The following is a 144179-nucleotide window of genomic DNA, read 5'->3' on the forward strand; positions in this document are numbered from 1 at the left end:
AGGCTGCAAGCTTTTTAAAGCACCAATGATCCAATGCATTTAGAATTACAGAAAAATTTAAACTGTATAATACTGGTTAGGGACAAGAGGAAAGGTTTAAATAAAAAACAAGCTATAAGAAGGATTAAGCTTAATTCCCAAGTGGTGCTAGTGGTAAAGAATCCACCTGCAAATTAAGGAGATGCAAGAGGCCCAGGTTCAATCCTTCAGTTGGGAAGATCCCCTGGAGTGGGAAATGGCAACCTACTCTAGTAATCTTGCCTTGAAAATCCCATGGACAGAGGAGGCTGGGGGGCTGCAATTCATGGGGTCACAAAGAGTCGGACAAGACTGAGCATGCACACACATATCTGAAATTTCAGAACAGCACAGGTGTCACTAGTGCTTGATGCTGTGAAAGTGCTGCATTCAATATGCCAGCAAATCTGGAAAACTCAGCAGTGGCCACAGGACTAGAAAAGGCCACAGGTTTCACTCCAATCCCAAAGAAAGGTAATGCCAAAGAATGTTCAAACTACCGCACAACTGCACTCATCTCACACGCTAGCCAAGTAATGCTCCAAATTCTCCAAGCCAGGCTTCAACGTGAATCATGAATTTCCAGATGTGCAAGCTGGATTTAGAAAAGGCAAAGAAACCAGAGATCAAATTGCCAACATCTGCCTGATCATCGAATAAGCAAGAGAGTTCCAGAAAAACATCTACTTTTGCTTTACTGACTAAGCCAAAGGCTTAGACTGTGTGGATCACAACAAACTGGAAAATTCTTCAAGAGATGGGAATACCAGACCACCTGACCTGCCTCTTAAGAAATCTGTATGCAGGTCAAGATGCAACAGTTAGAACTGCACATGGAACAACAGACTGGTTCCAAATAGGGAAAGGAGTACATCAAGCCGGTGTATTGTCATCCTGCTTATTTAACTTATATGCAGAGTACATCATGAGAAACGCTGGACTGGAAGAAGCACAAGCTGGAATCAAGATTGCCGGGAGAAATATCAATAACCTCAGACTGCAGATGGCACCACCCTTATGACAGAAAGCAAAGAACTAAAGAGCCTCTTGATGAAACTGAAAAAGAAGAGTGAAAAAGTTGGCTTAAGACAACATTCAGAAAACTAAAATTATGGCATCTGGTCCCATCACTTCATGGCAAACAGATGGGGAAACAATGGAAACAGTGACAGACTGTATTTTGGGGGGCTCCAAAATCACTGCAGACGGTGACTACAGCCATGAAATTAGAAGACACTTGCTCCTTGGAAGAAAAGCTATGACCAACTTAGCATATTAAAAAGCAGAGACATTACTTTACCAACAAAGGTCTGTATAGTCAAAGCTATGGTTTTTCCAGTAGTCATGTATGGATGTGAGAGCTGGACTATAAAGAAAGCTGAGCACCAAAGAGTTGATGCTTTTGAACTGTGGTGTTGGAGAAGACTCTTGAGAGTCCCTTGGACCGCAAGGAGGTCCAATCAGTCAATCCTAGAGGAAGTCAGTCCTGAATATTCATTGGAAAGACTGATGCCGAAGCTGAAACTCCAATACTCTGGCCATCTGATGTGACGAATTGACTCATTGGAAAAGACCAATGCTGGGATAGATTGAAGGCAGGAAGAGAAGGCCAATGCGATGGACATGAGTTTGAGTAGGCTCCAGGAGTTGGTGATGGACAGGGAAGCCTGGTGTGCTGCAGTCCATGGGGTCGCAGAGTCGGACATGACTGAGCAACTGAACTGAACTGAAACTGAGCTGGTGCTTACAGTCACAGCATTATGAACTTTTAAGATGTTCACTGCATTAATATTTTATTTTAAAGGTTCTTTATAATACTAACCCTCTGTTAAAAGGAATGAGCTTTTCTGATGAAGTAGGAGTGATTAAAACAACAACAACAACAACAAGCAACAAACAGTAATAAAGCTTTCAACGAAGGGCTGCACTCCAATAAGGATTCAGAGATTCTTTCAGAAAGCATTCGTATCTTAGACAACTGATCTTCGTCTTGGCCTAAGTTCAGACTTCACAGTCATTCTGAATACAGAAGAGCAAAGAGACCAGCATCACACATTGTATATGTTTCATTTGTTAAGGCTTGTACGAGCTCTGCATTCGACATCCAAGGTGAGTGAATGAGAAAATGAGATTAATTCAAGGAGGTTACTTGGTATTGCATTCTACATAGCTAAATGTAGGTGTCATTTAGGTGAAAATAGGTGTCATTCGATGAACATGGGTTTGGGTGAACTCCGGGAGTTGGTGATGGACAGAGGGGCCTGGCATGCTGCAGTTCATGGGGTCACAAAGAGTCAGACATGAGTGAGAATGAACTGAACTGAACTGTACTTTGCACACCATCAATCTCTACCCAAAATTCTCCAAAAATAGCAAATGGGCTGGATCACCTTGTAAACCTCTTACAAGGATGTTCAGAACAATATTCCACAGAAAATGTTTTTTTTTTTTGATGGCTGAAGACAAAATAAAACATATATAAAACCATACAGGGGTTCCCTTACCATCCCTAATAAGGAAAGTATAACACTGAAAACTATTCACTTAAGAACTTCTCTATTCTAGAGCTTCAACAGGTGACTTAAAACTCATGAAATAGAATTCATGCTGAAGGACAACATTAAATATAAAATTTAAAGAATCTAAATATTGCTTATGTAAACTGTGTATACTTAACTAAATAATTAAAAATAAATCCATTTCTGACTTTTCGCTGTTTCTATACTGAAGAACTGTAATAATTTATCCTTTGGTGGGATAAGTTATTCTGATGGTCCTTTGTCCTTGTAATTCACGAAAATGGGATCAAAACCTGGTTCAGGATGCTCAAAGATTATTGCTAAGGCACATTTTGCAATTAAAAAAAAACTTGGTTGAAATGATTCATTTGTGTAGTTTATTTGCTAATAGTCAAATTAGTAATTTTCAATCTGAATAGTAAATAAAATATTAATAAAATAACAAAGCATATAAACTTTCCTTAAGGAGACAGAAATAATAAAAATGGTTGGTTATAATATTTTATAATATTTACTATAAACATGTCCAATTGCATTATTTTCTTGCTATCTATATTCTTACAGTTTACTATGTTACTGCACTTTGTCTAAATCCTTAAAGATCTGTCCTCTAAAATCCATTCTTGAATGCTAATTTTGCAAGAAAACTGCCTTTTACATTATTAATCTCATTAGTGCAATTTTCCTATAAATAAGTACAAAACATTTGGAGGATGCATACATAATGAGCACTTGGTTACTATAGTAGCAAATGTCAGAGTAATTACTAAAAAAAAATGTCTAAAACTTTTGACACTTTGAAAAATCTAGTAGACCATTAATCATAGTTTTCTACATACTCTGGCAAGAAAAGTCACAAGTGAAAATTAAGATACCATTATGGAGATTATAAGGCAATTTTATTATGAATTCCTGATATATTCCACCCTTGCCTGTTCTTAACCTAAATGTAATTTAGCACTGCAAACCATCTGTGAAATGAAATTTACTTTAAAAGGCATAAATGTTACTAGTGTAAAAAGAAAAAAAATGTGTACCTCCAAAAGAAATCAAAGGCATTCATTAAGTTACTTGAATAAAAATGGAACTTGGCCAAGTTACCATGTGTTCCTTGAAACTTCATGAGGTCTCATGGCTTGACTGAAGACCTGAAAGATCTTTTGATCCACTTAAAAGTGTCTCCCAACCCAATTAATTTCTCTGGAAGAAACCTTTAAATAATTATTTCCGCCTAATCCCTCTTCAAATGGACCCACTCAGTTGGCTCAGGTTTTACTGGGTACTCAATCAATTCAAACAATCCAAGCCAAAGTGTTAATGTTGTTTGTCTAATTGTAAAAGTAACATACACAGAATATAAGATTTGAACTCACATTAAAGAACTCAGTAACATATCTGTCTCAATTAAAAACCTACTGATGGATCAAGACACACTTTATTTTAATTGTACGAGCACAGCGAGGCCCAGAAAGGCCATGGCACAGAGAATGCTCAGCACCAGCAGGGAGAGCCGCTGTGGGCCGGCGGGTGCCGACTAGCACACGAGCCCCTGGCGCATCTGTATGATCTGCAGTAAGGCGGCCTGCACGTCCTCATCCATGTGACCCTGGGGAGAAAGAGGGGAGGGAGAAGCGTTCACGTCATCTTCATTCACACACAAATTCGTAAGACACGGGGCTTTATAACAGGACCTTCCTGGTGGTGATTCACCAAATGCTAAATCCTCACCATCGTGGTGACATTCTAAACAATTTATTGGAAGACAGAGTAGAGCTCTATCATAGAAAGAAGGACAATCAATGTAAAAGTAGTGCACACCAGTGACTCTAAATGTCTAGAATCAGAGAACAGATGGACAAACTTCTTTCTCTCTTTTTACTAATGGCTCAGATGATAGAGGCAGCGTAAGTTACAGATGAGCAAAGTAAACTACTACAAGGAAACATTCCTTTTGCTTCTGCCAAGTTTTTTTTTTTATCAGAAAAGTAATTAATGAAGGTTCTTATATTTATATTTTGTACATAAGTAGGATCATATCTATTATTTTGCAATTTGCCTTTCCACCTAGTGTCACAGAAATCTTTCCCAAGTTATTGCTTATTTTTATTCATTTATTTATTGGACACATCACATGGCTTGTAGGAGCCTAGTTCCCCAACCAAGGATGAAACCTGGGTCCATGGCAGTGAAAGCCAGAGTCTTCACCACTAGAATTCCCTGCCTTAATTATTTTAAATTATTGTATAATATTCTACTGTGTGTATGATAATTTCTTTATTCACTCTCTCAAAAATAGACATTTATGTCTTTCACGGCAGGTTCCTAGAGATGAAACTGCTGGGTCAAAAAAGCAGGCTCAATTTTTAAATTCTGCTAAGTACTACAAAATTTCCCTCTACAGAGATAATGACAAGCTACACTCTACCAACAGGGTATAAGTGTCCATTTTCCACAGTGCCCTGGCCAGTGCTACAGATTACCCTTCTGTTTAATGTTTGCCAATCCCAGCAGTGAAAAATGGTAACTCCTTGTTTATTTCCCCTTTTACTAGTTATGTTGAGGTCTTTTAACATGAATGCTATCTGCTTATATTCAGAAAGAGACACTTTAAAGTTAAAATGATGGCAAGAGGTTGATTAAATGCAAGTCAACTGGTGGGCTTACAACAGCCACCCCTTCCCTTTTCCTTTGCTTGAGCACTTGAATGGATTCCAGCATAACACTTCCTATAATAGAAAAAGTTTAGCTTCCAAAATCTGTTTCTTTAACAGCAGGATGTTTAAATTCCAAACATTAGCCATAGTTGACTAAACTGAATTTCTTAGTTAACTTTATGATGCCAGAAGGCAAGACTATTTCATACGCCAATTGCTTTTGTTATGTTTCATTAGGAGTCAGTAGAAAATAATTTCGTATTTCTGAAGCACACATGATAAAAAGTTGATAGGCTTGTTAGGCTTGCTGTCTTTCAGTATGCTGCTCCCCGCCTTGGCCAGAATCAGAGCCAGGCAAGTTCAGCCTCACTAACACAGAGCTTCTATACTTTCTACTATTTTCCCTCCAAAGAACTCCCCACCCTGCTGTCCGTCAACAGTCTTCTCTAATAATTATAGTAATAACAACTTTCAAACCCCAGCTCATCTTCTATCTACTCAAAAGAAAGCAGCCAAAGAGACTTTTCCATATTATTCGTCCTTTTCCATTGGTTTCCCCTTTATCTCCTACAGAAAAGGCAGGCCTTTTCATTTTAAGAAATTGATACTGTAAAAATCTCTTCCTTTTTATTTTACCTAGTTCTTTTTCTAAAAATGACCTTCTTTTTTTTTTTTTTCCCCCAGTGTGGACACTTCAAATCCTAAACAATCTCTATTACATCTCACCTGCTATTGCTATTCTAACATGGTCTCAACTGTCTTCCCAAAAAATCTACCCGAAGAATTTTGGAGATGCTGACTGTGTTTCTACAGAGTATTAAGTATAAAACACTTCATATGTTAAACATATTTCTTAGTGTGATTTTTAAAATAGTTTTTTCATTACACCCCTCAAGAAGGCAATCTGTGGTCTTATGCGTCACTGAGATTAAGGCTCAATAAATAAATACTACTGATATTCTAACAGAACCTCTGTTTTCTTATATTATTGCAATTCTGTGCACACTTGTCACTTTTTTGGTATTCTCTGCATTTCAAAGAAACACTTCTGAGCTACCAAGAAACAGTGAAGTTCTTTCTACTCTCCTCTTTCAGCAACAGCCATGTGTGGATGTCAAGGCATTACCTCCAGCTAGCAGTACTAGTAACGTGTGCTGCCATCACATGTTGCCAAACTGTCTACAACATGAGTGACAAGCAGATGGAGACAACACTAAATTTACGATGCTGTGTTGCCACACAGCTTTGTAAATTTCTCTGGAAGACATGCAACCCATGATTAAAAGAAACAATTATTTTAAAATAAGCATATGGGGGTACAACTACTTTAAACATCAATGACTTTCACATAAATTTACTGGAAAATAAAGAACTATTTTCTCTAAAATGATACCCTATCCAAAGGAGTAGTTCCACTTTACCTGTGCAGCACTAAGAAGGTGTGTCCGATAAATTGCAATTACTTCCTGGTGCTGTCTGTCGGCATCCTACAAGTGCGGAAAGATGGGGAGGTCAGACTATCAGCATTCATGTTTTCAAACACATGGAGGCTTGTAACAACGCTGTCCTCAGGCTTGATGCTTCTAAGCAGTAGTATTATTAAAGTGCTCCCGCTATATTCCGATAACAAACCACCTTGGACCCACCAGATGCAAAATTCCATAGCAAAATAATAGTATAAACTTTTCTAAAGAAAGTGTGGGAACATTCACAGTGAAAGCAATGCCACTCATCCTAGGCAATATGAAATTATTGCCTTAGATCACATCTAACGCCATGAAATTATCCAGACACTTACTAACGTATGCTTTAGATTGTTGCAAAAACTTCCCATCTCATCACCTGTCTCTAGACTTTATTCCCTTTCATGCTACTGAGACTCAGGTAACTCTGTCATATAACTTTTCACTCAAAAATCTTGGGTGACACCTCATTAGCTAATACCTAACATCTCATATCTGTAAGAGGGAACTGGAAAGCATCAGCTTGATTCTCAACAGCCTCCACCACTGGGCCTCAGACGCAGCTCCCAGGACTAGCCAGCCTAGAGCCCTTTTGCTACCCTGAGGCACGCATGCCACTTGATTCCATGTCCAGGCCTTGCTTCACAATGTTTCCCTTGCCTGAGGGAGGCTCTGCTTTCCTTTCGCCTACCAAAACACCATCCACATACAAGTTCAGCCCAGGTACTCCCTCCCTCTTTCAAACTAGCTCCACCATATCAGTAACCTTTCCCTCCTGGCAATTCACATCCCTTAGATCCCGGGACCGTAGACTCAATTCTATATTTGATATTTTTGTCTCATTATTCTATTTTTTATGGATATATATTTTGCCTAACTACCCAGAACCCTTGGGGACAGAGACTGTATACTCTCTTTATCCCTGACAGTGCTTAGCACAGTGTCATGAACATAATAAACAATAAACAAATATTTCTGAATACTGAAAAATCTACCACATCCTTTTGGTAAAATCCAAATCAGCAATATGTCATCATTAATCTGTAGGCCAAGAGTGTTATAAAATGAACACTTTAAAAAATAACTTTCTTCTATTCAAAAACAACTCACAACAAATTCCTACAGATTAGAAAAATAGTACCCAACAATTTACATTTGATTGGGCTACATTTTACTTAGCCTCACAGCTCATTCAACTAAAAAAAGGAAACAAGCAAGCAATCAGTTCATATTATCCTGTTCTAAGGATGAGGAAGCCAAGGATTAAGGGGAATGTATCATGTCACTCTCTTTTAAGTGGCAGGGCTTAGAACTGAGCTCCCAACTTCACCTTCTTAATCCAGATGTTTTCTTTTAATATATAAAAGAGATACATATCCACACAGGTATTTATGAATGTATATGTATATATACACATACACACATACAAACAGATATTTTCTTTTAATATATAAGGATATAATGTATATAAACCATAAGAATGCCTACCTTTATTCATAAGGATAAAAGATTATTTTAAAAAGTGTGCTCTGTCGTGTCTAACTTTTGTGATTCCATGAACTGTAGCCCGCCAGGCACCTCTGTCCCTGGAATTTTCCAGGCAAGAACACTACCATAGGTTGCCATTTCCTACTCCACGGGATATCCCTGACCCAGAGATCAAACCCAGGTCTCCTGTATCTCCTGCATCGGCAGGCAGGTTCTTCACCATTGTGCCACCTGGGAAGCTTCCCTTAGTTTGAAAGTGAAAGTTGCTCAGTCATGTCTGACTCCTTGTGACCCCATGGACTATACCATCCATGGAATTCTCCAGGCCAGAATACTGGAGTGTGTAGCGGAAATCTTCCCAACCCAAGGGTCAAACCCAAGTCTCGCACATTGCAGGCAGATTCTTTACCAGCTGAGCCACAGGAAAGCCCAAGAATACTGGAGTGGGCAGCCTATCTCTTCTCCAGCGGATCTTCCTGACCCAAGAATCGAACAGGGGTCTCCTGCATTGCAGGCAGATTCTTTACCAATTGGGCTATCAAGGAAGAAGTGGACCAATATTTTAGAGTCTGCAACAGTTGGAAAGCTATCAGATTTGGAGTAAGTCCCAGGATTAAATCCTAGTTGTATGACCTCAGGCATATTTTCGTCCTTAAGAATTAAATGGGGGGCTAAACAAAACTTTGTAGGACTGTGAAGAAGATCAAGTTTAAAGATCAAGGACACAAAATGCTTAGTATAGTGCCTGGTACGTAACAAGCACACCAAAATGATATCGTATCACTAGTATAAATAACTTCCTAGCAAAAATGATTACATTCTTGGATCTGAACAGAGCACAAATTAATCTGATTTCTAAATAAGATTTTACAAACAAGCAAAGGTGACCCTGCACATATCAGCATGAAGCCCTGCAGGTCCCAGGTACTCACCGCCAGCTGCTGCTGCAGGGACCGGACCTGCTGCTGCAGGCTGTCAATCAGCTGACTCTGCCTCTTGCTGGGACTCCCACTCCCATAGCTGAGCTGGGAAAGGCCATTGAGGGCCTGTTTTAATCTTTCCACATCATTGAGCAGTTCAGTTATCTTATGAAAAAAGAAAAAAGGTTGTGGGAGAAACACGTATTAGTCATCTATTCACTTGTAAGGAACATCTTTACACAGGGCTCATTCTCTGAGACACAAAATTTACCTTTATATAGCAGAAAATTGAGGAATGAATACTGTCAAGATTATTTCAACAGTATGTGCAGTATATGATTTCCTCCCAGTACACGGAAAATCTTTCATAGTTAAGAAAATCAAGTAAAATCCTAACATATGTTTGGTATGTGGGTGTGCGTGCTAAGTCACTTCGGTCATGTCCGACCCTATGAACAGTAGCCCGCCAGCCTCCTCTGTCCATGGGATTCTCCAGGCAAGAATACTGGAGTTGGTTGCCAAGCCCTCCTCCAGGGGATCTTCCCGATCCAGGGATCGAACCTGTGTCTCTCAGGTCTCTTGTATTGGCAGGCAAGTTCTTTACCACTAGTGCCACCTGGGAAGCTCCTTGGTATGTAGAATGTGCTTAATAAGTTACAACAATTATAAGTGGAAATTAATTACTTGTTATCATAATTTCATATTATATTCATAACTGATTTCCTAAAGTTCTAGGTCATATGAGCAGACAAGTCAGAAGGTCAGGACATGTACCACTCGACCGGGCTGAAGCTGGGGCTGTGTCACTGTATTCCCAGCACTAAACATAGCACCTGGCAGGTAGAAGGCATTTAATAATTATTTGAATGGGTAAAATAAAACTGCATTCAGTCTCCCTGATTTCTCATCTTCCTAGTACATACTTTATTCAACTACCAGTTTTGAAAATGTTATTGAGCACCTGTTCTGTAAATTGTACAATGAGGATGAACAATAAGAAGGAAAGATAAGTTATGAATCTGCTCTTAAAAACTGGCTGGGAAGACCACCCATATCATTCTGACATGGTAATATATATGCCGTAAATGGATGTCAAAACCAAAACACAACATACATTTTGGAAGAGGAACAGGCTAGATCGGCCAATGAAGGCTTTAGGAAGGAGTTAAGTGATGATGTGGGCATGAAGGAATGTAGAGAATCTGAGAAGGTAGAAAGGAGGGACAAAGACATTCTGTCTAAAGGAAGATAAGATGTACAGTGAGTGGGAGGGCTCAATTTACTGGTATGAGTGAGTTTCATGATTCTGGGAGGCTTCAAATTCTGGGAGGCTCTACAGCGTCTTCAGCTTCTTGCAGCCCAGAAACGTAGTTTAATTTTTTTTTTTCCTTTCCCATTCTTTAGGTGCCCTAAAACCCCCTGGGTTTTGATTATTCATTTTTGAGGCAAGTGAATCTTGAGTCTCCCTATCTTTCCACAGTTCTTGGCTGAACCAGATGAGAAAACAAAAGGAAAACTGCTTTTGATTTCTGTTTGTGTAAATTCACCTTTTTCTCAACTCAGTTTTGTTTTTGGCATATTCATAGTCACACTAAAAAGGTGGCATTTAATGGTCACTTTGTCAATGCTTTGATAAACCTGTCTTGTGGAGTGCTACACTAAAGAGTCCTATTGTACCCTGGCAGTTCTGCCCTGGGGTTGCCAACACCAGGCCATGCTTCCCTAAAGCATTATTATTACCTTATTGTCTTTTGCTTCTATCTGTTGGGCGGATTCCTGTATTCTTCTCTGTAGCTCCGTGATGGTTGTTAAGGACCTGTCACATCGTTCCTGCTGGTCTTTGATTTCTTGCTCAATGCTGAAATGGAGCAATTCCTTCTCATCTTTAGCCGACAGGTCCTTCTTTTTGGCATGCAAAACCTCCTCACATACTTCCTCATACTTCCTATTCAGATTGGCCAGTTTTTCGTTTAAGTTGGAAATCTGTGTCTCCAAATCGCTTTTCGTTGCTTTATATTTCGACAAATCAACCACCTCCCTAGTCTCTAATTTTTTTAACGCTTGTTTGGTATTCTGAATCTCAGACTGGAGTTTGGAGACCTCTTCGGTTTTGTTTTGGCTTTCTTCTTCCTTTTCTCTCAAGCTAGCTTTTATGATTCCAACTTCTTTCTCAAATGCTTCCTTAACCTGCAAATGCTCAGCCAGGGGCACAGAGGAGTTCTTCTGATTCTCCAGCATCTGCCGCAACTGGGTCACTGTCTGCTGCTCTTTCTCATAACATCTCTGCTTAGTCTTCAGCTCTTCTTTGAGTGTCTCGATTGTACCACTAAGAGATTTTTTCAGGGACTCAACCTGCTCCAGCGGAACATGCTGCTTCTGCAAAAGAGTTTGTGCTGCAAGGATCTCAGAAGTCTGCTTGGCATTTTCCTCCACGAGCTTCTCTTTCTCCTTCTTTGCCTCTGTGTATTTCTGCAACAGGTCTTTTAACTGTCTGTTCAGCTCTTCTGTTTTTCTGCTTAATGCTCTTTCTGTTTCATGAGAATTCTCAACGAGAACATTCTTATCCTTTAGATCCTTCTGAAGAGTGAGGACCTCCTTCTTCAACTTGTCATTCTCTTGCTTGTACTTCTTGGCCTCTTCTTCACTGGTATGATACTTCTGTGTCTGCTGGGATAACTGTTCTTTTAGTTCTTTCTCGGTGGCTTTAAATTTTCTCTCACACTCTTCTAGGCTGACGATCGGGGCATATTTTAGCTTGATGCATTCCTGTATCGTGTCGAGCTCTCTTTTCTGGGCTGCGATCTCGGCATGCAGGGTTACAATCTCCTCCTGGCTTTCTTTGTAGTTAGCCAGTATTTCAGCGCTGTTGTCCTGGACCTTCTTCATGTTCTTCCTTAGGCCGCTCACCTTTTCTTCATGCTCTCTTAGGCTGATGTACTCAGCTTTCACTTGGTTCTGAGTGTTCTCCAGATTTCTTTTTAATATTTCATTCTCATCTTTTATTTTCACAAATTCTTGATTTATATCTTCACACTTCTTCTTCACATCTACTAATTCTCTATTGGTTTTATCCAGTGTGCTACTTAGGGCAGTTTTAATCTCTTCATGGGTTTTCACTGGCACATACTGATGACTCATGGTCTTTTTCAAATCACTGTTTTCAGACATGAGTGAATGTATTTTCTCTTGGTCTTCACCACATTTTTTATCAAGTTCAGACAGCTGCTTCTTAAGTTCAGTGATACTGGATTTGAGAGCCATCATCTCTTTCTCGTGTCTCTCAGGAGGTATGAACACAGTTTCCAGGCGGCTGACATTCTTACTTAAACTGGCATTTTCCATAAGCAACTTCTCCATTTCCAACTTCTTTTCTGTATATTTGTGCGTCACATCTGAAAGCTTTTTATTCAAATCATCAACAATTACATCATGCGACTTTTTCATTTCTTCACTTGCTTTTAAAGGGACGTAATGATTTTTCATTTCAGCTGTTAAGTTCTGTACTTGTTGTGTAAGGAGCTTGTTATCCAGGCAGACCTTTTCGATTTCCTTTTGTAACGTCTGATTTTTCGATGTTAACTCAGTGATCCTCTTCCCAAGTTCTCCTGACTTCTGCTCTAATCTGCTCTTGAGCTGCTCATGTTCCTCTGGTTTGACGTACTGAGCCAGTTTGGCCTTCAGATTCTCAAGTTCTCTCTTTAATGGTCTAGTTTCATTAAGTGATCTCTCATATTCTCTTTCCACATCTATTAATTTCTTTGCCTTCTCGTTTACTTCATTTGATAACAAGCTCTTCATGTTTTCAAATGTCTCTGCTGGAATAGAAAGGGCCAGCTTGGCTGACAAGTCCTTTAGCTGGCCTTCCATCTCGGTGAGCTTCCTTCCTCTCTTCTCTCGCTCCAGTTCACACATGCTCAGCTCCTTCTGCAGTCGCTTCTTCTCTTCCATCAGCTTGCCCTCGTCTCTCTTAAACTCTTCAGCTAACCTTTCATTTTGCTTGATTTGGTTTCTCAACTTCCCCACTTCCGTGGACGCGCCTTCGTATTTCACCTTCATGTCTTGCAGCTGATCCCTCAGCTCCTCCGCCAGCCTGTGGCTCCCAGCAGCTGCGTCACTGGTCAGGTGCTCTTTCAAGGCAAGAAAATGTGTCTGCATTTGTTTCACTTTGCCTTCTGACTCATACATTCTCTTCTGCACGTCTTTCAGGGCATCTTCTAGTTGCTTTATCTGCTCATCTGAATCCTCTTTCACCCTTTCACATTCCAATGCTAAGGCTTTGCACTCCGCCACCTTGTGAGCCAGTTCATTTTGGAGTTTGAGTCTGTCTTGTTTTGCTGAATCACAGAAAGTTCTCATTGCTTCTAATTCTTTCTTTAAAATTTCATTTTCCGAATAGGAGGCTTGATTAGGTAAGGCTAGCTCCAGTGGTCTTAACATAGATCGGCTTTGCATATGGACTGGCATGCCTGTGGAAGTACACTGCAAAAATAATAGTAACACAATAAAATACCAATCCCAAAAGCCTAAAGAAGACACTTATTTACCAAACTTTAAAGTTGCCACATCATCACTAGCCAAAGGGTTTCCAGGCTAATATATTAGAAAAATATAGTAGTACTGATTTTTGAGGTAAGAAAAACAGTTCTAGGTATGATTTCCTTGATGCAGTGACATTTTGAAAGCCTGTTCACTTTACATGTATTTCTGGCAGACCAAAGAAGGAAACAGTTGTGGCCTCTGGGGACTTTTTTCTCTTTCTCTTTCCATAATATCTACCGATGAATGTCAACTGATCAAAATACATTTACTATTTCTATGTTTTACAGCACATGATGTACTTAGAACTTCAAATTCTGAAGAAAGTCATCAGAGCCTTTGAGTAAAAACAAGGGTTTTGCAATTTTAAATCTGCAAATAACTTTATAGAATAATATATTATTATCTAATAACATATATTGACTTCTGAGTTCCCTCAATGCTAATTCCAGTGTAATGTTTAAATTATAAAAATAATACCAAAATAAACCTAGCTGGAATAAGAATCAAGAGAATGATATTAATCAATTCACAAAATATAAACATGCTTTCTTCTTTCAAACAGGATAGATTAGCATTTAGCATATGCTCTTACTACAAAATTGAATCACCTTGTTTCTTCTATTAAATGCTGACAAAAAGAAGTATAATTTAAGTTCTCACTGAAATATTTCATAAGTACCAGAACACAGAACACATAACCATGAAATATTAAATTTAACTATTTATATTTTTCCCTATCCACCCTATTACAGTAAGGGCTCTTTTAAAGTACTGATAAAAGCCATGTGCTATGAGTATGTCCCACTATTTTAATAGGCAGGTTTTACTGTTGTTCACTTAAATTAACACTGCCTTCCCACTGATGAAGAAGAAACCCATGCTGTGCTTAGTGCTCAGGCGTGTCTGAGTCTTTGCAATTCTATGGACTATGGCCTGCCAGGCTCTTCTGTCTATGGGATTCTCCAGGCAAAAATACTAGAGTGGGTTGCCATTTCCTCCTCCAGGGGATTTTCCCAACCCAGGGATCAAATACTATGTCTGCGTTGGCAGGTGGATTCTTTACTACTGAGCCACCGGGGAAACCCAAAGAAGAAAATTAACAACATGGAATAATTTCTCAGCCTCAGTCTGCTTTCTACTTACCAATCATGTTTAGACTAAGACTACTATAATTTACCAACAAATTACTTACAGCTTCATGATTTCCATACTTATTTTACTATAATCAAATATTTATCTTATCTTCTTAAATATTATTCAGTTAATTGACATCCATTCTTTCAACTTTGAATCTTAGCAGTTTCCAACTTAGAGTGACCCTAGACATCATAAAGGTTAATTCACTCTGCCCACAGATAATGAAGGTATATATATATAAAACCTTTAAAAGCCCAAATATTTATCAGTTCTGCAATTCATACTAGGGTACTAGGAAGGCAAACCTTATATCCACTGGAAACTAAAAGTGAAGAGCAGTTAAGTAATAGAATCAGATAATACTCCCTCTTGGAAGCTTTATATTGAGGTAAATTTCCCAAATATAGAATACACATTTGAATTCAAGAAACAAGACCTCTCAAAGTCAAAACGAATGCCTTTTGAATTATTCATACCTGTCTCCCCTGTAAATGGGCAAATACGAAGAGTTGGCCAACTGCTGTTAAAGAATAGAGGCCTACTATCAAAGACAATGAAACTGCAATTCAAATCTTTTAAGTCACTGTCACCAAAAATACTCTAGAGGGCACTAAACACAGCGTATCTGCTTTTATTAAACTCAAGACTACAAGACCAATTTTTCTTTGATAATGAAAACTTAATTCAATGTATATATAGATGATAAATAAACAATGCTGCTTTCCTCTTTTTAAAAAGGCACAAATATTTTTATAAATATTTTTTAAAACAAAACATTACCTGTGAGTCTGTCATGTACATTTGACCTTGTTTAAGAAGCATATCCTCTTTCCCTAAATAAATCCAAATAAAGGATATCTTAAATATCCATACCAAAGAAGGCTAAGCATTAATTTGGTGTTATTATCTCCTTTATTATTCAAATAAAAAAGAAGCATGAGTTACAAAATAAAGTTTTCCTGTTCTAAAATGGCCGTATTTTTACTTATTTTTCTATATACATAAGGAAAGTTATGTATATTCTTTTGAGTAGATATGAAGTTGGCTTTTAGAATTATGTAAAACTGTTAGAGTAAATAAGTTAAATGATTATTATAAAATATGTATATTATAGTCAAAATAAAAATGGTATCATTTGCAATTTATAGGATAAATATTACAACTATACTTAGCTAAGGAATAATTTAATATTCAATAGGAAGCAAAAAATTAGATTTTATAGAGAAACTTTAAAATTGGAGAATAAACACAGTGAAGATTAATTATGTAAAGTCTTAAAATAATAAATAAGTATTTATGGAACATCTAAATAATTTTAAAATGCTTACCTGCATGAGGCTATATCCAAAGATTTTTCCAAATCAGAAAACTATGTTTACATCTCTTTCAATAAAGAGCAAGTCCCAAATATCACAGGTGAAATGTCTTAACAATCAATAGGCAAATTTGGTAATTTGTACAATACACAATTTAAAAATTTAGGTCCTAAGGAAAATCAGAGCCTCAGTGATTACCAGATTTTCTACTAAGAGACTACAGGAGTCATTTTAACCTCTTCCCTGTGCCATGCTGAGGTATAAGATACAAGCAGTTGATTAAGTTTTGCAGCAGGAGTATCATATATAGTCAGACAAAATAAAGAGGCATAAACATTCTTTTTTGCTTGAATTGGGTGAACTGTAATGATAATCTATACTTTTATACTTACTGAAATGACTTCCTGATCCTAAATGATCACTCTGAAATCAGAAGAATACATTAAAATATTTTAGATGAATACTGCTTCAATTTTGTTAAGTTCTGCACCTATTTTAGCTCTAAATGATCCAGTCATAAAACCACATTTTCAACATTCCTTGTTTCTCCTGGGTATTATTCTACTCAAATTCAGAAAAAGGCAAAGCACAATTAGCGAGATCAGTTGGGAATAAACTACTTCACTAAGCATTTTAAGAAAAGCAGATAAGTATTTCAAGAAAAAACTTTGACTGTTCAAAAGAAAAGCAAGCTCCAAATGAACTGAAACAACTTTGAACATTCCTCAAAAGGAAGGAAATGCCACATTCGCACCAAGAAATCAATTTACTATATGACGGTTGCGGAGCAGAAACCTTACCTCATCAACTATAAAACATTAGCCTAACCCTTTATTTCAGATTTATAAAACACCAATTACCTTTGAAGGTAACAGAGACAAAGAGCAGGAAATAAAACTGAGGCAAAGAGCTGCTTATAGGTAATAATAAATCCACCAATGCATCAGTTAGGAAAAAGAGAATAACAGAAATCTTAGATACTCTTAAAGTTACTTGAGGTTACTTAAAGTTACTCTTTAAAGAGTTAGTATACTTGGATTGCTCCCTATCCCAAGTAAACCAAGTACAAAGAACCTAACAGAAATTAAAATACTATACCGTCAAGAGTAAAGATATGCGATGTACATCATGTTTCTATATTTGTCTATATTCATATTAATGGCTGTGTGTTAAACTCTGATAAGCGACCATGATAAAAACGGCCCACACCTCAATAACTAAATTAATGTCCCACTAATACTTATTGTCCCAAGGGTATGGGAAAAGAATGTATACTTAGGTAAGCTCTCTGTTCTAAGTAAAATTTAATGCTGCTGCTGCTGCTGCTGCTGCTAAGTCACTTCAGTCGTGTCTGACTCTGTGCAACCCCATAGACGGCAGCCCACCAGGCTCCCCTGTCCCTGGGATTCTCCAGGCAAGAACACTGGAGTGGGTTGCCATTTCCTTCTCCAATGCATGAAAGGGAAAAGTGAAAGTGAAGTCGCTCAGTCGTGTCCGACTCTTAGCGACCCCATGGACTGCAGCCCACCAGGCTTCTCTGTCCATGGGATTTTCCAGGCAAGAGTACTGGAGTGGGGTGCCATGCTAGAGTCTGCAATAGGTAGTAAATGGGCTTATATGTGCATGGGTGAAGGGAGGCCATGGCACATAAGAAATTTGAAAAACTTAATTTGGACTTATTACTTTGTCTTAATGACTCAAATGACAACAAATGCACGAGTTACAACATAAAATTAGCCTTGTTCTAAAATATCCATGTTTCCCAAACTTGTTCTATAAAAATAAGGAAAATGCCTACATATTAAGTGCCACACAATTGCACTCATCTTACACGCTAGTAAAGTAATGCTCAAAATTCTCCAAGCCAGGCTTCAACAATACATGAACCATGAACTTCTAGATGTTCAAGCTGGTTTTAGAAAAGGCAGAGGAACCAGAGATCAAATTGCCAACATCTGCTGGATCATCAAAAAAGCAAGAGAGTTTCAGAAAAACATCTATTTCTGCTTTATTGACTATGCCAAAGCCTTTGACTGTGTAGACCACAACAAAGTGTGGAAAAATGTGAAAGAGATGGGAATACCAGACCACCTGACCTGCCTCTTGAGAAACCTATATGCAGGTCAGGAAGCAACAGTTAGAACTGGACATGGAACAACAGGCTGGTTCCAAATAGGAAAAGGAGTACGTCAGGCTATATACTGTCACCCTGCTTATTTAACTTATATGCAGAGTACATCATAAGAAATGCTGGGTTGGATGAAGCACAAGACTGTTTGGAGAAATATCAATAACCTCAGATATGCAAATGATACCACCCTTATGGCAGAAAGTGAAGAGAAGCTAAAGAGCCTCTTGATGAAAGTGAAAGAGGAGAGCAAAAAAGTCGATTTAAAGCTCAACATTCAGAAAACTAAGATCATGGCATCTGGTCCCATCACTTCATGGCAAATAGATGGGGAAACAATGGAAACGGTGTCAGACTTTATTTTTTTGGGCTCCAAAATCACTGCAGATGGTGACTGCAGCCATGAAATTTGCTCCTTGGAAGAAAAGCTATGATCAACCTAGACAGCATATTAAAAAGCAGAGACATTACTTTGTCAACAAAGGTCCATCTAGTCAAAGCTATGGTTTTTCCAGTAGTCATATATGGATAAGAGAGTTGGACTATAAAGAAAGCTGAGCGCCAAAGAATTGATGCTTTTGCACTATGGTGTTGGAGAAGATTCTTGAGAGTCCCTTGGACTGCAAGGAGATCCAAACAGTCCATCCTAAAGGAAATCAGTCCTGAGTGTTCATTGGAAGGACTGATGTTGAAGCTGAAACTCCAACCCTTTGGCCGCCTGATGCGAAGAGTTGACTCATTGCAAAAGACCCTGATGCTGAGAAAGATTGAAGGCTGGAGGAGAAGGGGATGACAGGGGATGAGATGATGGTTGGATGGCATCACCGACTCAATGGACATGAGTTTGGGTAAACTCCGGGAGTTGGTGATGGACAGGGAGGCCTGGCATGCTACAATCCATAGGGTCACAAAGAGTGAGACATGACTGAGCAACTGAACTAAACTAAGTACTACACGTAATATAGCAATGCTTGTGGCAATTTATGAAGACCTTCAAGTGAGATGAGATGGCAGTGTCTATTCCATATTATAAATTATGATTCCTTAGTTTTTAATAACCGCTTGGTGGCTCAGATGGTAAAGCATCTGCCTACAATGCGGGAGACCCAGGTTCGATCCCTGGGTTGAAAAGATCCTCTGGAGAAGGCAATGGAAACCCACTCCAGTACTCTTGCCTGGAAAATCCTATGGACGGAGGAGTGTGGTAGGCTACAGTCCATGGGGTCGCAAAGAGTCGGACATGACTACGCGACTTCACTTTCACTTTCATAAACACTGGGTCACAAATGAAGTGGACCTTATAATTTTCTCTTGGATGGTTTATTTCTAGCATAAAAATTCATTTGATTGGGGAAAATGTCCCCATTAAACTGAATGCAAAAACTTATAAAATAGGATGTATAATATGATTCCATCTGATGAATTCATGTATATAACAAAAGTTATGTACAAAGAAGGGGCTTCCCAGGTGGCTCAGTGGTAGAGAATCCTCCAGTCAATGCTAGAGACACAGGACACATGGGTTTAACCCCTGGGTTGGAAAGATCCCCTGGAGGTGGAAATGGTACCTCACTCCAGTATTCTTGCCTGGAAAACCCCATGAACAGGGAAGCCTGGTGGGTCGCAGTCCATGGGAGTCAGAGTCGGACCCGACTTAGAGACTGAGCACACACACATACGCGCACAAAGGAAGGTTTGAAAGGCTGGTCGGGTGCTAAGAATGCCGTATCAGCACAGAGGAGCCTTGTCTCGGCATAGACGAGCTGTGTCTAGTTCTGCACTTCATAAAAAAGGAATTATGCAGTATGTGCTCTTTGCGTCTGATTTCTTTCATGCAACATTATATCTGTGAGTTTCATCCCTGTCTTTATATTCTTTTTCATAGCAGTACCCGTTCTTTTTTTTATTTACAAAGAAAAAATTGACTTTTGTTATGTATTTTGGAGTTATATCTCACAATAAAGATAAAAGACTCACATCAAATTAGCTACTCTCTTCAGTGACCCCAGTGCTGAACAACATTTATAAAAATATGTATTATGGCCTTGAAAAACACATCTATACAGCTGCAGGTCTAGAGAGTGGTAACCCTTGGTGAAGGGGGCATGATGAGGCTTCTGGATAAAGGTGATGTGCTATTTCCTGATCTGGGAGGTTTGATTTCTGACAAATTTGTGAAAATCCTTCAACTTATCCATTTTAACATGTACTTTTTAATGTATATTGTATTTTGATTAAAAGTTTTTAGAAAAACATAGTCTTGGAAAAACTAAGAGCTAACTGAGTCAACTAAAGATAAGTATATGATCTGAGTCTTATTAACACACTACCCTCACCAAACAAGTTTGTATATGCACAAGGCTCTTTCTGAGATAGTCCTGGATTACCACTGTTCATTTAAATGATGCTTTTTATTAACACCATCAGAACCATTGTCATGTTACAGCTAAAAGTATGATGTCTTGAAATGGTAAAAATGGACAAAGAGCAAGGTTGGGGAAGAGAAACTAGAACTGAACTAAATGTTGGTTTAGTCAATTTCAATTATTTCATTTAACCTTTATGACATCTCTGTGGGAAACGGAACAATCATCCCAATTTTGTCAAAGCAGCAAAAAGCTCAGAGACTTTAAATGAATCACCTGAGTGATAAAAGAGAGAGTGATAATTCAAATTCATGTCTGACTTCAAGCCCTTTACCACTTCCATTGTAAGTTGCACAAAATACTTTACTTAAGCTTTCTGTACCTCAAAATACTTAAATCTACTTTTCAGAGCCTCAATAGTTCTTAGGCTTTCTTCATGTTGCTTTTCTTTGGCTGCCAAAAGGGACTTCAGCTTTTCTTTCTGAAATGAAAAGGAATAAATACAGCACAGAATCATACTGTGCATAAAACGTACTACAGAAAATGTGCATTAGAATTACTTTGAGGACTATCGTTAATGAATTCTCTAACCTGGTAGATTTTTTAACTATTAGTCAAACTTCAGACTAATATACTAAAAATATACAAAACATATAAACAACATTATGAAAAATTCAAATTTCTGTGGTTTAAGTCATATTATTTTCAGACATTTTCTTCATAATGCTTAGAATTTTATATCTTTTCATGACAAGTCTCATGGAAAATGAGACATTCAGAGGAGTAACAACAATGCCTACAATAACCCATGCCACTATTCTCAAAACCTAAGTTTACAGTCACATATAGGTTTTGTTTTTCCCTTTGAACAATTAACCAAAAAAGAAATTCTGTCTCCATCTCAATTTAGGACTTAAAACTTCTACTGCAATATTCTCTTCAATTTACATAATATTTTATAGCTTTAAAGTAAAACTTAATCATCCTACCTCACTTTCCAGATCATCAGCCACCATTACTTCCTAAATTTAAAAAGAAGAAGAAATATATTTTCACTCTTAAAAGTTTAAGAAGCATGAGCTTGGCAAGTATCTTTTAAAAAGACGTGCATGTCGCTGAGTGTGGGGTCAAGGATGTGAGAAGAAAATGCCCGTGCCACCACTTCTGTGCTCTCCACTGTCCTTCATTCATCTCACTAACCTTGTTCACAAGCACTTTACACTCTTCTGACAACCCATCAATTCCTTAAAACTCTTACTTACTCCTCCTCACTTCTGTCCATTCCTTCCTCTCCAATCCCACAACTCCAGTGTTATCACTGTAGACCAACAGTGTTCTCTGTTCTTAGATTTGACATTAAGTTTCACATAAAGGTCTTAATACGATATAACCTTCCTCAAGGGCAATGACCTGATTTTACCTCCTTTAGCATCTGGCACCATGACTTGCCAGATCGTTACTGTTATTGACAATGATGATGACTCACAGTAAAACAGTTCTGGATGTTTTTGGTATCGTGCAAATTATTTACCTCATTCAGCTGTAGCTGTAAACCATTGACTTTATCCAATAATATTCTCTGTTCTTGCTGAATTTTTCTCAATCTCTCTTTCAGATCTTCATTTTCAATCTCCAGATCCTTCAACAGTAAAGATAACAGGTGCTAGACCAACTTTAAAGGAGCAACTCTTATGGAAGAAATTTCTAAAAGCAGCTCACTATCATAAATATATACATATACAAACAGCTTTAAGTATAAAGATACAATAATTTCAATGACATTTAAATAACAAAATCTATACATGAGAAATAATGTAGAAAATTACAGTCCTATGATAACTAATAAACACAACTATATATAAGATAGCAAATCATGATTCTAATAAATAAGAAATAAAAGCATCATCTAGAAATAGAAAATAGCAGAAGAATATGTCATTTTAACTTTTGCCAAACACCTCTCAAATTAATGAGTTTAAAAAAGTGAAGAATATTCTTACACTTTGTCAACCTAACCATCACTTCAGGGCTCTGATAAAACATTTAAGGCTATAGTTCACTTTCTTAATACTACTTAGTAAACTATAAAATCCTCCCAAATTGCTTTTGTTTCATTGTACAGAAATGGTTACTCAACTTGTATTTTAATGGTATTTGTCACAAAGTAAACCATTTAATTATGGCTCATCTTCCAATGCAACCCAAATAATAATTATTTTTTGAACACTTTAATGAACATAAAAGGTAAAATTACTGTGTGGATAACAAAAATTATTTTTAGTCAAAATTTTAAAATTTAAGAAAATGTTCAGATTTTGTTTTATTCACAGTGATAATCATTTTGTCATTATAATTAATTTTCTGAAATACAAAGGTATGATTTATGGCCCAAAACAGACATATTTAAATCAACAGAAAGTTATATAAAGTTATTTACTTCCTAATGTATATTAAAACAATACTTTCTGTAAGATAATACTGACAAAAACATTCATATCAAAAGTCAATTCTTTTAGAAGGAATTATGCAAAAAACAGAATCACAAAACATAACAAGCTTCTCTTCCTGCCCTTACTTATCCACACCACTTCCCATTTTTGCTTCCTTTCTTGTCCCAAACCTCACTACAAACAACACTGGAATTCTCTGCAAAGGAAGATACCAATGTTTTTCTTTTTACCTGAATATTTTGATGCTCCCTCTGATTTGACTTCGTATTTACTTCATCTAGCATCTGAGACAAATTTCGCTTTGGCAAAACATATGAAAACACAGGTTACCCAGTGTGAGAATAAAGAAAACTACATTTTCCTCAATAGGAAATATACCCAATTAGTGATTTTCAGCTTATCAAAGTTTTAATTTTCCTGTACAAAACACAAGGTGGCAGTGTTTCCACTTAAAACTCCAAATGGAAAAGATATTTAACAATATAGGTTTTAAAGGAATCAAATATAGTCTATTTTTAAATACTAAAAAATAACAGAATTTAAAAATCTCTATTATTAACTATTTTCACCAAAGTCACAAAATTTTAAAAAGAAGAATTTATACTAGAGGCAAAACTCAAGTTATACTAAAAAGCACCAGCTACTATTGCCAAAACAAGGGAATTGGTGTTTAAAAAGAAAAGGGAGAGTTATATTAACATTGAAAGAAAATATGGAAATTGTTTTTTTGAGTACTGATGGAATAAAATATCAGAGGGTGTGATAAGAAAGAGACAGACAATGCGCTGACGAAAGCTACATGGAAGACTTCTAAACGACCTGGCTGGTACACGATCTGTTTCTGTACACTTACTGCTTTGAAACTTTATTCCAGCTTAGAGATTTGCTTTAATAAAAACACAACACAATCATTAAACAAGAGAGAAAATAACCTTTTTTTTTGCCCAAATTGATCTGTAAATCTACACAATAATTTGAGAGCTAAAAAAAAAAACAAAAAAGTAAATGCGTTAATTCTCTAAGGTAATTATGGTTTGCATTATTTGTTGAGTTTTGTTTACTCAAGTGTTTAAACTATCATTCAAATCAACTTGGATTTGGAATTAGAGGGAAAAAAAGTTCCCATTAAGATGATACTTCATATCCACAATATGGCCCAAACTATATTTCTAGCTTCATTGCTTCTACCAAAGGTCTGTTCTCATGTGGAATCTGACCAGTCTCATCATACCATGTCCTGCCCTCACCTTCTTCTGGTCCCTGGTTCCTGTCCCTCTGTCCCTCTACTGCCCCTTGGACGTGTTAGACACATTCCCTCATCAGAGGTTTGGTACTTGCCATTCCCTCTGCCCTTGAGGCTTCACCCACAGAGCCCCTGGCTCCCTCTTCACTTCCTTCAGACCTCTGCTGGAATGTTACTTCCTGACCACACCATCTAAAATAGCTTCCTGCCCTCTGTCTCTGCCTCCCCTCATCCTGTTCTGCTGGTCTTCAAAGCATCTCCTAGGATACTAAATACCTATTTGTTTATTCTTCATCTCTCTCACTAGGCTGGGAGCTCCATGAGAGCAGGGACTTTGAACACTGATATCCCCAGCACTTAGAACAGTAATGGGCATAAAGTCAGTAACTGAATACATCTTATTCTTAAACTACAGGCTTCTTGATAACAAGGATTACATGTCCTTTAGTTTGGAAACAAATCTTGTTTATAACAGCTATTATAAAATGTATTTAATAAATAACTGAAATGTTTCATTGTTCTTAGTAGAATATTAATTCCATGAATTCATTTAGATAACATTCATTAAGATACCATTCCCATATTAATATTCAAGAATTCTTTCTTTTAAATACCTGTATATTTCAGAATCATTTTTCTCTAAATCTGGGTGAGATGACTGGTACAGTTATAAGAGTATACATTTTATTTCCCTCTACCCCAACTAAGGTTATCTAAGGAGACTGGAGCTCCAGATGGAAAAAAAAGTGACAGCAGACATGACCCATGCATGGACATATTACTTAATTCTGATGGACTGAAAGGGCAGCATGCTTTCATATAGCTTTCAGATTCAGGTGTGGGCTAGAGAAATGATGCAGAATGATGACAGGATGGCTGAGAAGGTACCTGATTACTTTCTCTTCAGGGTTTGGAAGTGTTCAGGTCCTTCTCACTAGAGAAAAGCTGAAAGCCTGGAAGGGAACAGCCAGCAGAAGAGGAGAGTTGCCTACACTAGCTTTGGGCAAGATGGTTAGAGTGCATAAAGCAACCCCACTCGTTTTAACTCAAAGAGATCAGGGGAAATAATTAGACATCTACTGAGACACAAAACCAGGGTTAAGTACTGATTTGATAATAAAGTTAGTGCAGGGGATGAATTACTTCATGTACTGTGTTGTTTTAAAAGTCAGTGTGAAAGTTGCTCAGTTGTGCCCAACTCTTTGCGACCCCATGGACTATACAGTCCATGGAATTCTCCAGGCCAGAATACTGGAGTGGGTAGCCTTTCCCTTCTCCAGGGGATCTTCCCATCCCAGGGGTCAAACCCAGGTTTCTCACATTGCTGGAGGATTCTTTATCAGCTGAGCCACAAATGGAGCCCCTTTTAAAGTCAAGTCCTCATTAAATACACACAGCAAAAAAGAAAATCAAAATGTTAACAGTGGCATTGAAATCACATATATAATCTTTTTTGAGTTGTTTTCTTCACTTCTTATTGCACTGGAAGAATTTTCCCACATCAGGATATATTTGGTTCTGTTACTAAATGAGAATAGAAAACTGTCTACCGTCTGCCAGACTAATATTCATCATCAAAGAATCTCAACAAGGTGCAACATTTTACACTTGAAAGGGCTAGATGTTCAAGACCAGCGATCAGGAGGTTGCTTATTGCCCACTGGATACATTCACTGTAATTAAGACCCACTGTCTCAAGCTGAGCGACAGTGTCTGTATAAAGCCTCAGGATCTCACAACCTAGGTTCTACATGGGCATGATTAACTGAGAAGAGAGAACAACATGAATTTAAACTCAAAACAGTTAAATATAACTATTAACCAGGCTTGCCAAGCACTTTACTTAAATTGTACAATATACATAATTTTTAACCTGTTGTAAAGATGGTCCTTTCTTCCAAAGTTCTCTCCCTGAAGATTTAAAGAGAGGGAAAGAGAGGAGAAAGAGGAACAGTGAGACAGAAGGTTAACTCAGGTAGATTTCCATTCCCTAATTATATAATTAAGTCAATATTAAAGAAATAAATTTCTAAGTTTCTTTATAGCTTACTACCTTACAGTTAAAACAACAGTGAAACATCATTTTTGCCTATCTAATTGGTAAAGTATTTTTTTCCTATGATAACATCCATGTAGATAATATTCTATGCTAGGGAGGGAAGGGAGGTGAAAAATGCAAAATTGAAAACACTCCTAAATGAGAAGGCAACTTGTTGATATATATCAAAAGCTTAAAGAAATGTGCATAACCTGAAACCACCTGACTCAATTTCTAGGAAGTGATTCTAAGGGTATAATAAAAACATGCTAAAACATTTACACATAATGACAGTCAATAAATGCTTATTTACATTAGTAAAAATTATAAACAACTTAAATAACACCTATAGAAAATTATTTAACCAAATTAAATGTAAACAGATTGAATTGTATACATCAATAAAAATCATACTGTAGAAAAAATACTTATGAGGGAAAAGTTTTCAAACTATATTACAAAAAGGTAATCTATAGCTGACTACAGGTGACTTCAATTTTATGCATAGTGAATAGACTGGAAGAATATTGCTCAAAATGTTAGTAGAGGCTCCTCAGTGGCAGAAAGTGAAGTCGCTCAGTCGTGTCTGACTCTTTGTGACCCCATGGACTGTAGCCTACCAGACTCCTCCATCCATGGGATTTTCCAGGCAAGAATACTGGAGTGGGTTGCCACATCCTTCTCCAGGAGATCTTCCCAACCCCGGGATTGAACCCGGGTCTCCCGTATTGTAGGCAGACGCTTTACCATCTGAGCCACCAGGGAAGTGGCAGAATGAGTGACTAATTTTACTTGCTGTGCTTTTCTGTACTTTCCAATTTCTCTTTAATAAGCATAGAAATGTACTTGACACAAGTATTCAATAAATCTTGATTGAATATTTTACATGCACGTTTAAACAATGATTCTTTAAGACTTTTTAAGTATGAGACCTGAAATCCCTCACCCCTCATCAAAAAATATGTATAGTATAGCCCGTTATTTGGGTCTTTCTTTTCGGTTCTTAAATTACTCCGTAGTAGAGTAGGGTTGACTGGATAAGCTAGACAGTAAAGGTAACACACACTGCCCCAAAATGAGTGACTATAATGTGAACCCGCACAGCTGGGGCAGAGAGCGAGATGAAACAGTACTGCTTAAAGTAAGGAGTGTTTTGCCCCTTACAATACTGTAGCTCTACCATGTAAATCTTAAAAAGCTGTTCTTTATTAGCACGCTTTATTAACTAGCACTTTTCTAATGACAGAAAACTGCTGGTACCTTTGTTGGAATTTTCCGCTGCTGTCTTCAATAAGTTTAGAATGTCCAGATTGTCACCAATTCTTGCATAGTAAGAACTATCATGGCCAAGGGCATCCAGCAAGGTTACGTCAGCGCCGTTTTTGATTAAGACTTCTACTGCATCTTTGCAACCATACTCGCATCCTAGCATGAGAGCAGTCCTACAAGCGAAGACGGAAGAATAAAAGACCATAAGAAGGATCCAAAAACTATTTCAGAAATCTCTTTCAGAGGCCCCGTTCTTAAAGAACAGATATGACTTTAAAAAGCTATATTGTTACACACACAGATTTGACTTCATATTTTTATTTTATATTTTAACTCCATTGCATTTATAAAAACATGTGCTTGTGTCTTAGTTTGCAGGGCTTCCCCTAGTTTACAGTGGCTCAGATGGTAAAGAATCCTCCTGCAATGCAGCAGACCCAGGTTCAATCCCTGGGGATCTTCCTGATCCCCTGTGAAGGGAATGGCTGCCCACTCCAATGTTCTTGCCTGGAGAATTCCATGAACAGAGGAGCTTGGCGGGCTACAGTCCATCAGGTCACATAGAGTCGGACATGACTAAGCACAACACAGCAATGAAAAAGAGACAAACATACTTGGAAAAACATAAGATCTATTAAATAAGACATTATATACATGGATCAGCCAGATCACGCCTCTCTGATCTAAAATTTATTCTTATATCAAATTTTATTAATCATGCTTGGAGCCAGATTATAGTATCATAAAAACAAAGTAGTATAAAAAAGTCACTTTCTTAAAAATCACACTAATGATTTAACTGCTTAAGAATTTCCTCCTTTGGGATGCCTGAACAGTAAAAACGATCAGAGCTATAAAATCTGACATCCAAAGACTATTATACTTATCTACTTCCAGTGAACTACAAACAATAGAATACATGTTTAAGAGAATAAGATTAACTGAAAGGAAACCAACAATTTTACTAGTAATCATCTACAAAAATCTCAGAAACTTGTCATAAATTATTATAATGCTTCCCCTGGAGAAATGGGCATATTTTGGATACTTTGTTATCAGAAACTCTGTGACTATAAACATCAGAATCACAATATAGCAAGCAGCATGATACACTAAACCCAGAAAAGAAGACAGGGAGAAATACAGACAGAAATTGTTAGTGCACATCAATTAAAACATCAAATACAGATGCAGAAGTAAATGAATGGAATCTGTGCTGGGGTACAGAAATGAACTCAGTTTCAGAGACGGAGGTGGCATTGTGCCCAGGTAGAAAGGAGAGAAAACACCTTGAAAGAACCTATACTGAAACATGTCCATCTCCAGGACAGCCGAGAACTCCTTTACTCTCAAAAGATTCACTAATGAAGAAGTAGATTGTAGATGTACCTTTTTATTCTTCTTCCTTATTTGAGCCCATTTCACTAAAGGCTATTTTAAAAGTTAAAAATAACTAGGATATAATTCCTCTTTCTTCAGTTCTTTGACTCAAACACAAGCCACAGTCACTGCATATTTTTTGAGTTCACCCTCTCATCATCCCCTATTTGCCCCCTCCCCTCTTCTTCAGCCAATTCTGAAGAAAAATAAGTAGTGAATGCTAATTCCAAGGAAGGGAGAACCACAGGGAGTGGAAAGGCCAGGTCACAACAGCAGAGTTTCAGGATCACTGGGCATCCAGCTCGTGTCTAGGGAACCTTAATAAAAGAATTACCTGTTTTGTTTGTCTCTGGAATTAATATCCGCCCCTCTATCTATCAGCAGTTGACATATTGTTGGCCTACACATCTGAGTAGCCAGAACAAGCGGTGTCCGCCCATCCTAAGGAACAAAAAAATAAGACAGCATTAAGACAACAGATCTCCCAAAATGTGAAAGTTAGAGCCCATGAGTTGAAATGACAATAAACATAAAGTGACTTACTACATCTTTGGCATTCACCGAGGCCCCATGGTCGCAGAGCAGCTGTATGCTAGAAGGACAGTCTGCCATAGCTGTGAGGAACAAAGGAAAATGATAAATGGTGAACATCTGCTGCTGCCACGTGGTGTTTTACAAGACCCATATAAGGCCTAAATTCTTCAGTCCCTAAAATCCCAAGCTTTACATCCTCCACTCTCAGTTTAGCACTATAAGTATCGATTTTTCTATCTGAAAATGGATCCAACAAGATCATTTTGTAAGTTTTGTCTAATTTATTAGAACCAAGGAATACTGTCATTCTTATAGAAGATAAGAATATACTGCTGTTCTAAGGGTAAACACTGACAATGCAAATCTAACTTAAAATTTCTATTTAGAGTATATTTTAAAATATGGCTATACCTGACTGGACCCTTGAAGCATTAGCTGAGATTTTTTTTTTAAAGAATCATATCCTTTCTTTTTTTTTAAATAGAAGAGCTACAGTTAATAAAGTATGACTCATACAGTTCACATGCCCTTTTCAGAGCAGAAACTGCAATGTCTGACCTTAATTATGCAAAAAGCAGGGTCATTTTGCTCAAAATTATATTACAAAGTCACATCATGCTTCTTCTCTGATTGACACTAGAGTTCATTTTTGTATCAGGAAAAAATGGTCAAATTCATAAAATGTGTTGATACTTCCCATGAGTTTTTATAAATTTTTATGAGTTGATACTAGATTATCTGTATAAAAACAACTAAGTCAATGTTCTTTTTTTTTTTGTAAAATTCAATAAAGTAAAACCAAACATACATTTAAAAAAATCAAGTAAATTTTTCATTTCTGATGTCTTTAATCCAGCAATCTTTTATATAAAATATACCATCAACCTTTTAAAAAAAGATAAAACTGAAATCAAATACATTAATTCCAGAATTATGAAATGAACAACCATTCAGGTCCAAATAATAATGAACAAATGTAATGGATAAAACATTTGAGAGCTATACCATATTGCATAAGTAAAGTCAGTATTAAAGGTGCTATGATGGAGAATGTCGGCTGTTCACCATTCTTCCGTGGTAGTAACTATGCCAGTCACAGGGTGGTTCACCTAGCCCATAGGTCCCAGTCTCCTTTGCATGCAAGCAAGACTACATAAGCTAGATCATGCCAGTTGAGTCTGACTGGAGGGATGTGCGCTACCTTCTCAGGCTAGGGCTACAAAATGTGGTTATACATTCCTCCATAATCTTTCTCTTTCCTGTTAGCAGGAAAACAGATAACTGTTGTCAGCTTCAGCCTTAAAGAAGAGGACAACACCCCAGGCAATGGCAGAACCGCAAAATGGAAGTAATATGGGTCCCCGCAGGACCATACGGAGCAGAGGAATAAGCCAATCTGATCATCAGGGCTGTGACATGAAAGAAACTATGTTTTTTTTTAAAGCCAATGTTATTTTGTCACAGCGGTAGAATCTTATTCCTAATCAAGACAAAAATTGCTATTGGGAGTCAGGTGCTGCTAATAACTAAACAGATAACTAAATTACATGGCACCGGTTTACTGGATGGATACTAGGTAGTCAGTAAAATGTATTTCAGGCTAGGAACCTCCTGATTTTTCTCATGCTGTAGCAAAACATTTGCTAGATTCATCATGTGTTCTAATTTAAAAGGTACACCATGTGACTGTGGAACCTTTCTAGGCAAAGCAACAGAAAAGAGCCAAAATTTTAGTACATATTGACAGCTGCTTACTGCTTTTAGTAAGGTATTTTAAGAAAGTGAGGAGGTTAAGCAAGAATTAGTTATGCACACTGTTGGAAGCAAACAGAGTGCCTACGTATTTGGGACCTCACAGGTATAGGAAGCCAATTATTTCTCTATACCAAACACCAATCTAAAATTATTGCTGGTCACAACTTTTCTCAAAGACTGTGCAATAAGGAAAATAAAGAAAGGGAAAAAAAAAAAGGTCCAGTCCTGGAATAAAGATCGAATTGAGAATACTATATTCTTAATGCTGCTGCTAAGTCGCTTCAGTCGTGTCCGACTCTGTGTGACCCCAGAGACGGCAGCCCACCAGGCTCCCCCGTCCCTGGGATTCTCCAGGCTAGAATACTGGAGTGGGTTGCCATTTCCTTCTCCAATGCATGGAAGTGAGAAGTGAAAGTGAAGTTGCTCAGTCGTGTCCAACTCTTAGCGACCCCATGGACTGCAGCCTACCAGGCTCCTCCGCCCATGGGATTTTCCAGGCAAGAGTACTAGAGTGGGATTCCTAATACAACACTATTATTTCAGATGACTTTGAGATATCAGTATTAAAATGAAGTAGAGAACAAATGTACATATTTTCAAAACAGAAGTAGAGTCACAGACATAGAGGACAAATTTACAGTTACCAGGGGATGGAGGAGAGGGATAAATTGAGATTGGAATTAACATACACACACCACTCTATACAAAATAGATAACTAATAAGAACCTACTCTATAGCACAGGGAACTCTACTTCATACTCTGTAGTGGACTATATAGGAAAAAAGCCTGAAGAAAAGAAAAGAGTGGCAATATGCATAACTGATTCACTTCGCTGTACACTTGTGCACTGTAAATCAACTATACTCCAATAACAATTTTTTAAAACCTTGTAAATTAACGTAATGTTCTACACTATATGGAACATTTTATAAATAAATAAATTTTCTAAATTTTAGCCAAAAAAATAAAATGAGGTAGAGAATTATGACTCTAGAAATAAAGACAAGAAATAAAGGAGGGTTAACATTTTTATGTCCAGAAAATAAATGGTTTCTGGTATATGAAAGTGGCTGGCAACAAACAAGCGAGAAACCTACCAAGGTTTTGAGGGAATGAATATACTATCCCCAAATCCAAAAGCCCAGGCAGCTAAACCAATAACTCTTCCTGCACTTAAGCTGCCTATATAGAAGGCATACCTTCCAGCATCCAATTTATCTGTGTCTTAGAGGATAACAGACAAGTAAGAACCTCCGAGATGGCAGCGCTAGGGCCCACAGATGACAATGACAAGGGATTTCTCACAGGTATCATAACCGGGGGGGGCACATGGAGCAGTTAACCAAGAAATTACTCCAAGACCTCAGCTGAAAGCCTCTGCAAGTTTTGCTCAGCAGCATTTGATACCTGCTACTCATTAGTGATTGCTGTGTATTTCCTAGTTCTCCCTTTTCTGAAACAGAGACTTTATTTATCCTGTTCTTGTTTCATCACTATATATTATGAAGAGTAGATTTCTTTTCTTTGAGTTTACAAATTATTAGACCATCAAGAGCCATTTCAGAGCCAAACAAGAGCACAGCACCCAGAAGCCCAACTTTGAGGTGGCCTCAGCAACTGGACTGGTTATGTATCCTCTCCCTGGGGAGGGGGCAAAGGTTCTATGTGTGGGAAGTAGTGGCTGAGGGAATATTTGGAAGGCCAGGAGGCTGGACTGTGGCGACTGGTACCAATCTGTTCTCCCCTTCTTCTGCAGTGGAGCAGCTGGGCCGTGACTAGTTATCTGGAGATTACATTTCTGGGCCTCCTTAGCAGGCCACCAACTGACTTTTCTCTTGTTGATGGATTATGAATAAAGGGCTATTTACCACTTCCAAATCTGGGCCTTAGATCGCGGGTATTTGCTCCCCCAGTTCTCCTTCCCTTTGCTGCTAGCTGGAACATGGATATGACTACAACCCAGTTGCAATGATGTAGCTGAGAAAGATACCAGAGAAAGTGGAGCAACAAGATGGAAAGAATTCAGTGCGTGAATGACCTCAAGCCATATATACCACTCAACACTTTTTTAATAAGCAGCTGGTACTGAAGTTCTTTTATTACATCAACTCAGTCTTCATTCTAACTTCATCAACATACCTAATGAATAAATATTTAGATTTCAATTGGTTAAGTTGTACCAGTTTTAAAGACAAGGATAATAAAATCTATAATATACAAAAAATTATACATACTTAATGTATACATTTTGATGAGTTTGGACTAAAGCACACTTGTAATACCATCACCACAATCAAGATACTAAACATATGGATCACTTCCACAAATTTCCTTGTGTCATTTTGTTTGTATGTGTTTTGGGGTTGGTTTTTTTTTTTTTGGTGAGAATATTTATCAAAATATTCTGTCCTCTTAATATATTTTAAATTGTACAGTATCATATCATTAATAATATGTAATACATTATTATATTATATAATTATCTAAATTCCTGTATAATAATTATACCTCAGGTATTTAGAAAAGTAAAAATGACTGGGGAAAGCTGAATATTGAATAGATGATATTGAAACTATTTTCAAACACACTGTGATAATGATATTACATTTAGGTTACAAAATAGAATCATTATCTTTCACAGATAAAAACTGAATTGTTTATGGATGGAATTATATGATGTTTGGGATTTGATTTAAAATATGCCAGGAGAGTAGAATAATGGGTGGTGGTATAAATGAATCAAGATTGGCCACATGATCACAACTGTCTAAACTGGATGAACAGTATAAGGTATTTTAATATGGTAGTTAAACATTATGTTTGAAATTTTCCATAATAAAAAATTTTTAATGATTTTAAAAACATGATTATTAATAAGGTTGGATGGATTAAAAAATAACTATGAAAAGGTGGTAGGAGAAGAAAAATACCACATGACACAAATTCATACTTCATTAAGCAGCAAAATCATTTTAATATCTCTACCAAGCGCAATAAATTAGTGCTACAGAACTGAATTGTATTTTTTTATGGTGTCAAATTTAAATAAATCTGTTTGGTGATTCCGTAACTACACAAGCTTGATAAGTATATTACATATGAATCTAGGCTTATGTTTTCTTAATTACTTAGTTATTTTTATACAAGTAGCAATATACAAAATATACAAAATTATCATAAATTAAAAACTACAGAAACTCACAGGGGTAATTGTGAGGCTCAAATGATAATGTATGTAAAAATGCTTTGCAAATAATAGTACTCTCTTCCAAAATTTTTAAAAATGTACTGTGTAAGAGATTAAACTATCATAAAAGTAAATTTTTTTTAAAGGAAGAAAATCAAGTTATAAAAGTTTGAAGGAAATTTGAAGTATAATACATTTTTCAAGGGACCACTCTAACTACCACATTATTCCATATACATGAAAGGAAACAGTGTGGTTCTTTTTTTTTCCCTTTCTTTGAACTTCTAGTTAACTAGGAATTTCAGTCTTAGAAGAGTCCAGCCAGGGGTCAGACTATCTTACATTCCAAAACTCCTTAAATATTTAACTTTTTCTAATCATTTTCTTTAAGACACCTAAAGAATAATGCAGATAAACTTTGATATTAATAAAATCCTTGAAATTACTAATATAAATCTCTTTTAAAATAGAGCACATTACAATGATATCAAATTCAGCACTGATACCTCTAAACCAAAACAAGCACCACCACCACTAATTGAGAAGTTACTACATGCCAGGCACTATTCATGATTCAGTTATAACCACTACTGGGCTTCCCTGGTGGCTCAGACGGTAAAGAACCCGCCTGCAATGTGGGAGACCTGGGTTCAATCCCTGGGTTGGGAAGATACCCTGGAGGAGGGCTTGGTAACCCACTCCAGTATTCTTGCCTGGAGAATCCCCATAGACAGAGGAGCCTGGTGAGCTACGGTCCATGGGGTCACAAAGGGTCAGACAGGACTGAGTGACCAAACACACAAGGCGGTAGTATTATTAACTTCATTCAGCAGATGAGGAAAATGAGGTACAGACACGTTAATGAGGCGAATACAGTTTTTAAGAAAGAGAAAAGTCTTCCTTCTTCCATTTCTCCTACCAATCCCCAAGCATACACACAGTATTTACAGCTCCTTGAGAACAAGGTTATGATTTATTCACCTTTGGACTCTCAGTATCTAGCATCTTGGCCCGTAAATACGGTCTGAATGAATCTTTTTAAGCTGTACAATCTACCCAATTTCAAACTTGAGTAAATAAAAAATTCATAATATTTTGTTTCTCCATGAATTACAAAAACATATGTATGTTAAACTCTGAAGTCAATTTAAATGCCCAGCCATTTAACAAAGATTTTATGTTCAACTGAACAAAGATTTAACACAAATTTATATCCAACTGAAATCTTTGCTTACCTGCATCATGAAGTGCGGTTCTTCCCTGCAGGTCTACATGTTCAGTGGGACAATTGTACTGTTAAAACACAGAAATTTAGTCATGTAAGGAAGTTTTATTTTCAAATTAAATACAGTGATTCAAATGAACAGCTGTTTTTTCATCTTAAAAATACTGCATTTATCAAAAACTCTAAAGAGTACTAGACAAGTCATAAATATTTTGACATGTGACAAATACAATAACATTATACTATAAATTTAACAGTGTTCCAGCAAACAGGAAAACATATGGTACATTACAATAGCATGGAATATAGAAACGGCTATTGTTTTGGTTTTTGGGTTTTTTTTCTGTAACGGTTAAAACTTGAACAATTGAATCAGAAAAAAACAAATGAGCTCTGCTGTGAAACTCAGTAGCAAACATGTTCAAGGAAACGTGTGACTAGACTCTTCAACTAAAAACTTAATCTAGCCCACTAGCTCATAGAACTTTGTGGTTGCCTGATTACAAGCTTAACTAATGACGCTATTATACAGTCTGACTTATTGGTGTTTATATAGAAACATATAGATTCTACACTGTGCCACTTCATCTCAAGTCATATACCAGACCACAGAAAATTCCAATCTCTAGCTAATGTCAACAGGAAGGTCAGGTCTTTGTTGTTTATTTTTAATACACTGAGTTATGCAATTCACTTCCCTCAGAGTTTTTGCTCTTTATTGTTCACATTCTTTCACAAACGATGGAAAAACTATTACATAAGCTAACAGTCAAAGCTAGCCTACTATTTTCTTTGATCTCAAGTCTCAAAAATGCATTGAAAATACATCTACTATTTGCAGTCAAAGTAATAAATTCAAAGTATTAACCACTTTTACTACCTGTAGAAGTTTTTGTAGACACAGTGCGTGCCCATACTTTGCAGCCAGGTGAAGAGCATTCCTTCCTAGAAAAGAGATAATTTTAAATATATGATAAGGGTTATTTTCTTCACATGTGAATTCCCCTTAAAAATGTGATTGATTTTTCCAAAATCAGTTGACAGACGACTTCATTTATAGGCATGCTTTAAGTTTGAGCTTTATTTGCACTGAAGGAAGGAGGGCAAAAATCACTCAGATTGGTCACTAGGCAAAACATCCAAAGCAGAAAGAACACAGACAAAAACAAGAAAGACATATGTCGGAGCTGGAATCAGCACAATACACATATAAAGTTTTATGAGTTCTGAAAAGGTACAGTTAGTCCAAAATTTCTAAAAATGAATATTCTGCATCAATGGAAAACACACACACGTGTGTGTGTGTGTGTGTGTGTGTGTGTGTGTAATAAACAGTTTTTTGTTCATTTAAAGGTGGCAAGTAAATAAAGTGTGGTCTTCAATTAAGAATTTGATATACCTTTAGGTAAAGATTTACCTCACTAACTCATCTGTGATGTCTCTCTTTCTCTCCCTCCTTGCCTTCCATTTCCAAACAGAATGCTGTTAACAGTAATGCATTTATTTGTCCACACATGAAGTCACAGGATAGAACATTAAAGTTGTTAAGGAAACTCTCTGCTCTAGGTCAACTCCCATATTTCACTGAGTAACAAAGTGTAAGTTCCAGTGATTGTCTATGTGAATGGAAAATTAAAACATTCACTAAAGAAAAGTGATAGTTATATTCAAACACTTCAAATCTACCCTGTGATATGCAAACAAATTTATGCTATAGTATTTTAAAAGACAGACATAGGTATGACTAAGTTTAAGCAGGAGGCCGGTCTAGAAGAAATAATTTTTTATAAATATAGCTAGCCAAACAGACCAGGTCTCCTCATGAGGCCTGACGGTTAAGAACACAGACTCTGACTATGACTCATACACGGAAGGACCCTGGCACATCACTTAACAACTCAGTGCGTTGCAGACTCACTGGCTGGATGTGAGGATAAAATGAGTTAGTACATGTGAAGTGCTTAGCAGAATAGCGTCATCTATTATCATGTTTAAAAAAGCATCATCTATTCTTGTTATGACCACTATTGGTGATGCTGTTATGAGGCAATTAGTTCCCCAACAAGTCTAACCAAAGGCCAAATGACCTCAGGACAGCACGAATGTATATACTGAATAGTACACACATGTGTGCTAAGTCACTTCAGTCATGCATGACTTTTTGTGACCCCATGGACTGCAGCCCCACCAGGCTCCTCTGTCCACAGACTCCTCCAGGCAAGAAAACTGGAGTTAGCTGCCGTGCCCTCCTCCAGGGGATCTTCCCCACCCAGGAATCGGACCCACATCTCCTACGGCTCCTGGCATTGCAGGCAGATTCTTTACCACTGAGCCATGAATAGTACATAAGTATAAATTAAATGGCCCCTATAGATTCTTCCAAGTCTGAGATTTTAGAATCCTATAACACTACCAAGACAAGCCCTAGACCTCAGGTCTCCAGCTGCTAATCTATTCAGTCATGCTTTCTGCTACACTGCCCACTCCCCCACAATACCTCAACTAATTAGAAACAAAGTTATGGCCTTCTCTCTGTAAATCACATTTAAGTCTGACTGAGAGCATTATCAGTGGACAATGCTTGTCTTCTCTGTACTATGGAGGCAAACATACCTGCGGTGTCACTGGTTGTAATATCAACTCCATGTATGAGGATGGCATTCAAACACTCAAGATTTCCCTTTGAGGCCACAACATGAAAGCTAAACAAAAAGAAAATTTTGTTATGCCATGGAAACTACCCAAGGTCAACTTTAATGTTACATTCAGCCATCTTATATTCAATACTCCTATATACACACATGTACACACGTGCATTTTAAAGGCTACACTAAACACTTACATTTTTAATACAAGAAAAAAAGAAATGTATCTCACATTACTGAAAAACTCATTTTAATCCATATTTATATCACTACCCCTATAGTTTATCTTTTCAATAACAGAGGCACTGGTGTTTAGACCTTAAATGCACTGAAAATTTTCCATCAGATTATTTTACTTAATTTCAAATATACGGAAACTGCCAAAACAAATGAAGATACCACAGAATGCTAAGGCCAAAGAGAGATCAAAACACTTATCCATCTCTTTAGAATTATCATATTAAAGCTGGCATAGAAAAGTTTTCAAAACCAGCTAAGCTATACTTGAAAGCCACAAAAATCTGGCATCATCTTCTTTCCCCCAAGTACTACCACATAATTCCTCCTTTCACTCAAGAGATCTGTGTGAGTGGTTGAAATTTCACACAAACAGGCAGAATTGAGCACGTTTTCTAATAAGGCAAGTAAAGCCTACTTAAAAACATAACTTTAAGTCATTAAGTATTCAAGATACAGGATAAATATCCCAGTGTTTCTTTGATCATCTAATACTTTTCTTAATGAACAAACATAGAAATACTTTGTGTGCATTAAGAACTGATACTGTACGTAAACATAGTAGGACTTGTTGGCAAAGGACGTTGAACTCAGGCCATAAACAAGCACAGTAACCACTGTGAAGATGCCAGGAGATGAAGGCTCAGCAAGATGCCTGGATGTAGACACACTCGGCAGCATACCCCGCAGCAGGGGTCTTCCCTCAACATACCACTTAAAAATTCTACATTTTCCCACTCCCTAAAACCTTAGTACTCCTAGCTCCCTCATCCCTGCCTTCATTATTTTAAATGTAACTATGCATTTTCTAATACATATAAATTCAAATTTTATTTTCTTTATGGTCTATTAATCTCCTCTAAGAAAGCAGGGATTCTTGGCTGTTCTGCTTCCTATTATATTCCCAGAACCAATTAAAGTACCAGACAGATGTGGTGGTGTTTTTCAGCCACTAAGTCGTGTCAGACTCTTTTGCGACCCCATGGACCGTGGCCCACCAGGCTCCTCTGTCCATGGGATTTACCAGGCAAGAATACTAGAGTAGGTTGCCATTTTCTTCTCTAGGCGATCTTGCTGACCAAGGGATCAAACCCGTGTCTTCTGCATTGGCAGGTGGGTTCTCTACCACTGAGCCGCTTGGGAAGCCCACCAGACAGATGATAGACCCTCAAATATTTGAATAACTGAATGCTCAGAAACAAAATGTAGAGCTACCTTGCGAATTCACTTTCAGATATTCAATTACGCCTCCATTCGCATTATGACGAATATAAATGCAAACTAGAGACCGAGCACTAAGTAAAGTAAATCAGGTTTGTGTGCAGTTTGAATGAGAGAGAGATACTTCTGATAAAAAGAATGTACTGCTCCTAAAAGTCAGACAAGTTCTCCTTAGAGTAGAACTGAACTGCTGTAAGGCTGAGGGTATCGATTCTTTCTGCAGCACTGAAGCGGGGAATTCTATTATGCAGTGCACTGAGAACTTTTTCAGGGATGGTAATTTCCTTCATGCAAAGGTTTTCCATCTTCAAACAACTTTGGAGATCTCATTCTTTGTCTACCTGTTTTCACTTCTTAGCTCACAAAATCTGAAAGACTTCTCTTCTCCAAAATAACTTAGCATTATACCGATGATGCACTACGAGGGCAGAAATTGAAGCAAATCTACAATGCATTATTAATATGGGTGTGCTATAGATAGTAGATGTGCTTCAGAAAGAAGATATACCAATCATTACACTGTATGCAGAGTTGCAAAGGAAACCTGGAAAACTGCTTTATAGAAATATGCTTTTTCAATTAAAAAATCAACTTTTTCTTTTTAAAAACAAGACAAGTATTACTACTACAATAGGAGATCCAGGTAATTTGGACAGTCCCCACCTCTGGTTGTTTGAAGACAACCAGAAAAGCATACAAAATAAGAAATCTGCCTGAAGGTATCAGTGAGCTAACATGATAGTGAGAAATTACTAAGACAGTATGCAGGGAAGCACAGAGGCCCAGAGAGGTGAACCTGGAATATCGAGCTACTTTTTCTCTAGGAGCATTTGCTATTTAGAGAGAAAAAAACTGAGAGGTTGAACAGTCCTTTTGGCAGCCTGAGGGGAAGGCGAGTCAGGAACTGGAACTCACAGCTCTCCAAGGGGCAATAGGGATTCTAGGTGAACCTGCCCCATTTTGTATTGGCAACGGACTACATCCCTGGGAAACAGGTAACCAGGAATAAAATATATTCTTGTAATGACTATCTAAGGCCTCAAATATTTCATTTTTGAAACTGTATAAAGATCAAGAGGGGCTTTGCTGATGGCTCAGACAGTAAAGAATCTGTCTGCAATGCAGGAGCCTGGGTTTTATCCCTGAGTCAGAAAGATCCCCTAGAGAAGAGATTGGCTACTCACTCCCATGTTCTTGCCTGGAGAATCCCACGGACAGATGAGCCTCGAGGGCTGCAGTCCATGGGGTTGCCAAGAGTCAGACATGATGGAGTGACTTACACTTTCACTTCAGAGATCAAGAAGGACATGTTAATTTTGCCTTAAATTTCAAAAATTAAAAAAAAAAAATCATTCCAAATTAAACTATTTTTATAACTATAGAAAATATATTTGTAGTATGTCCTGTACTTGACTAAATATAAAATGCTTTAATTAAGAAACACTTTGTGTGTGAATAACAAAAGGAAAATATTTTATGCTATGAATCCTAAAAAGAATTCTAATTCTATAGTGAATACCTCAAAAACTTATACTACTCAAATATGTCATAAACTAAAGTTCACAGTACATCATCAACTAAAGTTCACAGTTCATCATATTATACCAGATTTGCATAATTCTATTAATATAAGTAATTTCCCTCAAAATTGAACCTTAGATCAAAAAAGTCAGAACAAAATCTCAAGTAACCATTCATTCAAAACATTCAAAGCATGGGCAGACAAAACTGAAGAAATAAGGTTTCACTGAAGATTTTCATCACAAACAAGATCCTTTGAACTTTTAACATCATGGCACTTGGGGAAAAAATAAACAACAGTTTTGATATTAAATTTTTACTATTTATACTGTGAGCCCTATAAACGCTAAAATTTAGCAAAAGTAGAAGCAGGACTCAAAATAACTAGTGTCTGTAGCCATCAACTTGCCTACTTTACAAAACTGAAAACAGTACAAAAAAATTGGGACTTCTTAAACTTCAATGCTCTTATAAACAACTTGACGTCACACTCTGCTATATTTATGTATCTGAGCATTCTAAGGTAGTGACCTACATCAAACATTAACTATTCACTTCCTAATATTCACCTCTATATTTAGCATCTGATTTCTAGTATTCTAAAAAAACTCATGCAAGTATAAGGCAGAGAGGTATTTAAGGAAATGAGACTTTTCACCTCTAACTTTGGAAGGTTTCCCAGATAAGGTTTGAACTGCTGTATTTATAGAGGATAGTAAAGGTCCATCTAGTCAAGGCTATGGTTTTTCCAGTGGTCATGTATGGATGTGAGAGCTGGACTATAAAGAAAGCTGAGCACCAAAGAATTGATGCTTCTGAACTGTGGTGTTGGAGAAGACTCTTGAGAGTCCCTTGGACTGCAAGGAGATCCAACCAGTCCATTCTGAAGGAGATCTGCCCTGGGATTTCTTTGGAGAGAATGATGCTAAAGCTGAAACTCCAGTACTTTGGCCACCTCATGCGAAGAGTTGACTCATTGGAAAAGACTCTGATGCTGGGAGGGATTGAGGGCAGGAGGAGAAGGGGACGACAGAGGATGAGATGGCTGGATGGCATCACCGACTCAATGGATATGAGTTTGAGTGAACTCCGGGAGATGGTGATGGACAGGGAGGCCTGGCGTGCTGCGATTCATGGGGTCGCAGAGAGTCAGACACGACTGAGCGACTGAACTGAACTAAACAGAATCTAGATCTACCCTTTAACCCAGCTGCTCCCTATCCTCAACATGGAAGGAAATGATGAAGACTAGGAAGAGGTAGGAGAAAAGATACCTGGTTTATAAGCATATAGACAAACCAGCAGCCTTGAGTAACACAAAAGAAAAGGGCGGGATCACTGCCTGTATCTCCCTAAGTCACACTAGTTATTCTGCCTATCTATTGTCCTAGACATCTTCATTTAAATTAATTACCCCAATACAAAAATGGATTGGGGTTAAGGGGGAAAGGTAATGTAATTTATAGAACTCTTCCAAAATAGAAAACTTGGGTTTATATCCCAGACTGTGACTTTTAATGAGACTAGACACCAAGTTATATAGCCTCTGTAAACTTCTTCCTGCTTCTTTCAGAGGGCCACTGTGAGGATCAAACATGATAAGGAGTATTTAAAAAAAAAGCTTATAAACAAAATTGTACCAAATAACCCAGGCTGGGATTTGCCATAGGGCCCAAACAACTAGACCACTGGGTAGTATTCTCTGTCTCACTTTGAAAATCTTTCCTATTGAGGACAATTATTAGTTCAAATTGATGAAAGTCATGTCTGAAAGATTTCAGTGTGTGGGTTTTGATAAAGACTTTTAAAATTACATGTTGATAACCATAATTCACAGATTTCATTTGTATGCCAAGGGTGTACTCTTGAGAGAATTACCACCAGTAATACTCACGCAGATCTGCCTTCTACATCTAGCTTGCCTGGATTTACTCCCTTTTTAGCAAGAATTGAGGTCACTTTCTCTACATCTCCCCTTTCTGCTGCTTTCATCAATCGGTCATCGTATTTGTTCCAATCTGCTGCTTGCTACAATAAAGGAAAAAAAAGTAAACATAGCATACTATATACTATATTAGTAAGGCTCTCCAAAGAAGGGGAAACAAGAGAAAACAGTACTGTCTAATACATCATTCAGTTGTCAAATGTATCTCCAATTCCTTTCTCCTCGCTATTCTAACCTGATGAAAAGAGCCTTTCCAAAACACACAATATACAAGAAATATTTTATATATTATATATTTGAGAAAAAGGGGATTTCTCATGTCTTCTGCCCTGTTTTCTTTGCCTTCGGAGCAAAGAAAGGAAAGGAATTAACTGCTGAATACCTACCATGTGCCAGGTATAAATTACTGGAACAACCCTAGTAAACTAGATTTATCATCTCCATTTAACAGATGAGAAAAATCAAGGCTCCAGGGATATTAAATGACTTCAGAGGCCAAGCCTAATTCTGACTTCTCATGACTTCCCAAAGCAGTGTACTTGTTGTCCTATTCTGTAATTCATGCTTTTGAAATTGGCTCTGGTTACCTATTGCCCAAGACCTTTAGTGGCAGTGGAATTCTGTACACATTTAAGAACACCCACCCTTTTCCCCCCAGCATCACTTGCTTAAAGGGTACTACTGGAAATATAATTATAGAAGCAAATTGTACACACATACATGCAATTAAAAAAGCAATCCATTATGCTTATGTATCAGGATAAAAAGAAACATCTACATAGAAAAACTTTTTTAAAAACTCTAAAAATATTAACTACTTAAAAATCCTAAAATTATAGGATCAGAGATGACTTTCATTTTCTTGCTTCTTTACATTCAACATGTACTGCTTTTTATTAAAAAAAAAGATGTTTGATTTCAACAAAACAGTGCATATGTATTTCAAAGGAACATTAAAGGCAATTTTTTAAATAGAAAAACATATCAAAAGATATACATTTTAATTATATCAAGGTTATCAAGTTTTAATTGGAGAAAATACATTCAAGATATTAGATATTCTGAAGCCAATAACTTTAACCTTTTCTTAGTAAGTAGAAATGTATTACTCAAAACTAAAATATACATTATTTAAACAAGTAAGGTTTTAGCCTTTTAAAATTCTGTACAGTAAACTTATTGCTAAATTCTTCTTTGCTAAGTTCAATATCATTTTTAGAACAAAAAATAATGTACATATCTTTCACTTAACTTACAAAGTAATTCCTATGTCCACAAATACAATAACAAATCTCTGGAGGAAAAAAATGAATCACTTCATATAAAGCATATCCTCTAAATGTTTGATCAATAGGATTATTTTGTATCTACTCTCCTCTAAAACAAAACAAAAAAAGTAACCAATTTTCTAGCTAAATAAGTAATGTATTCATTAAATACTTGAAGTGAAAAATATAAAAACTGAATATGAAAAAAGACAGATATATTAAAATTTTAACCCACCAATGAAATGTAACATTTCAATGGAATCTGGTTCAAGTATCTACACAGACTTCAGAATTGTTGTCTGCAGTCATATTTGGAGATGAACTACTTCCTTCTAACTTGAAAAGTTCAAACTGTCAACTTTGATATGAGCCCTATGAGCCCTACTTACTGCCTCAGTCTAAACAACATTTTCAGCTTCCCCTTTCTTTAGCTTTAAAACAAAACAATCAGTGTACTGGCTCTAATTTGGGGAGTGGTAGTAGCTGTAGGCTTTGTGTTTTCAAATACCTAAGAGATTAAGTCACGTTTAGCACACAAACACTTGCTCTAAATTGATTAGTTTACCCTTGCAGTTAGAACAATCTCAATTTTATTTCCAAGTAAACTAGCTAGTGGAGAAAGGAGCTATTTAAAACACTAGAACAATTGCAAAATCCCAAAGTAAGGCTCTTTAAAAGATAACTAAATGAGATTAAAGTCTGGTATTAATCCTGTGATTTTCAGTTCTTCTCTACCAAGCACTTTGGTCCACTGTCAGTTAACAGAAATACTGCTCAATTACTAAAATTCTATTATGAGCTTTTTAAATCCAGAAAAAGAAACAAGCACTTTTGTTTTCGATCACTAGCCCCAGTCTGCTAATCAAATAAACCAGAGAGAACAGGATAAGACAAAGAAACCAAATTTTTAAAAAAGTAGTACATTTTAAAAGAATACAGTTCAGAAAGCCTGGCCAAGACTCTCTTGTTTCACTGACTATAGGGATACCTACTCTGTTCTTAGGAGCACAAGAAAACCAACAGCTCATCATAGACAGGATTTAGTTTCTTGTTGCTAACAGCAAATTAGTTCGCATTAAGTTACAAATCACTGTGGCTCACAAAGCGAGCCCTCAGAGAAACTCCTAACTAGTGACTCAGTCCTTCTTAGAACTCTTCCTGTTCTGCAGTCTTCCTGCTGCACTACACTTAGCTTGGATCTCTAAGGATATTTTCTTCGGATATGTCTTCGGAATCCTTCTCCGCCTTCATAGCGCTTGAAAATTATCTTCCTCGCAGCGGCAGCACTTGATTAAGAGCAGCCCCAAATCAGGTACTGTAACTCCTCCTATTTGTGATTCTTTAGAAGCTGTCTTTCACTGCCTTCCCTTTTCGGGGACTCCACTGGAAAGCTTGAACAGCACTCTACATCCTGCCGCCTCAACACTGCGGCACAGACCGGCGTCTGTGCACAATAAAGCTGTCCACATCCGACTCATCCCGTAAACAGTGTGTAGACTGTCTCCCATTGGTCAGGATCTATTTTAGATTCCATAGGCCTTGACAGCTGAGTGATAGATAGAGAAGAGCAGCTAAGAATATACTGTAAATGCATGCTTCTCCTCTGAGTAATAAACCTAAGGTCTGCAAGGGAAAAATGACTCAAACACATTGTAAAACATGCTTTTTATATCAAAGCAACTTGCGTGACATTACAACAACATTGTTAACAGACAAATTTGGTTATTCCCACAAAAAAAAAAAAAAAAAACATTTTAAACCCGTTTCAGTCTTAGGATTGTCTAAACAGAAGTTATAATAACCTTGATAAACAGAATATAAAATTCTATTTTTGGCAAATAAAATCACACTTTAATTTAAGGAAACACACACACAAAGAAACATTTTCAGATTTTTCTCCATTTTCCTCGTACCCCTCTCAGTCTCGTTCTGCATGCAACCAGGTTTCAGCTTACAACTGCTGCCAGTCTGTCTCCTAAAATGCTAAATGAGAAGAGCGAGGCACTGCCAAGACATTAAACGGTCTGCATTATGATGAACAGTTTTCAACAAACTTTAAATCTAACTTGCTGCTCTTAATTTCCAAGTTCAGCACCCTGCCTGATAGAGCAAGTAAATATTTCATCAGTGGAAAATCAAATTATCTGGATTCAGGGATTTTAAAAAACAAATAAGATGATTAAATATTAAAGGAAGCAAATGCATATTAATCACTGAGCTAGACTGTAAATAAAACTCCACGTGGGGACAAAGTAAACAGCCTCTCCATGTTCTCCTCCGTGATGTTTTACCTGCTTGTACTACAACACCACCCCTTACATTATCAAGGACGGTGACCAATTTCCACAAGCTCCAGGGACTTTTTTCTGTTCTAGTTCCCGCATTAGCAAGAGAATAATTTACACTTCCTCCAAAAAGTCAGATTTGAGAAAACCATTTCATGGGAATGAAAAACCGCCCAACACAACTGTTTATAGGAAGGAGGTAAGGGCTATACATACTACAGATCGTGCCGCCAGCTAAATTCTGTTACGAATATCATCAAGAAATCCATTTCCTCCTATGTTAAATATTAGGTATATATTCTAATTATAAGATATATAAGATCATATACCATAATGTATTATTTTTGAGACAACTTTTTTTCCCCCCAAATCACGTTAGACATCACAATGGATTCTTGGCTGGACCCAGAGATTCTGCCCACTCCATTTCACCCTTCTTCAGAGGAAATCTGGGTGGGATAGAACTCAGGCCCTGTCCTTTGATTAACAGAGCAAGCACATCCTTTCTAGAAATAGGACAGCAAAGGCAAAGCAAATAAAAAGAAAGGAGGAAATCTGCAAGGAGTAATAAAAGCCATATATGGAGCTGTCTGTCTTCCCTGGCGGCTCAGATGGTAAAGCGTCTGCCTGCAACGCGGGAGACCTGGGTTCGATCCCTGGGTTGGGAAGATCTCCTGGAGGAGGAAACGGCAATCCACTCCAGTACTCTTGCCTGGAAAATCCCACAGATGGAGGAGCCTGGTAGGCTACAGTCCATGGGGTCACAAAGAGTTGGACACGACTGAGCGACTTCACTTTCTATGGAGCTGTCTTATGGAATAACTAAGGCTCAGGAGACAGGGTATATGGACCCTCCTATACTGTGGATATCCTGAACCTCCTCTGTTTCTCAGTCTCCTTTTCCTACTCTCTTTCTTTCCTTCTCAGCTATTTCCCAAGAGCTCAAGACAAATTCCCACCTCTGCTGTCCCCTGTGCCAATAAGGCTCTTCCCTTACCTTCATTCTAGTCCTTAAATACCACTTCCTCAGAGAACTTCTCAAATACTGTATCTACAGCACTAGCCCTATGCTACCCTTGCCGCTCTTTATCTTTCTGCCGTTTCATCCATCTTCAGAATACTTATCAGTATCTGCCAGTATACCATATGTTTACCCATTTTTTAGCCTACTTCCTATTTTTGGTATTTACTTCAAAAATTATCACAATAATCAGGGGGACAGACTGAATTCAACAGCACATGGAAAGGATTATACACCATGACGCCACATACACCAGTGCAGACACGGGTTCAATCCCTGGTCTGGGAAAATCCCACATGGCCACAGAGCAACTAAGCCTGTATGCCCCAACTATTGAGCCCATGCTCTAAAGCCCAGGAGCCCCAGCTACTGAGCCTGCATGCCTGTGCTCCAAGAGAAGCCACGGCAATGAGAAGCCCTTGCACTGCAGCTCGAGAAAAGCCCATACAGCAAGGAAGACCCAGCAAAGCCAAAAATAAAAACCATAAAAAAGAAGGAAATTACCTCAACATAATAATAGTCATATGTGAAAAGCACATAGGTACCATCATATCCCATGGTGAAACACTTCCTCTACAATCAGGAACAAAATAAGGATGCTCACTCTCACCATTTTTATTCAACAAAGTATAGAAGTTCTACCCAGAACATTAGACAAGAAAAGGAAATAAAAGGCATTCAAATTGGAAAGGGAGAAGTAAAATTATATCTGTTTGGAGATGACATGATGGTAGATGTTGTTCTTTGTTGTTTAGCTGTTAAGTTATATCCAACTCTTTTGCAACCCCATGGACTGTAGACTGCCAGGCTCCCCTGTCCATGGGATTTCCCAGGAATGAATACTGGAGTGGGTTGCCATTTCCTTCTCCAGGGGATCTTCCTGACTAAGGATCTCAAACCCGGGTCTCCTGTGTTGACAGGCAGATTCTTTATCACTGCAATGTTATATGCAGAAAATCCTAAAAATTCCACAAGAATAAAAAATTTAGACCTAATCAATGAATCCAGCACAATTACAGGATACAAAAGCAATACACAATTATGCTTCTATATACACTAACAAGGAGTAATCCAGAAACGAAACTAAGAAAACAATTCCACTTACAATAGCATCAAAAATAGTACAATAATTAGGACTAAACTTAACCAATAAAGTGAAAGACTTGTATACCAGAAACAACAAAACATTGCTGAAAGAAATTAGAGAAGATAAAAAATAAATGGAAAGACAGTTCATGTTAGACTGGAAGATTTACTATCATTAATGTCAGTACTACTCAAAGCAATTCACAGATTCAATATAATCTCTATCAAAATTCCAAAGGCATTTTTTTTTTCAGAAATAGAAAAATTCACCTTAAAATTCATACTGACTTTCAAGGGAACCCAAATAGCCAAATAATCTTGAAAAAGTTTGAGGTCTCACATGTTCTGACTTCAAAACATGTTACAAGGTTACAGTAATCCAAACAGTATGGTACTGTCATGAAAACAGATACATAGTTCATTGGGCTTCCCTGGTGGCTCAGACAGTAAAGAATCTGCCTGCAGTGCAGGAGACCTGGGTTTGATCCCTGGGTTGGGAAGATCCCCTTGAGGAGGACATGGCAACCCACTCTAGTATTCTTGCCTGGAGAATCACCACGAACAGAGAAGCCTGGTGGGCTACAGTCCATGGGGTTGCAAAGAGTCAGATACAATTGAGCGACTAAGCACACACACAGGACAGATCTATGAAATTGAATAAAGAACCAGAAATAAATCCTAATATATAAGGTCAAATGATCTTCAACAAGGGTGTAAGACCAGTTGATGGTGAAAGGAGAGTCTCATCAACAATTTCTGTTGAGAAAACTGGATATCCACGTGCAAAAGAATGAAGATGAACCCTTACCTTACACCATATAGAAAACGTTAATTCAGAATGATTAAAAACTAAATTTAAAGACCTAAATTTAACATTCAAATATAAAACTCCTAAAAGAAAACACAGGGGAAAGCTTTATGACTTTGGATTTAACAGTAATTTCTTATAAGCACAGGCAACAAAACAAAACTGGAACAATATCCAACTTAAAAATCCTGCATGAAACACAGAGAATGAGAAAATGTCTCCAAATCATGTATCTGATGAACAGTTAATAAGGGGACTATATAAAGAACTGTAACTCAATTATAAAGAAACAGATAACCCAATTAAAAATGGGCAAAGGACTTAAATAGACTTTTCTCCAAAGATGATACATGAATGACCAATAAACATATAAAAAGATGTTAAACATCCTTAAATTAGAAATACAAATCAAATCATAATAAGATATCACTTCACGCCCATTGGGATGGCTACTATCAAAAAACTAGAAAATGATAATTGCTGCTAAGGATGTGGAGAAATCTGAACCCTTCCCACAGTTGGTGGGAATGAACACGGTGCAACCACTACAGAAAACAAGATGAAGATTCCTCAAAAAACTAAAAACAGAACTACCACGCAATCCACTAATCCTTTTTCTGGGTACATATCTGAATGGATTGAAAGTAGAGTCTCAAAGAGGTATCTGCACGCCCATGTTCACGGCAGCATCATTCACAATAGCCAAGAGGTGGAAACAACCCAAATGTCCACTGATGGATGAATTGATAAACAAAATGTGCTATATACCTGCAATGGAATAGGAATCAGGCATAAAAAGGAAGGAAATTCTTCACATGTTATACCACAGATGAATCTTGACATTATGCTAAGTGAAATAAACTTCAGCCCTCCAAAGACAAATACGCTATGATTCCACTTATGAGGTATCCAAAGTGGTCGAATTCAGAGAAACAAAACTTAGAATGGATTTGGGGAAAGAGAGAAATGGGGAGTTGTTATTTAATAGGTATATTTCAGCATTTCAGATTTATAAGATGAAAATTTTTTGATGATAATTTGCACAACAGTGTGAATATGCTTAACACTACTGAAATGTTCACTTAAAAATGGTTAAGATGGTAAACTGTCTGTGCTTTTTACCACAATTAAAAATAAAACAAAAGAAATGCAATCTCACAATATCATTAGCATGCTTTACCTTAATTAATAAACTTTTAAAAACAAAATTAAAAGGGTGAAGATATAGATGAAATGAGATTGACCACAGGTCAATAATTGTTAAAGCTGAGTTACAGGTTCATCAGGGGTTCACTATGCTAAACTCAACTTCTGTTTCATGCACTTTTGACATTTGGTCCAATAAATTTGGTTGATGTATAAGTTTTTAAACCATATTACATGCCTCTTACCAAGGCCCTTCACCGATTCATTACTTTGGCAGGAAACACAGTATAGCCTTTCCACTCAGTCCTCTCTGGATTAAAATAAAGCCATTTTCATTCACAGCCATATGCCTACAAGGTGAATCCTGTGCTACTGAATGAAAGCATTCTGAAAAGAAGCAGTTTTTTTTTTTAAAGCATTAAGTGTTTACCACATATTATAATAAATATGTTTCTGTACTTCAGTACTGTACTGTTTGAAAAGAAGCTATTCATTAAATTCAGAATGTACCAAGCCAACACATCTATGGTAAAAATCAAAATACAGTTGTTTCTAGAGAATAAATAAAACATTCTAACACAACGATTCTGGGTAGACCTAAATAGATGATACCTTTAAACACTAAATCGCCATAAGGAAAATCACTTAAAAGTTTCAACAGTGATTTCCTCATACTAGCATTAACTGCAAATTCGTAACTTTTCAGAAATTAAATGAAATTTTTAAAATGTTTAAGTAATACATCTCTAATGTGGAAAATTTGTAATACATTTAACTTTACATATAAAAATAGAAATTCCACCACACAGAAAAAAAATTACTAAAAATTCTGTATACTAACCTCTAATTTCTTCTCTGTTAAAAGGTCTAGTCAAGATTTTTAAACATAAATGAGTCCAACAGTTGCTTCATTTATTCAATATTTAGGATAGAAGGTCTCTTGAGAAGAACTTTATAGAAGCAAATAAGCAAGTAGACTTCAAAATATATGCAAATTCATATAAAGTATTTATATATTTAAGGGGTAGACTCAATAGGTCACAGGTAATATTATTTAAAGGCCAGTTTTAGCCTAAAGGCCATTTTAGAGGCATTATCCAAAAGAGAAACATACGGAAAACTTTCACAGATTACCACAAAACTTTCATAGAAAACTGCTTAAAACCAAGAAAAAGTCATGCTAAACAAAAGCTAATTCACAGTTGTTCATCATTTCAGTGTCGCAGACCCCTTCAAGAATCAGATGAAAGGAATGGACGCTCTTTTTAAACGTATATATAAGCACATAATCAAAATAATTTACATTTATTTTGGAGGATCACTGATCTCTCTACAAATATGGAATCCATGAACTCCAAGTCAAAAACTGCTAACACAGATAAGGAGAAGCAGCAAAGGAGTTCTGTCTTTCGTTTCTAAAATACTGAATAACTGTCAGAAGATGGGATAATTAATTTTGCTCAGTAAAAATTTAACAAGCATTATGTGTAAAGGGATACATTTAAATACTAGACTCAGGATTTAAATATACGTTATCATTTGGTATGTGCTATGCCACAAGTCAGGAGCAGGATATAAAATAGGGAACAAAGCATACATGAGACCTGGCCTCAGGCAATTCACAGGAATAAAACCCAGGGATTTTCTTCAATTGCTCTCATAATATGAAAAAGACAGGCACATATGTAAACATGCAGATAATCATAATACACTGCTGTCTATGTTCTGTGCTCAGATGCTCCGTTGTGTCTGATTCTTTATGACCCCATGGACTGTTACCTGCCAGGTTCCTCTGTCTATGGGATTCTCCCAGCAGGAATGCTGGAGTAGGGTGTCCATACACTGCTGTAATACTACATTAATTACATGGAAGGTATACAAGTAGTTCAAAAGAGAGAATATCAGAAAAAAAAATTGTAGAAAAAAAGTATATAGTTTAGTAATCTACTAAATGATGAGCAGGGAGACAAGATCAGAGGCCAAACTCAGGATATAACAAGATGGCTGGGCTGCCCCACAAGATTATCAAGGAAACTCAGCATCTGCTGGCAGAATCAGTTCCTGGCATAAAGCAGAACCAGATGAAAGCAATGCCCATTATTTTCACGTGGTCGCTGCTGGCCCACAGGATTCCCCCTTTGAGGGAGGGACTTTTAAACTTGAACTATTCCTTCCAGAAGAATACCCAATGACAGCTCAGGGCAGAAATGGTATGGACCTAACAGAAGCAGAGGATATTAAGAAGAGGTGGCAAGAATACACAGAAGAACTGTACAGAAAGGATCTTCACGACCCAGATAATCATGATGATGTGATCACTAATCTAGAGCTGGACATCTTGGAATGTGAAGTCAAGTGGGCCTTGGAAAGCATCACTACGAACAAAGCTAGTGGAAGTGATGGTATTCCAGTTGAGCTGTTTTAAATCCTGAAAGGTGATGCTGTGAAAGTGCTGCACTCAATATGCCAGCAAATTTGGAAAACTCAGCAGTGGCCACAGGACTGGAAAAGGTCAGTTTTCATTCTAATCCCAAAGAAAGGCAATACCAAAGAATGCTCAAACTACCACACAATTGCATCTCACATGCTAGTAAAGTAATGCTCAAAATTCTCCAAGCCAGGCTTCAGCAATACGTGAACCATGAACTCCCTGATGTTCAAACTGGTTTTAGAAAAGGCAGAGGAACCAGAGATCAAATTGCCAGCATCCGCTGGATCATCAAAAAAGCAAGAGAGTTCCAGAAAAACATCTCTTTCTGCTTTATTGACTATGCCAAAGCCTTTGACTGTGTGGATCACAATAAACTGTGGAAAATTCTGAGAGAGATGGGAATACCAGACCACCTGACCTGCCTCTTGAGAAATCTGTTTGCAGGTCAGGAAGCAACAGTTAGAACTGGACATGGAACAACAGACTGGTTCCAAATAGGAAAAGGAGTACGTCAAGGCGGTATATTGTCACCCTGCTTATTTAACTTATATGCAGAGTACATCATGAGAAACACTGGACTGGAAGAAACACAAGCTGGAATCAAGATTGCCGGGAGAAATATCAATAACCTCAGATATGCAGATGACAGCACCCTTATGGCAGAAAGTGAAGAGGAGCTAAAAAGCCTCTTGATGACAGTGAAAGAGGAGAGTGAAAAAGCTGGCTTAAAGCTCAACATTCAGAAAACGAAGATCATGGCATCTGGTCCCATCACTTCATGGGAAATAGATGGGGAAACAGTGGAAACAGTGTCAGACTTTATTTTGGGGGGCTCCAAAATCACTGCAGATGGTGACTGCAGCCATGAAATTAAAAGACGCTTACTCCTTGGAAAAAAGTTATGACCAACCTAGACAGAGTATTCAAAAGCAGAGACATTACTTTGCCGACTAAGGTCCATCTAGTCAAGGCTATGGTTTTTCCAGTGGTCATGTATGGATGTGAGAGTTGGACTGTGAAGAAGGCTGAGCGCCGAAGAATTGATGCTTTTGAACTGTGGTGTTGGAGAAGACTCTTGAGAGTCCCTTGGACTGCAAGGAGATCCAACCAGTCCATTCTGAAGGAGATCAGCCCTGGGATTTCTTTGGAAGGAATGATGCTAAAGCTGCAACTCCAGTACTTTGGCCACCTCATGCGAAGAGTTGACTCATTGGAAAAAACTCTGATTCTGGGAGAGATTGGGGGCAGGAGGAGAAGGGGACGACCGAGGAGGAGATGGCTGGATGGCATCACTGACTCGATGGACGTGAGTCTGAGTGAACTCTGGGAGATGGTGATGGACAGGGAGGCCTGGCGTGCTGCGATTCATGAGGTTGCAAAGAGTCGGACACGACTGAGCGACTGAACTGAACTGAATGTAGACAAGCTGGGAAGAATATGTTTAGATGTTTTGAATCGGTGGTCCCCAACACTGCAGATATGAACAGTCCTGCATGGATCCTGGCTTTGTTAAGTGCTTCCAAACCAGACAATCCATTAGCAAACAGCATTAGAGCAGTGGAAGGCCAAGGAGGCCCAAGCCATGGAAACAGCTAGAGCACAGACTAGGCTGTATGCCATGAACAATATTTACACTGATCCGATCATCAAGTCTGCGTGACTTCTGTTCTGCCAAGACTTCTTCCTTTTTTGTTTGCATTTAATGGACACAGTCTTAAAAACATTATAGAATAAAAGCCTAGACAGCTTCAGTCCTTTGGTGATTAAATACACATTAGCAAGTCTATGTCTTGCCCTGATTCACTGTTGTAAAGCCTGAGCAGAGGCTACAAGTATTATCTGGATGTTGCGAAACACACAAAAGCGGTGATCCCTCTCTGCTTTTACTCATTTCCCCCTTCACAGTTTAAACAGAAAGCACTGTGAATAAAGGTGATTGTCAGCGTTACCAGCAGGGGTGCAGGTGTTATACTTTTTCCTTTCTCCCATCTTATGGTGATCTAACTGCACTGGGTAAAAACAGCTAGCCAGTTTTTTAGAATATGCTCTCCAGCCAAGTCTAACTTTATTTAGACACTGTAGATGGACAAGCTCTATCTTTGAACCAAAATGGAAACATTAAACAAATATCACAGCCCTTATTAGTAACACTGTGACCCTTCTGTCAAGTGTAGAATTCTCCCTTCAAGAAAAACCTTGTGATCATTTTGTGTGGCTTGTCTGGAAACTTTTGTAAATCTTATGTTTAAGTAAAATATTTTAGTAAAACATAAATCTAATGTTTTAGTAAAAAAAGAGTAGAAAAATCACCAGGTTTGAAAAAACACCACAAATTAGGAAACTAAACACAGCTTGTAGACAAACCACTTCATCATATTGTAATTTAAAAATCTGCTTACATATGACTGTCATATACACATCTGCAACCCAGGCTTCTCTAAGCTTCAGGCCCACATATTCCAATATCTTCTTGACAATTCCTCTCCAGTGTCTTAAAAGTATCTCCATGTTTCAAACTATAAACATGTTCTTCCTCCTGAAACTTGATCTCACTCCAACTTTCACTAACACAGTAAATGATACTATCATCCATCTAGTTGTACAAGACAGAAATAGAGATGAGTCTTGACACAAGACCCTTCTTGCTCCCCTGGCACCAAATCCCAAGAGACTTTACGTCCCCACTATTCACACACAACTGCTCATCTCCATGCCTATCAACATCACCCTACTTGCAGTTAGCACCATCCTTCACCAGGATTACTGCATTAATTTCCTAAACAGTCTGTCCAGATTCATTCCAGCCCCTTCCCCTGTATTCTCCACACTGTAGCCAAAGTGATTTTCAGAAGGCAAACCAAATCACACCACTCCCTTTCAAATGCCCTCTGCCACCTCACTTAAAATCTTTCAGTAGTTTCCTATTCTTGGAGGAGAAAAACAAATTCTTTCAGGATGTCTTGTTGTTGTTCATTCGCTTAGTCATGTCCAGCTCTTTGCAACCTCATGGACTGTAGCACACCAGGCTATGCTCATGATGTCTACAAATCCCTGAATAGTGTTATCCCCACTACCTCCTTCAGCCTCCTCATATTGAAATGCTAACTGATTCTTATATTATACATGCAGAAATTGAGTCACTGGGAGATTATGGGATTTTGTATAAGGCAACTGCAGTTAGCTGCAGAATGATTAGAGAATTCTGTTAGACTTGTCCAGTGGTTTCTACTAATTAAGAAATTTCAGCTCCTCAAATCATCTGAAAATAAATCTTTGATGTAAAAATGCAAGTCCTCTTTAAAAAATTTAAGCCTCAGAAACTTCGATGTCCTTTACATCAAAAATAAATAAATAAAAACTTCCATATTTGTATATACAAACTTTAATGAAGCACCTGTATGTCAGGCATGGCACCAGAGATATAGAAGTGAATAACACAGCCAAAATCTCTTTTTTAAAACCACTTTATTAAAGTATAATTGACATGTAAAAAGCAGTACATATTTAAAGTACATAACTCAGTGAGTTTAAGGCTTCCACAGCACCCTACAATTATCACCATTCTCGTTACTAAACCCAAGACAAGCCCTGCCACAACTGAAAATGGAGCAAACAGCAGAAAGCAAAGCTCATGAAGCATAAACATTCCTTGAAGATTAGGCTGCACAATTAAGAACTGTTCTACAGTTCACTGGATTGATGATAGTTAGAAATATTTCCCCCATTCCATTTAGTCCAAAGGTTATTTACTCTTCTTTCTTATATAACAGCAAGTTAGATCTTACATAACAGAAAAAGAAAAAAAAAAAGTTAAAATAAACCAGGAAAACAAAAGTTGTGCACCCAGTATCTTTCTCTTAGATGCCAGGCTCTCTTCCCTTTCTGATTTTTCCTTTTCCTCATTTAATTAGGCCGCATTTTATCTACGCAAGTCTTCCACCATGTGATCCGAAAGCACTATTTAGTCAGGACTCACTGGAACAATTAGAGGAAGGGGAAAATTTATCCTGTCAACCGTTTTTCTGACCAAGACATTAACAGGCTAAATCCTGCTTTACTGAATTTCTCTATATAAAAATGTCAAGAAAAAACAACAATTATTATTATTATTACTTAAATAACAAATCTAACATCTTAAATACTGAAGGTGCTATAAAATTTTAAAAATAAATAAATAAAATAACTTTAAACAAACAACAGTCTAAAAGACTCAGCACTGCCTTGATAAGATTTCCTGACCACTCCGTTTGATTCTATTCTAGTCTGTCGTATAAATACCAGACTGTCTACCACTAACTATTACAGGTATTTGCTCCTTTATTAGAGCTGTCTAGGGGCCCAAAAGAGGTTGTTTAAAATAGATAGGAAATTGCCTCTCCAATTGTATTAAGTATCATTTTTTTCTTACTATTGCATATTTCACCCTTCCTGTTTTATTTTAACATTCTTCTGGTAACAGAAGAAGCATCAAATTCTAAAGTAAATATATACATAGATCTTGAACACAACAAATCATAAATGTGTATCATACAAGAATAGAGCTCTTAGGCTGGATATATAAGATCTTATATAAGATCCCCTTTAAAATGCTAAGCAATTGGTTATTCAGGAGAAAAATTTCTCCCAAGAAAATTTTAGAGAAAAATGTATTCAAAGTAGTTCTTTAAACATCTAAGTGTCATGAGTGAATTTTTTTCAGTATAAAGGTAAAAACCAAGAAGGGTCTATTATGCCTCCTACCCCACCTTACACACACCAATGAACACAGTAATAACTTCTGGTGAGTTTTAACAAACTTTTCTGCTAATGTCTGAAAACAGGACAGATTTAGGAAACATTCTATGTTTATTCTTGACAAAGTAAAAAGCAAAACAGATACACTTATAAAAGAGCCTCTGATGGTATTTGACTACAGTGAAAAATAAGAGATATTTTTGTTTCTTTGGTTTTCTATTTATTCTTGGCTTTGCAGAGAAACAGCTAAATAAAAACATGTTTGCTAGAACTAAAAAGACCTTTGAGAATTAAACTGATAATAAATCTTACTCTACTAGCCAGTATTTTTAAAATTGAAAGTTGGAAATACAAAGATATGTAGACAGAGGGTCACAAGAAAATACATATTTTTACAAACACATTAGAAGTTAACTGCTTTTCTTTTTAATTATGAAAAAGATAATGGTTCTACACATATGCCTAACTCTTCCTGCACAGTTATTTTACACAGGATTTGCTTCCAATGAGTCTTAATATGTTTCTCCTCATTAAAAATACATGATGAAATGAATAATGAGGAAGAATGAATACTCTGATGATATTTAAGTATACAATAATAAAATTCTTTAAGAAATACTTCTAAGTGCTTTATATACATAATTGTTACACTATAAGAAAAACTCTCTAAATCACATTGTTATTTCTACTTTCCAAACAGGGCATAAAGGAACTAAGCAACTGATGGTGTTAGACTGGGCAGCTACTATTAATTCCCTCCTTTCCTGTAAACCCATCCTTTGCGATATGACTTTGCCGTGATTCTCATCAAAAGATGGCATTTATTTCCTCACCCCTTAAATCTGGGCTGGACTTGACAAGTTGAACTGTGGCAGAAGTGATCTTGTAGAACTTTGAATCTAAGTCTCGAGAGGCCTTGCAGCTTCCCCTCTGGGGCTGCTGCTGACACAGTGTAAGCAAGCTAGCCTCCTAGAGTATGAGAGATCTTGAGAGAAAGAGCCCAACTGCAATCTAGCAAAAATTGCCAGACACATTAGCGTGGCCAACTTAGACCACCCAGCGTCAGAGGCACTACCAAATGACTTGGCAGCCACATGAGTAATCCCAGACAAGACCAGTTGAACAACCAAGCAGCAGAACCCAGCCGAAATTGCTGACCTATGGAGTCAGCAGCAAGAAAAATAGCTGTTGTTTTAAACCACTACATTTAAACCAAGAGCTGTCTGAATCCAGGGCCTAGACTCTCTCTACCTATTAAAGCTGCAATTTATTATTTGGTTGGGAAACAAATGCATCTTGTAGTCAGATTCCATTTTACAGATAAAGGAGCAAATTTAAAAATAGCTTGCTTTTTTTTTAATCCATTATCTAAAAAAAGGGGGATGAGCTGGGCATAGAAATATACTTTTTTACCATCTTAAAAGAAGAAAAATAGATACAAACAATGAATTCTGCAACTGTAATAATATGAAGCTGACCAAATTTTGTACAAAAAGTACCTACTCTTCATTCCCAAAGATATACAAGTGTTCATTTAAAAACTAACAGCATTCATATATATTTTATCCATAAAAACTGAATTCAGCAAGTGATCTAAGAGAAAGTTTGAATGTCTATGCAATGAAACGTTAAGAAATTATTAAATTTTATGAAACTAGTAAAATCTGTAGCTTTCACCAACAAAACATTGCTACTGTAATGTTTCATAAGTATACATTCATACTTGAATAGAAATATTGAACTCGGAATGAACCATAACAGAGCAAGAACCACAAGCTGCATTTCTATGTATTCTTTTTTTAATTGGAGCTTTATTACTTTACAATATTGTATTGGTTTTGCCATACATCAACATGAATCCGCCACAGGTATACACACGTTCCCCATCCTGAACCCCCCTCCCTCCTCCCTCCCTGTACCATCCCTCTGGGTTGTCTCAGTGCACCAGCCCCAAGCATCCAGTATCATGCATCGAACCTGGACTGGCTATCCATTTCATATATTATATTACACGTTTCAATGCCCTTCTCCCACATCATCCCACACTCGCCCTCTCCCACAGAGTCCAAAAGACTGTTCTATACATCTGTGTCTCTTTTGCTGTCTCGCATACAGGGTTATCGTTACCATCTTTCTAAATTCCATATATATGCATTAGTATACTGAATTGGTGTTTTTCTTTCTGGCTTCCTTCACTCTGTATAATAGGCTCCAGTTTCATCCACCTCATTAGAACTGATTCAAATGTATTCTTTTCAACGGCTGAGTAATACTCCATTGTGTACATGTACCACAGCTTTCTTATCCATTCATCTACTGATGGACATCTAGGTTGCTTCCATGTCCTGGCTATTAGCAACTCCTGCAGCTCAATTCCAGAAAAATAAATGACCCAATCAAAATATGGGCCAAAGAACTAAACAGACATTTCTATGTATTCTTTAAGCACTGGCAAGCACTTTCTATAAAGGGCTAGATGGTAAGTATTTCAGGATTTGCAAGCCATGCAGTTTCTGTTTTAACTATTCAACTCTGTCACTGTAGAATGAAAACAGCCACAGACAATATACAAAAAATAAGCATTGCTGTGTTACAATAAAACTTTATTTATAAAAAACAAGCAGTAGGCTACAGTTGCCAACCTCTGTTTTAGATGTTCAAACATCTTCAGCCAAAATACATCTAGTTTATTAGTTGTGATCAAACTAATCTGTTTGCTGCCTTATCATGAGATCTATTAGAAAGTACTTTCTATATTCATATTCCACTCTCTTTAAAACAGCACGAGTCTAGATGTTGCTATGAAGGTATTTTGTAGATGTAATTAACATCTGAAATCAGCTGACCTGAGGTAAAGGAGATAATCCTTGATAATGTGGGGTAGGGCCTCATCCAATCACTTGAAAACCTGAAGAGCAAAATCTGAAAATTTCCAGAGAATAAGCAATCCTGCCTCATGGCTATAACACAGAAGTCCTGTCTGAGTTCCCAGCCTGCTGGCCTGTCTTACAAATCAGATTTTTCAGTCCCATATTCACGTAGGCTAATTCCTTAAAGTAAATAAGTATCTCTCTCAGATACAGATATCTTTGATATTCGGTCCCATCACTTCATGGGAAACAGATGGGGAAACAGTGGAAACAGTGTCAGACTTTATTTTTTTAGGCTCCAAAATCACTGCAGATGGTAACTGCAGCCATGAAATTAAAAGACGCTTACTCCTTGGAAAAAAGTTATGACCAACCTAGATAGAATATTCAAAAGCAGAGACATTAGTTTGCCGACTAAGGTCCGTCTGGTCAAGGCTATGGTTTTTCCTGTGGTCATGTATGGATGTGAGAGTTGGACTGTGAAGAAGGCTGAGCGCCGAAGAATTGATGCTTTTGAACTGTGGTGTTGGAGAAGACTCTTGAGAGTCCCTTGGACTGCAAGGAAATCCAACCAGTCCATTCTGAAGGAGATCAGCCCTGGGATTTCTTTGGAGGGAATGATGCTAAAGCTGCAACTCCAGTACTTTGGCCACCTCATGCGAAGAGTTGACTCATTGGAAAAGACTCTGATGCTGGGAGGGATTGGGGGCAGGAGGAGAGGGGGATGACAGAGGATGAGATGGCTGGATGGCATCACTGACTCGATGGACGTGAGTCTGAGTGAACTCCGGGAGTTGGTGATGGACAGGGAGGGCTGGCGTGCTGCGATTCACGGGGTCGCAAAGAGTCGGACACGACTGAGCGACTGAACTGAACTGAACTGAACTGAATTCTATTTCTCCGGAGAACCCTACCTGATATGATAGTGGGGTTTTCCTGGTGGCTCAGTGGTAAAGAATCCACCTGTAATGCAGGAGACCTGGATTTGATCCCTGGGTCGAGAAGATCCCCAGGAGAAGGGAATAGCTGCCCACTCCAGTATTCTTGCCTGGAGAATCCTCTGGACAACGGAGCCTGGCTGGCTACAGCCCATAGGTTGCAACGAGTTGAACATTACTGAGCAACTGACACTTTACTTTTACATACCCCCACATTAGATGCCAATCACAATTCCAGTCTTTTCACCAAGTTATCTAACATTTTATCCCTAACCTTTCTGTTTACCACTACATTATGTGGTTTGCCCTTACAGTTTCCTTGCTGTCACCCCTCCCTGGCCTCCATGCCTCCATCACATATTTTTATTATTTCTGGTGGTACTGGTATTGAAGGTAACACCCTACTTCTGGTTCCAGTTCCTGCGGTGTTCATTTTGTTGTAATAATTACCTCCGAATTTCAGTGGTTTCTCAAAATAACAAACTTGTATGTCCTATTAACATTATGTTGTAGACTGTGGGTCAGCTCTGTAGAAATAGCCTGAGATGCCCCTCCGGAACCAAGGCTGAAAGAACAACCCTTATAGGAAAGGCATTCTTTTGATAAAGTATTGAAACAAGAAGGCTGGCCCAGATTCGGCCAAAGCATATGACATGATGAGTCCCCAAAACAGTAACCGTGGGAGGTCTAGTCTTTGTGAGATATGCAAAAGTCGTACACGTGGGGATATATATTATACACAAACACACACACACATATATGATCATCTTCAAGGAAGCAGGGGATTGGATAATCTGAAATAATAATACTTTCTACCACAACTTTCTTACATAGTTTTGGATAATGCATAAAAATCAGAGTATCCTTTTTAAAATTTAAGGTCATTATTACCTTAATGTTGTTGTTTCATTGCTAAGTTGTGTCTGACTCTTCTGTGACCCCATGAACTAACCAGAGTCACCAAGTGGGAGAGGAGCATCTAAAGTTACATGACTGATCCCTGACACTGTGAGGTGTGAGCTAGTCCTGGGTAGTGCCAATACTGAGTTATATTATAGGACACCCAGCTGGTATCCACAGAGAACTGCTTGGTGTGGAAAAACCCACACACACTTGGGAATACAAAAGTATTCAGTGAGTTGTGAGTAAAGGAAACAAATGTTTTCCTCTCACCCAGTAAACTCTTTCAGTGGAACAAAATGGCTTGGAGGGTAACTCCCCACAGGAAGAGACTAAGGATGTGGTGCCACAGAAGCCTGATAAGCTCAAGATAATTGTACTGATGTCTAGAGAAAAATGCATTTCTCAAGGAATTGAGGATGGAGTTCATAGCACATGGATCTGACTGAAACCAAATAGATAAAAAGACAAAAGACAACTTCCAAAACAATCCCCAGCCTGAGTTAACAGTCTATTACTCTTCTAGATCATCATGGGTCCCCAAATTTCTACAGGTGAGAAGCAGGCCAGGAAAGCTGCTCAGCATTTACGCATTCCCCAGCTGAGAAGGGTACACCCTCCAATACTCTGTTCCAATATGGATGAGTGGGATATATTAAAGGAAACACTTCACAAGACGGCACAGCCAATGGCCACAGAAAATGATGAACTAGGGAGCCTCACACAGGAGCACAACCAGGGCCTAGTCAAGGAGCAGCCCCTAGCGTGAAGAAAAGGAGGCCTCACTATATTTACCCAAGAATATTCTTATAATGGGGGCTTCCCAGGTGGTGCAGTGGTAAAGAATCTACCTGCTAATGCAGGAGGCACAAGAGATGTGGGTTCAATCCCTGGGTCAGGAAGATCCCCTAGAGAAGGAAATGGCAATCCACTCCTGTATTCTTTCTGGGAAATCCCACGGACAGAGGAGCCTGGTGGGCTATAGTCCATGAGGTCTCAAAGAGTCAGACATGACTGAGCTACCGAGCATGCGCATGCACACACACACACACACACACACACACACTTACAATTGCTAGGATCCAGTGATTGCTGCATCCTGGCAATTGTAAGAATGTGTGGCTGTGGCTTCCTGGTAGCTCAGTCGGTAAAAGAATTTGCCTGCAATGCAGGAAACCCCAGTTTGATTCCTGGGTTGGGAAGATCCCTTGGAGAAGGCATAGGCTACCCACTCCAGTATTCTTGGGCTTCCCTGGTGGCTCAGACAGTAAAGAATCCGCCTGAAATGCAGGAGACCTGGGTTTGATCCCTGGACTGGGAAAATCCCCTGGAGGAGGGCATGGCAACCCACTCCAGTATTCTTGTCTGGAGAATCCCCATGGACAGAGGAGCCTGGCAGGTTGCAGTCCATGGGGTTGCAAAGAGTTGGACACGACTGAGCGACTAAGCATGGTACAGTGATTGCTGTGTGCCTCCATTCTTCCCCTTTCTTAACAAATGGGTTCACTGTGGATAGCCTATCCCTGCTCCATCACTGAACACTGGGGAGACAGAGGGTGGAAGATGACTTGTCTCTGGGTCAAGAAAATCTACATACAGAAATGATGTAGAATTGTTAATGTGCTTCAAGACTTTAATATGACTGGAAGAAATTCATGAGCTATTTTTCCTGAGGAAAGGATAAATAAATCTAGTACGCAGAAAGGAAGAAAGTTAATATTTGTAATCAAGAGGCGAGATTGTGGCAGATTACATTACTGTTCACTCTTTACCATACCCATCCTTGGAAGAGGCTCTATATCCCTGCCCATTAATTCATAACTTGCCTATACCCTCCAGTGGGAACAATGTTTGTCCCCGTGCCTCACTGACTTTGAACCTAATCATGTGACATGTTTTGGCAGTCATGAGGCACTCCGTACCTGAACCGAAGCTTTAGGGGCTATCACAAGTTTCAGCCAGCCCTCTGAGCTCTCAATACCATGCAAATTGCAGGTCCAGACAGAGGCTGCTCCTTCAGTCTGGGTCTCAGGTTGAAAACACATGGAACAGGGCCACTCTGCACAGGCAGTCCAAAGTCTTTGTGAAGGCAATATGATTATAAGCCACCGAAATCTGGGAGTTATCTATTTCTATAGCCAAGCTGATTAACACAGAAATCAAATAAGCAAAAGGTAAAAAAAAAACAGGTGGAGGGATCTTGTGATGTGAAGCTATTACTTTAGTAGCTGAATATAGGGCCGGATACCTATGATTATAGGCTAGGACATTTAGTGAAAGATCTGTATTTCTTTAGTGGCTGGGGGTATGAGTAAATATATTGAGTCCATAAAGGATAAATCAGTTCAGTTCAGTTGTTGGAAGTGAGGTTGCAGCAAACATAAAATTCAAGTTGCAAACCTGATAAGTTAACACTTATTATTAATAATAAGCACTTCACATTCCCCCCACATAATCCTCAACTTGAGCAAAAAGACTTTTATTACCATCTTCATTTACCATATAAAGAGAAAGAAAATTAGAGACGTTCAGTAACTTGCCAACGTTAAACGGCTACCAAATGACAGAGCAAAAATTCAAATTCAAGACGCTCTAATTCTAAATTTCAATGTTTTTGTATACCATGCTGTCAAAAAAAGGGCAAAGATTATCTAGTCATCAGTCCATAGAAGAGTTATCTTGGTTTTAAACTTTTTACATTTCTTCAAAATGGATGCAAGAGAAAGGTGATGCCATGAGCTCAGTTCTAAATCCGAATCATATTAAACATGTTATTCATAATGATTTTTTTCTTTTATACTCTAAGATGTCCCTATTAATATGACAAGCAAGAATCTAAAATAATACATCTTTTATTTGTACTGAATATATTTTCTCAAGTGTAGATTATAGTAACTCAAAATCTTGAAGATTCAGGTTAAGTAATGGCCTAAATTTACCTAGTTAATATGAAAAAGATTTCCAAAGCAAATCAATAGCGCAAGAAAAAGACTGGCGATGCATTTTAGATTAGAAGAACATTTAAAACACTTTATGAACCATTTAATAGCTCTTATCTCACCCATATAAACAAAAAATGACAGCTACTTTTATCATATAACACACATTCAGGGTAGACAAATTATACAATATAAATTCAAGAAAAGCAGAAAAGACAACCTAGCAAAACCACAATTAAAGAGATAATAACAACTTTACATTTTGTTACACATCCTTCCTCATTTTCAATACATAAACATTTACTTTTAAATCAAAATACACATATTTCATTTGCATGGTTATTTTTAATATGAAGTGAAGTGAAGTGAAGTCGCTCAGTCGTGTCCGACTCTTTGCGACCCCATAGACTGTAGCCCGCCAGGCTCCTCTGTCCATGGAATTCTCCAGGCAAGAATACTGGAGTGGGTTGCCATTTCCTTCTCCAGGGGATCTTCCTGACCCAGGGATCAAACCCAGGTCTCCTGCATTGCGGGCGGACGCTTTAACCTCTGAGCCATTTTTAATATGAGTTCAACAGAACTGCTTGTAAATGAATATTCCTAACTTGGAGAATTCCACTGTATTCAAATATCAGTCTTTCTGGCTCCCTCTGCTGGACACTAAGAGAAGCTTTTTATTATTATTCATTTTGTTTAAAAACTCAGTCTCAGAGAAGCACTCATTTATCATTATTAAAAATGTCTTTGAGAACTTGTTTGAATGTATAATTTGGCCAGAAGGAGTACAATGGCCTATTATTGAGTGTGCTCCTATTAGCCAACAGGGATTTAGCATCAGAAAATCCTGGATTGAGTTCCCAGCAAATTCCCAGCTTGATAACTTATTTGCCAATGACCTTGGCCAAATTATTTATCCCTTCAGAATTTCAGTATCCTCATCTGTGAAATGAAGCTAATATCATTTAGAATTTATAACCACCCAATTAGTTATAAAAATCCCAATTAATAGACTAAAGGCAAGATACATGGCAGTTAAGTATCAGTGCTGTTACCATCATCACCACCACCAAGGGGTTAAGTTGGGATTAGACAGCGTGCCCTCTAAAGAACCGGTAACACTATACAGCTACCAAATTCAAACAGGCTAGCTCCTAAAATGTAAGCGTACTATACTTACTCTCTGCTACTCCTATTGCCCTCAAGATCAAATTCCTTAAAATGACCGCGAAGATTCTTCATGGTCTGGCCCCTTCTAACCTCTGAAGTGTAATCTTGAACTTGGATCCTCTCCCTTCAGTCCTCCAATCTCTTTTCATAATGAAGTTCTTCAAAAGTACCAGGTTCCTTCACAGAGTACCTAATTACAGCATTTCCTTCCTTGATGCTGCTTAACAATAACTCATTTTTTAGATCTCAGTTCAGCTTTTGCAGAGACACTTGTTCTGCCTTTTCAGACCAAGTCAGACCTTCCCTATTATGTATTATACCTATTACGTATTATCACACAGAGCTGTAACTGTATATTTAAATGTGTTAGCCCTGTAATACTGCCTCCTGACCCGCCCTTGTCTGTCTACAAGTTCCTCGAGATCAGGGAGTAGTATTCGTATTCTCACAACCTCGCCACTTGGCCGCATAGAGTAGGCACTTAAGTATCTGTTGAGTGACTGAATACACTTAATTAACAAATACTGAAATCAAAGAATTCTTTCTCAGCCTGACTACTTCACACAGAAAGGTGGCCACATAAATGTAAAACAACGTTACGGATATTTTCCTTTGTATAACTTCTCAGGCAGGCTGCTCATAAAGCCTGTTCATGAAGTTAGACAATAATACACAGAAATATCTTTAAGTTGTACACTTCAAAGAGAAGAATTTTTAAGAACACAGAAACCTACATATATGGTAATCCTTTAATACTTATGATTTAATCTTTTAATTAATGTCTGTGGCTTGCTTTTGTAACAAATATTCAATTGAAAATTTGTCTAAAATTGAGTGTTTTACACTGTATTAGAGTTTTACTTTTCAAGGGAATTTGTGGTTAGCGAATTAGTTGACCTAGCAATAATCAGCTAAAAGCTGTGCTTCATGGTTTCTTCCAGAAGTATGTATATTGCACTATTTTAAACCAACACCTACCTCCAATTGCCTAAAAGAGTATGACCTTTCTATAGATTTAACTCATTCCTTATATAGTAAGCATTCCCACGTATATAAGTTTTGCCCCAAATGGCTTTTCCTCAACAAGGAAAGCCCCAACCAAACAAAGCAATGTTTGCAACACACCTCCTAGACTCAAATCTTATTTGACAGAATATCTGATAAATTCATTTGACAGATGTATTAGATAGATTTTTCTTTATTGATGATTTTAGCACATCCTATGACTCCAAAATAGGCTTCCCTGGTGTTTGATCCCTAGGTTGGGAAGATCCCCTGGAGAAGGGAGCGGCTACTCGTCCCAGTATTCTGGCCTGGAGAATTCCAAAGAGTCAGACACGACTGAGTAACTTCCACTTTCACTTTTCACTTTTATGACTCCAAAGCTGCATTATGACATATAGAAAATTAAAAATTAATTTATTCCCTTGTTACGTTAGGGAAAATTAAATTTTAAAATAAGCTTATATATATATATATCAAGCTGTTGGGGGATCATCCAGTTCAGGAACGGTAAATAATTAGCATTATGTGTGGCCACTCCCACGGCAAATATAGATAAATCAATCTTGGCCCTCTTTCCTTTTGACCAAGGATGTCCACAGACCTCCCTGAGAATAAAGCAGTAATCAAAACTGTGAGAAAAACATGCGATTTTAATTGATACAGGGAACATTTGCTGCTGATGGTTGTGACAGGAGGGAGGCAGCCAACAAATTCTGGTAAATCTGCCTCCTCCATGTCTGAAAAGGAAATCCTTCAACTTTCCTGATGGACTTTCAGCCTTGAGGAGGACCTCTGGTGACAGATCTCTTAATGCACCACAGTCTCCACAGAGGTGGACAGGCTGTGATCCGGCTCAACCAGGCCTTTCCTACGTTGTCATTCAACCGAAAAATAGGAATCAAGAGTGAGAGGCACAACTAAAGTGACTGTGGACAAATGGAACGGAAGGAGAGGTGCATCAAGAGGGAAGGTTCCCAGAAACTCAGGTACTGACCTTGCAGGCACAATCCAAGGACGATGACGGGACACCAAGTCATCAAAACACAATGGTGGCTTTAAACATTGGAATGGCATGACTCATTCCCACTCTTCTGATGCCACCTTCACCAAGAAAGCTTCTGATAAACTTGCTTCCCTATAGGGAAAGACTGGATGAAGTATCCAGCCCACTAGTCAGCTGCTTACTTCTTATAATACAATAAGATGACATTTAATACTTCAGTGAACTTCCAGTGTAACTCAGCATCTTCAAATCCAATCAAGATTGAGTTTCTGCTCAAACAAGCCTAATGTGAATTTATCAAGGTGACAAAAAAGCTTCCCCTGACAACAGGAAACTGGGTCTCCTTAAGAAAACTTTAAATTCAAACTTTTACAAGACATGTATGAGCAATACTGAGGAAATTTGTAAGAACTGAAAACAGCACTGATTTTCTCATTAGCTCAGAAGCATCCTCTTTGCTGCTGTTCTAAAAATAAAACTAAATCTCTCCAAAATTCAGGTTTTAAAAGTACATACCTACTAGTCTCTCCAATTCTCATTTCATTTGGCTTTAATTTTCATCTGAAGTAGAAATAAGATCATAGAGCTCAGTACACTGAAAAGGCATGCAAACATTAATCTAGGTTGTAAGATCACAATTTTAAGGAATAAATATTCAGAAAAATAATGAAAGGAAATAACGAAACAGTTAACAGCTATGGAATGTGAGATTAGAGAAGACCTGAATTCTTTATATTTTCTGTATTTTCTACAAGGAATATTGTTCTATTCAAGCTTCTTTACCTGCAAGAAAAAACACCTTCATAAAGCTATATAAACAAAGAGCTGGAAGAGAAATCTCACAGAAAACGACAGCTGAGCTGAGCTCTATAGGTCTGGAGCTAGGGTGGCCCCGGCATCAATTCTGCTCCAGGAAACTCAAGAAGAGGTCTGAGTGGAGCTGCCCACCAAAGCTCTGCCACATACATTGTTCAGTTCTAGTCCATGCATGTCTTCCACTCTGTCAGCCATGGACATGCTTTCTTTGCTTCCATCTTAAACTCCAAATTTCCTTCATTTTAAGCAGAAGGCTGTGTGTTTAGGTATAAGAAGGTTAGGAAAATATCCAGCTTTTGCTTACGGACTGAATTGTACTTTTTTAGATTATGCACTGAATACACACACATGGTTTTTAGAAAGAGCCAACGGTACAACTTTCCTGGTGGCTCAGTGGTAAAGGGTCCACCTGCTGACACAGGAGACAGAAGCTCCATCCCTGGGTCGGGAAGATCCCCCTGGAGAAGGAAACAGCAACCCACTCCAGTATTCTTGCCTGGGAAATCCCAGGGACAGAGCAGCCTGACAAGCTACAGTCCATGGGGTGGCAAGAGCCAGACACGACGCAGTGACTGAGGAACAAGCCAGTATAGAAAAAGGAATATAAAGGTAAAAGTCTTCCTCATCCTCCCTGACATTTGGAGGTGGGGAGGAATAAGCTATGAAAGGAAAGTTAATATTTATGTTTCTAAATATTGTAAAAATATTATTTAAGAAAGCACAATATCCTTAGTTTCTCCTTAAACAATGATTATATAACAATTAGAAAATACAGATAGTCAAAACAGATTACTCTGAAGTTATTTGATACTGTATCACATATAAATATATGAAGCACTATAAAACTGATTGGTTCCATTTTAAATAGATATTTTTTCTGAACTTTACTGTCCACAGAGCAGATTAATTTATACTGGCAATCTATTATAAATTATGTGAAATATTTCATCATGGTAGAAATATCTTCTTTCCTAATACACTTTCCCATCCTGCTCCGATTAAATTGATTAAAATGAAAATAACTGAGAAAACGTTCTCAAAAACTAAAAACTCCAAATATACATTAGGTAGAAACATTTAAGTTTTAATTACTAAATGCCCTCAAACTGTTCTAGAACTACTTGATGTGGACAGCAATCTCGGATGGTGGTTTTCAAATCTTTAATTTCAGAAAACTTTTTCAAAGAAGTCCTGAAGTGAATAAAGAAGAGGAGCTTCTCTCTGAAAATAGGGTCCCTTTGCTGGCTGTATTCTCTCCTTTGTCCTCCACCACCTAAGATACTCCAGAGAGCAGTTCAGCCCTGCAAGCAGAGCTGTATGCAGCAGGCAAGCCATCAGCACCAAAATAACCTGGTACGTGAGTTTATTCAACATACAGAATGATACCAAATCTAGCCCACCTCTTAAAGTGTGGTGCAGGAGTATCTTTGAGAATCCCATATTCCTGTACTCCTTAAATACAGGAAACTACTTTTAACAGTTTAATGATGAATTTAGTATATATTTTTCCAATTAAAAAAAAAAATCTCTACTAACCAAACTAGGATTATAGGCTATCCTCCAACTTGCTTTTTTCACAGAATAAATATATCTTGGATACCTTGACATGTCACATATATGTAAATATGACAATGTTTCACAATCTAAATGTTAATCTCTAAGGATTACAATTTTCTATAATCAGAGAAAACAAAGTTTTTAAAAAGGAATGAATAACAAATGTTTCCATTGCTATTTTTGTTATTTTGAGTACTTTGAGTTGATTTTAGAATTTAATGTTGGAGATTATAACATTAATATTGTACCGGAAGGTACCTTTATGGGAAACATCCCTGGTTTGGGGTTTGGACGTTCACTGAAAGTGTTAGTCATGTCCGACTCTGCGACACCATGGACTGTAGCCTGTCGGCGTCCTCTGTCCATGGGATTCTCTAGGCAAGAACACTGGGGTGAGCAGCCACTCCCTTCTCCAGGAGATCTTCCCCACGCAGGGATCGAATTCAGGTCTCCTGCCCTGCAGGCAGGTTCTTTACCATCTGAGCCGCCACGGAAGCCCTGGCAGATTTCCAAACTGGTTAATTAGTTTAATTATAGCCTTCATGTTTGGGAAATATTTAATAACTCTGACTGGCAATTTTGAATTTTTCACATATTTTACATCAGTCATGTAACTGCACATGAAGAATAATTTGAATTTAGCATGAATAAGTAGTTTTCAAATTAGTATGATTTAAGTATTATTTTATAATGAAATTATAGCAAACTATTCTAACAACTGTATTTCACTATACAATTGGAATTGAGATATTTTGTATTGATTTTAATAAAATAGTGACATATTCAACAGATTTCAAATAATACTCTGTACTTATGAAATTACGGAGCTTAAAGTTCAGTATCTTTATTCTCATCTTCACAAAGGATTGTAGTTACTTCTATTGCAGTGATTATTCCAATTGGAGTTAATAAATGTTTATGCTTATAACCTCTGGGTTGACAGTGACAGAGCTCATGACTTTGCTAATTGCAGGGCTAGGCGCTGTGTGCAATACAAGTTTCAGGTCAATGGTTCTACCATGTTGCCTAGTGATCCTTTCAGGCATTGTGAGAGGTATAAGGGTGGCTCATATTCATCACCGTACTTTTCTGAATTTCAAGGATGTTTAATTATGAGGAGATATAAGATCTAGCACAGTTGTGGTGCTTTAAAATCATTACTGTTCAAAGCTGGGCAACAAATCTGAATAGGCAGCTATCAGGGCTCAGAGTGAGAGACTGTCTGAGAAGACTGTCTATCCCTTTGGAGTGTAGCAGGACCCTTTTTGGGGACCACTTCCATACTGTGAACAAATCAAGAAGAGCAAGCTATTCCATCCAAAGTTTTATATAAAATATACACATTAAAGATTTAAAAAGACCTGTATTCTCTTGGGGTAAAAATCTTAAACTTTATTACATTTTTCCTAATAAGTTTTATTCAATTTTAAACTTGCACAGTATTTTTTTCCTATATTCAAAAACATTTGCTAAATCTACTTACTTATATGTATTTGTACAATATAATTATTTTGTTAAATATGAGACGGTTCAGTGTTTTTAAGAATATCCTTTGTACTTCAATCACAGCCTTTTCCTTAAAAATGAAAGAATTTCTTTTAAAAAGAACAAGTTCAGTCATAGAACTTAAATACAAACCAAGCCAAACTCTGAGGTTCACTCTTACAATAAAAATTTTGCTTAGACTTTTCCAATAATATAGATATTACAGAGCCTCACACATTTTATAATTTGTTATTCCATTCTCACCTTTCTCTTTAATGTTTGGAGGAAAGATGAGCTTTTAAATAAACCCATGAGTTTATTATTTTAAAAGCCCAATTTTTAAACATTTCATTCTTTCTCAAGTGAGAGTATATGGAAAATACAGAAAAAGTTTTAAATAGCCTATAATAAAATTGATTTATATTAATTAATGGCAATAAGAAGAACTGGCACAGTGGTAAAGAATTCACCTGCCAATGCAAGAGACACAAGAGACGCAAGATTGATCCCTGGGTCAGGAAGATCCTGTGGCGGAGGAAATGGCAACCCACTCCAATATTCTTGCCTGGAAAATCCCACAGACAGAAGAGCCTGATGGGCTACATCCATGGGGTCACCAAGAGTCGGAACCAACTGAGCCACTGAGCACACATGCACGTTATGGTTTTGCTTGGGAGTTTTGTGGTTTTTTTAGTTTCTGCATCACTGTGGACTATTACGATAATCTATGAATTGGCCTCCCCACTCTATCTATGCCCCTTGACTACTTGTAAGCTACAGTTTACACTCTACACAGTAGTCAGAATATTTTTTAAAACCAAAGTCAGATCATATCACTACTTTGCTACTACTAGAGGTAGTAGTTAGTATTCTTAAATATTTAACCTGAAAGTAATATTAGGAAACAATCAAGAAAAGTCAAACTGTGGGGTGTTTTTTAAAAAGCAAACAAACAAACAGAAGAATTGCCTACTGGATTTTTTAGATTAGGATCCAAATACAATCCAAAAGCCTTACCCATACATGATCTGTACCTGCAAGAGATCACTGACAAAATTTCCTTCCATTTTCTCCCCTTTGCTCACCTCACTTCAATTTTAATGGTCTCCCTGTTTTTAAATTATGAAGAAAACAAATATAATTGCATCTCAAGGCTTTTTAACAAGACATCTGCCTAGAATTATTAATAATTAGAAGAAAAAGCAGATACATTCATTCCCTTCAGAAAGCTTACTATATCATAATTTATCAGTTTTCCACTGCTGCAAAACCAGACACAGAGACTTAAAATAGCTACCATGAATTAATATTATTCCTCATGAGTCTACACGTCAGTGGGGCAAGTTCTGCTGTGCTGGGTGAGGCTGGGTAATCTCAGGGATGCATGTGTCTACCATCAAATGGCCCGGCTGGCTGGACTGGGATGGCCTCCTTCCCGTGTCTGGTGACTGGTGAGATGCCTCCTGGGACAATAGGAGCAACTAGTAACCAGCAGTCTAGCCAGGCAAGTGTGGGCTTGATGACAAGAGAAAACAGAAGCATGAAAGGCCTTTTGAGCCCTAGGCACAACATTGTTTCCAACATTTTCTACTGTGCAAAGCAAGGCGCTTGTACAACCTATCTATATTCAAGAAGCAGGGAAACAGGCAAAGTCACATTGCAAAGACTATGGATACAGGGAAGGGTAGAGAATGGAATCATTTTGTAACCAGTCTTCCACACATCACGCCTGACAAGAGCACAATTTCAAAACGCTGGCTCACATAAGATGCGGGGTTGAGGAAAGCAAAACATACAAAGGATGATATAAACTATATGTTGCTATAAATCCTATAAAGCATGCTTTCTCAACCTTGGCACTATTGAAACTTTGCGCCAAGTAAATATCTGTGTGAAGGGTGTGTCCTATGCACTCTAGTATGCTCAGCAGCATGGCTCCCTGGCATCTACCCGCGACACACCAGTAGTACACTCCCACATTGTAATGACCCAAAATGTCTCTAGATATTGCCAAATATAACGAGATAAAGTATGGACAACTTGGTCTTATTCCTGCCAATATAACCTAATTTTACTTTAAAAGGCCATTCAATAGCCAAGGCAATCTTGAGAAAGAAGAATGGAACTAGAGGAATCAACCTGCCTGACTTCAGGCTCTACTACAAAGCCACAGTCATCAAGACAGTATGGTACTGGCACAAAGACAGAAATATAGATCAATGGGACAAAACAGAAAGCCCAGAGATAAATCCACATACTTATGGACACCTTATCTTTGACAAAGGAGGCAAGAATATGCAATGGAGAAAAGACAATCTCTTTAACAAGTGGTGCTAGGAAAACTGGTCAACCACTTGTAAAAGAATGAAACTAGAACACTTTTTAACACCATACACAAAAATAAACCCAAAGTAGATTAAAGATCTAAATGTAAGACCAGAAACTATTAAACTCCTAGAGGAAAACATAGACAAAACACTCTCTGACATAAACCACAGCAGGATCCTCTATGACCCACCTCCCAGAATATTAGAAATAAAAGCAAAAATAAACAAATGGGACACATTTTAATTAAAATGAAAAGTTTCTGCACAACAAAGGAAACTATAAGCAAGGAGAAAAGACAGCCTTCAGAATGGGAGAAAATAATAGCAAATGAAGCAATGGACAAAGAATTAATCTCAAAAATGTACAAGCAACTCGGGCAGCTGAATTCCAGAAAAATAAACGACCCAATCAAAAAGTGGCCCAAAGAACTAAATAGACGTTTCTCCAAAGAAGACATACAGATGGCTAACAAACACATGAAAAGATGCTCAACATCACTCATTATCAGAGAAATGCAAATCAAAACCACAATGAGGTACCATTTCACACCAGTCAGAATGGCTGCAATCCAAAAGTCTACAAGCAATAAATGCTGGAGAGGGTATGGAGAAAAGGGAACCCTGTTACACTGTTGGTGGGAATGCAAACTAGTACAGCCACTATGGAGAACAGTGTGGAGATTCCTTAAAAAACTGGAAATAGAACTGCCTTATGACCCAGCAATCCCACTGCTGGGCATACACAGTCAGGAAACCAGAATGGAAAGAGACAGGTGTACCCCAATGTTCATCGCAGCACTGTTTATAATAGCCAGGACATGGAAGCAACCTAGATGTCCATCAGCAGATGAATGGATAAGAAAGCTGTGGTACATATACACAATGGAGTATTACTCAGCCATTGAAAAGAATACATTTGAATCAGTTCTAATGAGGTGGATGAAACTGGAACCTATTATACAGAGTGAAGTAAGCCAGAAAGAAAAACACCAATTCAGTATACTAACGCATATAATAGAATTTAGAAAGATGGTAACGATAACCCTGTATGCGAGACAGCAAAAGAGACACAGATGTATAGAACAGTCTTTTGGACTCACGGGTGGGGGCAAGGGCGGGATGGAGAATGGCACTGAAACATGTAAAACATCATATGTGAAACAAATCGCCAGTCCAGGTTTGATGCATGATACAGCGTGCTTGGGGCTGGTGCACTGGGATGACCCAGAGGGATGGGATGGGGAGGGAGGAGGGAGGTTCAGGATGGGGAACACATGTATACCCGTGGCAGATTCATGTCAGTGTATGGCAAAATCAATACAATATTGTAAAGTAAAATAAATAAATTAATTTTTAAAAAAGGCTATTCAAATGAGTCTAAAAGGTAAACTTTATTTACAGATATATAAGATGTATACCAAATTATTAACAGTTTACATATTAAAAATTCAAAGTTTCACTGATAATACTTAAGATTCCTGCTAATTTAACCAAAAACAACCATATTTTGGCAATCAATATGAAAGAAATTAATTATCAGAAGTTTAACTAAACTAATAGTACTACCTCTAGGATTTGGTATGGTGTATAAATAAATCCCAGATTGGTTTATTATTTATATTTTATAACAAATAAATACCAAGAAATGATGGTGTTTCTCTCCCAATCTCCAAAGGTAAAATTCTGTCTCAAAAGTACAGTTCATGTCCAATCCTCTCTCTCCCCATTTCAAGAAAATGGCAATATCCATCCCATTTTCACCCCTTACTCTAACAGCAATTACAAACATGAAACACATCATGAAAACCTCTGTCATAAATTACAGGAGTACAAAGTCTCAATAAAAGAAGGAAGAAAATAACCAATCAGAACATTCCTGGGCATACTGGAAGACCCTGCAGTCACAGTCACTAAATATTTATTGGTCTAAACTGTTCTCGCAATATTTATGTTCTGGAAATGCTACATACAAGCCGAACTACTTCAAATGCATAGCTAAATGTCCTCTAACTTATATTCATATACACATCTGTGATAGCATTGGCCAAGTGAAGTCACATATAGAAGAATCAACTTAAAGACCCTCTTTTTGGATTCTCTGGGCAAAAATCTAAGTTTCTCCTTCAGAGGAAAGAAAATGCACCAATGAGCAGGGCTGGGACCAGGGTAAGGGGAGTAAAGTGCTAAGGGCACCAAATTTAAAGAAGGACTCATCCTAACGGCCAGGTAATAAGCTAAAATATGAGGCAAGCAACTGCTGTTTTAATCTTACCTCCGGTTCAGCAGGGATGGCACTTAACAGCAGGAAACAGCACCCTGATTTCCGCATCTCCAAGTTCTGTCCTGTCCTCAGCCTTGGCACTTAACACCTTTCTCGTTCTCTCTGAGAGCCTTCAAAGAACCACAGGGCCTGCCTAAACTGTTAGTCTGATGGTACCAAACAAGGAACTGGGGGATCCAGCAGAAAGAGTCACCCACATGGATACAACTGGAACACCTACATTTTGAAATTTGGAAGGTTGGGAAAAAAAGGGGGCATTTCAGGAACTCCAAAATTGTCCTTTATAAAGCTGGCCTTGCATTTATAAGTGGTTTATAATTTGTAAGCATGTGTATTCACACTTTCAATGGAAATGTTACTATTTTCAACATCTTTTCCCAATTATCACTTATTTAACTGAATCAGTGTTATCAACTAGAAACACTGAAAAGCAATAGTATACCTTGTGGTTAGCAATATCAGTTTTAATAAATCAGTTTCAATCCAAAAATAACTATAGGGTAGGAGTTCATCTTCATGACGCAATACTATTCTTTTCCTACTTATGGTCTTTTTTAAGAAGTATCTGCAGTGCTACTGAGGAGCAGACAAAGGAAATTTACCTTATAAGTTAGAATCACTGACAACAAAACCCTACATTATAGTCTCATTACATAAAACGAGACACTTTTTTGTCTCAGGAGTAGACCCAAACACACCACCACACCCAGGAGTGTTTGTCAAGGGTCCTAAGTACAGTTCCTTCCTCTTTTGTGACTCACCCTTTCCCACGCTATCAAAACAGTTCAACAGCAGGAATGCTATTAGATCTAAGCAATTAGGAAAACTGCTGTTCCATTTCCTCAACTGTGCAGAGAAAGAGTTCTGATTAACAAAGCTTAACTTGCCCTACTGCTGCTAAGTCACTTCAGTCGTGTCCGACTCTGTGCGACCCCAAAGACAGCAGCCCACCAGGCTCCCTCGTCCCTGGGATTCTCCAGGCAAGAACACTGGAGTGGGTTGCCATTTCCTTCTCCAATGCAGGAAACTGAAAAGTGAAAGGGAAGTCGTCCAGTCGTGTCAGACCCTCAGCGACCCCATGGACTGCAGCCCACCAGGCTCCTCCGTCCATGTGATTTTCCAGGCAAGAGTACTGGAGTGGGATGCCATTGTTAACTTGCCCAACCCCCTGCAATAAAGCCAGTTATTAAGGCTAGATCACTTTAAGTGGCTTGGAGACGAGTAATATTTGGTACAAGTCCTTTCACATCTTTATTTTAAAGGCCACACATAAGCAATTTAAATCTATCTTTCCAACGGCCACCTCATGACCCCTACACAGAATCTCTTTTCCAAAACTGTGCAGGCCTATGTGTTCCCCTCAACAACACAGGACAGCAAAGGCTACTTCCTCAGCAAATCAGTGACGGGGTGAATGCTAAGGAACAGAGGGGTTTTAGCTTATTGCCAATGGGCTCTTTCTACCAATTATCTTAATTATATACATTCAACAATTAAGGCAAGGGAAACCACTCAGAAGCTTTTTACATGTAACACTTGCCAGCAAGTCTTTCAGGCCTATGGACTTACATGTTCCCAGTAATAAATCCCCAAATAAAATTAAGCTGTTAGTTTTCATAAATAAGTGTATTAAAATTATATTAACATAGATATATTTTAATTATAAAAATTAAAATCATAACAAAGAAGTGAAACAAAAATTTCATAATCCATAATGATGATCATCTTTGTGTATTCCCCTGCTGGTCTTTTCCCATGTGAATTTTTATATGACTATTATCAAGTTGTACCTACATTTTTTATTCTGATTTTTTTCACTTATAAGATTTCCATTTCTTCCACAGAATTTATTTATATAGCAAAATAAGACTATGGAAAAAGTCTTACATTGTTCTACTGCTGTGTAAAAAAATTATTACAAACTTAGAGGCTTAAAAACAAAATTTATTTATGAGTTCACAGGTCAAGTGCAGTGGGGTTGACTGGGTTTTTTGCTTAGGGTCTCTCAAGGCCAAAATCAAGATGCCAGCCAGGCTGGGTTCTCATCTGGGAAGAACTCACTTCCAGGTTCATTCAGCTTATTGGCAGAATTCCATTCCCTGAAGCTGTAGGTCAAGGACTCTGTTTCCTTGGTGGCTGTCAGCACAGAGCCTCTCTCTCAGCTCTTCAAGACCTCTTGCATTTGTTGACACATGGCCCCATCCATCCTCAAGCCAGCAACAACATACCAAGTCCTTCCTGTCCTTCAGCTCTCTCTGCTTTCCAATTCTGCTGTGAGCCAGAGAAAAATCTGTTTTTTAATTCTCATGTGATTAGAGTAGGTCCACCTGGATAAACTCCCTATTGTCTAACTCAAAGTCCAGTTGTTAGTAACCTTAAATTACATCTGCAAAATCTCGTTTGCCATGTAACAGAACTAACCATGGGCATAGTATTTCATCTAATTCAAAGTCCTGGGGATTAAGGTGGGAAATTAGGGAAGGCCATTTTTAGAATTCTGCCCACTACCTCTCTGTCACAATAGAAAATGTATTCTAACTGTGGATAACAGTCAAACTTTAAGGTCCTTTCTAATCCTAAAATGCTTTTTTAAAATCTAATATTTAAACAAATTAAAAAGATAAAGTGAAGGGCTATTTTAAAACTCATTAAGAAAATCAAATTATATGAATTTAAAAATTAGTTACATTAAAAAGGGAACTGAACTTTCCCCTAGTTAAAAAAAAAAAAAAGACATGTAAGACATGTTTTTGCAAAATCATCACCTTTTGGAGCCAATTTTCTACACCAAAAGGCAAAGCATGGCTATAGAAATAAAGGTTAGTGCCAAATCATAATGACTGGGTAAACCAGACACAAAGAACCCTAACACCAGTGACAGCTTCTACTGTACAAAACTCCAGTCTGATTCTTGCTATAAAGAGCAGAGGAGTAAATGGGCCAAATGAAAACCTGGCTCTTAGGCTATTCCACTCAAGGTTCATTAAGGAAAACTACGGCTAAAGATACAACCCAGGGATCAAGATAGCAGGGAATCTCAGAGGGATTCAGCCAACTGACTTTGGTATGAGACAGTCATGCCCACCACAGAAATCTAGCCAAAAAAAAAAAAAAGCAAAGGGGAGGAAAAGCAGAAAAGCAAAGAGGAAGGGAGAAGGAAGGAACCAAACCAAACCAAATCTGGCATAAAGAAAGTGCGAAATAAATCTGTGCTGAATGAAAGCACAATGTAATAGACAGTAAATATGTTTGTTAGCCTTCAGGAACTTCACTACTCTGGACAGAGTAGAGAACTCTTTCTGAATCTCAGCTACTAAGGGGCTAAACATTACCAATAAGCTACCGATAGACTGACAATGGGGTCCAAGGTGGGGCAATCTGCAAGGCGACTAAGAGCAATTCCTGAGAGTGAGAGAAGAAAATGAGGGCAAACAATAGAAGTTTTCAGCCCAAGAAAGAAAGTCTGACAAATATGAGCAGAACTGAAATTTTCAGCCTCAAAGTAATTATAATTTATACAATGGCAAATATATCAATACAAGTAGATATAGTATGTTCCTCAATAGATTTCCAAAGATTTGTTCCCAGCAAAATAAGCCAGATTCTGCCTATCTGTATTAACCGGTGGGAAGAGTACACTGATAGATATGAATGATATCATGTAATGATAAGCTCATACAGTGGTAAATATAAAATACTAACTATAATGCCATGCAGTGAGGCCAAAAAAAAAAAAAAAAATACCAACTATAGCTTCAACTCTATCAAATACACAAGTAATGTCTTCCACAGCTAACAAAACACTCTAAATCGAGGGTTCTTATAATGCTTATAAGAATTATATGAACTGCTTATAATGATTATTATAAACAATGTGTGCTTATAATGCTTATAGTGCTTATAATGTTTTACTAACATAGAACGTTAAGCTTTCAAAAGTATTTTTCAAACAATATCATCAGAACTTTGAACTATTCACCCAAAATATCAATCAGTGTACTTTAAAACAGGGCTAAGATGTTAGGATACAGGAAGATGGAGACGGCATTCTCCGGCCACCCCTCCACTCCCGCCTTGAGAGCTACTGCCTCCAGTCTGGGACTGCACCTTCCCCACACTGCATCATCAGGTGCAGGGGCTTAGTGGGACTTGCTCAGGGCAAGTTAGCTGTATGACTGGCAAGCCACAGCCTCTCTGGTCTCAGACAACCCACGTTTCTCTAACGCACTCCCTCTTCTCCGTCCCTTCCAGCACCATTATGATCCAGCCCCTCACTAATCTTTGCCCATCCTATGGTAGCAGACTCATAAACAATCTGCCCACCTCTAAGACAGACCCCCTCAAATCCATCCTGAACACAGCTACACAGTAATCCATCTAATAAAACACCTGTGATCATATGATTCGCCACTTCTGCATACACAGGACAAAGTCCAACACTAACAACGTGGCCTATTTTAAGCCATTCCAAGATTCAGCCCCAACCTCCCTTCCTGACTAGCTCCCCTTCAATCCCTTGCTGATTATTTTGGTGGCAAAAAGCTGAGCTGACAATCCAACTGTCCCTTCCCCCAACTCCAGCATTTCTTCCCTTCATGCCTCTGCTCTTGCCGTTCCCTCTGAAAGGAATGTCTTCCTTTCCTGGATCACTCCTACCCACCTCTTTTAAGCTTCAGATGAAGAGGCTCATCCTGCAGACTGGTGGTCGGGGTTGCCAAGGGGTAGGGGAGAAGAGTTGGAAAGCAGCTGCTTAATGGGTACAGGGTTTTCTTCTGGGGTGATGAAAAAGTTTGGGAACCAGAGATGGGGCCAACACAATACTGTTAATATATTATATGCCACTGAATTGTTCACTTTCAAACGATTTGTTATGTGACTCTCATCTTAATTTTAAAAAAAGCAGCAGCAGCCCACCCTACAAAAAATACAAAAAACCTTCACCGACTCCTCAGCCCCAGACTGGATCAGCAGCTTGTAAACTCCTCTATCACAGCACTTATTACTTTGTATTATCCATTTATAGAGTTCCTGCACAGTATTTTAAGCCTCTTTATCTTCTTCATCTTCTCATCTCCCTAGGCCTAGGCCCTCAAGAATTAATTTTTAATAAATAAAAAATAGAGATACCACTTATCTCCCTGGGGGCAAAAGGCTAGGGGCAAACGATCTTTTGAAGATCTAGGTTCTATAAAAAGCCTATAAGAGCATGTATTAATTGGAAAGAAAAAGATCAGGAAGACTGCTATTTATCTGGTTATAAAGGACAAAAATGAAATGAGCTCAGGTGAGATTTTTCAGGGAGTAATGAAAAGAACTAACATTTATTGAGTTAACTGCAATTATTAACCCACTTTCCAAATAAGGAAACAAAGTATATTGAAGTAACTTGCCCAAGGTCATAAAGCTGGTTATTGGGAACAGCAAGATCCAAGTTCAAGTCTACCATACTGCAGAGCTTGACCCTAGGACTCTAACACACCACCTGCCCCTTCACATTGCTCCAGGCAGTTTCAAAAACTACGCACAGTCTGGCCCACAGTATGCCTTTTCTAAGGCTGAGAAAACACTCCACTTTCCACATTTATCTACTTATCCATTGCCATGAATGTTGTTTATATTTTATAAAGTGTTTTTAAAATACAAAATGTTAATTTTTTAAAAGAATCCAACAGTCAAAAAAATAAAGGTGAATCATAAAAAAATCTCCCATTTTAAAAAAAAAACCTCTCATGTGTCAATCAGCAAGTGTTTGTGAGCTATTTCTCACATACACAGCAGAAAAGATCAGAGTGCATCAGCCTCACTAGAACCACAGCCACAAGACTTCCCCACTAGAGAGGCTGGGGTATTTTCATGATACCCCAACCTCTACACACGCTAAGTATCATGTGGATGAGAAAACTATAGAATAACCAAAACAAGCCGGAAGAAAATTTACACACACTTTTTTTTAGTTTAGAAAGCATGACTGTTTTATGTCCTTCCTCCCTCCCCGTCTTTAATAATACCAGAATCTGGTAAGAAAAAAATTAACCAGAAGTCAACGAGACTTTTTAAAATATGTTTGTGCATCCGAAAGGAAAAACTTTACTACAGAAGTAATGTCGACCTTGACGACATATCAGTAAGGTCAATATTAAAAACATATCTCCCCCCTACCCCAAAAAGCTTATACCCTTTTAGACACACATGTACACAAGCATGCACGTATGCACATGCACATACACATACACACACACACACACACACACCCCTTTCCAAACAGTAAGCCAACAACTTTTAGTTCTATTGGATACTCAAGACTTACTTCACCCATACATCCTCCAACTAATGCTAAAACCAAGGATGATGGGATAATCTATTGGGTTAACATACACATATACACAACAGCAAAAGGCAAAGAGGACACAATATGACAGTATTAATATAACAATGCAAGACAATATTATAATGGTTCAAATTCAAGATTTCTATAATCATTAGTTAGACTTTACAATGAATATAAAGTAGCCAGGAACCTTAAAATATCAATTAAAACAAAATTAAGTACATAAAGCAAAAACTTTGAAACATAAAGGGGAGAAGACAGAAACGCAACTATAGTCAAAGATACACTACTCTCAAAGCTATGGTGGGCCATAAAATAGCAAAAATAGAGATATAAAGCTCTCAAAGATCAATATGAACAAGGCATCAACAGAAAGAAATGGTCAAATAACATGAAAGTGAAAGAGCCAATAATCACAAGAATATTGTCACACTCCCTGGAAAACAAAGACACAGATTAAAGCAATAATATTTTGGCTGGTAAATAAGTATGTTTTAAATCATAGTATGATTATTGGAAGGGTATGGGGAATACAACTGCTGGACAGAACACAAAATGGTTTTGAGACTTACCATAAAAGGTCTTCCTTCTGCCCAAATACCCTGCCTCCCAATATTTTAGGTTTTTGGCTTAAGACACAAATTCCGTAGTTTTCAGTCTGAAATTACATCAGTTCATGATGATTAAAAACATGGTTCCAGAGTCAGACCATCTGGCTCTCCACGTACAGCCACAGCACCTGGGCAAGTAAATTATTTAACTTCCATCTATAAAATGACGGCAATAGTACTCACTTCTTAGGGTTGCTATGAGGAGTATGTGAGTTCATGTAAATCACTTAAAATGACGCCTGAACATCCACCTTTGATAAATATTGGCTATTGGCACTTGGACTTCTTGTATGTCATTTATTTTTAAGAAAACTCACTAGCATTTACTGAGTTCTCCTAATGGGACATTTGAATCTGCTCAAATCATTTCAAATTATTTGTAGTTTTAAGTACAAAATGTCTTAGAATCAAATATTATTCAAAAACATACACATATCATTACTGTGGCATTAAGGTCACTAAATGCTAAGTGAATAACAATGAGGTACTATGGAATCTGAATAAATAGCGTTACCTGTGGTTTAAAATCTGATGAACAGAACTACAATTGACTTGTGTTGTTCTTTATCTTCAACTATATTTTGTTTTCTACAATGAGCATGTGTGACTTTTATGGGAAAAAAAAGATTTTTAAAATCAACAGCCATTTATCCTCGCTGGTTCAGTCCAATATCTACTCTCTCTCAAGGGCACTGTCAGTCTGATTCCATTACATAAACACAGCTCATCAAATCCCAGCCTCGGTCAGAGCTTTAGTCACTCAACTGTACTGGTTCACGTTTTACACTTCATTTTAGACACTACACTATGTGGAAATAAATTAATCCACATCAACAATAATCAGGATTCCTGAGAATATAAAAAAGCCCAACAGACAAAACTGTTTTTGTAACTACAAACAAGTGAGTTTACCCTTGTGTTTTTGTGTTATATTTTTAAGCCTTAAAGACCTTTTACTTTTTCCAACTATATAAAAACTAGTAAAGCTTTTCAATGTTGTATGACTTAGGAAAAGACAAAATGCATATATTAGCCTATCATTCTGCTTATAATTTCAGGAAGTACATTTCAAACATCTATTTTTAGGCAAATTCGTTACAGAAATCAATTTGATTTCTCTCACGCAGATAGCTCATGCAGGTGGAAATTTTCACCAGTTTGTTAGATCCCTTATGTGAGGACAGACAAACGTTTGCACGATCTGTAACAGGACAGTAAAGGTTTCCATATGATACTGACACAGAGACTATATGAGTTACATTTAAATCTAATATTCTGGGATCTAGATTTCTTCAGCAAGGATACAGCCATAAGTGAAACAGGGCTGATGAGAACAAAATTTTGCTGGCTCTTAGCTAATTCTAGAGAGGGGATGAGAGGGAACATGAACTTGTTATTAACAGGATAATTTCTGAAGATGAAATGTAAACTGACTCTAGTCAGAGATCCCTCTAAACAATGGTTAAAACTTGTCAAGAAATTCGAAGTTTTAATTCAAGGTAAAAAAAAAAAAAAAATAGGAAGAAAGAAAGAAAGAAAAATCTTCCTTTCACTCTCCTCACAAGCTGTCACCCCTCTAACCCTCTAACTCCTGACATTCACTGAAATCCTTCTCAGTAACTCATCTGTACCATCCTTTACAGGAACACCAAATTTTGTTTTCAAACTTAATACTCCCACAATTGGCTATATAATTTCACAACTCCAAAGCATTGTGCTCACTTCTCTTTTGCCCTCAATGCCCTTCGAACTCTGTCTGACCCACGTTCAAGCTTCACCTTTCTACCTTTACCCCTGACCCCACCCTATACATCTGTGCTCTCACAGCAATGAATACACACCTATATTACGGCTCTTAGCATACTATAGTATTATGTCTGGCTCTCTGAAACTTCATGAAAATTATGATTTTATCTTTCTTATTACAGAAGTTTTAAAACATATACAAAATAGTATCACAAAAGTAAATACAACAGTCTCATTATCCAACCGGTTGCAATAATTATTAACTCACAACCAGTCCTATCTCAACTATATCCCCCACTTACTTCTCCCACCCACCCACAGACTATTTTCAAGCAAATTCCACACTCTACATTTCATCATTACATTTCATCTGTAAGTAGTATACTCTCAAGTGTCTCTCTGAGAGACAGACCTCTTTAAAAATGTAACTGCATTACTACCACTGTCACACTTAAATCTTTTAAAATAACTCTATACTATCGACACAAATTCAGATGGTGTTTACATTTCTTCAATTGTCTTATAAACTTTTATTTTTACAGTTATTTAATCAGGGTCAAATGAGGTCTACCATTGTGGTTAGTTAATATGTCTCCTAAATCTCTTAATATATAAATTTCTCCATTTTTTTTCCTTCTTCTTAGAATATATATTTTTTAAGAAACTAGGTCACTTACTCTAGAGTTTTCCATGATTAGAATTTTGCTGTCCTCTGTACTTTCTGTAAACTGGTGGTTAGGTCTAGAGACCTATCATATTCAGGTTTGGCATTTCTGGCAAGACAATTAGTAGCAATGAATATTTCCATCAGGAGATTAAACTATGTCCAGCTGTCTTTCTGCGACATTAGTAGCCACTCATAAATGCCTGTTGGCACTCTATAGCCATTGATTCATGAGGAGCTAAAAAATTGTGATATATTAATTCTATCATCCCATCTTCATCTATTAGCTGGGGTAAAATACCTTTGGTTACCCTGAGAAAAACACAAGTTTCATTCTTTCTCTTTATTTTAGTCCTGATCTTTGATGACCTCTGCCTTCTAGTGTGGTGAAGGATGCCATGGTCATCTTACACATTTTCTGCTCCCGGTTTGCAATTATCCATATCTTCAAAGAGGATCTAATTATTAATTCAATCTTCTTGCGCCTAGCTTATGTGTGCCATAAATGTCTTACAAACTAAATAAGGCAACTGCCTTATTACTAAACTAATGAATTAAAATTTGAAAAATGTGTATGATGTGGAATAAATAAATGCACAATCATTACTCCACTGTTATTAAAAGAAGTAATTAAAATGCTTAAGTACTCATCATTTAAGTTCTTGGACTCATTATGTACTAAAAGGCATACCAAAGCAATTCAACCTCCTGCTTTGGTATTCTAATAAAGTTCAGCAATTAAAGTCAACATGATGCTGAGCAAAACTGCTGCTGGGTTGAAATCCAAAAGTATAAAAAGAGGGCTTCTTTACTGCGATCTTCCTGCAAGAAATTCTTCCTGCAAGAAACCACAAGAAATACAACACAGGAATAATCCTGGGAAACTGTCTGAATCAAGTTTTAATTAAGGTAAACATTTTGACCAAAGGTTGGCATCTTTAATGAAAATGAGTAAACACTGCTCAATTAAGTATCATGAGTTTAAACAGAACAATTTGTGATCTTAATTTTCATATTACCACAAAATCATCAATACAAAAATAACAATAACATCCTTTCAAACACACCCATATCACTGAGTGGAAAACACAAATGCCTCATTCTCAAAATTACAACTAAAACAAAGTAATACTTAATCCTTTATGCTTTTCAAAACAACTCAAACTTCTGCTCTTGGTGGGAACCAAAAGAAGTTTTTTGAAGATTTTTAAGTTGCTATATTTGTAACTCTAAATTCTTTTAGAAATACCAAAATTTTTTCCAGGGAACTGAGACATTAATGAGATGCTTTAGAACATATTTGGTTGCTGATTTATAAAATTGATTGCCCCATTTTAAGAGCAGCCTAAAGAAATGGCAGCAAAAATTATCACTGCAGAATTTCCCAGGTCAGAGATTAGTAGTATAGGTACAGTTTAAAGCGGAACCTCCTTCCAAAATGTGTGCTTGCAATACGGGTTTGCAGTAAGTCCTTTTAATTACTACTCAAATTTCCTAATCTGAACTAGGTAAAAATGGAACAAGCCTATTCTCATTGTACATATAATTGTACACATAATTGACTGTACATATAATTGACTAGATCTGAAGTAGCATTTATAGTTATTTAATTATCCCTTTCAGAGATCGGAAACTCCAATTTAGTAATTAAAAATAAATCTGACAACAAAAATTGTCTTGTTTTATGGATTAAAAGATGCAGCTATCTCTAGATTTAGCTAGTAAAGGACACTGACATGTATTCTATGCACAGTTTAAAACTGTGAACTATATTTATTTATGTGTATAAACACATCCTCTTTTAGTGAACTCTAAACTCACTGATATATTTATAACCACGGTACTACTCAGAATATTTGAAATTCCTTATATAGCATATAATTATACTTTAGCATGTTATGTTAATATGCTGTATTTTTCATACTATAATATCATAAATTATTTACATAGTTCATTTCTAATGTGTCTCCAGATAAATACACTTAAATATTATAAATGCATAACAAAACCTACTTATGAAATACACTTTTTAAATCTTTAAAGTTGTACAAATTGTGATCATCTCCATAATGATTAAATGAATGCTTTAAGATTCAATTAGGTAGCCACAAGGGGAAAATGGGAGAGAAGAAAGAAAACAAGATGTATACCTCTTATCTTACACCAGAAAAAATTCTATATGGATTAAAGAGTTAAATATTTTTAAAAATGAAACAAAGACTAGATGAAACCAGGGAGATTTTTCTTTATTTTTGTTTAATATTGCAGAGTGGAAAAGCCAAGATATAAAAAGTCACAAAATAAAGGGTTGATAAATTCAACTGTATAAAAATAAGCCACTCTGCAGAGCAAAAGCCACCATAAACAAAGTCATAAGACAAAAACCAATTAAGAAAAAAAATTCATATTGAAAAGGCTAATTTCCCTGATATAAAGTACATACAAATGAAAGAAATTGACAACCCAATAGAAAAATGGAAAAAGTAAACTCTTCCCAGAAAAGAACATGGAAGGGGCTCTTAAAAACATAAAAAGATGCTCAACTTCACCCACAGTAAAAGAAATGCAAATTCAAACTATCCTGAGATACCATATCTACTTATCAGGCTGACAAAACTTAACAATTTGAACAAACTTTAAATAACAGCATCGGAAATGATACTTTCTTATACATTGGGTACATGATGCACAGAGGAAATTTAACAACATTCTTTAAAATTATACATGCACATGTCCTTTAATCTAGCAATTACCCTTTCAGGAATTGATCCACAAGTATATACACACATGCTTGCAATATATACAGGCTTATTCATCATAGCATGATGTACATTATAGCAAAAGATTTGAATGGGGATGCTCTAAATGGGCCTAGATTCTACAGTTTAAAAAAATATATGGAATAGCAAGTACAGTGTATTACCATTTATATAAAGGGTGAATACTTCTATTAATATTTGCTTGTATATGCTAAACTCTCTCTGGTGGGATATACAAGCAATTGATAACACCAGTGGCCTCTGAGGAATGGTGGAGGGCAAGCAGAAGAATTGAAGTACACAGGTGGGAGAAGGGCTTTCTGCTGTAAATAATTTTGTTCCTTTTAAATATTAAGCCATGTGCTACATTATCTATTCAAAAACAAATAAATTTTTAAATAACTTTGAAAGCAAAAAGATTTTTTTAAATGCTCAATCACAACAATACATACACACGTGATCAAATAGGACATTAGGGTTTATGGTTTATGGACTGAAAAGCAGAAAGAATCTATTTCCCCTGTTCCTTTATTAAACTCTATCAGTGTTTACTTTGGTTTTATTATTTTCATTTAAATATTTTATAAAACGTATTTGAAAATTTAGCTAAAACTGAGAGGTGTTCGCTTTTCCTAAGCAGATAGGTTCTATTTTTTTATACCATGTATTTCTCTTTATTTTTTATGATGTTATTTTTTTAAAAATAACAATGCCCGGTGTAACAAGTGCTAAAAGATTTACACTCAGAAAGATGCGTTTTCTGTGCTGAATGCATAAAATGCAAACTGGCATGCTGGTAATATCAATAACAACTAAAGACTCTGCATCTCTGAAAGAGAAAACAGGCTAAAATTAAGGTGTACAAATTTAGTGCAAACCAAATGGGGTAAAACATTGTGAATAATCCTAGAAAAGTATACTGTTAAAGCTGAAAACAACCTGCACTACAAAGAAACTGAATCTTCAACTCATGTATAGTGTATGTATAGTGATCTGATATCACTAAATCACTAGCCTGTCAATTATTTTCCTTTAAAAAATCTGAAAGTAATCGTCCCTTCTATGGGCTAAACAACTTCATGCCATATTAACCAATATCAAATAATCAAATATCATGCTATCTGAAACTATCCCCTCTTTCTTTTTTTCAATTGAGAAGTAAAGAGCCAAGTGTCACCACAATTTCCTTTAAGCCCAAGTAAAATCATCCTAGAAGTAGTCAAGTGGAGAGAAGGGCATAATTCTGAATTCACTCAAAAGCCAAAGCAGATTAATGAGTAGTCTCAAAAAAAGCATTTAATCATTTGGTAAAACCTATGTAAAATTATTAAGATCTGTTTTAATGACTCCACATAGACAATCAGGCAGTTTGAGCATTACATCTCGTAAACGTTTCTGACTCTCAAGACTTTTTAAATAACGTTTATTCGAATAATATATAGGGTGGAAGATATAGCCATTCTTCTACTTGCCAAATTATCTAAATCCCAACATCTGCAGTCAGGCTGTTTCTCCACATTTCTGTTCTCCTGCCAACTAAAGGGAGGCCCTGAGAACTTAGGGTGCAGAGGCCGGGCTGCGGATCAGCGCCGAATGCAGGTCTGCCGGGGTCTGTCTGTCCCACAGGTGAGACTTACAAGACAACTTCCCAACTTCCCCACCACTTTCAGGATCACCACCCATTTGGGGCTTTGTCTTTACAACTACGCCAGATGCATCTGCTTCACTCAGAAATCAAACTTGGGCGTGTTAGATTCTGAGTCCCAGGGACCCCGCGACAGCGGCCAGCACACGGCGTCGACCCAGCCCAGCAGCGCTCACCCACGAAAGGTCCGGAGTGCGGACGGGGCGACGCCGGGTCCACCGCCATGCCCACCTGGACTGTGGGGCGCTAAGCCCCCGCCGGACCCGCAGGCCCGGGGGCTGAGGGGCGCCCGCTGCGCCCAGCAGAGCCGGGCCGGGACTGAGCGCGCGTGCGGTGCGGGGGTCAGCCGGGGAGAGGGCAGGGGCTGGGGTCACCGGAGAAGGGCCGAGGTGGTGGACAAGCCCGAAACACCGACTTGAGGAAGAGGGAACGATTCGATCCTAAAGGCCAGGAGCTGGGAGACCTAAGGGTGAGGGGTGGGGAAAGGGGACCGGAGAGCCCTGGAGGCAGCGGCGGGGAGGGCCCCCCGGGGTCTCCGGGCCAACACGGAGCCCTGGTCTGAGGCGGGAGGAGGAGTCGCCGGGGCCGACCCAGCGGGACACTGTGAGGGAAAGCCGAGCAGAGACGGGCTCTGCGGTTCGCCGGAGGGCAGCGCCGGGCGCTCGGGGCGCGCACTGGCCACGGAACTCACCGCGCTGACGGCGGCGGCGGCGCCGGACGGCGCGGGGCCGGGCGCGTCCTGCCTCCTCAGGCGGGACTTGAGGCTCTTCATGGCCAAGACCTGGCAGTCCCGCTCCCGCCGAGCGCGGCGCCCCGCACCTGCGCGCGAACCTTAAAGTCTGCCGGCTGGAAACGCACGGAGGAGGCGGTGGCGCGGGCGGTCCCGGCCCCACCTGCCACCTGGGGGCCGCTGGGCGGCCGTCGGCTCCGGGCCTGCGGCGGGACTCCCCTCCCACAGCCAATCCGCCCACGACCCTGGTAGGGATGGGGCTGGCTCTAACCAATAGGAATCCGGGGAGGGGGAGGGACTTCCCTTTCAAACTTAATAACACCCTTCCTCTCCCCGCAGGAAAAAGTTTGGAACTTCAGCTGGGGAAGCGGTGGAGGTGAGCAGCCAGTGATGTGGAGCGACTCTAGAAGCTCCAGGCCATGGGCGCCCCGACTACCTGGGTGATGGAGCGTCAGGTCTAGAGAGAGCATGGAGTCTAGCCTACACCAGCTCTCATCTACCCAGACTCCCCTCCTCTTCCCACCCACGTGCTCTTTCCCAAGTAAATTTCTCCTTCTTCGTCTGATCCCACAAAAGACTCTTGGTCACCTACACACTCACCGGCTTCCAAGAACAACTTCCTTTACATCGGTTGATGTTTCGCTAGACAGATCCCAGTATCTGGAAACAACTACTCGCATCCAAAACTCCTGGAAAAAAAGAAAAAGAAAAAACAGACTTTGAAGAATAAGGTAATTGTTGTACAGAAGGGTTAGGAACAGACTGAAAACGTTATAGAAAATCAAAGCACATGTCATGTGCTCAATAATTATTTGTTGAGTCCAGAATCCACTGCTTTGGAGGGTAAGAGTGAAAGTTAGAGGGGGAGAGCTTTAATCAAATATGACCCACACGGCCAAAGTGATACATAAAAAGCTGTCAAAGAAAAAAAATTGCCCTTTAAAAAAAAAAAAAATGATGGTGTTTCCTGTAGAAACACGTTACAGGTGAAAGTATACAATGAAATTAATTCATCCTGTCCAGAAATCTGGATGGATAAACAGGCAGGTGAGCAACACCCAATAATTTGCTGTTATAGTGACATCTTCAGAAGTCTTCCATAGAACTTACTTCCATAGAACTAATCAAGAGAAAATTTAATAAATTATAAATTTAATTTAATAAGTCAGTTTTTCCCAGGAAAATATTTATTCTAGCATTCACCCATTTGAAAAGATAAACAGTCCACATTTCGCATTAACAAAGGACTCTTTTTGTCTGAAAGGTCAGTTGCTTCTTTGGAGTTTCCTTAGACTAACTAAAGATTTTATTCAAATAGTGTAAGAAGGTTTTCAGAACTGTTTTGGAGAGACAACATCCCTGTGTTTACCCTTAACAAAACACTAAGTAACAGTTAACTACTTTACGTTAAGAGAAAGTTATTAAATTTTCTTTTGATTAGTTCTATGGAAGTAAGTTTTCTTCTCCCTCCTTCCTCAAGATCTACAGTCATTCAGTTTTGTTGGCTCTTCATAGTGTCTGTGGATGGCTAGTTAATCTCTGTCCTCATCTGCCACTGCAGATCCAAAATTTTCTCATACCTGGATGTTACAGAAGCTTTCCAATAGAGGTTGCTGACCTCTGAACTACCAATCATCAAAAAATTTTGCAAAATATTTCTCCTTTGCTCAAACAGCTTCAGGGCTAATAAAATTTAACTCTTCTACTTGGCATTTAAGGCCGTATAATATGTACCCAACCCTGTTCTCCAGCTGACACTCCAAGCCAACTCTTCAGCCCATTCCTCAAACATGGGTCTTGCCTTTTAATTTTCACATCTTTATGCATGCTAATCCTTCCTCCAGTAATTTTCTCTCTGTCTACATTCATCTAACAAAATTCTACTGCCCACCCCCCCCACCCTGCCCCGCCAAGAATGATCAGAAGAGAACACAATGGGAACTTCCGGAGTATTGTACTAGTCTATCTGGTTATATAACTAGTGTGCTGATTACATAACTAATGCGTTCAGTTTGTATAGAATCAGTTAGCTTGTAGTCTTTATGATATGTGCACTTTTATATATCCTTGAATTTAAAAAGTTTTTTAAACTCATAACATTCATTCCCAGTGTCCTCCCCTCTAATAGAGCATTTTCTGATCACTCAACTGAAAGTGATTTCTCCATCTTCAGAGTGATTAAATTGAACTTCTCAGATGATACTAACACATATGTTCTGAACAAGCATTATTTCACCACTAGACTTCAAACTCCTTAAACCCAGGGAGTAACTGATACATGTTTGAATTTCCTAGAGTGCTCACATGTGTCAGGTGCTTGATAAATATTTCTGAATAGATTGATGCTTTTTTTTTTTTTGTTACTAGACTGCATTACAGTTTGTTGTGTGTATTCATGTAACACAGGATTGGTACTTTCCCTGTGCTGAATGCTGGGTGTCTCTTGAGCATCTAAGTTCACAGAGTCCTAGTAACTGGTCTCTTTTCAGTTGTTACTGGATAAAGCGAAGGAAGCAGACAGAGCCACAAGTACAGCTTACATCAGTTTCCAAAAATGCGTGGGCAAGTTATTTTTATAAACTGTCTGCATGATGTCCCCATGGCGTCTGTGTCCAGTGGCCTTTGTGGATTTTTCCAGACTAGAAACTTGATAGCTGTTGTCTGCATTTTCCCATTCGAGAGCTGCTAAGTAAATAGCACTGGTTTGGATGTGCAGTACATCTTTTTTGTATTGATCTGGAAGCTCCCCACATGAAGTAAAGGCACTTTTATTAGTATTCAGCCAGACAGGCTTTTTTTTTTTTTAACCATTATCACTTATTTATTTTTTATCTCCCCTTCAGAGCAAAAGGCACTTATCAAATCTAGATGGAATTTATTTGGTACCATGCTGAATCTATGTGATTCTTTGTTGTTATTTTGCTTCTTATAATTATGAAATCTGGAAGGGAATTCATTTAAAATTATTTTAATAGGTTGTACGTTCATAATATAAAGACATCTCAAGTAATAAAGAAGGGGGAAAGTGAGTCTCCTTACCACCTCTATTCTTTGGCTTCTGCAGTCAAGGAACTTGTATTCTAGTCTGTGGGACAAAGCTAACATACATAGCTTAACTGGAGAGCAACTACTTACTAAACTGTATGGTAGAGTGCAGATGTGGGTGGTATTTAGGGAAGGAAAGATCAGGAAATAAGTTTGCATGTAGGGAGACTAGCCAAGGCTGGGAGAAGATTCAGTGAGTGTACTGAGAAGGAACACCAAGAAGGCAAAGGATTCCCTGGGGACCAGCCAGAGCAGATAAGAGAGTTCAGTTGGGAGATGCTCATTGATAACCATGTGATGATAATGGCAACATGATGACAAAGACAAATTAAGCACAGAGAATCAAAAATTTACAGTTAAAATGATCTACTTTTAATCACCAATTTTATGAATTTTATGTCCAACAACTTCCCACTTCATTTTCAAAACTTCCTGTCTCCCCTGGTAACCCCAGGGAACCCTGCCAACAAAGTCAGTCAGTAATTCCGTGGAGAATCCCAGGACATCAGTCATTCTCTCCCAGCTCAGATACCAAAGCAGATTAGTGGCAGAACCACGTGTGGCCACAGGGTCATGAGGAAAGGCATCTCCACCCACAACTTATAGGGCAGCCCCAGGAATGAGAGACCTGAGGCAGTTCTCACACCCTCTTCTCTTGCCACAGTCAAAACTACAACACATTGCATAAGAGAGCTTTAAAAAAAAAAAAAAAAAGGTCATCTTTGGCACTAATTTTGAAACCATCTGCATTTCTAGTAAGCTCTCCAATGACTCCATCCTGGAAAACTAGAGTGGGAAGAAGAAAAGTAGGGAGAGCCGGTAGCTGCTCCCCTCTCACAGAAGCGCTTTAATCTCCTGCTGAGGGCTGTTTTCATCCTGCTGTAGCAAGCTTGAGCCTACCAATTATCTCCTGAAGAGGACTGCTTTCCGTCTCCCTGTCCTCCTTGGCATTTACAGACTGTCATTCATGTATGACACATCAAGTGTGTCATTAGTTTCAATACTGAAAGAGGGAGCGAAAAAGCAAGGAGAGGCGTTGTCAGGAACAAAACCAGACTTCCCTGCCATCACTGAGCTTACACCTAAAAACAGCCATAACTTTTTCTCTGAACTCAGTCAGGGTTAAAGTCAGAAAATCCAACCCATCTCCTTTGGTGAAAAGTAGCCTTTATTATCGAGTCTTGATTACACAAAGCTCCAGAAATACCACTGGCCTCTCTCTGTGAGACTGATGGCCCTTGGTGTGAGTGGTAGAAGCTCTGGATTGCCTTTTTTAAAACAGGCTACTCAACCTGGAACCCAGATAAATGCAAGGCATTTGGTTCAGGAACCAGTAAGCATCTGACTTCCATGATAAACTTTCCTGGATTCCAGACCCTGCATTTTTCTTATCTTGGCCAGCACACCAGGATATTCACAATGAGCCAAAAAACTTTCAAGACTTCAGCACTGTCAAAGTGGAATAGAAAAGTTTCTTGCTTTTAAATTGAAAATATGGCAAATAAAGAATATATCTACAGAGTTTAAATGATATTCTTGATTGAATAATTACTAGTAAATCATGTTACTGGTATACCATGCCAATCTTTGCTACTTAAGCTAATGAAAGAACATTCCAGACAGTAAGTCAAGGTAAATCTCACGTTCAGATATGCTTGGTAAAGGTCCCAGGCTTTATGATACATGTTTAACAATGATCTTACAGTCATTTGAGTTAAAACTATAGTGGTTTAGGTTATGCTGAAAGAAAGGTCACAGCAAAATGGTAGATAAATAGATGTTCTAAAAAAGTTATATGTAAACACAGCTTATTGTATATATTAGATACTATATCATTATACTTCACATTATACAAGATTATATTATTATTTTTAAGCATTATTTAGGATCCATTTTTTTTTGAAACAAGTAATAGTGACTTTATTCAGAAAGTCAGCAAACTGAAAATGGAATTCTTCATAAAATAGCTTCACAAATTAACAAATCTTTATGTAAGTCCTAATTTTCATATAAAAAAACTGAACCATATTAGTGTAGGTAAATTTGCATTTCAAAAGGTTAATCTTCAAAATCAGTTACTTGTACAGTATCATATAGGATTTATGTATTATGTGTGTTTGGATTTGGTTACCAAATGACTCAGACTTTTGCTTCCTATATGAGAAAAGCTTGCAAAAATTTTTTGTCTGTACCCTTACTTCAAAACGACTTGCATCAATGTTTAAATTACTATCAAAAATTAAAATTTAATTTTGTATCAAATTTCTAAGTAATGCTTAATTACAATGCTTATTTGAGAGAAAATTTTAAATTAAGATACAGTTCTTGTGTACAGTGGCATTATTCCAGCCTGCACATAAGCAATAAGGGCAGTTTTAAAAGCATTCTTTTAACTATTCAAAGAGATTTGTCCGCCCTAATGCCCTCATGAATTAACCACATATATATTCTTTACATCAGTGATATCAATTTATTACAAGCATCAAGATATTTAATAATATTGGATCAATTTATCCTTTGCTGTCACAATTGCTGTTTTATGAATGCTGTTGCTACAAGCAAAATACATAAAATAACTAATCAATTAAAATATCAACACACTTTGGACTTCAAAGAGTTACATTTTAATTTTGTAATACTAAGAAGCATTACATATTATGTTACATAAACTTCAAGACCATCCCTAGACCTAAATAACAATTAAGAACTATTCCTTTGAATCTTAGGAGGGTGTAGTTCATAAATTACCCTAAGATCAAGGCATAGCATTTTAAGGCTAAACTAAAAGGCCTCTTTCTTCCACTCCTGAGACATGAAGAAAATAATAAACTCTCAAGACGCATCAACTTTTCGGCTCATAACTCTGAATCGACGTTCATTAAGTCAGCAAATACAAATAAGCCTGACTCCCTTAATGCCTGAAGGGTTGGGCTCTGATTAGCCATGTAAATCCTAATTAAAGTGACCTTGGGGAATCCCCAAATATGAATCACAGCAAACCCCTAACAACAACAAAGTTCACACTGCCACATGAACCCTTATGGCCAGAAAGCTCCCATCCAATATCTCATTGCTCCAAGTAAACACTAGATGTCCACACTTTCAAAGCTTTCATTTAAATCACACTTCTCTCCAAAAAGAAACTAAGGTGACATGAAAGACTTCCCTGATGGTTCAAACGATAAAGGCTCTGCCAGCAATGCAAAAGACCCAGGTTCTGTTCCTGGGTCAGGAAGATCCCCTGGAGAAGGGAGTGGTTATCCACTCCAGTATTCTTGCCCGAAGAATTCCATGGACAGAGGCTGTTGGCTGACTACAGTCCATGGGGTCACAAAGTGTCAGACATGACTGAAAGGCTAACACTCACTTTTTCAACAAATCTCACTACCATACTTTCCTTAAGAAAAGTAGGAAATAAACCAGAGGAAGGGACTGTTAAAACAACTAGTATTGCTGGCCTGGTTTTTAACATTATTATTATTGTTTATTTATTTATTTGACTGTACTGGGTCTTCACTGTGGCATAAGGATCTTTAGTTGTTGCATGCAAACTCTTAGTTGTGATATGTGGGCTCTACTTCCTGACCAGGGATCAAACCCAGGCCCCTTGCATTGGGAGCATGGAGTCTTAGCTAGCCACTGGACCACTAGGGAAGTCGCACTGTTCTGGGTTTGAAGTTTGGCTTTCCCCTTCCTAACAGCTAGGGCAAAACAAAAATGGAAACACTCAGTGACAGCTTTAATATGAGGAAAGAAAGAGGCACAACAGGTTCTTCATAGAAGTCAAGTTTCCCAGATGCTGCATTCTGGAATATATTTCTCATATGGGTGTGGCGTCACATACAGAACGGTGAGCAGTGTGGTAGACAGACTCCTCACTTATGTTTGCCCTTGCAGTATTTAGAAATACCTTTGTTAAGCATCCAGGATGTTCATTCATTCACTCAGCAAGTGTTAGTCACAGATGGCGTGTGAGACAGTGCTGAGGAAACAAAAGGGAGCAAGGTGCACAAGGGATTTGCTCTCATGGAGCTTAATTCTCACAAGAGTGGTGGAAGGGAGGAGAAAATGTAAACACACAAATAAGTGACCAAGATAAATTCAGATAGTGGTGCATGAGGAAAATAGGAAGAGAATAAGGGAGGAGGGGGTTACCGCAGATTGGGTACTCAAGAAGGTCTCTTGGAGAAGTGAATTTGACCTCAAGTTTGGATGAGATCAAATTAAGGATCCTCAAGCAGGCTTAAAGGAGCCTGCCAAGTACAGATAGGGACAGGACTTCCCTGGCAGTCTAATGGTTAAGACTTCGCCTTTCAATGCAGGGGGTATGGGTTCCATCCCTGGTCGGGGAGCAAAGATCCCACATGCCTTGTGGCACAACATAAAACAGAATGTTGTAACAAATTCAATAAAGACTTTTAAAATGGTCCACATCAAAAGATCGTAACTAAAAAAAAAGTATAACTGTGGAGGCGGAGGAAACAGCAAATGCAAAGGCCCTAAGGGGAGGTCCAGGTTAGTGTGTTGCAGGAACACACTGAAGGCCAGCATGACTGGCACATAATGGGGAAAGAATATGAGCAAGATGAGTTTGGAGATGCAGGCTAAAGCCAACACAAGTAAGGCCTTGTAGGCCAATGTAAGATTTTAGATTGTTTTCTAATAGGAAGCTAATTAAGCAAGAGATGATGGGATCTTTTTTATATACTAAAAATATCTTTCTATTTATGGGGAAAGAACTGATCATAAATGACCAAGAAGGAAAGCAGGAGGGTATGAACAGGATTGGAACACAGTCTAGAGATAGAACTAACTTGCTAGTAGACTGGATACAGAGAGGAGACATTAAGTGACTAAGTGGATGGTGATGCCATTTACTGGGCGGGAATGACTACAGGAGTTCTGTTTCAAGAGGAAACTTTGAATGTTAATTTGAGTGTTATTTTTTGGTCATGCTGTTTGAACTTCCCATTGGGCATCCCAGTGGGGATATATTGGTTTGGCCAAAAAGTTCGTTTGGAGTTTTCCCATAAGATGTTATGGAAAAACCATGAGTGAACTATCATAAACAACAGTATTTAACTAGACAATCTAAACAGCCAGAGTGAAACTCACTGGAGAGATGGGGCTGGAGACACAGATTTGGAAATTAAAAGCTAATAAATGAAATGTAAGGCCATGGGACCAGATGAGCTCTGTTTTGGAAGAAGAGGGCCAAAGGCCAAGAACATGGATACTGCAGCACTTAGAAACCAAGAGAGGAGAGGGTGAGGAGGAAGAGACTGAGAAATAAAGGCTAGAGGGCAGGCAGAACCCCAGAGGGTGGTGACGCAGCCGCCAAGAGAGGATGGGTTTCCAAAGGTCAGCTCTGCCAAACAGTCCTGAAAGACGGAGAAGCATGAAGACAGACGAGAGACCATTGGGCTTGGCATCAAGTACGGTGCGAATAGCCTTGACAAAACAATTTCCGTCAGATTTGGCTAAAATAGGTTCTAGACAGAATGGAAAGTCATGGGGTGGAGATTCTGACCCACATGGTGTAAAAGGGAGCAGAGAAATGGGAATAATAGCTAGAGGGCAACAAGAGGTCAGTAGAAGTCTTTTTACGGTAGGAGCTATTGCTACTAAAGCTTTTCTGTAAGCTGGTAGGAAAATGATCCAGGAGAGGAGCAAGGACTCATGAAACAGAGAAGGGAGCTGTTCATAGGGATTAAGTCCTTGAGAAGGTGAAAACGGGGTCTGATTCCTCAGACAGAAGCCTGAACTCATCATCTGTATTAATGGGAAGGAAGGCAAAAAAAAAATACAAGCACAGATACACAGAGGTTGGTATATTTAGAGGAAAGAAAATCAGAAGGTCTCAAGTGGGTTACATCTATTTTCTTATGAATCATGATCATCAGTTAAAGGAAAGATGAGCAGTGAGGAAATAGGGCTTTTGGAAGTTTGAGGAGAAATGAGAAGGTGTGAAAGAGCCAATATCTTTCAGTCTTAACTCCAAACTATCAATTTTCTCTGCCTGACCTGAGATCCTCAATGTTATTCTGGGAGCATGAAATAACTATTCAACTGATAAATTTCTACTAGTAAAGGGACCCAGTCAGACAGGGTCCCCTAATATCTAAACCACCAAGCGGCACATATTGGTTACTTTGGGTTCCCAGGCTGTAAAGCAGGGATCGGTTAAAATACTGAGCCACCAAGGGACCACATCTCACCTTTTTGTGTGTATGTACCCCGCCACACAAAGTGCTACTATTGAATACTTGAAACAGAGGAGAATACAAGTATTTTCAATACTATTACTGTGCTTGTGTTTAGTTGCTCGGTCGTGTCCGACGCTTTGCAACCCATTGGACCATAGCCCACCAGGCTCTGCTCTCCATGGTATTTTTTAGGCAAGAATACTGGAGTATTCTTGCCATTTCCTTCTCCAGGGGATCTTCCTGACTCAGGGATCTAACCTGCATCTCCTGTGTCTCCTGCATTGCAGGCAGATTCTTCACCTGCTAAGTCATCAGGGTAGTCCCAGCGGCTTACTACATGAGTCAGATGTATTGAGATACCACCATGTACCAAGCACAGTGCTAAGTTCTTTACCTATGTTGTTTCTTTTAATACTCCCAACAACTAAATAAGCAGCATGTACTATTATTATCTCAGTTTTATAAGTGATGCATATGAAGCTTACAAAGGCTAAATTGTATCAACATGAGAGATGGTGAAGCTGTCCATGAGATGGGAGAGACAGAGAGTCAGCCATTATTAATCATGCCATATAATTAGAAAAGATGTTGTGTAAATGAGCGCAAAACCAAATCTGTTAGTAAATAAGGTATTCATGCTTGTTAATAATTTGCCCACGGGCGGGGTTGGGGGGAAATCTATAAAGTCAAAACTGAAATAAAAGACCTATACCTATAAAGGTATACAATTCTCTATAGAAAGTTAAAATCCTTCAGAAAGTCCAACGTGGATAAATGGGAATTTAGAAACCCCAGTTGATTCTACAAAGTCTGTCAAAGAAGTGATTCAACTGGTGGTGCAGAATTGGTAAAATGTTTAACAGTTGGCTTTTTAAATTTTCTTGTGGAGTTAATGGGTTTGCAGTAATTGCCCAGTCCCACAGTATAAAGAATCCCACTTTGGAGTTCACGTCAGCATGGAGTTCAGCTTGTAAAAATTCCTTAAAATTTAAGAATCAGCTATTATAGCACACCATTGGAAAAGTTAGTAAGAGACTTTCTGGGACCATCAGACCTCATGCTTCCTTGGGTATGTTTAGCAAGGGTGACTTTGAGATCTCAGAATTTCAGTTGTTCTGAGATTATAGCACCCCTTCTATGGGCTAAATGAATAAAATAAAAGGAAATCTCTAACTATAAGAGCACTGATTCTTATGTACTTTTGATACTAGGATTTGGAATAGGTGTAAGAGACCATCTTGTTCCAGTGTTTGCATTTTGTTCAGATCTTCTGTCCTTTTTTCAAAATATTGAAATGCATAAGGCATAATCACATATAGAAATTTAGAGTGGTCACTTTCCATGTTTTAATATATCTATATAATTTGAGGCCTACAGCTTCCTCAAATAAGTGCTGAGAAGTTGGTGTTGACATTGGATAATGTAAGCGACTGAGTTTTCTGTCTGAAAACAACTCACACACAAAGATTTAGGTTAATGTCATCTTAAACAAAGGATTCATTGACCGTCTTGTCTCAGGTTTAAGATTATGAATACTCACCGAAGTGGTGCATTTATAAAGTCACAGGTATTGGTGACTGTTATGTGAAATTCCAAAAGTATGTCTTCCCACTTTCATTCCTGATTCATGTCAGAACAAGCAGGCCTTAGAGTGTAGGGTTGAAAAAGACTCTAGGGTGAAAATCAAGTTTTCTTTCAGACATGTTCCGCAGATTTTTTTTGGTTTTTTGGCTAACGTTCCTGGTACTGTAGGAGCCCTGCATTCTCTTATCCACTTTAAGCAAAAATGTAGTCAATGCTGTCTAAAATTGAGATTCTACGTAAACATTTAAAAAAACAGTTGAAATAGCAAACAGCATGATTAAAAACAGGAAAAATTAAGCAATATGAGAGTTTGTGATTGAGAAAATGGATTCACTCATTCATTCGTTCAGTACTTGCTGAGGACTTTCTAAGTGCCAGGCACTCTTCAGACTCCTTGCGGTTAATCATTGTGCCTGAAGGACGGAGAACAGAAAGTGAAACGTGCCCACGTGACTGGAACACCATGAAAAAGGGCAAGAGATGGATATCAACTGAGAGAAGTAAGGTGGAGTAAAAAGTTACATCATGTAGTTCCCAGTAGGATATTGTAAGGGCTCAAGACTTTTCTCTTGCTGAGCTAGAGTTGCCTATAATGTATCCTTATCTAGCAGCACTGAGGCTATTCTGGTCTGGAACTAAGGATAAAAATCTCAGGTGTTGTCAGCAAATATAAATGATAATCTGAGCCGAAGGAATAGATAAGAAGGCCCAGGAGGTATGTAGAGTAAACTGTAGGACAGAGCCTAGGGAATGGTAGGCTTCAGAGAATGGATTCAGAAAGGCAGGCCAGCAAACTTGAGGGTCAAGAGGCCAAATGTCAGTAAAGACTAAGTGCAAGTGATACAGACGGAAGTCAACAGCTGCTTTTCTACGGTCATTCGCACAGAGCACAGCTTGTCAAACACCCAGAACACTTCTGAGCCACACCCTATCTTCACTCCTGAGACAACAAAGAAACCTGAGGCACCCGAAACGGCCTGACATGGCAGGACTGTATTTGCACAGTTGATCACAATTATTTGGGACATTTGTTTGCTTTACTTCTTGGTCTTTCCATATTTCAATTAAACAATGTGCAGAGAAGTTATTAGAACAGTAAATCCTCCATACTAGCATACACTCAACCCACTGAAATGAGAACCACAGGTTTAGCTACATGATGGAGGAGGTCCGTGTAATGATGTTTCCTCAAAGAGGCCCCAGGAGATTCAGTGACTCTTGGAGGTCCTGCATGCTGATATCCCTGGTATCTGTCCCACGTGCACGACACATCTGTTGGCAAGGGACTGGCTCAGTTCGAAGCTGAAGCTAGCCAGTTCGGGGTCGAGGGAGCGTTAGGCTGTTTCTCACCTATAGCCACATCTTGGACTATTTCCCTTGCACTTTATGTGCAACTTCTGTCCGTGGTTCAACATTCTTCTCAAGTCCAGCTGCCAGCACCAACCTTTGCTTGACCATTTCAGTCTTTGGATCTTTTTCCTTCCTATGAGCTTTTATCACAGTTTCTGTTGTTCACCTGGTTCTTGATAATATCTGGTCTGAGATTAACTTCACTGTTAATCAAATAACTCTGAGTTATTTGCTGTCACCAGGAAGGATATGAAAGGCCTTGACATCTTCTAGTCATTCTCCTGGAAGCTCACAGATCCACCTCTGTCCTTGGCATAGATATACCTAATAGCTAATGACCAATTATAGATATATATTTAGAATCATATATAAATTCTAGATCTTACATGATTGTGGCATGTTTAGAGTGTTAAGGTCAAAGGTCATCTCACTCAGAAGTAGTTTCAGTCTGAAACAATTTGTTAACTATTGAGGAAGGCATAGAAAAATAAGCTGAGATCATGTCTAGGCTAGGTACAATACAGCTGATTCACTTTTTTTCTTACATTTTAATGTAAAAACTGGACAAATCAAAGAGTCACACATTATATAATGATTATGTGTCAGTTATTGACTTACTGCTTCTCATCTCCAAATTCACCCTTCATTACCCAGCAAACTGGACCCTCTAAAACATGCCTCTTTCTCTGACAGCATGATGGAAGCTTTGACCACAGAGGGTTCTGGAGAGATACTGTGGGAAAGTAGGGGAAAGGGACTTCTTTTCCTGGTTCTAGTGTGATTTCTTTCCTTTAAAAAATTTTTTTTATTTAATCCTACTTGGGATCTTCATTCCCCAACCTGGGATCAAACTTGAGCTCCCTGCAGTGGAAAGCTCGGAGTCCTAACTACTGGACCACCAGGGAATTCCCAGGTGTGTTTTCTTTTCTACTTCCTCCTGTGGCTTTCTTGTGGAGACAAGGGATGGGGCTGGGGGCATGCTCACCTCGGGTGGGTATCAGGAGCGCCCCACAGGCACATCTGTGGAATTCCACCAGCACCCAAGCTGACTTCTCTGTGAGACAGGCAGCTCCTTGATGAGTTTTTCTAGTACCCCTCACCTGTCAGCCCCATTCTGTAACACCCCAGTGAATCTCTGTGCCATTGGTCGGGATACAGCTATAAGGTCTTTATTTCAGCCTTGGGAGTGGGTATTCTCCAAATGTGCTCCTTCCTTGGGTACTCTGCCTCAGCCCCTGGGGCAGGCCCTAAGCTGTCCCTTCTGTCTGTGGTTCCAGCATTCTTAGAAGTTGACTTTACCCCTGAGTTGCTAGTTCCTTGTTATTAGCCAATAAATCCTTATAGGAAACCTTCCCTGTTCCCAGTGTGGTGTGGTTTCTGTCTCCTACCTTGAACGACAAAGATGGAATGAAAAAGAATCATTTTATATAACTCCCGCACTTTATATGTAAGGAGATTAAAGCAGAGGGGCCAGAAAAGTAAATGCCTTGCCCAAGTAACACAGTGAGCAGTAGAATCAGAGGAAGTCACATCTCCCGGTGGTCTTTAAGTAGTGACTTCACTGTACTAAGCCAGCGAAGTAGAGACATTTTGTGAGTGGATTCATGGATTCAGGCTCTGAGAATAAGGCTTTGCTGGGATAGATCAGGAAAGAGAAAGTATGAAGCCCAGGAGTCTTTGATAGTAATAAAGAAAGTTCTCACTGAAACAAGAGAAGTGTACCGTTAGGAGAAGCCAAGACCTCTTAGCAAAGAATTTGCTAAATACTTCACAATGGAACAAGGCAAACCAATGGCTTGACTTCAGTCCACAGATGCCCAGGGGATTTGGAGGTAATTTCTTAAGGGTATTTGCCTTCTAGGTTCCTGAGCCTGGAGCATCCTTGGCCGTAAGTCCTGTCTGTGTATCCCAGTGACCACCCACTGTTTTTTCATATCACCCAAGCTGCCTGAATATTCAGCAGATAGTGACAGTTTACTTGGAAGGGTCCCAAACTAATTGGTTTGTGGTATCCTAAAGGAGGCAACTCTCTCTGTTGTGGGTGAAACCTAATGGCAGTGGAGAGGGCCCCTCCAGAAACACCCCCATCTTCCACCATGCTCATGAGATCCCCATAGTCCACAAAGCAATGGTTTGGATTTTGTAATTAATAGTTTGTCTTTTACAAGATGGCTTTGGCATAGTGGATGCCAATACACAGTCCCTTTGAAGCATTGGCCAGGGCCCAGAAGTTGCTTCTAATTTCTAATTGGGGCACGTTTGGATAGCAAGAGAAGAAACGCCTGTCTAGCACTGAGATTAGAAAAAGGAGGAGGTGTGAATGGTTAGCCTCAGGGAAACTTGAGTTATACACGTTGTTCTGGAAAGTTCGGTAAAAGGGAGGGAATTCTAGGGGTAACAGGATAGAGTGGAAAGTACACTAACCTTGAAGTCCAGCTCCCAGATGTCAAGTCCTGACTGTGTTCCTGACTGGTTGTATGATTCTGGATGAGTCACTGCACCGTTGGAGTTCTTTAAAAGAACAAGGATTTTACTTGTATCTGTAGAGGTATAAATGACCCAAAATGCTTTTTGTGCACATTCATTAAATTATTCTCTGAGCACCTTCCAGGGCTGAGGGAAGCAGCCAAGTCCTGCTCACCTGAAGGTTCACACTCAGAGCTCTCCTCTACAAAGCCTTCCTGCTCACTGGCACACTTTCCTTCTTTTCTGTGCTGTTACCTTTTAGTGTTTGTTCAACTCATTCCACAATTCGTCCTATAGGCCTGTGGAGTTTAGCAATCCAATTGTTACTTTATATCTCAAGCCTTGCTCTCAGAGCCTTCATTCATTAATCCATTTATAGAGACATATTATGTCCTGTCTCTACTAACTGTGAGACCTCATAGGCAGGAACTGGATCTTACACTTTGTATCTCCCACAGGATCAAGTTCAGTGTCCTGGATATGGTTAGTGCTCAATTAATGATCCTTGATCAATTGGTCCATTAGCATGCTGGATGTAAAAGGCATGTTAGAGGAAGTTCTTTTCCTCAGGGAGGATTCAGTCTAAATGAAGGATACACTGCAGCCTGAAGAGCTGTGTGACAATGCAAGCAGTACCCTTGACCTGTGATTCATTGCAAATAAATCCATAGACCAGTGATTCCCAAACTTTGGACCTCAAGTCTCTTGTAATTTATGGGTTGAACGAAGCCTCAGAAATCCACATATTTATAAGATGACTTAGACCCATCTCAAAAAGTGCATATATTTACTTTTCAAATACATATCACGATTGGCGAAATACATAGCTATTTGCCATGCTATCCTTTTGGTCATCATGAATTTTTATTTTTATTTTTTTTTATTATTATTTTTTTTTTTTTTAATTTTAAAATCTTTAATTCTTACATGTGTTATGAATTTTTATAATAGGTACTGAAAGAACAATTATTGTGATATAGATTATGCAAAGATTTTTTGAAGTTAAAAAAGAGACATGATCATATCCAAATAGGATTGTTCAAACCACTCGTATAGACAGACCAAGTTTAGAAAAGAAAGTGAACATGTTAGCCTAGATGAGTCAAAGGATTTCTTTTTTCTACCTGAAAGAGATGGGATTTAAATTCATCTTTGAATAATGATTAAGTTTGTAACAGCAAGGGCATATCTGAGGTTCAACCCATTTCAGGTGTCCTAGTATATGATGGAGAAGGCAATGGCACCCCACTCCAGTACTCTTGCCTGGAAAATCCGATGGACGGAGGAGCCTGGTGGGCTGCAGTCCCTGGGGTCGCTGCGAGTTGGACATGACTGAGCAGCTTCGCTTTCACTTTTCACTTTCATTCATCGGAGAGGGAAATGGCAGCCCACTCCAGTGTTCTTGCCTGGAGAATCCCAGGAACGGGGGAACCTGGTGGGCTGCCGTCTATGGGGTCGCACAGAGTTTGACACAACTGAAGCAACTTAGCAGCAGCAGCAGCAGCAGCAGTGTATATGAAGGACTTTCATGGTGGCTCAGTGGTAAAGAATCTGCCTGCCAATTCAGGAGATACTGGTTTGGTTCCTGGGTGGGGGAGATCCCCAGGAGAAGGAAATTGGAACCCACTCCAGGATTCTTGCCTGAGAAGTCCCATGGACAGAGGAACCTGGCCAGCTGTAGTCCACAGGGTCACAAAAGAGTCAGACATGACTTATGACTAAACAACAACAATGCATATGAAAGGAGAAAGGCCACAAGAAGGGCCTCATACCTACATGCTCCAATTCCCTCCCTGACAGGTCATGATACTTCAAGAGCAGGAAGAACACACGTGGATTGGAGCATGGGTGGATGTGGACCTCAGGTTAACTTAAAGAGCATCCAGACAATTTGCAAAGACATAAGAAATCATTCACCTTAGTAATGTATGCCAATCGGTCAGGAGGCTTTAAAATTTAACTTTTTTCAGATTTTTTTAAGTGCACCTTCTAAGGACTGTAGACAACTACATACATCCTCAAAACTTAATGAGGGAAATGTATACAAGGAATCACATATACAAAGATTGTGCTGAACACAGTGACTTTTATTTGTCATCAACTGTGGATAGAAATATGGGTACTAGTCCAACATTTTCCAACAAACTAACTGTGAATCACTTCTTGGGAAAGTCACATCATTTGTCTAGACTTTGATCTGACAAAATGAAGGATTGGACCAAAGAATTTTTCAGGTCTCTTTCTGTTGGCAAGTTTCTGCCTTTTGGAAGGTGACTGTGGTAGGAAGAGCCATCTGTCCACAGGGGAGCTGACTGCTGTGCCACTCTCCTGAGAGAAGCGGACAAGGGTGTTATCCGTACCAGTGAAGGAAGGAGTAGCAGATGACTTTCCAAAATGATCTGGAAAAAGCCCCAAGAGTCTCATTCCTATGACTTTTTTTGTGAAAATTGTTCTCTCTGTGGGCTTTCCTGGTGGCTTAGATGGTAAAGAATCTGCCTGCAGTTCAGGAGAACCAAGTTTGATCCTTGGGTCGGGAAAATCCCCTGGATCTTCTTCTCCAGGATTGTTGCCTGGAGAATTCCATGGACAGAAAAGCCTGGAAAGCTACAGTCCAAAGGGTTGCAGAGAATTGGACATGACTGAACAATTAACACACTGCAAGGGTAATACTTCACTTTCTCCCTTTCTGACCTTTTCCCTTTAGGTTACTATTTGCCAGAGAATCCAATTTCTTTTTCTCTTTCTTTGAACTTGGTTTCACGCACATCAAAATGCTGACTGCACTACTGGAGGAGATCACGAAAGATGACCCAGGTCTTTTGGAAAGCTTTTTGGCAGGAAGGATCACAGTGTTTAAGAATATTCATAGTCTTTTATCTTATAATCCTAAAATACCAATCTTAAGAATGTAATTCTAAATGTCATTAAATATTCAGGCATAAAGATGTTCATCATCAAGTTGTATAATTTATAGTTGCAAAATATCAGAAACCACCTCAAAAGAGGGAGATGGAAGGAAGTCAGTATGGTTAAGGAAATCATAGTTTATTGAAGCAATGAAATACTGTGTTGACAAATGATTTTAAAGACTTTGAAATAAAAACTTGGAGACTGCTTATTTTGCAAAGTGATAAGTGGAGAGGGTGGGAGACAAAATTGATCATATGGTATGATTTTAACTCTGTAAGCCAAAAAAAAGAAAAATTTTAAAATGCCTTAAAGAATTACTGGGTTGACCAAAATGTTCATTCTGGTTGTTTTGTACCATTGTACATAAACCAAAACAAACTTTTTTGCCAACCTAATATGTCAAAATATTAGCAGTGGTATTTCTGGGGGCTAGGATTCTTCCTTGCTCATAATCATCTCTTTTTATCAGTAAGTTTTATTATTATCAAAATAAAAATATGATTTAAATATAAAGAAGCAAACCTGGATAAAATATTAACAATGAAACCTCCTAACAAAGGGAATGCAATTTTTTTCCCTTTATATTTTTCTGCATTTTTCCAAGCTATCTATCATTTGTATAATCAAAGGAAAACAATGTAAGAAAGACCTTAGCTCAGGAGACCCTCTCGGGATGATGATCAGGAGGCTCCCACACACTCCCCACCCCGTCGGTGCTGAGAGATGGTGCAGTACAGCTCATCAGCGGCTCAAGGGCCTGCCAGAGTGACCCAGGCCGGAAGGTGCTCTACCGTGCTTATCTCTAAATTTAGACTACAGGTGGCAGGAAGGACACTGGAGGAAGGACAAAGATCCAAGGGGGTGGCTGCTTAGCAGGTCTCAGAAACCTAAATCTGGGTTGTGCTGTTGAATGGAAACGGCGCTTGCAAACATCTTGGTCAACCAGTGCAGCTTGTTTATCCTGAGAACTGGAGGTGAACTCACTGATCCCCACAAATGCCCAGCCACTCTTGCCCAGCAAGAGTCAGCTGAGGCCAGTTGCCAGCTGGACAGGTGATTCCACTAGAGGTTGTCCCTTCCCTCTGCTGCTCCAAAGACTGGCAGGCTTCCGCCGCAGGGAGGTCAGATTCCCAGCAGATTCCAGGCTGAACAAAACCCAGGAAACACTCAAGGCTTCTGCTCTTCATCTCAAACATCTGGCACTGAGGCGAAACATGAGGGCTCTGCAGTGGGAGTCTTACTTATCCTCCAGCTCTTCCACTACCTAGCTGGGAGGCCTCAGACAAGCGGCTTGATTGGTCCCTCAGTTTCCCCATTCGACCTTGAGACAGGACCTGGCAGGTAGTTATTGAAAGTGTTAGTCGCTCAGTAGTATCTAACTCTTTGTGACCCCGTGGACTACAGCCCACCAGGTTCCTCTGTCCATGGAATTCTCCAGGCAAGAATACTGGAGTGGGTAGCCATTCCCTTCTCCAGGGGATCTTCCCAACCTAGGGATCAAACCCAGGTCTCCTGCATTGCAGGCAGATTCTTTACCATCTGAGCCACCAGCGAAGTAGTTGATGCTTGATAAATGGTGTTGAATGAATGACAAGGGTAAGATAGGGTAGGTCTCATCAAGCAGGCCCTTGGGGAAGGCTATGGGAACCTCTCCCCTTTGAGAAGAGACGTATGGGATGGTGCTCCCTTCCTTACCACACCCATACACCACTTACTGCAGACCAGTTCTCTTCCATCCATGAAGGCACTTTTCCGGATTTCCTCTTGGTGGGCGGGCACTAGATGGACAACCTAACCTACAAGTAGGCATTATTCAGTCTTGTCTCCAGTGTCACCAGCCCAACTTCATTCAATACCTGCTCAAATGCATGTTAAAGACATCGGTCATAAGCAGAGCTGGAAGCATTGAGGAAAGACCCAGTCCTTGTCTGTACCAAGCTCATTGTTCAGTCCAAGGAAAGAAAACTAGTTATGATTCAAAGTTCTAGGTATAAAGCAGAAGCCTGGGGCCTTCCTTCGATGGTTAAGAATACACCTCCCAATGCAGGGGACATGGGTTTGATCCCTGGTCAGGGAGCTAAGACCCCACAAGCCACAGGGCATCTAAGCCCACTCACTCTAGAGCCCAAGAAATGTAACTAGAGAGAAGCCTGTGCCCTGCAACAGAAGACCCCTCATGCCACAACTACGGCTCGACACAGCCAAATAAAGCAGTGTTCTTTTTAAAAGAGTAATCACTTCAGTTAAGTCACTCAGTCATGTCCAGCTGTTTGTGACCTCATGGACTGCAGCACACCAGCCTTCCCCATCCATAACCAACTCCTGGAGCTTGCTCAAACTCATGTCCATTGAGATGGTGATGCCATCCAACCATCTCATCCTCTAATGTCTATCCCCTTCTCCTACCTTTAATCTTTCCCAGCATCAGTGTCTTTTCAAATGAGTCAGTTCTTTGTATCAGGTGGCCAAAGTATTGGAGCTTCAGCTTCAGCATCAGTCCTTCCAATGAATCTTCAGGACTGATTTCCTTTAGGATTGATTGGTTTGATCTCCTTGCAGTCCAGGGGACTCTCAAGAGTCTTCTCCAACACCACAGTTCAAAAGCATCAATTCTTTGGTGCTCAGCTCTCTTTATAGTCCAACTCTCACATCCATATATGACTGCTGGAAAAACTATAGCTTTGACTAGATGGACCTTTGTTAGCAAAGTAATGTCTCTGCTTTTTAATATGCTGTCTAGGTTGGTCATAGCTTTTCTTCCAGATGCTTACTCCTTAGAAGCAAAATAATAATAAGCTTAAAAAAAAAACAAAGGCAGAAGTTGGTACCAAGTAGTCCCTGGAAACCTTGAATTGGGAGGGGTGGGGGAGGAGGATGGGAAGGGTGAGGCCAATCTTCACCTTTGAACAGACACTGGCAGAGAAGTGATTTGCCTGACAAATGATTCACAGTTAAATGAGAACTAAAGGAAGAGGACCTGGTGCCTCACGGCAGAAAAGGGAGAAGTCTGATGCTGAGAAAGGGAGAAAGTGCCAGGGATAGAGTGAAGGGATGCAGGGGCAAGGAGTGGAGACCCTAAGTGTCAGCAAGAGAGTGTGCTGGATCGGGAAGCGAGGCTGGAGCTCCTGTCCAGGAGGCCAGGCATGGGAGATGGAGACGGTGTGGAGGTGCTGTTGGGAAACCACTGGAAGGCTGAGGCGAGCCTCTGTTGTTGTCATGGGGCTAAACAGAGACACGCTGCAAGGACTGCAGACATAGAGAGTGGACTTGTGGACGCAGTGTGGGGAGGAGAGGGTGGGAACACTGAGAGAAGCATTGAGAGTGTGTGTATATACATACACTACCATGCGTAAAATAGATAGCTGGTGGGACCCTGCTCTACAACACAGGAGCTCAGCTTGGTGCTCTGTGATGACCTAGAGGGTCAGGATGGGGTGGAGGTGGGAGGGAGGCATCAGAAGGTGGGGGCACGTTTGCTTATAGCTGATTCACATTGTTGTATGGTAGAAATGAGCACATTATCAAGCAATCAGCGTCCAATTAAAAATAAATTGAAAACAAGAAAGACTGCAGATGCAGGGAGCAGAGGAATCCTGGGAAATAAGCCCCAGACTCTTAAGAAATCCCAAGGAGAGCTTTGTTGTCACAGGCAGAGGGGTGGTCAAGAGCTAAGCTGGCGGAGTCGGGGCAGCAGAGCCTCCACCACTGGTGGGTGGGGTAGCTTTTCCCCATCTGTCTCTCAATCTTGCTTTCTCTTACACACTGAGCGACTGAACCGAACTGAACATATTTCCATTCTCGTCTTAAGCATGATGTTATTATATTATCTTTAAAGACGTGGAAAAGTCCCCCACCCCCATTTCCCACCCTGCTACACTGCTTCTGGTCACACACACAGTGGGGTCCAGTCTTGAGCCAAGTGTAACTAGCCCACAAGAGTCGAGGGGACCCCAGGGGACCTTAACATTAAAGGAAAAATAACAATACATCAAGGCTTTCCCAAAGAGCCAGCCAAGTAAATGCTGAAGCCCACGCACATTTCTTGAAGCACACTGAGAGGTATGGAAGAGCTTCCTTGGGTGGGCCTGAGGGGAAAAATAAACAGAAAGGAAAATCAGCATTAGGGCGAGCCAAATGCAGGGAAGATGGCAGAGTTCCCTGTGAGATGGAACAGTGCATCCACAGCTCTCAAAGTCACTCTGGATCCAAGGCTACAAGTGCCCCTGGTACCACAGGGGCTTCCCTTCAACCGCTGGAGTAGAGACGGGCACATCAGGAGCCAGCCCTGGCGACCGATCCACGTTGGGAATTCAAGAACGAAGGGCACATGTTGTCGACTGATGCCTGGACTTTGTGGATGTAGGAGGCGAGCGTGTGTGTATAAAATGGAGTTTGCCCATCTGCTGATCAGGCCCATGAGCAACAACTGCGGCATCACTTTCTCTGAGTCCACTGTAGCTTATTTAAGTCATCTGTCTGCTGGAATTTAGTTAAAATGAAATTTTAGTTGAATTCTTCATGTGGGCGCTGTGGTTAAACAGAAATTCCTTTTAGATGAAGTCTGAGGAGTGAGGCAAAATAAGCAGACAGCGAGGGATGAGTAACTCCAGGATGGTGCATGAGCTAGGTGGAGAGGATATCATGTGGGAGAGTACAGGCCAAAGTCAAGGTGATGGTGGCTTCCCCAGCCCTCAGCCCGGGGCGAGGCATCCTTCCCCTCGCCATCCCACCACTGTTCTATTGGCATTGGGTCTTCCTTCCAGAATTCTTGGGCATGACTGAACTTCAGCAATCATAGTCAAGTGATCCTTTCTGTCAAAATAAAATTTCTTTTATTGGCTTTTTCTCTTTGTTTAAGACTTTTATTTGTTGGCTGCACTGTGTCTTCGTACCGGCTTGTGCTCTTCTCTGGCTGTGGCTCAGCAGTTGTCTCGAGAGGGTTTAGTTGCTCTGCAGCATGTATGAATAGCATCTTAGTTGCCTGACCAGGAATATAACCCAAGTCTCCTGCATTGGAAGGTGAATTCTTACCTTAGCAACCAGGGATGTCCTACTGTTTTCTTTTTAAACAGCGCCACTGCTCATTAGAGATAAGTGAGGAAATACAGACAAGTGGAAAGAAGAAATGGTCAAATATCCATAATCTCACCTGTTTTAAGAGGGCTTCCCTTGTAGCTCAGTTGGTAAAGAATCTGCCTGCAGTGCAGGAGACCCGGGTTCGATCCCTGGGTTGGGAAGATCCCCTGGAGAAGGAAATGGCAACCCGCTCCAGTACCCTTGCCTGGAAAATCTCATGGACAGAGGAACCTGGCGGATGGCAGTCCATGGGGTCGCAAAGAGTCGGGCACGACTGAGCGACTAACACACACACACACATCTGTTTTATACAATCACCATGTAGTAACACCATGTTAGATAACTAAAATATCCCCCTATATAAATAAAGATATTAATTTTTTAATAATTGGTATAACATTTTACACTATTAACACCATATTAGATAATTAGAATACCTTCCTCAGTAAATATGTATATGTATACATGTTATTATATAAAAGGAATATATTGTACTATATAAAATACATAATGTACTATATATTTTATTATGTATAATTATATATACACACACCCCAAATGTACTTTTTTCAAGCAAAAATGGGTTCATCCTGTTTATACTGTTATTGTGATTTTTTCCTGCCCCTTACCTAACATTTTTTGAGGCTATAGATATATTTCTCAACATCATTTTAATGCCTGCATACATTCCTATTACCTGAATTACTCAGTTTATTTAACCAGTCCCTCATTGCTAAATGCTTATGTTATTCCAACTTTTTCTCTATTCATAAGAGTGTTGTAATGAACATTCATGCAGCTAAATATTTGCATAAATGCTTAACGCGTTTTTGGAATCCATTCCCAGAAGTCAAATTGCTTGCAGCTTTTTGATCTCCATATGTTGGGAAAATGAAACCCAGAGATTGGCCAAAAGTGCTACAAAAGGAATAAAGGTGGGGGGTGGTGGCAGAACAGACCGCCCAGGCCCAGAGCCCAGACCTGCTGGCTTCAGGTAGAGTGCTGTCTGTGCCGTGTGAGATGAGGAAGGGACGCACCAGATTCCTCCGACTGTTAGTGTCAGAGGAAGGGGGCCAGCTGTGCACACGGGGGACACGATTGCACTACAGCTTCTTGTAAAAGCAAAGGCTCTTAATTTAGTGTCATCTATGGGCGTTACTCACCTTCTAGAGGCCCAGGTCTCAGGTACTCTTGGGCTACTCGGTTACTTCTCACTTCACACCTCTGCCCTGAGAGTATTTGGAGAACAAGCCAAAGGGCTCAAAACAGAAACACAAATTGTCGGATTTGTTAGAAAACAAGACAGCAAGATCAAACCAGTCAAGCCTGAAGATAATCAACCTTGAATATTCACTGGAAGGACTGATGCTGAAGCTGAAGCTCCAATGCTCTGGCCATCTGATGCAAAGAGCCAACTCATTGGAAAAGACCCTGATGCTGGGAAAGACTGAAGGCATGAGGAGAAGGGGACCACAGAGGATGAGATGGTTGGATGGCATCACCGACTCAATGGACATGAGTTTGTGTAAGCTCTGGGAGTTGGTGACGGACAGGAAAGCCTGGCGTGCTGCAGTCCGTGGGGTTGCAAAGAGTCAGACATGACTGAGTGACTTGAACAACAGGGTAAGATTCTTCCCACCCACCATCCCCCACCCCAACTTCCTAGCATAGTTTATTTATTTTTCTCAATTTTTAAAAAATTATCTATTTTTGGTTGTGCTGGGTCTTCATTGCTGCACACAGGCTTTCTCTAGTTGTAGCGAGCCAGAGCTACTCTAGTTGCGCTGCCCAGGCGTCTCACTGTGGTGGCTCCCCCTGTTGCAAAGCCCCAGGTCTAGGGTGCACAGGCTTCAGTCACTGGGGCATGTGGGCTCTGTGGTTGCAGCTCATGGGCTTAGATGCTCCTCGGTATGTGGGATCTTCCAAACCAGGGGTAGAACCCATGTTCCCTGCATTGGCAGGTGGGCTCTTAACCACTGGTCCACCGGGGAGTTTCCCTAGTGCAATTTAAATTGAGCTGACTCTAAACTAATGATCTTCCCCACTGAAGAGGGAGGTGGCTGGATAGGGAACAGGTGCTGGTGCCGGCAACAGGTTTATAAAGGAATACTGGTGTGCAGAGGGCTTCCCAGGTGACTCAGTGGTAAAGAATCGGCCTGTCACGCAGGAGATGCAGGTTCGACCCCTGGGATGGGAAGATCCCTTGGAGAAGGAAATGGCAACCCAGTCCAGTTTTCTTGCCTAGGAAATCCCATGGACAGAGGAGCCTGGTGAGCTGTAGTCTGCAGGGTTGCAAAAGAGTCAGATGTGATTTAGCAACTAAACAACAAAAGGTGAGGGGTACAGAAGAAAGGAGAGGGTGTGCAGTGAATCCACAGAGTGTTATGCTAGGAGTGAGGGGACAGGGTTCCAGTTCTGCCAGTGTGCTGTGTGGCTTTGAAGAAGTTGCTTTCCTACTCTGGTCCTGTTCCTTCATCAGTTAGCCAGGGGCACCAGACCAGATGAGCTCTGCTATCCTTTTCTCTTTTAGCTGCTCCGCTGTTTTCCTCCCTCACGTGATAAGTTTATTTAGTAACATGGTTTAGAACATTCCTTTAGTGACTTCTCACAACCTTCTGTGTTTTCTGGATCTTACAGGTGAGTATTGATCCTACACTAATGGCATGGAAAGACTGCAAGGCAAACTTTGACGTTCTGATGTTGAGTGTCAGAATCCTTCAGTCACCACTTCTATAGCCACAAGCTCTGCTTTCTAACTGATCATGCCCCCTGAATTTAAAACCTAGCACATGGGAGCCTTTAGGAGAGAGGAATGTCCACCTCACACATACCTGAATACTTTCCCACTTCTTCCTTTCTGCAAGGCCTTTGGGTCACAAGGGACTAGGGAACTGACAGAGGGATTTCATTCAGCATGGCAGCCTAATCAAGGATTATACCGAGAAGGATGCTAAGCCGCTCCCATTCTCAACCATAAAGATTGCCAAAGAAAAGTGAAAGTGAACTCGCTCAGTCGTGTCCGACTCTTTGCGACCTACCAGACTCCGAGGTCCATGGGATTTTCCAGGCAAGAATACTGGAGTGGGCTGCCATTTCCTTCTCCAGGGGATCTTCCCAACCCAGGGATCAAACCCAGCTCTCCTGCATTGCAGACAGACGCTTTACCATCTGAGCCACTGTCTGCCCCACAGAAGGAATGTGGGAAGCAGCAGAACCATGATCTCTTTCCCTCCCTGACCTTCTGTATGAGAATCAGTATATTTGCTCCAGTTCCAGCTTTCCAAAGGGTTCCTGTGCTCTAGGATGGTGATACAGAAAACCAGTTCTCTCAAGAAAAGTGAGTTTAGGGAGAAAGAACTGACTGGTGCTAAAGAGCAGACCTGCAGAGCACCAAAGCCTTCTGGCAGCATGGAGGCAAGGACTTCGTCAGCTCGCTTTTTATTCTTGGATGTGGCTTATCCCCTCCAAGCCTTCTCTTGATGTTAATTTAAAATTTTGTTCTATATCACATTTTGTTAACAGAGCCATTGGCTCCAGGCCCCTATTTTTCCACCAGGAAGATACTGGCTGGATCATTTATAGCTCGGAAACTGGAACTTCAAAGAGAATCCGCTATCTTCTGGTGACAAAAGATTTAGAAACTGGTGCACAGGGAAATGTTTGATATTTCCCTTCAATCTTTCCATGGAAATGAAAGTAAAGCAACTTTAAAATGGCTGTTGGGGCTTCCCTCGTGGCTCAATGGTGAAGAATCTGCCTGCCAGTGCAGGAACCATGGGTTTGACCCCTGATCTGGGAAGATCCCACCTGCAGTGAAGCAACTAAGCCTGTGTACCGCAACTGTTAAGCCTGTGCTTTAGAGCATGGGAGCTCCAACTACTGAACCCACCTGGCGCAGCTCCTGAAGACCCCTCCCTAGAGCCCGTGCTCCACAACTAGGGAAGCCACAACGATGAGAAGGCCACACCCCACAAATAAACAGTAGCCTCTGCTTGCTGCAACTGCAGAAAACTTGAGCTGCAGTGAAGACCCAGCACAGCTAAAAATAAAAATAAATTAATACTTTTTTAAAAAAATAAAATGGCTATTAGTAGTGTTACTGAAAGAGTGTGTAAGGTCCAATTGCTTGCCACTCAAAAGTCAATAAACAGGCCAGGTTGGTGGAAAGGAAAGTTTGCTTTATTTCAGATGCCAGCAACTAGGGGTGGTGTCGGGAGGGCAGATGTCTGATGGGCCCCTAGAAACCAGTGGGGCAAGAGCTTTTATAGACAGAAGGAAGGGGCTACATGGAGAAATAGTACAGTCAGCTCTGACAGTCATCTTCAGATTGGTCATCGGTGGTCTGACCAGAGTCATCTTAATTGTTTTCGGTAGTTAATTTTCAGTTTGGGGGTCTTTCGTTTGTTCTAGGGTCCGTTCGTTCTTTGAGGCCAGTTCTCAGAACTGTGGCAGCTCATGTCCTGGGTACAGTCTGGCCATCACGTAGTTAATTTCTTCACCTGTGTGTTTCAGTGTCTATAAGACAGCTCATAGGATATGGCTCAGAATATTATCTATAGCCCTTGAGAAAGAACTAAAGGTCCTTGACTATGCTAAATGATCACATTTTTATTATCTAGTCTTCGTTGACTGCTTTCCCTGGTTTCCACATTTCTCACTGCTCTGATTAAACTTGTTCTTTGACTGAAGTTGTCCACAGACAAAAGGCGGACAGAGGACATGGGTGGGGAACAAGGACCATAGGACCCTGCTCCATTTCAGCAGAACTATTAAGGTATGGAGTAGAAAACCGCAGCAGGATTTTAAAGCAGGGCTCCTAGACCTGGGAGGAGGATACAGCTCAGTTCATGGCTGTGTAACATATTGGACATGCCAAGATCTAGAATGGGAAAGCTGGAGCTCTACTTTCAGCCTTGTCATTCCCTGAGAAAGTCACTTCCCCTCTCTGGTCCTCAGTTTCCCCATCTGTTATCTGCCCTGCCCACCTCAAAGGGTTTTGGGGATGATCTAATGAGAGGAAGGATGTGAATATGCATTGGAAAGCAAGCTCAAGAGCCATACAAGTGGAAAGGGTGATTGTTTGTTTTCCTAAGTGGAGCTGTCTCTTTGCCATCACCGCTGGAGAGCTATTTGGACAGTAAGTATTTGGCCTCTGAACTTTCACTCTGCACTGGAGCAGCTGTGGGTGGCAGGAATGTGGGGAGGGAGGAGAGATCAGAGTTAGCAAGCATGGGCCTCAGCCTAGGACTTGGCCAGGTTTCTAGGGGAAAAAAAAAAGCCTGAAGTAGCTCTTTGTAATCATGAAGACCACACTTCTGTGATTGTTTTGAACGTTTTCGAGTCTGAAGAAAAGCTTTAGAGGACAGATCACAATGAACAACAATAGCATTACTCATTCAACCAAGGCTGCATAGATCACATGAAATGGAGAATAGAAAAAAATTTCTGAATGATTCAATACCCTTCTTCCTTCTGACATGTACACACATGTGGGCACAGAGGCAACTGCCTCCATCATGATTCAAATAGCAGTCTGGGGACTTCCTTGGTGGTCCAGTGGTTAAGAATCTGCCTTGCAATGTAGAGGACTCGGGTTCGATCCCTGGCCAGTGAACTAAGATCCCATGTGCCACAGAGCAACTAAGACTGTGTGAAGCAAGAAAGATCCCATGTGATGCAATGAAGTGCTGCAAGTAAGATCCAAAGCAGCCAAATAAATAAATAAATATCTTTTAAAAAGCAGTTTGAATTCTTCCCTCTTTGCACCTAGTCAGAGCCTTTCCAGTCTTTAAAGTTCTTCCAAATTTCTTTGTCATTTTATACTCTGTGCCAAGCATAGTATCTGCCAATCAGTAAATTCCTGATCAATGAAGTACCAACCAATCTGGGGTGTATGGTTACAGAAATGATCCATAGTGAATCATGCCTCTCCGAGTCCATGTCCTTGTGTATGTCTTCTACATTGATTCTGGGCTTGGCCACATAATTCGCTTTGGCACCGATGGGACCTTAGCAAACATGATACAACACGGGCTTGAAAAGCGCATCAGAACATGCACACCATATGAAGAAACCTGAGCCAGGCTGCTAGAGACGCGCAGTCAACAGCCAGCTCCAACCACCATTTATGTGAACGAGGCTGTTTTAGAACCTCCTGTCCCTACCTGTCCCTTTGTCTGGCTGCAGCCAGACAAAGTCAGAAGAAGACTTGTCCTGCTGAGCTAAGTTCAAGTTGCTGACTGACCCGTAGAATCAAAAGAAAACGTAATTGTAGTTTTAAGCCACTGATTTTTGGGTTGGCATGTTATACAGTAAGAGATAATTGAGATACTACTTCTTTGTAAATATATATAAAACTTAGATCAGTAATGATAAACAAGTTACATCCCATCTATCAATTTTATTGATTGGTAGTGTCTTTCTGGAAGGCCGTGTTGAGAAGAATTTGAGGACAACTTGGTGGAAAAGAAAGCCAAGATTCTAGCAATGTGTACAAAGAACATGGGTGGGCATAGAGGCAATATGTCTGCCTTAGATGTGCCATCCTTGTTCCATATTATCAGTCAGTGGTCAGTGAGTAAGGAAAGCAGAATCATCAAAGTTAAATGTTAAATGGGTCAATTAAAAAGGGGATTTTCCAATGAACTAGGTAACATTTCCTGGGAACAGTGATGGTGAAGGCAAAACTTGAGTGAACTCAACCAGACATTATTCAGGGCCAGCCTCCGGGCCACAGACTGGTACCTCCTGTCAGATTAGTGGTGGCATTAGATTAGAAATAAAGTGCACAATAAAAGTAATGGTCTTGAATTATCCTGAAACCATCCCTCCACCTCCACCCCCCATCTGTGGAAAATTGTCTTCCATTAAATTTGTCCCTGATGCCAAAAAGGTTAGGGACCGCTGACATCACCAGGGAACACAATTCTGTGTCTAAGGAAACCCACGATTTGGGACTCTAGCTGGCAACCAGGTTTGCCTGGGCAGTCCCCAGTGACTTTCCTAGAGCCACAGGTCTCCTCACCAGCCTCACAGGTCCAGAAGCTCAGTGCTGGTAGTGCCTCTGGAGCTGCTTGGTCTCTTGGGAGGAAACCAACAAGAACCACATTTGTGAGATACTGACAGCAAAATAAAACCTGAGGACTCTCTGAGGGTATAATGAATCTTATCTGCTCCCGAGACTAAATTAGTCATCACAAAGACTCAGCCCCGTGAAGAGGATGGAATGAGAGGAAAGTAAGTGGGAAGGCTCAGAGTGAATATTTCACACGAGTCAGAAAAGGCGGATGAAATGCCTCTGTCTGACAACAGTGCCCTCTCCCCAGCAGTGGGAAAACCGCAGACTCTCCGGTCCAGTGCCTGTCTCCCTTGAGAATAACAGGAGGCGCATTGACAGCTTGCAGACAGGGATTCCTCTTCCAACGTCTCTGCAGATCCCATTCCTTCTGGGAGACATGCTTCCCCAGACTGGTGAAGCTGCTGCGACTGTCCTACTCAGAAGCACCTTATGGGAATTCAGCTTAAAAAAAAAAAAAACACCACAATTATTTACTTATCTCTTTTTGGCTGTACTGGGTCTTCATTGCTGTGCCTGAGCTTTCTCTAGTTGCAGATAGCGGGGGCTACTCTTCTTTGCGGTGCACGGGCCTCTCGTTGCAGTGGCCTCTTGTTGTGGAGCAAGGGCCCCAAGTGTGCTGCCCCAGTAGTTGAGGCCCTTGGACTTAGTTGCCTTGGGGCATGGGGATCTTCCCTGACCAAGTATTAAACCCCTGTCCCCTGCAACGGCAGGTGGATTCTTAACCACTGGACCACCAGGGAAACCCTGCGAATTCAACCTTATTTGGAGTTTGTTTTCTCAAGTTTTTAAATATCGTTGCCACCTTGATTTATAAGGCACCTTACCCCCTTCAAAGATTTCTACATAACGCATTGATTTTGTCCACCCACCCATTCATCCTCTATTTCACTTATTTATCCTGTAAATACTTAAAATACTCTCAGGTGCTAGGAGACCCAAAGAGAAATGAAGCGTGAGCCCTGCAGGGGGTCACAAAGGTGGGAAAAGAGACAAGAACTTAGGAGCGAGATCAGTCCTAGATGAGTCCAGGGAAGACATGAGGGTACTCTGAGCGAGACTGAGCAGAAGTGACTGGGAAGCTGGGGCAGACGGCACAGAGGGGGAGTGTTAGAGAGGGAAGCTGGAAGGTGACTGTCTAGGGGGTGGGGGTGAGGGGAAGGAAGAGGAGACCAGAACAATAAAAGTGATTGTTAACTACTAAGCAGTGTTAGTGTCATCACCATTATTAATAGCTGGTGTTTATTGAGCACGTGCACCACGCCCGTTACTATCCTGAGCCCTTTATAGGCACAAATTCAATTAATCCTCACAATCCAGCAAGACAGGAACTATCATGATGCCCATATTTCAGATGAGGAGGTGGAGGCACAGAAAAATAGGTCACTTGTCCAAGGTGACACTCAGGGGTGGAATAACCTTTAGGTGTCTGGCTCAGGGTCCACAGAGAAAAGAAATATAAGAGGAAGATACACAGAAAGGTTTTGGAAATGTGCAATTTGGGAGGCCTGGACCATTCCAGGGGACCCTCCCATAGGGAGGTGTGTGTATAGGACAGAATCCGGGGAGAGCATCTGTGCTGGAAACATAAACTTAGCCACCGTCAGCGTCCACAGACAGTGGAGGAAGCCACGGGTGTGGTGTGGAATGTCAAGGACAAGGCTGAGGTCAAAACCTGAGAGAGGCCCCAAGAGTGAGGGAGCATTTGGAGGAAGAGGAGACTGGTGGGGACGATGGAAAAGAATGAGTCAAGAGTCAGGATACAAACTGGGAACAGAGGGCTTCACAGAGCATGAGGGAGTGAAGAGATTCAAAAAAGAGGCCGTGCTTCTCTGGGTCCCAAACCACCAGAGAGCCGGAGAATGAGGCCTGGAAGCAGCTAGTAGACTGAATGTTCAGAAGGTGTGACAATGAGTGACCCGGACAAGCACAGGTTTCAGTGGCATGAACTCCAGCTCCCAAAACACCTGGATCAGTGGTTCTCAAAGGCTGGTGCAGAAAAACCTCCTGGCAGTTTATTAAAATGCGGATTCCTGGGAACTACCCCCAGAGAGCTGGATTCAAAAGGCTTAAATTTGAGCCCCCCTGTCTGAATTTTTAACAAGTCCCACCTCCCGACCCCCACCCCCAAGTGATTCTGATATGGTTGGATCACAAGCTATATTTTGATAAGCACTGCCCTGAAGACACGAGCATTTCCTTTCCCACCTGCCCCAGGTTCTGGCTTCCTGTTAAATGAACCATAATCTCCTCTGAGACCAACGCTGAGAGTGACCAACCTTTTCAGTTCATGCCTTCCCATGAGGGATTGCCCCACAGACCTTAGTGGCATAAATCATATTTCAACACTGTGATCAGTAAAACTTTCATACATACCACACACACGCACATTCCTAGGCATACACAGAATAAAGAGAAACATTTGTCTCAGAGACTTACAAGCAAATAAATATAAATACACAGGACTAATTCAATAAAGGAGAGGAGGAAACTATTACACAATAACAAACAAGGCAATGCTCAAGTGACTCAAAGACCACCTAAGAGAGCACATAAATGAGGTTGAATTGTGTGTGTTTGTCGCTCAGTGCTGTCCAGCTCTATGTGACCCCATGGACTGGAGTCCATCAGGCTCCTCTGTCCATGGGATTTCCCAGGTAAGAATACTGGAGTGGGCTTCCATCCCCTTCTCCAAGAGATCTTCCTGTCCTAGGGGTTGAACCTGGGCCTTCTGCATTGCAGGCAGATTCTTTACCATCTGAGCCACCAGGGAAGTGATGAATGAGGTTATAAACATTTATATTTACTCCTCTTTTTTTTGGCTGTGCTGGGTCTTTGTTGTGGCATGTGGGCTCCAGAGTGGGCAGGCCTTTAGTTGCCCCAAGGTATGTGGCATCTTAGTTCCCTGACCAGGGAGAGAACCTATGCATTGCAAGGCAGATTCTTAACCACTGGGCTGCCAGGGAAGTCCTTATATTTACTTCTATAATACATTTATATTTCCTCTTAGGAAAAGGGAGCCAAAGGAACACAGAAGAAGGGGTAACAAATTCAGCTTGGAGGACACGGTTAAGTCATCCTTGAGAAGGTGACCTTTTAGTTAGGCTTTGAAGGGTAAATAGGAATTCCCAAGGAAGAAAGGGAAGGAATTCCAGGCAGAGGAACAGCAAGTGTGAAAGTAGGGAGGCAAGAAGGAGCACAGTGTTTCCAGGAAAGGGAAGGAGATTAGCGTGGCTGGAACAGAGCAAAGAGGGTGGAAGGAGGGAGAAGCAGATGCAGTAACAGGGACCTAGGGTGGAAAGGGACCCTGGGCCACGCACCCTTTGGAGGCTCTTTGATGCATGCTATGGAATTTGCCCTTGATCTTGGAAGAAATGGAGAACCGTGTGGTTTTTTCCGTAGGGGCTCTGTCTGTAGTTTCCTGGAGCTGAGGATATGACAGTGGGGAAGCTGGCAGATCTCTTCCCTTCCATCTAGTACAGCATCCAATAGAAAGGAGGTCTCTAGTAGAAGCAGAGTCCTGAAGTCACACGGTCCTTGCAGACACAGCTTCTGCGTTTGCTTCTCCTGGGCTGTAGAACCTGAAGAACATCATTTAGGAGATAAACCATGGGGAATGTGGAGAGAGAAAAAGGGGTGGGGTGGGGGGAAATTACCTTTAACGCCAGTTCCCCAAATGGACAAAAGGTATGAGGTCTCTTTGTCTAAACACGGATTTTAAATAATCACCAAAAATCAAGTTTAGTTTCTGCAGCATGGCCGGAGGAGGAGAACCAAAAATGATCAGAGAACAACAAAGCAGAAAAAACAAGCAGAGGAGGGAAGAATATAAAAACAGGAAGTCAGTGGGCAGCAGTTCCCCATGAGGTCATTGGCACAGCCCCCAGGGGCTGATTCTCTGGAGGTCACAGGGTGGTGGCTGGGAGAAAGCGGGGGTACAACCCTTTCTCACAGCTGTGGGCACTAGAGCAGGCCAGAACATGGGGTCAATGCCAGACACACCTGGGAAATTTCATAAATTATTTCTGTGTGGGCTGGAGGGGGGGGTGGCTCCAAGCTGCCCAGCTGAGCCTTGGGTGAAGTGGGAGGCAGCGGCTGGTTTCGGGTCAGAAGCTGAGCCCTATGTCTGGCAGGTCTCTGTGACTCTGGGCAAGGGCGTCTACCTCTGTAGGCCTGTTTCCTCATCCAGTATTTAGCGTGGTTTGCCAAGCCTCTGTGCCCAGTGGCCAGAGGACACTTGAAAATCCAGCTGTATACTCTGGCATGAGCTGTGACCAGGAAGAGTGTTTTATTTTTCTAATTTACACCCAAACACCATTCTGCCAGCCAAAGCCAGAGCCACAGGGCTGTGACCACTTAGAGAGGTGCCTTTTTCTTATTCATATGTAGGCTCTTCCTGGGCTGATGGTGGCCCTGACTGGGGGTGTGGATGGAGGTGCAGGGGACTAGCTTGAAGCAACTGGCTAGGGCTGCCCCGTGGAAGGTCCTGGATGCATGCTGAGGAAACTGGATGTCGACTTAAAGGGAATGGAAAGTAAATTTGCTCCAGCCCACAGGTCTCCCACCAAGCTCTTTTCCTGGCCCTGCTCATTGGAGAAGCTGTGCTGTGACTGTCGCGTACCTCCTAACACAACAGACTGCCTCAGCCACCCTCGGGTCATTTTTGGGTTTGGGCATGCCCTTTATTATGTCCCCCATGATTGGAGGGACTGAAACAGGCCCTGGACACATGTCCACCCCGACCTGGACTCACTGAGTCTGGCCTCAAAGCTGCCCAGGGGGCCCAGCTACACAACCCATAAGTTTAGTTCAGTCGCTCAGTCACGTCTGACTCTTTGAGACCCATAAGTACAACAGAGTTAACGCCCCACAGGGTGAATTTTGACCAACAAGAGACCCAAGACAGCGAGGAAGAAACAGAGATTCCTAACACTTCTCCCAAGCAGACTGTTCCCGGGTGCAGTGACTTCACGTGGTCTTCCAGAAACATTCAGCGTGGCTGAGCCGTCCGCATTTGCTTTGCTCTTTGTCTGCCCTGTCCTAGTTCTCTCAGTCTCTGGCCTGGGATTAACTCACCTCCCCATAAAGCTTTGGCATATCAGCTTTGCCTCTTGTTTTTAATAGGAAAAATGAGCTTAGGTTAGAGCTCCTGGTAACAGCTGGTACTGCCATCTTGCTGTTAGTATATGACTTCTCTTGCGTCTGCGTGTGTTGAAACAAACATCCTTGTTATAGCCATTTGGGCTATAGAATCAGAAGGGCATGGAGCCAAACAGCTGTGCTGTGCTCAGTCGCTCAGTTGTGCCCGACTCTTGGTGATCCCCTGGACTGTAGCCCTCCAGGCTCCTCTGTCCATGGGGGTTCTCCAGGCTTAAATACTGGAGTGGGTTGCCATGCCAGGAGATCTTCCCAACCCAGGGATTGAACCCAGGTCTCCCGAACTTCAGGCAGATTCTTTACCATCTGAGCCACCAGGGAAGTCCAAGAATACTGGAGTGGGTAGTCTATCCCTTCTCCAGGGGATCTTCCCAACCCAGGAATTGAACCAAGGTCTCCAGCATTGCAGGCAGATTCTTTACCAGCTGAGCTACCAGGTAAGCCCAGAGTCAAACAGAGTGGGGCTCAAATTCTGGCTCCATTGCTCATTAGTTTCATACATAAATTTGGGTGGTGACTTGACTTCTTTACATCCCAACTTCCTCCTTTATGAGCTAGAGATCATAAAACTTACTTCATAGTGTTGGGAATGATTAAATGCACTGAGATGAGATATGCAGAATATTTAGCATATTGCTGGACACATAGAATGAGCTCAGACAAGGCTGTTTTTGTTACAATGATTAGAGCAATTGAAGAGCAGGCACCCAGGAGGCCTTTGAGTCAGTGCTCAGCAACAGCATCTCAGAGAGTGGCACGCTCAGCCTGAGGTAGGGGCATGACAGTGACGCCAAGGCCAGCCTGAAGACTTCCCAGACAAGATTCTGAGCGTGAGGATTCTCTGCTCTTTGAACATGGAGAGCGACTTGAACACCACTCCAAGCCCCCTCTCGCAATTCATTTCATCTCCAGGCAGCACCTGCCCGTTGGCTACCCACTCCGGCCTCGGCCCAGAGCACACCCACCCCTCCCTCACCCTGAGTGCTATTTCTGCTGCTGCTCCTGCCTCCGTTTGATCCTCAGAAAGGACAGGCTTCTGGCCTGGCTCGTGTCCACTTGGGCCTCGGTCTTGGAGACTGAAGGCGAGATTTGGCAGGAGGCGAGGCCAGGGGTAACCTAGGACAGAGGCTTTCACTGCCCATAGAAGCCTCCGATGCCAGCTCAGATGTCAACGGCTCAACCTCAAGGTCACAGTCGCATCTGCTCAGCAGCGCTGCTGCTGGGGCCCTGCGTCTACTTTCACTGGTCCACCACTGAACGGTAACAGACCACTGGATGGGGAGAAGAAGGGCAAGGGGCTTCTCCCCCTCCCTCACCCCCTGTGTCTCTACACTGCCCCCCATCTGAAGCTGAGTGCTTAGGAGTGAGGACCTGGGACAGGCTTGAGAAAGGGCTACAATAGGTTTTATCTTGTTTTGTTTCATTTTATTTATTCATCTGGCCGTGTCAGGCCTTAGTTGCGTCATTTGGGATCTTTCGATGTGGCTCACAGGCTACCTAGTTGTGGCATGCAGCTTCAGAAGTTATAGCGCTCGGGCTTTCTAGTTGTGATATGGACTCTGGAGGGTGAAGGCTCAGTATTTATGTTGTGTATGCTTAACTGCTCCAGAGCATGTGGGATCCTAGTTCCCCAACCAGAGATCGAACCCATGTCCCCTGCATTGCAAGGTGAATTCTTTACCACTAGACCACCAGGGAAGTCCCTATTTCATTTTTTTCATGACGGGGAGCTTGCACGTGGAAAGAGCCAGAAAAGCAGAAAGAGATGAAAGCCGGTAAAGCGAAGCCCCAGAGGAACCCTGGGAGGAGCTGAAGGCTCTGGAAGCCAGGACATAGGCAGAGAGAATCTGGTCTCCATAGCGTGAGACACCTCTGCTCTCTGACGTCACTGGGAGGGTGTGGGGGGGCGCAGACATAAATACCTCTGCAGGAGGGAAGCTGGAAGTTGGGGGATTTCGTGGTGCACGGTCTCAGCTTTCTCTGGAAACTAGGCGGCCAAGCCACCTGCAGACAAGGGGAGTCAGGATGGAATGAGAGCGTAGTGGTGAGGATCTAGAACAGTCAACCTGGAGAAGGGACGGGATGCTTTCTGGCGACATAGCGAAGGAGGGCTCAGATGCACTGAAGACTGAATTTATGATTTCCTCTTCAGAGCATCCAGCAGTAGAAAGACTTTAGTCACCAGCAGGCCATCCCCATGTGCCATCTCTGCCTCCTCTCCCCTCCAGGGTCAAGCGACCGGCTCTGTGGTCAGCTTGGGTGCTGCAGGAGCAGATGGCAAGGGAGGCAGTCCTGCCCCTCTGGCGATGATGGATCTCTTGGGGCCCAGCATTCCAGAAGCAGCATGCAGTCAAGGCAGGGTGGAACCGCCCATCGCCTGGAGTACACATACTCTTTAGACACCAGGATGTAGCTCTCAGCCTGTCAATCAAACTCTGCTCATGCGACGTCACTCCCCTGCCTCTCCCCTACCAACATGTGGACAAGAAATCCCACCAAGCCTTCCCAGTGCCAAGGCCACCTCCATTAAAAGGGGCTTGTCCAGAGGTTTCATTAACTGATGTATGTACTCAGTTACTCAGTCGTGTCTGACTCTGTAACCCCATGGACTATGGCCCTCCAGGCCCCTCTGTCCATGGGATTCTCCAGGCAAGAGGACTGGAGTGGGTTGCTGTTTCCTCCTCCAGAGGATCTTCCCGACCCAGGGACTGAATCCATATCTATTTCTCCTGTATTGGCAGGCAGATTCTTTTACATAACTGACTATCTTTGTTTCCACAGATTAGCTGTTTCCTAAAACTCCCCAGGTGGTGAAGAAAGCTAGAGACCAGGGTAACTTGAAAACATGTTTTCTGGCAGAGGATTCTTGGCAGAGCAACCAGACTGGGGCCGCTTATTGTCCTTACATGTAAAGTAGCTTAGCGCTTGGCCCTGGCCTACCTTCTGGAAATGCCATGAGCTCACAGATGTCAACCAAGGAGCTTAGCCTCCTAGGAGAGAGATGAGCCATGTGAATTCACTGCATTCCCCCCTTTTTTTGAAACCACTTTGATTTTTGTTGATCCACTTATCTGAAGGGATAGATAGGGACTTCCCTGGTGGTCCAAGTGTTTAAGCATCTGCCTGTTAATTCAGGGGGACACGGGGTTCGGTCCCTGATCCCACAAGCCGCGAGGCAACTAAGGCCACTGAGCATTTGAGCCACAACTACTGAGCCCTATAGAGCCTGCACTCCACGAGAGAAGCCACCACAGCAAGCAGCCTGCTCTCTACAATCAGAGATGGCCTGCGCAGAGCAACAGAGACCCAGTGCAGCCAAGAATGATAAGTAAAAGGATAAAGAGCTGAAAACAAGAGCCATGGCTCCCCTCCCCACCACACACCCATACATCCAAAATATGCTGGTTTTGATCTTCGGATTCTGCTGTTCATCCCTTTTTCTGTTTTGGCGGAGTTGAAACACTGTTCTACACTGATCTTTTGTAAGGTTGCCATCTCGCGGTAGAAGAGGGTAACGGCCCATTAATGCTCTGCTGAAATAATTCATTATTTCAACGAGTACTGTATCTGTTGAGAGTCCACTCTCTATCAGGCGCTCTATAGTAACTGCAGCCATCTCCTTATATTAAAAATAAGAGTCTGCTTAGGTGGTGGGAAACTTTCACTGGGATGGATGATAGCAGTCGTTTCAGACCCTCCATAAGAGCTGCATCATAGGAACCCAATAACCTCCCTCTTCACTCTATTTGAAATCTCACTGAGACTCTTGGAAGCTGAAAGGAGCCTGATGGAACTAGACTGCCTGGGGCTACAGAATTCATTCTAGGTGCAACAAACGTGACCTTTTCCAGCTGTGATCATTTCCCACCCCCGACACATCTGTGATTCTCAGCCCTGCTGCCCAGCAGAATCACCTACAGGCTTTTAAAAACAGCAATGCCCAGATCTCACTCCCAGAGATTCTGATTTAATAGTTCAAGGGTGAGGCCTTGGTATTTTTCAAGCTCTCCAGGTGATTCTAATGTGCAGTCAGGATTGAAAGATGCTATAAAAATTGGTGAGCACGGGTCAGACATCACCCTTTTTATTGCGATTATAACTGGGAGAATTACTCCCTTACATACACATGCTTTCCTCACTACCCCCTTTCATACAGGAATTGAGAGCAGCAGGGGCCCATCAGCTAAGAATTTCATCCGTCTCTCACATTACAAGGAATATGTTCCAGGTCTCCAGAGGGGGTGGTCTTTGAGAAGCCCCACAAGCTACTAATAAAAAGTATATGACCAGTCGGCCCCTTTTCTTATTCTTAGCCAGACTAAGGGAGTGCAATTGGAAAGGAAAAAGGGTGGAGAAAGCATTAAGCATGGAAGTATATTCTGGTCATCAAAAGAATGCTAAGTGAAATTTCAAGGGGGCAGCCTTGCAAAGTACAGGAAGTTAGGGGGAAAGTGTTTCTTTTCTCCTTAAGGGTCTACAGGTACTCTATGCTATCCTAGGAACTGAGTTTCCCCTGTGGCTCAGCTGGTAAAGAATCTGCCAGAAATGCGGGAGACCTGGGTTCGATCCCTGGGTTGGGAAGATCCCCTGGAGAAGGAAAGGGCTACCCACTCCAGCATTCTGGCCTGGAGAATTCCATGGACTGTATAGTCCATGGGGTCGCAAAGAGTCGGACACAACTGAGCGAGTTTCACTCACTCACTCATGGCGTCCCCACATCCCCCACAGCTTATCTGGCTCTGAAGGACTTGGAGGGTCCAAGTGCATCCTGTATGACTTGGCTGGGCCATACTGGATGGAATAACTAAGCCCTGGCTTAATGAACTCCTAGAGAGTTGCATGGGGGTGGGTGGAGATCCCTGTGTCAGACCAGTGCCTGTAGGTGAGAGGTGGTATTTCTTAAACATGGGAAGGGGTGCACATCCCAGAGCCAAGATGTTTTGAAGAGGAAACTGCCTCTCCAAAACGAAGGCAGATCTAAGATCAAAGGAGCAAAATCAGGTTTTGGAGAGCCCCCACCAAAAGAATTTCCTGCTATGAAACATTTAATTTCTTGGATGTTTTTCCAGGAAAAATGGTATTAATGGCTGCTTAAAATTCTGTCTAGTTTGTTGTAACTTTAATTCTTACAACTTTTAGTAAAGCCTGAAGGTGTGAAAGTGTTCGTTGCTCAGTCGTGTCCAACTCTGTGACCCCATGGACTGTAGCCTCCAGGCTTCTCTGTCCATGGGCTTTCTCAGACAAGAATACCGGAGTGGGTTACCATTCCCTTCTTCAGAGGATCTTCCCAACCCAGGGATCTAATCCAGGTCTGATGCATTGCAGGCAGATTCTTTACCATCTGAGCCAACAGGGAATTCTGAAACATTTATTTATTCATGACTGTGTGATAATGTTGTGGAGAGAGAAGAGACACGTTTCTGTGCCTGTCCCTGCAGGTAGACCATTATTCAGTAAGCAACAGGATGTTGGGGGTGAGCACTGACCTGAGTCGTGACCCACACGGAACCCAGAGCCAGGAAGAGAGCCAGACTCAGAGGGACAGAGGGCAGGGAAACTCAGACAGGGGGCAAGGGAAACAACCCTTACTTCTCTGCCAAATATAGAGGGAGGAAGGGAACACTTACGAAGGGAAGGAGGGCTATCATTTAGGTTGTACCGTAAATTCCTTCATCACTGAGATAAAAGGGGGAGAGAAGGATGGTTGACTGAGAGGGCTGATCCAGAGGTGTGATTTTTAACTTGATTGTTTTGATTTAACAGCAGGAGAGTCAGCAAGAGACTTCCCATAGATATAAGGATATATATGGTGAGTAGAAGGTCAACAATTTAAGAACAAAATAAACATTTGAGCATCTAAGCAGGTATGGGGCTTCCTTCATATCTCAGTCGGTAAAGAATCTGCTTGCAATGCAGGAGAACTGGGTTCAGTTTCTGGGTTGGGAAGATCCGCTGGAGAAGGACATAGCTACGCACTCCAGTATTCTTGCCTGGAGAATCCCATGGACAAAGGAGCCTGGCGGGCTTCAGTCCATGGGGATTGCAAGAGTTGGACACGACTGAGCGACTAAACCACTACCAAGCCGGTATAGGAATTTTGGGAGATACAGATCAAGTTCTAGTTCTTAATTTTCCATAAGAGGAAACTGAGAAGCCTGGGGTGGCAAGGGTCACTGGCATCTGAGATCTGTGTCTAGAGCCCACCTCTCCTGACTTCCAGATCAGGTCTTGTATTTTTTGTTTTGTTTTTGATTATTTATTCGGTTGGGCCAGTGGTGGTGGTGGCATGTGGGGTCTTTGATTTTCTTTGAGGCATGCAGGATTTTTTTTTAACTGCTGCATTTGGGATCTAGTTCCCTGACTAAGGAATCCAGTCCCTGGGGGACCCCTGCATTGGGAGCCCAGAGTCTTAGCCATTGGACCATCAGGTAAGTCCCTAAGTCTTCTTTTTGTTCGCTATTTTCTTAGATGTATCTTGGTCCTGTTTCCACTTTAAAATTGACTCTGATGAACACATTGAAAGGCAATGTGTTAGATGTTCTGGGGAACTCACCAACCAAGACTCCTGCACTGGGTTTTCTGGTGCTAATTAAAGGAAATTTTTATTTTCAGTTTTTTAAAGTCTATTTTTGCCTTGTTTTGTTTTTAGCAGAGTGATTACCAATGTTTGTGTAGGCGGAGAATTAAATCCCTGAGTCAGAGACTCCACTTTGTTTTCAGTAAACTCAGTGACTAGGATCTCATGGGCAAAGTGTGTCCAATGGTTTCATTTAAAAGGGAACTTGAAATTGAGCCATGGAGCTTGGCTGCAGTCCTCACGCTAAGTGATTCCAAGAGGAGACTTTCGCTCATGACCAAGGTGACCAGGGCTTTGAAGAGCAGAAACAAAGCAGGAAAGAGGTACAGAAACAACTCAGGGACTAAATGAAATGCCCCCTTTGAATGGGCATTGGCTACATGGGGGAGACAAAAAGGAAGGAATCCGTGATGTGCAGGCTGAAGCCTCTCTCTCCTCTCTCTCTTTCTCTCTCCTCTCTCTCTCTCTCCCGCTCTCTTTCTCTCTCTGTCTCTCTCCCACAGGATTAATATCTGTATAGCCATTTTGTTGGTGTTTGAGTTGGCATTTTTGCTACCAGCCACAGGGTCCAGCAAATAGACACTTCTATTGGTGCTTAAGCATCATCTCTTTTCTGGATTAAACGAGAAGACACTAAAGTGGTGACTCATGGGCCTTCCAATAGTCTCATTTTCCAGTACTTTCTGAGGTCAGAGGTGCAGGCCCTTCCTGTGATGCTCTGTGCTCCATGGTTGAGCCTCCCTTATCCAGGGGGAGTCAGGATGACATAGACACAAGTTCCAGTAGGTGTTCAAACTTGCCCGGGCCTCCTGAGTGGTGTGTTTATAGCAACAGGACCCACATTGTAAACTGGCTGTAAGGCTCCTGTGGTCTGGGTTGGATCACCCTGTACCTGGGACCCTCAAGAAAGCTTGGAGACACCACGTTTGTTTATTCTGAGACAGAAAGCCAAGAAAACACATTGAAAGGAGCCCTGACCCTTTATCCTCAGAGTTAGCCAGACATGGAAATTCTCTCTCACCGCAAGACAAAACCACATTTTAAATGCAGACTGTTTTTTGTCCCTCTCAGTCCTCAGTCCCAGTTCAATGTTCCAATTATTTGGACCTCTCTTCTCAAGCTATGATAACATTTCTCTTTAATCCATCTTTTTTTGTAATGAAAAATCCCTTTTCCCATAATTCACTGTTGCAGATTCATTTTCCACATAGCAGCATGAACAGATTCCTTTCCGACTCTTTCTATGGCTCGCCCTGCCCTTCTGTCTGAATTCACTGTATCTCCTCCCAGCCCTTAGCTCCAGCCACACTGGCCTGGGTACCGAGCGCTTCAGGTTTGGGGGACAGATAAGGGTGGGCTTCCCAGGTGGTAAAGAATCTGTCCGCCATTGCAGGAGATGCAGGTTCATCCCTGGGTGGGGAAGATCCCCCGGGAGAAGGAAATGGCAACCCACTCTAGTATTCTTGCCTGGAGAATTCCATGGACAGAGGAGCCTGGAGAGCTACAGTCCATAGGATCACAAAGAGCTGGACATGACTGAGCCTAGCACAGCTAGCCAGCTAAGGATGGATTAGGTGGCATATACTCCTGAAACCACTCATCAACCATTTTCATTACTTTTTAAAAAAATTTACATACTCCATTTTTGTCGTTGTTCAGGCCTATGAGGTTTTATACATGCATAGATTTTTGTAATCACTGCCATAAACAGGATACAAAACAACATGTACACCCAAAAGAATTCCCTCATGCTGCCCTCCTATAGTCAGTTTCTGGCCCCTCCCCGTGGCAACCATTCATCTGTTCTTATAGTTTTGCCTTTTCCAGACTGTGATATGAAGGGTGTCATACAGTATATTATCTTTTGAGGCTGATTTCTTTCACCTAGAATAATGCATTTGAGAGTTATGCAAATTGCTGTGTGGTAGCAATAGCCCATTCCTTTTTTTTCTGGCTGAGTAGTGGATATATTTCTATATTCTATATATATTTCTATATATCCACAAATATATTTCTATTTGTGGATATATCACCATTTTTCCCCCCAATCCATTTACTCACAGGAGAATATTTGAGTCATTTCCCGTTTAGGAAAATTATGAATAATGCTGCTATTAAGCTGCTGTTAAAAATTAATACACAGGTTTTTGTGTGCATGTAAGTTTTCACTTCTCTGTAATAAATGAATACCTATAGAGGAGGTAGCTCAGTCAACAGGTAAAGTATATGTTTTTAAGTATATTTTTATCTTTATAAGAAAATACCAAACTATTATCTAGACGGCCTGTCCTGTATCATATTGCATTCTCACCAGCCATGTATGAGAGTTCCACTTGTTCCATATCCTTGAGGACATTTTGTATTATCAGAATTTTTATATTAGTTGTTCTAATAGGTATTTAATGGTATATCACTGTGATTTTTAATCTACATTTTCATGATGATGACTGACGTGAATATCTGTTCGTGTATTTACTTGCCATCTGTATATCTTCTTTGGTGAAGTACATGTTCAGTTCTTTGGTTTTTGGTCTGTTTAAAAAATGGGGTTGTTGGCTTACTTATTGTTGAGTTTTGAGAGTTCTTTATATACTCTGGATGCCAGTCTATGGCTTATCTTTTCATTCCCTTAACAGTGTCTTTTGTAGAACAAAAGTTTTAAATTCAATGAAAAGTGAAGGTGTTAGTTGCTCAGTCATGTCCAACTCTTTGTGACCCCATGGACTGTAGCCCTCCAGGCTCCTCTGTCCATGGGATTTTCCAAGCAAGAATACTGGAGTGGGTGGCCATTTCCTTCTCCAGGGGATCTTCCTGACCCAGGGATGGAACCTGGGTCTTCCATATTGCAGGCAGATGTTTTTACTATCTGAGCCACCAGGGAAGCCCCTTTAATAAAATAAACTCAATTTTTTTAAGGATCTTTTGTGATCCAAGAATCCAAATATTTTCTCATATATTTTGAATCTAGGAGTTTCACAACTTTTAAAATTTTATGTTTAGATTTATGATGCATTTTCAGTAATATTTGTATATAATTTGAGGTATAGTTGAAGCTCAAATTTACATATGAATATCCAGTTGCTCTAGCACTATATGTTGATAGACATCTATTGAATTGCTTTCAAACTGTGGACAGACACTGCACAAAAGAAGATATACCAATGGTAAATAAGGATGTGAAAAGACATTCAATTTCCATGTTGCTGCTGCTGCTGCTGCTGCTAAGTCGCTTCAGTCGTGTCCAACTCTGTGCAACCCCATAGATGGCAGCCCCCCAGGCTCCACCATCCCTGGGATTCTCCAGGCAAGAACACTGGAGTGGGTTGCCATTTCCTTTTTCAATGCATGAAGGTGAAAAGTGAAAGTGAAGTTGCTCAGTCGTGTCCAACTCTTTGAGACCCCATGGACTGCAGTCCACCAGGCTCCTCCGTCCATGGGATTTTCCAGGCAAGAGTACTGGTGTGGGGTGCCATTGCCTTCTCCGATTCTCCATGTTAGGAACATTCAAATTAAAACCACAACAAATAATTACCATGCACTTTTTAGGCTACCAAGAGTGTCACAGAGCTGAAACTCTGCTGGCAGAAATGTAAAATGGTATAACAACTTAGGAAAACAGTTTGTTAGTTTCTTTGAAAGTTAAACACACAGTTCCCATATAATCCAGCCATTATACTCCGAGATATTTACTCAAGAGAAATAAAAGCATATTTCCATACAAACACTCATACAGGATGTTCTTGGCATCTTTATCCCTAACAAAGAGACTAGGTAAACCCTGAATGCCCATCAACAAGAGAATGGATAAGCATGATTATGACGGGATACTGCATAGCATTAAAAAGAGTGAACTATTGATAGATGCTACAACATGGATGATTCTCAAAGTGATTATATCGCATTCAAGAAGCAAGACAAAAAAGTACATTCTGTATGATTCCATTCATATAAAATTTTGAGAACTGTAAGCAAACGTAAATGACAGAAAGCATATTGGTGATTGCCAGGAGATAAGATGGGGAGGTGGAGAGGAAAAGATATAAGGCAACCTTTGGAGATATGAGATATGTTGACTATCTTGATAGATGTGATGGTGTTACAGATGTATATGTATGTCAGATTTATCAAATTGTACACTCTAAGTTATGTGCAATTTGTTATGTCAATTGTACCTCAGTAAAACTCTTTAAAATTGACCATATTTTATGAATCTATTTTTGAAGTCTCTATTGTTTCACTTTTAGTCAATACCAAGGTATTTTGATCACTGTAATTTTATTATATATATATTAATTAAATATATATATTATATATTCAGTTCAGTTCAGTCGTGTCCAACTCTTTGCAACCCATGAACCGCAGCACGCCAGGCCTCCCTGTCCATCACCAACTCCTGGATTTCACTCACTCACGTCCATCGAGTCAGCAATGCCATCCAACCATCTCATCCTCCATCGTCCCCTTCTCCTCCTGCCCCCAATCCCTCCCAGCATCAGAGTCTTTTCCAATGAGTCAGCTCTTCGCATGAGGTGGCCAAGTACTGGAGTTTCAGCTTTAGTATCAGTCCTTCCAATGAACACACAGGACTGATCTCCTTTAGGATGGACTGGTTGGATCTCCTTGCAGTCCAAGGAACTCTCAAGAGTCTTCTCCAACACCACAGTTCAAGAGCATCAATTCTTCGGCGCTCAGCTTTCTTCACAGTCCAGCTTTCACATCCACACATGACCACTGGAAAAACCATAGCCTTGACTAGACAGACCTTTGTTGGCAAAGTAATGTCTCTGCTTTTTTTTTTTTTTTTAATTTTAAAATCTTTAATTCTTACATGTGTTCCCAAACATGAACCCCCCTCCCACCTCCCTCCCCATAACATCTCTCTGGGTCATCCCCATGCACCAGCCCCAAGCATGCTGTATCCTGCGTCAGACATAGACTGGCAATTCAATTCTTACATGATAGTATACATGTTAGAATGCCATTCTCCCAAATCATCCCACCCTCTCCCTCTCCCTCTGAGTCCAAAAGTCCATTATACACATCTGTGTCTTTTTTCCTGTCTTGCATACAGGGTCGTCATTGCCATCTTTCTAAATTCCATATATATGTGTTAGTATACTGTATTGGTGTTTTTCTTTCTGGCTTACTTCACTCTGTATAATCGGCTCCAGTTTCATCCATCTCATCAGAACTGATTCAAATGAATTCTTTTTAACGGCTGAGTAATACTCCATTGTGTATATGTACCACAGCTTTCTTATCCATTCATCTGCTGATGGACATCTAGGTTGTTTCCATGTCCTGGCTATTATAAACAGTGCTGCGATGAACATTGGGGTACATGTGTCTCTTTCAATTCTGGTTTCCTCGGTGTGTATGCCCAGCAGTTGGATTGCTGGGTCATAAGGTAGTTCTACTTGCAATTTTTTAAGGAATCTCCACACTGTTCTCCAAAGTGGCTGTACTAGTTTGCATTCCCACCAACAGTGTAGGAGGGTTCCCTTTTCTCCACACCCTCTCCAGCATTTATTGCTTGCAGATTTTTGGATCGCAGACATTTTGACTGGTGTGAAGTGGTACCTCATTGTGGTTTTGATTTGCATTTCTCTGATAATGAGTGATGTTGAGCATCTTTTCATGTGTTTGTTAGCCATCCGTATGTCTTCTTTGGAGAAATGTCTATTTAGTTCTTTGGCCCATTTTTTGATTGGGTCGTTTATTTTTCTGGAATTGAGCTGCATAAGTTGCTTGTATATTTTTGAGATTAGTTGTTTGTCAGTTGCTTCATTTGCTATTATTTTCTCCCATTCAGAAGGCTGTCTTTTCACCTTGCTTATATTTTCCTTTGTTGTGCAGAAGCTTTTAATTTTAATTAGATCCCATTTGTTTATTTTTGCTTTTATTTCCAGAATTCTGGGAGGTGGATCATAGAGGATCCTGCTGTGATTTATGTCTGAGAGTGTTTTGCCTATGTTCTCCTCTAGGAGTTTTATAATTTCTGGTCTTACATTTAGATCTTTAATCCATTTTGAGTTTATTTTTGTGTGCGGTGTTAGAAAGTGATCTAGTTTCATTCTTTTACAAGTGGTTGACCAGTTTTCCCAGCACCACTTGTTAAAGAGATTGTCTTTACTCCATTGTATATTCTTGCCTCCTTTGTCAAAGATAAGGTGACCATATGTGTGTGGATTTATCTCTGGGCTTTCTATTTTGTTCCATTGATCTGTATGTCTGTCTTTGTGCCAGTACCATACTGTTTTGATGACTGTGGCTTTGTAGTAGAGCCTGAAGTCAGGCAAGTTAATTCCTCCAGTTCCATTCTTATTTCTCAAGATTGCTTTGGCAATTCGAGGTTTTTTGTATTTCCATACAAATCTTGAAATTATTTGTTCTAGTTCTGTGAAAAATATGGCTGGTAGCTTGATAGGGATTGCATTGAATTTGTAAATTGCTTTGGGTAGTATACTCATTTTCACTATATTGATTCTTCCAATCCATGAACATGGTATATTTCTCCATCTATTAGTTGTCCTCTTTGATTTCTTTCATCAGTGTTTTATAGTTTTCTATATATAGGTCTTTAGTTTCTTTAGGTAGATATATTCCTAAGTATTTTATTCTTTTTGTTGCAATGGTGAATGGAATTGTTTCCTTAATTTCTTTTTCTATTTTCTCATTATTAGTGTATAGGAATGCAAGGGATTTCTGTGTGTTGATTTTATATCCTGCAACTTTACTATATTCATTGATGAGCTCTAGTAATTTTCTGGTGGAGTCTTTAGGGTTTTCCATGTAGAGGATCATGTCATCTGCAAACAGTGAGAGTTTTACTTCTTCTTTTCCAATTTGGATTCCTTTTATTTCTTTTTCTGCTCTGATTGCTGTGGCCAAAACTTCCAGAACTATGTTGAATAGTAGCGGTGAAAGTGGACACCCTTGTCTTGTTCCTGACTTTAGGGGAAATGCTTTCAATTTTTCACCATTGAGGATAATGTTTGCTGTGGGTTTGTCATACATAGCTTTTATTATGTTGAGGTATGTTCCTTCTATTCCTGCTTTCTGGAGAGTTTTTATCATAAATGGATGTTGAATTTTGTCAAAGGCCTTCTCTGCATCTATTGAGATAATCATATGGTTTTTATTTTTCAATTTGTTAATGTGGTGAATTACATTGATTGATTTGCAGATATTGAAGAATCCTTGCATCCCTGGGATAAAGCCCACTTGGTCATGGTGTATGATCTTTTTAATGTGTTGTTGGATTCTGATTGCTAGAATTTTGTTGAGGATTTTTGCATCTATGTTCATCAGTGATATTGGCCTGTAGTTTTCTTTCTTTGTGACATCTTTGTCTGGTTTTGGTATTAGGGTGATGGTAGCCTCATAGAATGCATTTGGAAGTTTACCTTCCTCTGCAATTTTCTGGCAGAGTTTGAGTAGGATAGGTGTTAGCTCTTCTCGAAATTTTTGGTAGAATTCAGCTGTGAAGCCATCTGGACCTGGGCTTTTGTTTGCTGGAAGATTTCTGATTACAGTTTCAATTTCCGTGCTTGTGATGGGTCTGTTAAGATTTTCTATTTCTTCCTGGTTCAGTTTTGGAAAATTGTACTTTTCTAAGAATTTGTCCATTTCTTCCACGTTGTCCATTTTATTGGCATACAACTGCTGATAGTAGTCTCTTATGATCCTTTGTATTTCTGTGTTGTCTGTTGTGATCTCTCCATTTTCATTTCTAATTTTATTGATTTGATTTTTCTCTCTTTGCTTCTTGATGAGTCTGGCTAATGGTTTGTCAATTTTATTTATCCTTTCAAAGAACCAGCTTTTGACTTTGTTGATTTTTGCTATGGTCTCTTTTGTTTCTTTTGCATTTATTTCTGCCCTAATTTTTAAGATTTCTTTCCTTCTACTAACTCTGGGGTTCTCCAATTCTTCCTTTTCTAGTTGCTTTAGGTGTAGAGTTAGGTTATTTATTTGACTTTTTTCTTGTTTCTTGAGGTATGCCTGTATTGCTATGAACTTTCCTCTTAGCACTGCTTTTATAGTGTCCCACAGGTTTTGGGTTGTTGTGTTTTCATTTTCATTCGTTTCTATGCATATTTTGATTTCTTTTTTTATTTCTTCTGTGATTTGTTGGTTATTCAGAAGTGTGTTGTTCAACCTCCATATGTTGGAATTTTTAATAGTTTTTCTCCTGTAATTGAGATCTAATCTTAATGCATTATGGTCAGAAAAGATGCTTGGAATGATTTTGATTTTTTTGAATTTATCAAGTTTAGATTTATGGCCCAGGATGTGATCTATCCTGGAGAAGGTTCCATGAGTACTTGAAAAAAAGGTGAAATTCATTGTTTTGGGGTGAAATGTCCTATAGATATCAATTAGGTCTAACTGATCTAATGTATCATTTAAAGTTTGTGTTTCTTTGTTAATTTTCTGTTTAGTTGACCTGTCCATAGGTGTGAGTGGGGTATTAAAGTCTCCCACTATTATTGTGTTATTGTTGATTTCCCCTTTCATACTTGTTAGCATTTGTCTTACATATTGCGGTGCTCCTATATTGGGTGCATATATATTTATAATTGTTATATCTTCTTCTTGGATTGATCCTTTGATCATTATGTAGTGGCCTTCTTTGTCTCTTTTCACAGCCTTTGTTTTAAAGTCTATTTTATCGGATATGAGTATTGCCACTCCTGCTTTCTTTTGGTCTCTATTTGCGTGGTATATCTTTTTCCAGCCCTTCACTTTCAGTCTGTATGTGTCCCTTGTTTTGAGGTGGGTCTCTTGTAAGCAGCATATAGAGGGGTCTTGTTTTTGTATCCATTCGGCCAGTCTTTGCCTTTTGGTTGGGGCGTTCAACCCATTTACGTTTAAGGTAATTATTGATAAGTATGATCCAGTTACCATTTACTTTATTGTTTTGGGTTCGGGTTTATACACCCTTTTTGTGTTTCCTGTCTAGAGAATATCTTTTAGCATTTGTTGGAGAGCTGGTTTGGTGGTGCTGAATTCTCTCAGCTTTTGCTTGTCTGTAAAGCTTTTGATTTCTCCTTCGTATTTGAATGAGATCCTTGCTGGGTACAGTAATCTGGGCTGTAGGTTATTGTCTTTCATCACTTTAAGTATGTCTTGCCATTCCCTCCTGGCCTGAAGAGTTTCTATTGAAAGATCAGCTGTTATCCTTATGGGAATCCCCTTGTGTGTTATTTGTTGTTTTTCCCTTGCTGCTTTTAATATTTGTTCTTTGTGTTTGATCTTTGTTAATTTGATTAATATGTGTCTTGGGGTGTTTCTTCTTGGGTTTATCCTATTTGGAACTCTCTGTGTTTCTTGGACTTGGGTGATTATTTCCTTCCCCATTTTAGGGAAGTTTTCAACTATTATCTCCTCAAGGATTTTCTCATGATCTTTCTTTCTGTCTTCTTCTTCTGGGACTCCTATAATTCGAATGTTGGAGTGTTTCATATTGTCCTGGAGGTCTCTGAGATTGTCCTCATTTCTTTTAATTTGTTTTTCTTGTTTCCTCTCTGATTCATTTATTTTTACCATTCTATCTTCTATTTCACTAATCCTATCTTCTGCCTCCGTTATTCTACTATTTGTTGCCTCCAGAGTGTTTCTGATCTCATTTATTGCATTATTCATTATATTTTGACTCTTTTTTATTTCTTCTAGGTCCTTGTTAAACCTTTCTTGCATCTTCTCAATCCTTGTCTCTAGGCTATTTATCTGTGATTCCATTTTGATTTCAAGATTTTGGATCATTTTCACTATCAATATTCGGAATTCCTTCTCAGGTAGATTCCCTACTTCTTCCTCTTTTGTTTGGTTTGGTGGGCAACTCTCCTGTTCCTTTACCTGCTGAGTATTCCTCTGTCTCTTCATCTTGGTTATATTGCTGTGTTTGGGGTGGCCTTTTTATATTCTGGTAATTTGTGGAGTTCTCTTTATTATGGAGCTTCCTGGGTGGGTGGGGTTCTATCAGTGGCTTGTCTAGGTTTCCTGGTTAGGGAGGCTTGTGTTGGAGTTCTGGTGGGTGGAGCTGGGTTTCTTCTCTCTGGAGTGCAGTGGAGTGACCAGTAATGGGTTATGAGACATCAAAGGTTTTGGAATACTTTTGAGCTGCCTGTATATTGAAGCTCAGGGGAGTGTTCCTGTGTTGCTGGAGAATTGAGTGGTATGTCTTGTTTTGGAACTTGTTGGCCCTTGGGTGGAGCTTGGTTTCGGTGTAGGTATGAAGGCCTTTGATGAGCTCCTATTGCTTAATGTTCCCTGAATTCAAGAGTTCTCTAATGCTTTCAGGCTTTGGATTTAAGCCTCCTGCTTCTGGTTTTCAGTTTTATTTTTACAGTAGCCTCTAGACTTCTCCATCTGTACAGCACCGATGATAAAACATCTAGGTTAAAGATGAAAAGTTTCTCCACATTGAGGGACACTCAGAGAGGTTCACAAGTCTTCCTGGGATCCTGGATGGTTGACATCTGCAAGGAAGGTTGCAGCCTGAGATCTTATGGGTTTTGGGAGTCAGAAATCCAGATTTAGCATCACTTCTCCTTTTGGATCTTTCACAAGGTTTGAGTGCAGTTGTCATGTGAGGCTGCAGTGATCTCAGAGCTCAAATGGGAACGGACCCACTTCCAAGCTCATTTAACCTGGAGAATCACATGGACAGAGGAGCCTGGCAAGCTATAGTCCATAGGGTCGCACAGATTCGGACACGACTGAAGCGACTTAGCAGCATCAGCAATTATAGTCAAGACCCTGGGTAGCAGCTGCTACCAATCCTAAGCACAGTCCTTAGACTGACAATCAACTTTTTCAATGGACAATGTCAGGGAGCTCAGTTCCTTGGGTTTACATCTCCTCTCTCGCTTTGTGATAGCTTGTGGTCTAGTGGGTCTAGGCCGCCTGACTCTCAAATCTAAACTACAGACGAGGTGAAACCTGAAGCCCGCAGCAGACACCTGTTGAGAGCGATAG

At 39.8% G+C, this 144179-nt stretch overlaps 1 protein-coding gene across 1 annotated transcript; it reads right to left on the bottom strand.

Moving 5' to 3' along the window:
• Positions 1 to 3455: 3455 nt before the first annotated feature.
• On the bottom strand, positions 3456 to 91792 carry UACA (uveal autoantigen with coiled-coil domains and ankyrin repeats). Its single transcript, XM_052646479.1, has 19 exons — positions 91712 to 91792; positions 43150 to 43283; positions 38245 to 38333; positions 36512 to 36576; positions 35642 to 35699; positions 29472 to 29542; positions 29263 to 29369; positions 27540 to 27721; positions 26115 to 26152; positions 23229 to 23297; positions 22080 to 22187; positions 21538 to 21570; positions 20931 to 21029; positions 16435 to 16477; positions 15519 to 15565; positions 10803 to 13541; positions 9075 to 9227; positions 6613 to 6678; positions 3456 to 4143 (listed from the first exon to the last, which is right to left on the bottom strand). The coding sequence occupies exons 1-19, from the start codon at positions 91790 to 91792 to the stop codon at positions 4072 to 4074; spliced, it is 4254 nt and encodes a 1417-aa protein (XP_052502439.1). The 3' UTR covers positions 3456 to 4071.
• Between the last annotated feature and the right edge of the window lie 52387 nt (positions 91793 to 144179).

This window comes from Budorcas taxicolor, chromosome 10 (genome assembly GCF_023091745.1).
Source record: "Budorcas taxicolor isolate Tak-1 chromosome 10, Takin1.1, whole genome shotgun sequence".
Lineage (NCBI taxonomy): Eukaryota > Metazoa > Chordata > Mammalia > Artiodactyla > Bovidae > Budorcas > Budorcas taxicolor.

Coding starts and splice junctions, on each gene's coding strand:
- UACA (XM_052646479.1), bottom strand. CDS start 91,792: ATGAAGAGCCTCAAGTCCCGCCTGAGGAGGCAGGACGCGCCCGGCCCC. Junction 38,334..43,149: donor GATGTAGAAGGCAGATCTGC/GTGAGTATTACT, acceptor CTTTTTGTTTAG/CTTTCATGTTGTGGCCTCAA. Junction 29,543..35,641: donor AACCGCACTTCATGATGCAG/GTAAGCAAAGAT, acceptor TGTTCCTCACAG/CTATGGCAGACTGTCCTTCT.